Source organism: Toxorhynchites rutilus, chromosome 1, assembly GCF_029784135.1.
Source record: "Toxorhynchites rutilus septentrionalis strain SRP chromosome 1, ASM2978413v1, whole genome shotgun sequence".
NCBI lineage: Eukaryota > Metazoa > Arthropoda > Insecta > Diptera > Culicidae > Toxorhynchites > Toxorhynchites rutilus.
In genome coordinates, this window is record NC_073744.1 from 122800595 (window position 1) to 122934571 (window position 133977).

Below are 133977 nucleotides of genomic sequence, written 5' to 3' on the forward strand. Positions count from 1 at the left end.
GCAGCAAAATGCTGAATTTTCGGTGGCTATGTGAACACCCAAAATTTCCGTATATGGGGCTCAGAAAATCCACACGTGATTGTTGAGAGGCCATTGCATCCGCCAAAAGTCACTGTTTGGTGCGCATTATGGTCTGGTGGAGTCATCGGGCCGTATTTCTTTGAAAATGAGGACGGCGAGACGGTAACTGTGAATGGGGAGCACTATGGCCGCATGTTAACCGATTTTTTTTGCCACAAATTGAAGATATGGATACGGATGACATGTGGTTCCGGCAGGACGGCGCCACGTGCCACACAACACGACCGAACATGGCCATATTGCGAACGAAATTTGAGTGACGCATAATTTCGCGTTTTGGTGATGCCAATTGGCCGTCCAGATCACGCGATTTTAACCCGCTAGACTTTTTTTTGTGGGGTTATGCGAAAGACCGTATCTATGCCAACTCTCCGCAAACTCTTGAACATTTGAAAGACAACATTCGTGAAGTTATGACCGAGATACCGCACCATATGTGCCGAAAAGTCATCGAAAATTACCTGTTCCGGATCAAGGTGTACGAGGAAGCCCTAGGTGGACATTTGAATGATGTTGTATTTCACACATAATGGCATAAACCAAACTTTAATTTGAAATAAAAATTTCATAGAAATGCGAATTCTAAGTGTGTTTTATTTCGATTTACTTTCGGAATTTAAAGTTGGAAAACCCTGTACAATTATAACTGAGTGGATTTCCAAGCGGGCGCCAGCTTATACACAGATTAGTGTGATTTCAATGTGCGAAGGAATAGCTGATGAATGCTTTCAAGGAACGCCCGTTCACTTGCGAAGAAATAGGTTTAGGATTGAAACAACAAGTCTATTTTAATAATCACTTAACATTAATCAACCAGCGTATATTGGGTGCTGCAAGAAAATTTAGGAAGGACCACAATTATTAATGCTTTGTCTGGTTCGCGCATGGATCAGTGTTCATACGGAAAGATGAAAATTCGAAAATAATTAGAGTGAACGATTTAGCGATCTACCTACAGCCTGAGATATATATTTATATTTTTTTTTTCATTATAATATCTGAAAGTGAAAACTTAATAAATGAGTTGAAAGCAGATGATTGTCTAAATATATTACACCTAAACACGAGAAGTTGTAGATATAAGATGAAAGAATTAAGTCAATTGATAAATGTTCTTCAGAAACCTGTTCATGTTGTTGTTTTCTCGGAAAATTGCCTATATGAGAACGAAGTTTGCAATATGAATGGCTATGATGCTTTTCATTGTTCTAGAAATGATCGTGGTGGCGGCGTGTCTATATTTGTATTATCTGATTTCAGAAGTCCATACATTTCTTCTCAGCTTTTAAATGCAACTAATCATAAAAATAAATTATTTAAAAAATACAGGAATGCTCCAGAAGGGTCAGTAATCAGAAATAATGCATTTAGAGAGTACACAATGGAAAGAAACATACTAAGTAATCAGATAAAGTTTGCAAAGCAAAAATATTACTCTGATAAAATCAATGGAAACCAATCGAATTACAAAAAAACGTGGAATGTGTTGAGGGAAATAATTTTCCGGAAACCACCAAGCTCAAATAAAAATTTGAGAATATCCATAAACGAAAATGAACAAATGTTATGCAAATGATAAAGATGTGGCCAACTGTCTGAATAATTTTTTTGTAAATATAGGTGTAGCAAATCCTTCTAATCATTCTTTGGAAGATAACTATGAGAGATACGAGGGTCACTATTTATATTTCGGGAATTGGCAACACTGATGTCATGTGAGTCCATCTGACGGTTCCATCGTAAAGTTTGACATTTTTGACGATATACGTACTCAGAACATTTTGTCATACGGACGCTATTTGTTTATTTTATATTTAGTTGAAAGTTTGGTCTCGGCAAAAAAATGGAACTGAATCGTGAACATTTTCGTGCGATGATTTTTTACGACTTTCGACGTGGATTATCACAACAAGAGTGCGTCAATCAACCTAATTTGACCTTTTTTTTTTTTTTTGAGTGGTTTTTTGACATCAAAAACCACTGTGTATCGCTGGTATAGTGAATTCAATCGTGGTCGTAGTTCGCTGTCCGACGAGTTTCGTGAAGGTCGTCCAAAATCGACTGTAGTGCCAGAAAACATCGATGCTGTGCACGAAATGATTAAGCAAGATCGTCATGTAACCTATTGTGAGATTGAGGCATCCCTAAGCATTAGTTCCACCAGCATATATGCGATTTTAAATGAACACTTAGTTGTGCGAAAATTATGTTCACGTTGGATCCCACATAATTTGACAATCGCTCAAAAAAAAGGCTCGTGTCGATTGGAATAAATGCTTTGAAAATTGGTTTAAGCGCATCGAAGTGTATCGATCATCGTGGCGAGTACTTTGAAAAACAATAAAAATATATTCGCAGCTTAACTATTTGTTTTTGTTCCTATTCCCGAAATATAAATAGTGACCCTCGTATATGTCTCGTTATACAAGACAACATTTTTCATTTTCACCAATATATGTTAGAACGGTAAAAACTATACTTAACACTTTAAACTTGTCTGCTGCTTTGGGAATCGATAAAATATCTGTAAGATTCCTAAAGAAATATGAGGATGTTATTGCCCTGAAATTTTCAGAATTGATTAACCATATTATTGAAACGTCCATCTTTGATGACTGCTTGAAAATTGCGAAAATTGTACCTCTATTCAAATCTGGAGACAAATTGTACTATAGACCTATTTCTATATTTCCAGCCATCTCAAAAATTCCAGAAAAAATACTCAATCAGCAATTAAAAACGTACATGATGTAACCCCCCCGACTATTAATGGAAGAGAGCTCTTAAGGTCGAGCAGCGTTTCGCCTCATACCCTGTTGGGACCGAAAGGACACTTACTAAGTAGGAACACACAATAATACAACAGGTGTCCACTAATCGTCAACAACACACGTTCTTCTCAACTCGAATCTCACTAACTTAGACTCAAAGGCTTCTAAGCTAATTCATCTGACCACTATCTGCGAGCGAGGTCTGGTGGTTCCGTTCGAAACCGAATAACGAGTACTTAAAAAAAACAGAGAAAAACAATCAAGGGCTGTTTGTTGTGGTAGATAAGTTCGAAAACGAAAGTGATATTTAATAACGGAATTTATTTTAGGGATTTTGTTTGTGGGTGGATGTGAGGGTGATTTAATTGGTGACTACACACGGTACTTGCAATTTTTGTGGGTTGCCTCCGTTCTCCTTCTCGGCTAGATATACCAGCTGCAGTTTTGGATTTAGTCACTGGTGTCTTGATTGACCAGTAATCCGGTAGATTGTCCCTCGTCAGGGCCTCTTCCTGTGCGACCTTGTATAACGTCCCAGTGCGGGCCTGTAGAGAGAAGCCAATACAAAAAAGCCCGTTGGCCGGACCTGACCAACAAAACGCATTAGTACATTTGTGTGATGTCACCAGTTTTTATTTTAATGATCCATTGAAATAGTTTCTATTTAATCAATTATCTTTTTTTAATGTGTTAGATTTATAAGTGTGTTCGTTGTTCCTTGATATTATCTCACTGATTTTAGTGTGACTATAGTTTAAGGTAAGATTATTGTTTCGTTTTGTTATATTGACCATTTTTATTATACTGACCATAATTTTATGACGATTTAATTTTAAACCACAAACACATATATAAGTTAACGACGAAACTGCAAACCCAACTTGGAAACAAACGCCAACCGCCCCAAGCGTGTATCTCGCTTCATCAGCAGCATCAAACCTCCCACGAATAAACATCCCGTCAGCAACACGGCCAGCCAGCCAGCCAGCCGTTCAACTATCAACGAATAACGCACAATCAGATATTCCGTCAACAAGGTGTCATATTCCGCCAGCTACCCAACTATCGATGGAATGCGCAGCGGGACCTTTGTATGCTTAGTTTAGTAAACAGGATTAGGGAAGTTATAGAAAGGCTTCAACAACTTGAATAAAGAGGATTATAGTAGTAACCGTCGAGGAACGTAGTCGAGTAGTGTTTTTTTAGAAATCCCAAAAGGCCATCGAAGGTCTTGATTGGCGCAGTCGTGCGGATTAATCTCGTGTCTTCGAATCGCAATCGAGCGCTCGCGAGTGAATATCGTGGACTTGAATTCGTTACCGAGAAAAATCCGCGAACCGAAAGATAACTTTTGTGAACCACGAAGTGAAGTGTATTTCCAAAACGGACATTGAAACAGTAATATAAGTGTACTGGAGCTCTTGGATCCGAGCGAACATCGGAAATCAGGTAAGCTTTTCCTATTTTTCTATAAAACTAACACAAAATCAACTGTGAAAATATTAAAAATAAAAAATTAATGAAAAAAGTGATTAAGCGTTGTTAACAAGTGTCAAAATATATATTCAAATTATACAAAGCGAGGAAAAAAAATTATTGATTGTGTTCTAGTGCTAAGGAAAAATTAAAAATAATTAAAATGAGCCATCTTCACCAACAAGTTGCCGATTTGCAACAAGAGTTGGCAAATCGAGATGAATTAATTCATCAATTAAGAGTTGAAGCGCAAGGCGCTGCCGAAGCTCTGCGTTAACAACAACAAGCAGAACAAGCTGAACAAGCAGCGCAAGCCGCGAACGAAGCCGCCGCCGCCCAGGCAGCAGAAGCAAACAATGTAATTAGAGGACAACAAATTGAAAGTGTCCTCAAATCCCTACAAACACCGCAAATTCTCCGCAAAATTGACGGCAATCCCGTAAAACTCCACTCCTTCATACGATCAATCGAAAATCTCATCCCAATAATTGATTCTGTGCGAGGAACAAATATGCACACTATTTGGACCCAAGTCATTAGATCAAAAATTGTCGGTGATGCCGATAACGTTTTAGAACTGTACGGCACAAATTTAGAATGGAGAGAAATTAAATCGAATTTAATTACTCATTACAGCGACCGAAGAGATGAAATTTCTCTTACTAGAGATCTCTTTGGAATCAGTCAAATTGGATGAGTTGAGGATTTTTATGGGAAAATATCTCACATTGCATCATTGTTAGTAAATTTGCTGAATATAAACGAACTGAACGTGCAAGTGAAAACTGCCAAAAATTTATTTTACCAACAAATGGGTTTGAAAGTCTTTTTGTCAGGCTTGAAAGATCCATTAGGTCCAATTATACGTGCGCAAGCTCCCCGAAATATGAAAGAAGCTTTACGGCTATGTTTAGAAGAAAATAATTATCATTTTGGGAAATATACTCCTAAACCTTAACCTCCACCAATTCCCTCGAAACCTAATTCACAATATCCACCAAACCATAATGCAAAATCTTTCCCTTCATATCCAATCCAATACAGAAAACCGTTCCCACAATTTCCCCCGAGACAAAACCATAATCCCTTCCAACAATACACACCGCGACCACAGCAGCAAAATTTCCAATACAAACCCAATCCATTTAACATTCAAAAACCCCAGAACACACTTCAATTTCCCCAAAATCAATTTGTAAACAAAAATGCATTTGCTCCAAGACATATACCACAACCAAGGCCAATACCTATGGAAGTTGATCCATCGATAAGATCGCGGCGAGTAAATTATATAAACAGGCCGAATTACCAAATTCCAGAAGAAAACGCTGAAAATAAAAATTATCCACTCGAGTTCAATGATCATGAATATGATCAGCAGCAATATTATTACGAACATACAGAAGAAGAAAATATGCCAGGGTCACAACAAAATCAAACTGATGATACTGCAGAAATGACGAACGAGCCGATAGCTGAACAACAAGACGATAATGAAACTGATGATTTGAATTTTCAGACGGTCGAATATTCACGGCCACCAACATAAATAATTTCATCCCATATATCGTACTTGAAACAACAAAAGGTCCCCTACGGTTCCTTATCGATACGGGAGCCAATAAAAATTACATCGATCCCAAGTACGTTAATATTGACAAATGCAAAATCACAGCACCAATGCGCATCCGAAATGTAAGCGGTACGCACAAAATAAATCGATATGCCAAACTTAATCCTTTCCCACAAATTAAGGGAATAGAAAAACAAACATTTTTCGTATTTCGGTTCCATTCATTTTTCGATGGACTAATTGGATATGAAACCTTGAAAAATGTAAAAGCAAATATTCTGACCGAAACTAACGAACTACAATTTCCCGATGGAAAAATTAAAATGTTTCGAAAATATCCAGATATCAAGAAGGTCCATCTAAATTCAAATGAAACTAAAATAATTAATCTCACAATAGATACCGAAAACGGAGACTTTTTTCTCGAAAGTGATTATTTCATTCAACCACAAGCAGTAATTCATTCCGGATTATACAGTATATCAGACAAAAACGCTCGTGTTGTGATTACAAATTATTCAAACGAGCCATGCTCGATTAATCTAGACAAAACATTTTGAAGACGAGAATCTTACTTTTACTAGTGCCATAAAGCACGAAATAAAAACAAAGAATGATTTGCCTATACATTCTAAATCATACCGTTACCCATTTTGTCATAGGGAAGAGGTACAGCGACAGATTTGCAAAATGCTTGAGCAGGGCATCATCCAACATTCCAGTAGTCCGTGGACGTCACCTGTGTGGATAGTCCCGAAAAAAATGGATGCTTCCGGACACAAAAAGTGGCGCCTAGTAATAGATTACAGAAAATTGAATGAAAAAACGGTTGATGACCGTTATCCGATACCCAATATCACAGATGTTCTCGACAAGTTGGGACGTTGTATGTATTTCTCAACTTTAGATCTTGCTTCCGGCTTTCATCAAGTCGAAGTAGAGAAAAAGGATATTCCTAAAACTGCATTTAGTGTCGAAAACGGGCACTATGAGTTTTTGAGAATGCCGTTCGGGTTGAAAAATGCACCTTCCACGTTCCAGCGCGTAATGGACAACGTGCTAAGGGAACATATTGGTGTCATCTGCCTCGTATACATGGATGACATCATCGTTCTTTCAACTAGCCTCACAGAGCATCTTGACAATTTGGCGAAAATATTTGCAACTCTTCAGAGACATAATTTGAAAATACAATTGGACAAGAGTGAGTTCCTTCATAAGGAAGTTGCTTTCTTGTGCCATATTGTAACGTCCGATGGAGTTAAACCAAATCCGGATAAAATTGATATCATTCGGAAATGGCCTATCCCAAAAAATGAAAAGGAACTTCGAGGTTTCCTAGGTATACTAGGTTACTACAGAAAATTTATTCGAGATTTCGCTAAAATAGCAAAACCCCTCACAAATGCTTTAAGAAAAGGAGAATCGATTACACACTCAAAAGAATTTGTTACTACTTTTGAGAAATGTAAAACAATTCTCTCTGGAAGTGATATTTTACAATATCCTGATTTTTCAAAACCATTCATATTGACAACAGACGCTTCTAATTTCGCCATTGGAGCCGTTTTATCGCAAGGTCCTATTGGAAACGATAAACCAGTAGCCTATGCTTCCAGAACATTGAATAAGTCTGAAGAAAAGTACTCCACAATTGAAAAGGAGCTTCTAGCAGTGGTATGGGCGTGTAAATATTTCCGGCCATATCTTTATGGACGCAAATTCATTTTGTACACCGATCATAAACCCCTTACTTATGGTTTGAATTTAAAGGACACCAACAACAGATTAGTTCATTGGCGTCTCTCTTTAAGTGAATTTGATTACGAAATTAAGTATCGACCAGGAAAACAGAACACTGTTGCTGACAGTCTTTCTCGAATACGAAACGAATTGAATGTAAATGAAAATGATTCCTCTGATGACATAAGCATGCACTCAGCTGATACGGACGACTCTGAATTTATCAAATGTACAGAACTCCACTGAACACATTTAGTAACCAGATTGTTCTCAAAATTGGTCCAGATGAACCTGACAAATATGAACAAATTTTTCCAAAAGAATTCCGAAGAACAATAACTAAGGTTGGTTTTGAAGTCCCAAAACTAATTAGGATATTCAAAGATTACATGGATCTAAGGCGCGTTAATTGCATACTTTGTCCAGAAAATTTGATAAACAGTATACAGATAGTATATAAAAATTATTTCAGCAGATGCAAATCATTCAAAATAGTTATTACCCAAAAATTTTTAATCGATTTAAAAACGCCGGAAGAACTAAATCTAGTGATTGAACAAACACACGAATCAGCTCACAGAGGTGTTTGGGAAAATAAAACACAAATTTCGAACCGTTATTTCTTTCCAAAACTGAAATTCAAAATTCAACAATTCATTAAAGTTTGTGAAGTATGCAATGTCAATAAATATGATAGACATCCATATAAAATTCATCTTTGTTCTACACCACAAACTAAAAAACCCTTTGAAATAGTGCATATTGACATTTTTTTGAGTCAACCCTTTATATTCTTATCAGCAATTGACAAATTTTCCAGGTTTGGAACATTGATTCCTATAAAATCAAGAACAATTACAGATATAAGGAAAGCCTTGCTCAAATTATTCTCCACATATGGTACACCTGGACTGATAGTAAGTGATAACGAACCGGCTTTACGTTCCGCAGAAATTAGAGGATTAGCTAGTAATTTGAATGTCCAGATGCATTTCGTGCCCGCGAATCATAGTGAAAGCAACGGACTGGTCGAAAGGTTTCACTCAACCATAGCTGAAATCTTTCGATGCATCAAACCTCAATACACAAATCTAAACAATAAAGAAATTTTCCTAATAGCTTGTACTCTTTACAACAATACAATACATTCAGCTACAAGATTGAAACCTAGAGAAATATTTTACGGTTTGAAAGATGGACACGAACGGCCTCTCGACATTGATTTAATGCTAGAACAAAAGAACAAATTCTATGATGAGGTTATTTTGGCGAATGAAAGAACGCAAAATAAAAATCTAACCTACCATAATAAAGGTAAAGAAATACAACCTCCCATAGAAGAAAATAAAACAGTTTATAAACTGATTCAAGGAATTAAAGAAAAAACTAAAGAAAAATATCACCTGACCAAAGCTATTGAGGACAAAGGAAGAGTAATTCTCGATAGGTCTGGACGGGAAATTCATAAAGAGAATATTAAAAGAATATGAACTAATATCTTTTTCTATTTCCAGGATGGACGTTTCATTAATCATTATCCTACTGTTCCTTCCCTTTTCCCACAATAAATTTATCCAATTACATGATATCACAAATAATCCTGGAGCGCTAACTTTAAGCGCGGGAGAGGGCAGAATTCAAGAAGGATACAATAGACTACTTCACACAGTAGATTTGCAAGAATTAGGAGTCACAATTGAAATACTGGAAAATTTAATACTGAAGGTTAATAGTTCAACAGGTGATTTTTGTAGGCTTATTTATATCAAGTTTAAGGAAATTAATAATACATACAAAGCCCTTCTTCCAAACATTCAAAGAAACAAAAGATCAATCGAAACATTAGGCAGTGTTTTAAAATTTGTTACGGGCAATTTAGACGCTGAAGATTTACGACACATTAATTCAAACATAGATGCTATTAAAAGATCTGAAAACAAACTAATGGAACAAAATAATAAACAGATTGTAATGAACCAAGAATTCAAAAATCGTATACAAACATTGACAAATGTAATAAAACAGCATGAAAATGTCATATTAAAATTGAATACACAAAAAGGATATGTAATTACAGAAAACACTAAAATTTCCATACTTTTCCAGTTAGACATGGTGTTACAAACACTAAGAACAATAGAAAATACGATAGCACTTGCCAAATTAAATATTGTAACCAGACAGTTATTAACAATCAATGAACTTAAAATTGTAGCCGAACAATTAAAACAAGCAAATGTAAAATTAGACAGTTTAGAAGATGCATACAACTACCTCTCGATAACTGTGCTTTACCATGGACGCCATCTCATCATTAGCATCGACATCCCAAGGGTATCACCCATAATTTACGAAAGAATGATTATCGAAGAACTCCCAATCTTAAATAAAACCGTCAATATTGATCACCAAACAGTTCTAGTGCATTCCAACGAAACAATGGCAGTCTTAGCAGAGTTTGAACAAATAGCCAAAATCCATATTTATAAACGAAACCAATTGTTGAATATTACCAACGACTTGTGTGTTGCACCTTTAGTTCGAGGACGAAGTGGGAAATGCCCCTTCAAAGAAACACCACCCACAACAGAATATAAACTTCTGACTTATGGAACATTAGTAGTCAAAGCTACGCTAGAAAACATTGTGATGAGCAGTACTTGTGGTATAAACCGAAAAGAACTCAAAGGCAACTACCTTATCATATTTCAAAATTGCTCTGTAATTATTCAGGACAGGCTATTCGAAAGTCTAGAATTGCACTTCAACCACCCGATTATTTCACCTCTCGAAATAAAGCAAATAGAAGAAACCTCATTAGAAAAATACTACAACACTTCATACTTACATGAAATGCACATTGAAAACAGAAAGCATTTGGATTCGCTGAAAATACACAATTTTTCATCGATTGGAGCAATGTTTGCCTTAACCATGATAATCATCCTTGTTACAATCTACAGAAGACGCAACGCGATAGCAACATTTTTTATAAGACGCACGGGACGTGGATGGAGTAGTTAACGACGAAACTGCAAACCCAACTTGGAAACAAACGCCAACCGCCCCAAGCGTGTATCTCGCTTCATCAGCAGCATCAAACCTCCCACGAATAAACATCCCGTCAGCAACGCGGCCAGCCAGCCAGCCAGCCGTTCAACTATCAACGAATAACGCACAATCAGATATTCCGTCAACAAGGTGTCATATTCCGCCAGCTACCCAACTATCGATGGAATGCGCAGCGGGACCGTTGTATGCTTAGTTTAGTAAACAGGATTAGGGAAGTTATAAAAAGGCTTCGACAACTTGAATAAAGAGGATTATAGTAGTAACCGTCGAGGAACGTAGTCGAGTAGTGTTTTTTTAAAAATCCCAAAAGGCCCAAAAATTGATATTTTAAAACTAATTATATTTTTTTAAACCTAAAAAAACACTTGATTGTGAATTTGAACATGCAACAATTATCTATACAAATTTACATTCACGACGCGCACTTCTATTCTCGAGGACAGTCGACGACAGAAAGAACGAGCACAGTTTAAGCCGAGAACAAATAAAATGTCGAGAGACCGGACACATAATTGTCCTATCAAGTTGTAAGTTGTGAGAGCTGACCAACTCTTGGACACACACCTACAACGTTCACACCACTTCTTCCATGTCCTACGGTCCCCTCTCCATCGTATGCTTATCATATGTCAAGTGACAGATGCAAAGCAGACAATGGAGATTTTGGCGCATCGATTTGTGGCGAAGCTGCAAATGTATTAAGTGACCGAAGGTTACAATGATTCAAAACACATTAATAAACGACAAACAATTCGGTTTTATGCCAAAACGCAGTACTGAATCAGCATCTTTGGAGCTCATAAATTATGTAATTAGAGGTATAGATGAAGGTGATTATGTAGCTTGTATTTTAATTAATCTATCGAAGGCTTTCGACTGTATTTCACATGAAATTCTTCAGCATAAACTGAGTTTCTATGGCTTATCTGTCTCTGCAATCGATCTAATAAAATCATATCTAACAAATCGACAACAATTTTGCAGTATAGGCGATACTCTAAGTAATTCAGCTGTTATACGCGCTGGTATTCATCAAAGATTCATATTTGGACCTCTTTTATTTAAAATTTTTCTGAATAACATTTTTAGCTTACAATTAGAAGGCGAACTTCAATGCTACGCAGACGATGCCGTATGGAAATATAGGGCAAAAAGCTTCACTACTCTTCTAAATATGATGCGAAATGACTTAAATATTATTCCAAAATGGGTTGCTGCAATGTTCAATGTTGTTGGAATGTTTATAATTCATTCATAGTTCCACGTCTAAACTATATGAATTGTATATGGGGATCAGCAGGATCAACTGCTGTAAATGAACTAAGTGTTCTGCAAAACAAAACTATTAAGAAACTTCCAATGTTGACGCCAACAATAAACTTATATTCTGAAAATTTGCTTTCATTAAATAAGCTACATAAATATAATGTTCTTTTGTTAATTTTTAAAATAAAGAATAAATAAATTAAATGCAATATTCCACTCGTACAGGCACATACTATTCATTCTTTTAATACTAGGAATAGGGAGAATTTTGTAGTAGAAAGAGCCCGAACTGAACTCGCAACTAGAAATGTATTTTTTACAGGAATTATAAAACTTAATGCATTACCTCCTGAATTGAAACAAGAAACAAACATTGTAAGATTTAAGAAGAATTTGCGTAGGTTAGTTTATGGTGAACATTCATGAACATCGAATTAGCTTTAAGATAATGATTGTATAGTTAAGTTAGTAGTAAGGTGCTTGCTCGCCAGAAGAATTCACCAGCTGATTGGCTGGCTACAGTTTTTTATAAACTTTACAGCCAAAATTGTAAATAAAGAAAAAAAAATAGCCTTTTTTCAAAGCAATTTTTAAGCCATTGAAACAAGTTTTTGGATCAATTATTAATAAGCATATAACGCGTAGACATTTTATCTTTCGAATAGAAATGAAAGACGTAATCCTACGTTAAAACATACTTATGTTAATGTTAAGTAATTCAGGATAATCTTCTTGGATGGCAACAACGTTCCAGTGGAATTTTTACCTTCTCAACATAGCATTACTTGCGTCTTTTTTTAGTAGTACTTGGTTGAGTTTTCTATGCCGAATAACACGCCTTGAATGTACTCTGGATTGGCAAGCTCTAGAATACGCGTGACCACAGTGCAAGACGGAAAAAATTTCTTTGACGAAAAATCCCCCAGCCAGAACGGGAATCGAACCCGAACCCCCGGCATGATAATGTGGGACGCTCACCACTCGGCCACGGGAGCACTAATTCAGGATTATATATGATGATGGTCCCACCTCATTCCCCTACAAAGGTTTGAGCGGAACGGGTTATCTAATTGATAATAATTATATTACGGTATTTACATTATTCATCAACAAACCAGTAAGCAAATTAAATTGAAATGAAAACGGACTGGTTATTTCGCAGACATAGATTACTAATCGAAAGAACAATATAAGCCATTATCTGATCGTATTTATTCCATGGCATGTAGAGAGAATTTCCAACCCGGGAAGACCCTAGACCGATCGGGAATTGAACCCAATACCTATGTCAGTATTAGCCAAGAATTTACAAGGGCATTCCCGCTTTATCTGATACCCGGCCACGATGCTATCGTTTCCGAGTTCAAGCAGCTGAGCAAACCCAAGCTTAATTCTAGCCGATACTTCAGGCCCATTACTTATCCCAAGGCATGTCAAGAAAGTTTCCAACCCGAAATAATCCTTGACCGATCAGGAATTGAACCCAATACCTATGTCAGTATTAGCCTTGAATTTACAAAGGAATTCCCGCTTCAACGGATACCCGACAACGGTCTGTTAACCGTTTTCGAGACCAGACAGCTGAGCAAACCTAAGCCTAATTCCAGCCGATACTTCAGGTCCTACATCCAACCTGGAGTATAAACATATCAACCTGAAATCTGCAATGAGATCCACCATAACACAGAAAAATCTCGTTATAATTATCTGTTGAAAAGATAAATTTACGAGTATTCCGGTTGAGCTATCCCTAGCTTCATTCCGTTTTCCACATTGAACTCCTTGGAATACTTTTATTTTATTCGCGAAAAACTACTTTTGCTTATGCTCGATCTCAAGTCTTTCGATGTGTGCCAACGCGCGCGGGCTCAAACTATTGCAGACTTCACAATTATTTTTTAAATTTAATTGAAGAATTGAATTGAAATAAAAACGAAACCAATCAATACCATCATCATCATAGTCTTAAGATAAAATGAGTAAAAATAAAAAAAAGTACACACTCACACACAAAAGACAATACATTATTTATTATATGAAATTATGATGATGGTCCCCTTACAAAAGTTTGAGCTGAACGAGCTCTTGTTGATAATGATATTTATATTGAAATTTACTGTACTATACAACTAACCAGTTAGCATATCATAAAAAAAAAACACGGACTGGTTATAACACAGACATAAATTCCTAATCGAAAGAACTACTCGACGCATTTATTCCATGGCATGTCGAGAGAATTCCCAACACGGGAAGACCCTAGACCGATCGGGAATTGAACCCGATACCTATTACAATATTAGCCAAGAATTTACAAGGGAATTCCCGCTTTTTCAGATCCCCGGCCACGATGCTATCGTTTCCGAGTTCAAACAGCTGAGCAAACCCAAGCCTAATTCTAGCCGATACTACAGGCCCATTACTTCTCCCAAGGCATGTCAAGAAAGTTTCCAACCCGAAAAAATCCTTGACCGATCAGGAATTGAACCCAATACCTATGTCAGTATTAGCCTTGAATTTACAAAAGAATTCCCGTCTGGAATTCAATCTGGAGTATAAACGTATTAACCTGAATCTGCAATGAGATCTGCCACAACACAGAAAAATCTCGTTATAACTATCTGTTGAAAAGATGAAATTACGAGTATTCCTGTTGAGCTATCCCTAGCTTCACTCCGGTTTCCACATTGAATCCCTTGGAACGCTTTTATTTGATTCGAGAGAAATTTGATTATGTTCAGTCTTATGCTCCTCTATGTGTGTGAACGCGCGCTGACTCAAACTATTGTTTAAAGTTAAATTTGTATGTTCGACTGTAGAGAAAAAAAAGTACGACTAAAGTTCCCCAAACGAATAACATACCATCATCATCATAGTCATAAGATAAGAAACACAAATATCCGTTATAACTTCGTCATCTTACATGCTAACATTGATTAACATTGATCCTATACTGGGTTAAAAATCCAAATCATACTTCAAAAACTCTTTACAGATACTACGGAACATTCGAAGACTTGTTGCTGTCTTTGCTTCATTTGGTAATGTATTGTAAAGCCAATATCCTTTGTAAAAAAGTGAATTTTGGGTACAGGACATTCGCTTGTCTTGTGTTATATCGGTGAATATCTCTCCCATACGTTATGGTGTTTTGTAGATAGTTCGGTGTCATACCGTTAGTCATCTTATATATGAACGTAAGCGTGCAGTACTTAATACGCTGACTCAATGACATCCATTGCAGGCATTCGAGCATAAATCTTCGTGGAGTTAGTCGATCACATCTCAATATCAGACGCATCGCCTTGTTTTGCACAATTTGCATTCTTTGCATTTGCCTCTTATTTGCAAGAAATAGCACAAATGCACAATAATCAAAATGTGGAGCAATAAGTGATTTATAGATCGTGATTTTACTTTCAAAGGTCAAGAATCTATCAATTCTACAAAGCACTCCATATTTATTAATTATATTATTAAAGTCATAAACAGTGTTCTGGGATCGATACCAGAAGCCATACCAGAAAAATTGCATTGAGACCATTTCGAATTCTGTATGAATCTTTTCACTGTTGTTCAAGCATTTTTAAACACTTTCGATGCTTTGTACAAAGAAAATCCGTCCTTGCGTTGCCGTCCGTCCGGCCTGCGTTGCTCTCTCAAGCTCCTTCTTCTTTCAACGTTGTCTGTCCATCCTTTTTTTGCAATATCGCGGCATTTGGAACTATTAGACCAAAGAAAAGTCTCGAACCTGTATGACCAATTCAACCCACAGAAATGTGTCCGTATTACCCCACACAGCATGCACAAACTTAAATGCAATTTATTTCTTTTATTGTTAACAAACATACAATTTCGTTGTATCAAATGGTTCTTCTTCTACAGGCAAACAGTACTTTACTGCACAATAAAAAAGTGAAAAAAAATAAAAAATTCGGATTTTCGAAATACGACCGAATGCCTAAAAGTCAATTTTTGACGAAAAAAAATTCGAGATAACAATAAATCTCGACGTTTCATGCTATTTTAAGACATTTGGCATAAAAACACATTATTGGAACACATTGTTTCTCATCATAAATCTAACTTGAATTTTTCAGCAAATTCCATTATTTTCCAATTTTTTTCATGACAAATATCAATCAAGCATTCATCCTACATACTTTTCTAAAGGCCAGGAGCGGCGTTAGAAACTCAGCGGAACACGAGAAGGCTGAATAGTACGTACCGGTTCATGGCGATGCGAGTCGCGAGTGCGTACAGAACCATATCAACAGAAGCGGTCTGCGTCATAGCCAGGTTGGTCCCTATCAACATCATCTTGGCGGAAGACAGCGAGTGCTATACGAGGAGGGGAACCAGAGGAATCCGGAAGCTAATGAGGGCAGAGTCGATGGCTAGGTGGCAGCAAGAGTGGAGTGCGGCTCAAAACGGCAGATGGACGCACAGGCTCATACCGACACTAATGGGCTGGGTAAACAGGAAACATGGAGAGGTGAATTTTCACCTAACACAGTTTTTGTCTGGGCATGGCTGCTTCAGGCAGTATCTGCACCGGTTTGGACATGCAAGATCGCCTCTTTGTCCGGAGTGTGGAGATGTGGAGGAAACACCGGAACACGTTGTATTTGTATGTCCAAGATTCACCACAAGGCGCGAGGGACTGCCTACCCTTCATACTGGGAACATCGTAGAGGAAATGTGTCGTGACGAGGGCACCTGGAACGCAGTGAACAGTGCGATCGTCCACATCATGTCCGAGCTACAGCGGAAGTGGAGGACCGACCAGCGTGCGGATAAAGCCTGACTATAAAAGATGAACCACAGCGAGATCTGAAGCACCGGAGTACCCCACGAGAGCGGCCGTGACGGAGTGCGCGTTATGTTGGAGGGCGCTTCCTAATCGGTTCACGTCTCGACAGGTGAGAAAACCCGCGAGGGTGGCTGTGACGGGTTGCACGTCAAGTTGGAGGGCAATTCCTAATCGGTACACGCCTCGACGGGTAAGCGCAAGCTGGCGAGAAGGATTGACAAATTGCTGGCAATGCCTCATGGCGGATTGGAAAGAAGAATACTGCAAGGACTTCGACGAAGCGAGCGCCTAGGAAGGCGTCACCAAATCGGTGTGTACCTCACGAGAGTTGCTGTGACGGAGTGCGCGTTATGTTGGAGGGCACTACCTAATCGGCGCTCCGTTGGGAAGCGAAATCCTGCGAGGGTGGCTGTGACGGGGCGCGCGTAAAGTTGGAGGGCGCTTCCTAATCGGTGCACGTCTCGACAGGTAAACGGATACTGTCGCGAAGAACAGAAAAATGCCTACCTGACAACGCCTTATCGTGGCCTGGATGAAGGAACACTGCGAACATTTCGAAGGAGCCAGCATCATGGAGGAAGCCATCGACAAACTGGTGTATACCCCACGAGAGTAGCTGTGACGGAGTGCGCGTCATGTTGGAGGGCACTACCTAATCGGCGCTCCGTTGGGAAGAGAAATCCTGCGAGGGTGACTGTGACGGGGCGCGCGTTAAGTCGGAGGGCGCTTCCTAAAGGGTGTGTCACATCAAATTGCATCACGGAAAAAACGCTGTAGAAATTTAATTTTTAGGAATTATATCTTCAGCTTTCGCTTATAATCAGATAAGAGTGTATAGATCACGTTGGCCATGCTTCACTGTCAATTTTTCGTAAATTTGGAAAAATGTCGTCGAACGAAAAAGAGCGTCGTGAATTAATCCTGTGCACTCATTTCGAGAATCTGGAGTTGTCACATCGGGACATCGGTAAGATGCTGGGAATTGTCCAATGCACGGTCAGCAGAGTACTAAAACGATACTTCGAGAACCTAACCATCGACCGGAAGGTGAAGAACGGCAAAAATGGATGCTCCGTCAGTGAAAAAGATCACAAGCGCGTAGTTAAGCAGTTTAGACGTGATCCGAGAAGTTCGGTCCGGGATGTCGCCAATAAGCTGAATTTGTCAAGTTCATTCGTCCAGCGGACCAAGCAGTGGGAGGGCCTGCGTACATACAAGGTTCAGAAGGCTCCTAACCGCGACGAAAGGCAAAACATGGTGGGGAAGACGCGAGCCCGGAAGCTGTACACCGAAATGCTGACGAAGCCGCATTGCCTGGTAATGGACGACGAAACCTACGTCAAAGCGGACTTTCGTCAGCTGCCGGGCCTGTTGTTCTTCTCCGCAGAGGACAAATTCAGCGTTCCGGAGGAGATTCGCAAGCAGAAACTGTCCAAGTTTGCCAAAAAGTACATGGTGTGGCAAGCGATCTGCTCTTGCGGAAAGCGGAGCGCCCCCTTCGTGATGACCGGCACGGTAAACGGGCAGGTTTACCTTAAGGAGTGCCTACAGAAGCGCTTACTACCACTATTGAAGCAGCACGAGGGCCCGACCATCTTCCGGCCGGATCTCGCTTCGTGCCACTATTCAAAGGACGTGTTGGAGTGGTACGAAGCCAACGGGGTCACCTTCGTGCCAAAGGAAATGAACCCGCCCAACGCGCCGGAGCTTCGCCCAATAGAGAAATATTGGGCGATTATGAAGCAGGCCCTCCGGAAGAACCCAAAAGTTGTCAAATTGGAGGCGGACTTCAAGAGAAAATGGATTTCTGTTCAAAAAAAACTACAACCTGACGTTGTACAGAACCTTATGGACGGGGTAAAGAGGAAGGTGCGAGCATACGAGCTTGGGTTCGAAGTATGAATAAAAAGAAAATGCCAAAAGTTGTTAAATAGTTTTTATTTTACTGTCTAAAATTTTCAAAAGGATCGGTCTACTGGGCGAATTTCTACAGCGTTTTTTCCGTGATGCAATTTGATGTGACACACCCTTTAATCGGTGCACGTCTCGACGGGTAAATGGATGCCTGCAAAATGGTCATAAGCGCAGTGGAGAGCAACGAATGGTGAATTAGAATTCAGAGAAAAAGGGAAGGATCTACGCTAGTTTGCGTTGAAAACTCGTGAAGTGCATGAGCACAGCCGCCCCCTGAAGTAGTCGCCTAAATGTGGTCCCGGGGGGAATGAGGCTACGAGTAGAGGGCTTGGTTTTTGTGGGTGCGATCCCCACTCGACGTCTGGGTTATCCCTTCCCAGATAAGGCTGGAAGAGCGTTCCTCACCTCTATAAAAAAAAGGCCACAAGCTGCCATCCATCTTATTCTAAACCTAGTAGCATGGATGATGGTTCTTGGTTTACTACCCTAATTTCACATTTTATCAAACCTACTGCAATTACTACAACTACTACTATTTCTACTACGAGCTACATCTAACTATTACACAAGTGTCACAGAATAGAGCGAGACAGATGGAAGTCGAAACATGAACTACAACGATTAAACACACGACACATAATTGTTACAGGTACGTTATAACCGTAATTGGTTCGTGCAGGTGGTATGTGTAAAAAGTTGTGTGAGCGTAATACACGATGATGAATATTTAAATTAATCAACCGAAGGAGTTCAGGGCAGTCTATATTTGAAGAAATAAGGTCGACAGTAAATAATGTTACTCTTCTTGAAGCTAATAATTGTAAATCAATTAGCCGGCAACGATCTTCCTAGGACCTTCAATGGGTCATTCCACGGTCATTCCAGAACCTAGGAAGATTCAATGGGTCATTCCACGGCAATTTTCGAAGGGCAAAACGTACGAATTTCCGTTGAATCGACTCAATTCGCTGAATACTATTATTGTAGTACGGAGACCATACTATACAGACATATTCGAGGATCGAACGAATCAATGCGCAATACAGAGCCTTCATTCATTGAGAATTTATTCAGATGCAACTTCAAACAAATGATTACCAAGCCAATGGTAGTCCTATCTCAACCTTAAGGTTGTACCACAGATATAAGTCACTCAGTGGTGTCGACGGGGGGTTCGGGGGGTGCGAACCGCCCCCGGGTACATGATTTGGGGGGTGCAGAAACACCCCTACATTAACAAATAGGTCATCATTCGACATATATACATTATACAGTAAACATTCACTAACTGGACGAAAAGGGAAGACCACTTATCGACATTCGCGTTTTAACTGGTCCAGCATGTTAAACGTTAAACAAAATCGAGGGGAACTTCAATGAATTGTTTGATTCGCGTTGTTCATGTAATTGGATAAACAAAAGGATTCCAATGGAAGTTTCGCATTGAGTGCGACAACAGGTATGAAATATAATTTGAGAAAGTTATTTTTCTGTAGTTTAATCAATGTTTTTGTCATGCGAAAATAATGTCAATTTTCATAACATTTCAAATTACATTCGAATGCCCCTCACAGCAAATCTTCCATTTGAATATGGCGTCGATTGTTTACGAAATTCTGCTTTTTAACTGGTCCAAGGACCAGTTAACGTTCGCCCAGTTAAACAGCCGACCAGTTAGCGAATGATTACTGTATACAGATAGCGAAGATGGAGGGGGTGCAACCAGACACTTCCACACCGGGTGCGAAAGCTCCACTCAACGTCACCGGACCTATCTCTAATGTTCATTCTTTATGTTGGCAATGTCGTCAGTAGTCTTAATGTTGAAGCGCGATTTGTCATTTAGTTTCTTTACAGCATCATTGAGAACAAGTTAGCTTGTATTTTGCTCGGCGATGTTTTATATGATATTGTCCATTCGGAATTCCTTCGGGAGGGCCAAAGAGTCAATGAAGATTATTTTCTTGGCGTTATGAGGCGTTTGAAAGAGAAAATTCGTCGCAAACGGTCAGATTTGAGGAAGAATAACACGTGGTATTTGCACCACGATAATGCACTAGCTCATCGATCGATCATTATAAACGAATATTCCGACCTAAAATAACACGGATGTGATTGATCAAGCATCGTACTCTCCAAATATGGCCCCGTGTGACTTTTTTCTATTTCCTAAATAGAAGTCCTGAAGACATAACAACAAATTCTCTGCTGGAACTGAAGGTAATTCTTGAATACAACTATAAAATGTGTTCCGATAACTGGATTGTTCGTTGGAAAAAGTTGACTGCTTCAAAAGTGGCCTATTTTGAAGACGATAATATAAATTTAGATGATAAATAAAGCATTTTCCTTGAAGACACAAATTCCTGGTATATATTTGACAGAATGTATGGCAATTGCTATATTTTGATGTTAATCGAATAATGGCATTCTATGGAACATCATTCAATTGGAATATTATCGATCAATTATTTCGGATGGGATCTACTAACTAGCACACTTTACAAAACACTCTTGAAAATATATATTTCTCTTTCTTGATTTTGATTGTTCAATAAAATTAGATCCATTTTGTTTTGAGCATTGCCGTTCAACCAGTAATTTCGTTTCTTCAATTATAACGTATTCTATTATTATTCCTCTCGAACCAATATGAAAGTGATGCCGAAAAAATATGATTCATTTTGTTACACTGCTCAAAAAATAGAACGCCGAGATCGTTCGATTTTCTCCAGCTTCTTCCGGAGAACCTGTAGACACGAACCGAGCAGAAAAAACAATCGATAAAGTGTTCCCATCGAATTATATTTCTCATCACATATACCTGATTGTCAAGGTCGATTTGCCGTTGTTTCTTCTTCCGGTTCAAGGCGGCACTCGTGATACGTGAGTTGTTTGGTACGGGCTGCAAATAACATTTAAATATAATGATTAGGACATGGACATACTCATGAAAATGATTTTGTTTCTTCATCAGAAATGGCCCCACGATTAGTCGATAATCGAATAAACGAAAAAAGTAGCCATCTATACATGTATTTGCAAAGCCGATTTCCCCCAGGCACCTTGGTTTTGAAGTCTGGGTTAGGGAACACATTGAGAATAAAAGTCCCGCTACTTTCATGTATTTGCAATGCATATTTCCCCGAGGCTGCTTGGTTTTGATGCCTGTGTTGGGGAAATCGTAAATCGGGCCAATCAAAAAGAGGCAGTTAGGGCGTTTAGATAACGCCTAACATTTTACAGATATTCAATTGTTTATCTAATGAAAATTAACATTTTATTAATTATGATAGATGCGTAGAAATATTCCCTATCAATTAATGCTTTCCGATCCAGTAAGAAATGTTCGAGTTATAAGCATTCGCAATCTTTCATTTTTTCCTGCGTGTTCTGTGTTTAGATTTTCATTTTACACCCCATATATTCCGGTTAGACGTAGTCCCACGTCAAAAACACGTTTGTTGTATGGTTTAAAATATTTCATTCGAATGAATGATCATTTGAACAACATTTCCCCGCCCTTCAGACAATTTAAGAATGTTTCGCAAAAAATGTGTCTTTTAGATCGATTTCCATACATTTTTGTGCGAAATTTGCACACATTGAAGTGCTGCGCAGTGTATGCATGTCCAATCGATTAAAACAAATGGCCATCGGAATGAGCCAAACTTAATGAATAGGTTGCATGCGATAGTTGATCCCAATTGAGTAGCTGTTTCCCTGGTCGTTTTCTCTCGGTGTGGCGGGGCATTGTCATCAAGAGAAATTACCTTTCCTTTTCTGATATTCCGGACATTTATCAACGACAATTGAGGGGCTCGCGGCAAAATGAAGTTAGCTGCATTTTTCAGAATTTCGAGTAAATCGCAAAAAAACACCGCACCGTTTGCACCGCAACGTTGAAGAAGGCAACTGCAAAGTACCTCGTAGCTCCGCTAGGAGTGCTCCTAACAGATTTTCCTCTACGCCATTCGATCCGGGCCGTTTTTTGATGCAGTACTACGACTTTCATTAAGGGTGCCAAATCAGAAAACAGGTCACGTTTTTATGAAATAAAGTTAACGTTAATCACTATTTTCGACGTAAACGAATTCTGGCGATTCACATACCAAACGAATCGGAGATTCCCTAAGATTTGTTTGATATGATATACATTACAATCCCATAGTTCGTATATGGTTTATATTGATGAAAATTGGAAGCATTCCCATTTCCTCATACATCTGCTCTGTTCATTTGTGTGCTTTCCCGAACAGAGCTGTCAATAAGGAGCAACTTATCGACGAGCAACGAAGGGGAAATCGTAAGATGTAAAGTCTCAGTGAACAAAGGAAAAGAAGAAGAACGAAGGCCTAGAATATAAACAGTGGATCTTGCTGAGGTAAACTTCATTCACAACTTAAAGATGCAGAACCCTAGGTTGATCACTTGAAATGTAGTATGATATTATAATGTAAACCAAATTAAGAAATAAAAAGAATTTAAGTGAAAAAAGGGTAAACTTTATTCTTCGTGAAGACACCGACTGGACAGCACCGTGGCTGAGCGAGCTGGACGGCGAGGGATCGAATGATTTTCTCAAGGCGATGGGGGTGGAGGAGCAATATGAGGAAAGAGTAGAATTTTCCAAGGGCCTTTTTAAAAGCTAGAGACGAATGAACTGAAGAAGTTTAAAGTCTCTTTATTTCAACGAGGAAAGGAAGGAAAGGCAAACTTTCTGTATCGTTCTAGATACGAAACAATGAACATCGCTTGTTCTTCCTTGTTTTGCGTCATCACATCGTTTCGGATTGAGCTGTGGACGCGACCAAATTACTCACTGGCTGATGTCTCTGGCATCGCAATATTTGCATCAAACTGAGGCCATTACATTAATGTTTTGAGCTCCACAATTGTGTGGGGAATCATCAAGCTAGGCTTTCGTCAGCTCATCAAGAAAATAAATGTTCTGGAATTTTGTTAGTGGTTTGGTTTCGCTTGACGGTAGGAAAACTCTCTCCACAAATGATGACAGCTAAGCTAATCTTGACTGGCAATATTAACAGAAAGAGCTTCTGTTGAGAAGAGCGCAAAACAGAGATAAGTGTGTGTATATTTAGTTGCTTCAAGCCAACGATGCTTCATAACCCGTACGTAGAAATAGTGCATCTTCACTAAGCTGAAATCCCATTTGTAATATATGTAAATATAAACAAGGAGAGGAAATAGCGGGAGGGAATTTTTTACGCTAGGGTATTAGTAATGAATCTCTGCTGAGGCAAATATTCAGCCTTTTTCCAAGCAGTTAACATTATTTGTTTCCTGTCATCATAAAGGCTTCGTTGGTGCCTTTGACATTGCATCAATGCATTGAACTGACACTATGGTGAAGCAGATATTAAGGTTGTGCACCAAAAAATTATTTGGGAAATACCAAGTTATTCAATAAGTTATAATAAGTTATTAGTTTATTTGGGTTCGCGTTCAGATAGAGTTTATTTCGCTTGTTTAGTCACCAAGAAAGTAGATGTCATTCTTGAATGTTGTATGTGATTTGGTTTCGCTTGCCAATAGCAAAACTTTCTCCACTAAGGATGACAGCTGCGCTTATCTCGAGCATGTATTACTCTGCGAGCACAAGAATGAATCATCAAACAATTATCGTCAAATGATTCTACAATGAAAAAAAACCTTTCAGGGCAACCAAACTGGTAGATTGGCTATTTCTAAATTTTCGTAGCATTATAAAATAATATCCGCAGTTATAAACAAGCGACTTGAATTAAACTACAGCGTAGTTCTACGTCAACAATGCGGTCGTGTCTTGAACACAACCTGCTATATTTCTTTACTTACGTAGCTGTAAATACCCGCAAAATTTTAAAAAATGCAGCTGACTCCATTTTGCCGCGATCCCCTCAATTGTAAACTTTTGCAGTGATTTGGCTGTGACGTTACAACTAGAGATGTGCCATCCGCTCATGAGTTGTTCATTCGAATCGCTTCATCATAGTGAGCGGTTTCGAATCGGCTCGCAATCAAAAAACGCAGCTCATCAGCTCATTACGGAGCTGGAGCTGATGAGCTGTTGAGCTGTTGAGCTGATGAGCTGATGAGCTGTTGAGCTGTTGAGCTGATGAGCTGCTGAGCTGCTGAGCTGTTGAGCTGAAGAGCTGTTGAGCTGTTGAGCTGTTGAGCTGTTGAGCTGTTGAGCTGCTGAGCTGTTGAGCTGTTGAGCTGCATAGCTGTGGAGCGCAAAAGCTGCAGAGAGTGAATTGCGAGACGCGAAAGGATTTTTCGTCTCCCGCGCTTCATGGCATGACGTCAGTTTGTTTTCGTGTATCCCTCTTCGTACTTTAGACTTAGCAGAGATGCCAGATAGGAAAAAAGGTTTTTGTTTTGAAGATATTCAATCGTTCGTTACTTCATTAAATTTTTCTTATATGGCCAAACAAAATAATAAACATTATTATATGCTTGTAAATAAATTTGATATATTACATTGTTATTTAAACATTACTGTGGAAACACATACATTTATTTCCGCGTGCTGAATCAAAACAATTCAGAAAACCACCCGGCATAAATGTTGATGATTGATACTGGTCCTTTTGTTACCTTTGTGATCGCGAATAATTATTTCTCGTTGCACCTATTAGTGGATTTATTTTTATATCCTCGGATGCAAAAAAAAAAATCTCGATGGTTTTTTCAAAAAACGTTTTCTCGTCCAATATTCCTGGAGGCATTTTATTTGGCTACTGCTGGTTTTTCTGTTGTTTAGGTTTAGCATATCCTAAGCATCTTCTATGTTGGATTTCAGCATTCAGTATTTGTTGTATATTATTAGAATTCATATCAGTTCTAGTTTTTGTACAATTACAAATTAAATTCGTTTATTTTTTGCTTTCCGTCTATTAAGAAAATGCACACTATGCAATATCCCATGGTGATTACGTTTCATATGCAATTGTGTGGACAACTGCAAAATTCAACTGAGCTGAAGAGCTGTTCCAAATGAACAGCTCACTTGTATGAGCTGAACGGCTCTGAGCCGCTCACCATGATGAGCTGATTTGCCCATCTCAAGTTGCAACGCACATTATCCCGATTGTGTCACTTTCACCCGAAACACGTTTACCCGAAGAACATTTACCCCAATATAACAAATACCCGAATGTAACAAATACCCGAATGCAACATATACCCGAATGTACATTTACCCGAATGCGATTGATACCCGAATAGACATTTATCCGAATGCAACATTTATCTGAATGTAACAAATACCCGAATGAAATGTTTAACCGAATGAAGAAGGTAAAATTTCGACAAATCAGATTATGAGTTTGGTCTAATCCCTTGTTACGAAGTTAGGAATTAAAATGAGAAATTATAATGAGGAAATCCGAAAAATATGTTGAAGATTTCGCTGTGTCATTTTCAGAAATTAGTGTAGGCACAATTGACATGCCGTCTTCTTTCCTTCCCCTATTTCTCTTCAAGGCCAAGAGATCATTCAGAAATGAGCATGGGTTCTGGAATACTCCGAAAATTAAGCAGGTAACTTTAAATGAAAATTCGAAAAGAATAGTGTGGAAAAAAAAGTACTTACGTGGCCGCCGACCCGCTGTCGGAAGCGGCGGCTTCTCGCAAGCAAACCTGTGTTCCACCGATTGCCCGGTTTCTTTGAAACATAGGAGACGATCCTTTAGTCAGGTCCGACCGAGCGATAGCGAGCGTCGGTTGGCATACGTTTACCTGGGGCATTACGTTTGCTCAGTTAATTATGCATGTCATGTATTTTGATCTCAGATCAAATTTAATTGCAAAAAAAAATATGTAATTCATAATCAAAATTGTACTTCAGTGCCATAATACGCATATAGCAAAATTGTCAGCTTTTTTTTGACTAAACGGACTGCGTCATCCATATGAATGGATAAACTTATAATACGTTATGAAACCGTATTCTTACACTTTTCATTATTTTGAAAAGAAGTTTATTCAATGCCACTATTTCTCAAATTGTAGTACCCACGCAAGATACTTTTTGAATAGAAATGAAAGTACGAGACAAATATGAGCTTCATATAACACTGATCAGTAATAAATATACAAATACCTAATAATAATAATCGAATAATACGCAAATATTCGAATATACCCTTCCTTCGGGTAAGTGTCGCATTCGGGTCATGTTACATTCGGGTAATTGTTGCATTCGGGTAAATGTCGCATTCGGGTAAGTGTCAGTTCGGGTAGATGTTACATTCGGGTAACTGTCGCATTCGGATATTTGTTACTTTCGGGTGAGTGGAATTCGGGCGAATGTCTTTCGGGTAGCTGTCTTTCGGGTGAGTGGGTTTCGGGTAAACGTGACACAATCCATTATCCTTTCTGTGTGAGTCATTTTGTGTGCGACACAAAAAAATGTAACACACTTGCAGTAAATATCAAACCCGTTTTGGATTGTCACCATTAACGATTTAATAACTGTTGACGCATCGCTATTGATAGCATTTGAACAAACCGGAAATGAGCAAAAATAATGGTTTTGTTATTACCTTCACTTTCCCATTATTCATTGAACAAAAATCACTTCGATGACGATTTCAAACGAGAGTTCTCATGGCTGTAAGAAGAAAAATAATGAATAAAACTCACCGTTTTAATTACCGGTGCGCTGCTTTTTGGCATCGTTTTCAATGTCGGCTTGCTGGTCATAATTTTCTGCAGCAGGAGCTGATTATGCCTCTCAATCTCTCGCACTCGTTGTCGCGAAAAGGACAGATTCTGGGCGCTTTTACATTTTTCCTGAACCACTCTTCTCGCCACCGGTAACGAAATATCGCTCAAGCTATCCTTCATAATATCCATATGGAACAGATGGCCACTTTCGTCAAAATCTTCCGGCTCGGAGCTCATTAGGTCAACTTGGAACGCTCCGTAGTGACGTTTTTCGCGGGACACAGAAGACGCATCCGACCGGCAGCTTAACGCATCCTCATCTCGATCGGATGGTTTTTCCGAAAGAAACGAACTGTAATCCGTTTTATCCCAGTTGCTGCTGCTGCTGCTATTCGCCGATTCACAGGAGCTGGACTCCGGAAGCAATGAATTGGTGACCGAAGTGCTTTTCTCGAGCTGCTTCTCGCTCGAATTCATTCCCTGACCTGTGTGCTATTGAGCACTTGATTATGACTTTCGATACAAATGATAACCGTGACCTACCATGAAGCCCAGTGAATGCAAACAAAGCCAAGATTGAAAATTGTCGATGGAGCCAACTTTTCACTCTTGGAGGTTTTTTTTCAAGTGAAGAAGTTATGGGAAAAATTTGGGAAATAAGCACCGGTTACTGTGTCTTTGTCACTCCGATCGTTCGTTGTGGCCAAACATATTCACCATGGATACATATGGCATGTATAAACAGAGAAAGGGGAAAATGGTTGACGTGCATGCGCTACATATGCATTACCTGGGTCGGTTGCTATTGGCGCCAAATTGGAACACGTTGAGAATGAAAATGTGTTATTCTTGTATAGATAAGACATCTATTTCGCCGGACTGACTCAACTAAAAGCAATAAGCAATGTTTTTCTAATTACGATAATCTTAATAATCCTCGTAAATTAAAGAAAATGATGAGCAGACGAATGTAATCGGCTCACATTATATCGCGATAAGTTGAATAGTGTAGGCGTGATATAATTTACACCAAGTGCTGTGATCGTTCAAATCCATCGAAGGTCGACAATCAGTCACTTGCAGTCGAAAGTAATTGTTCCTGTGAGAAGGACCAGTTTTCTCGAGTGTTTCAAGCTCCAGATTGAACTCACTTTTGGCTGACCTACCCCAATTCAGCTCTGTACGATAATCGTTATCGTTACAGCTTAACATACACAATGTAATCGATGATCAGCTCGTTCATAACAGTGGGGATCCATATCTACACACGTACACGCGATTGTGTAGCTGGACCGACCGGGTCTTTGTGTGCCAAACAAGTATAGCCCCTAGTTGTACCCAAAACGCAATCCTTTGCATCAGTCTGTTTCGAACTTGAGCCACGCATGTTTCAGCTCCTTCGCTTCTAGCAACGAGCACAGGGTCCATTTGGGGTGTTATACTCGTTGCTGGTCGGACTTTCAACTTAGTGTTCAGTGATCGGTTGTGGTTTTCAGTTGTTGTGCTCCCCTCTCTCAGTGACTCGCAGTGTTTGTTAAATGAACAACATTGGATGACTCTTAACCAAGCGTAACAAGTCGGCTTGACATCGTCCATAGGTAATGCTGATTTTGTGCAACAACCCAATTTAGGACGATACTCGCGTGAAGCCCCACGGCAAGTGCATACCTGAGTGACTGACATAAGGTCGCAGCAAACGAAAACACCATTTGCAGTCGTTAAACCAGTTGGTAGCAATTTGTCGTTTGCGTAATTGAGCGTTAACAAGTGCAGTTGTCGTCAATAACGAAGATACACGGATAAGGAAGAATCGGAAGATTATGTTAAGCTGATTGGTTTCGATAAAAACTCTACGAAATAGTGTAAACGATCAAATGTGAAATGTGAAAAAAATATTTACTTATGCTATGTTTCACCTTCAAATTACCTTCTAAATGCGCAAATATTTAGCTAGTGAATTCTATGATTTGTTATGCATCAAGTATTGAAAATTGCAATTGAAATTTGTTATACTTACACAGTATGTGATGCTCCGTACACAATCAGTGGCTCGATGGTATGGTATGAAGTTACGGACATGGACGGTGTTTTGAAAAAAAAAATATTTTTTTAAAATAATGTTTCGTAAATGGCTTAGATAACTAACATCTATTGACCATATTTCAATTCCAGCCGATGGCGTAATGATTTTTGAGACGATAAATTCCGAATTTCGCTCACTTCCGAGAGGAAATGTTGTGAGCTATGTGTTCTGTGTGACTTGGCTCAGGCGTTGGGTAGTCCGATCAAGTATGTTCGTCGTGAAGTCGCCTTCTTGGTAAATAATTGTTCCTGAATACGACGGAAATGAATCGACATTAAATAACAAGGATAAAATACATCGTGGTTAAATTGTGGTTGACGTTGTACGCATCACTTCTGTTATTTATGTCTGTTTTCAGTGTTTCGCGATTCTTCTAATCCAGCGATACTCAACATACGTCCCCCAGGCTCTTCCAGGGGGTTCGAGGTTGCGTTACTTTATGTGTATTAGAGATAGGAAATTGCGTTACGTGGGGGGGGGAAGCGGTCCAAAATCTGGATTTTTAGCGTTACGTAATTTGTGCACGACGCCTAACCCGTAAATAATGTAAATTAACGTAAATTGTAAGAACACACATTTTCACATCGTGTTCCCGTGGCCGAATATGTGTCAGCGACGTACAATATTAAATATCGATCGCTCGAAATGCAAATGCAGCATTCGTTCTACGGACAATGCGGATAGAGAAAATATTGCAATCCAAGCTCCGCCATATTTGATTCATTGAGCATAAATAAGCCATTCGCGATTTCAAATTACAGTATTCACAATTCTTTAGTCAACTAGCTTATATCTAGCATCTAGCAATTAACTAATGAATTTCAAAGGTTCTTTAACATAATCATCATCATTCAAGTCGTCTCGCTCCAGCTAGCAATTTTTTTTCTCTCAATTCTAAAGAAAAATGAAGTATAGATATCGCACATTATGATGCAATTTTGGAGGCACCGTGTTGATTTGCATGCCGTCTGGTGAAGAGTGCCTCTGTATTTTTGCATCACTTCACATTTGAATCTATTCTTGGGTGTAAGTTTAAAATTCCTAAAACGAGAGCGAAACGATAACAAATATATAATCGGCTGGAGCCGCACTGTATGTAGTACGAGAAAAATGTCGCGATGCATGCTGAGTGCGATTCGTGTATTGTTTTCGCGTATCACGAATGGACTATTTTCAGCGCAACCATCGATCCTTTTGAGGGCCACTAAAACTTCCGACTAAGAAGATTTTAGAAATGTCGATGCATTCTAAAAATCTATTTCATATTAATTTTTGTCTGAAGGAAGCTTCTGTGAATTCATAAGTTTGTTTGGATTTGTTGATTCAGTGATGTTGTTTTGAATTATAAAGGCTTTAAGCTTTCTTAGTTCATTTACCTCTAGCCTCTGAAAAGACCAATTTAAAAAATTAGACTTTACAACTCGTCCTAGATAAATACCATTTGGAAAGCCATTGTCGTCCGATCGCTAACTGGATGACTGATCAAAGCTTTAGCTCGAACAGTATTTCGGCCTTTCGAGTGCACCCGGAATTCATCACATTCTCCTACAGTTTGTTCAGGTCCCTCTCGCATCTTTTTAAATGAGTCAGCATTGACACTTTTATAGCTTCCTCTCTTTCTTTCTTTTTTCTTTCTTCTCTCTTTAGTCCTTATTTTTTCTCTTTTTCTTCTTAGGAATTTCTGCTGCTATAACCTGACGTTTCCACTCGGTTGAGTATTGCGATCACAGCAGCTTCTTACTAAGCGTTGACTCGACCGCGTTTTTGTTGGATTCCTTTCCGAGCCGCTATCTTCTCTCGTTGTACATAGTCGCTTTTCGTGATTCTATGGTTATCTTTGACAGCAGTGAGGCCACGCATTCATTATTGCAACCCCTTGATAAAACAATGTTTGTAATTTAAGGAGGGTCAGCTAGATCCCTTTAGCCGCTACGCCAAATGGAAGTTTCGCTTCATCAATGTGGAATTCCAAAACCCTCCGGCCTTTGGAAAATCGAATTTTGCTGCAATGCCAATGAGTTTATTATGATATTTAAGGGGCTCAAAATGAAAGGGATGTAAGCAGTGTTGCCGCATTCGAATCTGTGCCAGAGGGGTAAAAAAATTTTCTCATCTGTACTTTTTTTCCACAAATCTGTACCATCGAAAATATTCGTTGTAGAGAAAAAAATAATTTATTAGCATTAAAAAAAACTCATTTATTTACTACAAATACTACATTTACATTTGCAAGCCATTCGTGTGTTTGATGATGCTTATACATAATTTATTTGAATCTAGATTGCATACTACCTTTTTTTTTAATTTTCGAGCTGCCACCACGATGTTTGACCAAATCCTTTGAGCTCAAAATAGTGTTCATCGTATCGTTGCTGAGCCGATTTGAATTCAAAGCTTATTTTTGTTCTCATTCTGTTAAAAAAAACCGCTCGACAGTTGCCGAGGAGTGAGACAAAGTGAGAACGTTACAAACAAGGCATCGAAGCGCCGAAAAGGTGAGTGAACTGTCAATTCTTTTCAGGCATCCAATTTTTGTCCACCAACCCTGCACATGCTGGTTTCCTGAAATTGTGATTTCCTTACATAGAAATGATATCTTTAGGCTACAGATCAAAACATACTTCACACCTTCCGACGCGAGTCCTTTCAGACGATCCTTGTAAGGAATTCCGTCCTTATGAAACTGATCAATCATTTCATTGTTAATGCTTTCATGATCAGCAGCACCCAGCAATGCTGCGGCGTAAAAGTCTTCATGTACCTCAATGTTGCTTTGTTCAAATGTAAGAAATTTCACAAATGGAAGAAATCTATACCAATCTGTAATCTGTATCGTACAGAATCTATACCAAAACTAACGAAACAATCTGTACCATTCCAGATAAATCTGTACGTGTGGCAACATTGGATGTAAGCGACATCATCGATTTCTCTACATCGACTCTCTCTTTTGCTCATAACTTAGTTGCAAACATATACCCAACTGTATTTGACAATGTGGAAGATAGGTCAGAACCTCATCTATCGGATTCTATAGCAAACTCAATTGGAACGTTTTCGAAATTGAGTTATTAACTGAAGAAAAAGTTAATGAAGAGAAATCGATCAAGTCACTTACACCCCTTCCCTTCTGAGATCGTACGACTTTAATTGATGTGAAATAATGTCAAAGTAATGCTGATATGGAAGCCGCTAACGATTGTTCATAGACGACTACTTCGTTGGCTCCACATACATGGTGTTGTAATTATGAAGTAGCAGCGCATACTCTATTTTTGTATTGATGTAATCTTGCACTATGTTTACACAATCCATTGACAGATCTATTTGATTATTTTCATTCAACGTCCGTTGCTTATCATCGATGAAAGAGCTCCACTCCACTTTCTACACGGAGTTCATTTTTACACTTCACGATAGGTGGAAACAGGAATAGGTGCAAAAAAATTATAGGAGGTTGTGTCCAAGATACGACCGCATTTTTGACGTAGAACTACTCTGTTATTTTACATAAGTCACATGTTTATAACTTCGGATACTATTTTATAATGCTGTGAAATTTTAGAAATAATTGTTTGGTAGAATGTCATGTCATCATGCTACATGTTATTTAATATCGCCTCAGCCCCTTTAGGGATCGTTCATACATTGGTGGCTTGAAGCTACTAAGACTATAAACGCTTCTCATCATTTTGCATTATCATAAAAAAAACGCTTCTGTTAATATAACTAGTCTCGAAAAATGTTACATTACTTCCTCATGCTCAAGATAAGCGCAGCTGTCGTCCTTAGTAAATAAAGCTTTGCTACGAAACCAAATCACATACAAAATTGCAGAACGAAATTTACTGTCTTGGTGACTAAATGAACGAAATAAATAGCATGATCATGAACGTCATCTCACGGTGAAAACCAAATAATTTGTATGCAAGGTTATATTCACTTCATCTCGTTTTCACCGAGAAGTGACGCTCGTGATCAGGCCCAAACTCTTTCTGTTAATCTCAACAACCTTGAAAAGAGTAGCATTGCTTCATTATGATCAAGATTAGCGCAAATGCAATCCTAGTCGGAGGTAGTTTTGCGACTGGCACGCGAACCCAAAAAAACTTTAACATTCCAGTACGACATTCAAGATGTTTGGTATTCCCCAAAAATTTTTTCGTGACATTTTTCGTGACACGGAAGCATATACAAATGGGGTTTCAGCGTAGCGAAGATGCACACAGGTATCCATATATCGATGGCTTGAAGCAACTAAATATACCCACACTTATCTCCGTGATGCGCTCTTCTCAACAGAAGCCTTTCCTGTTTATATTGTCTGTCTAGATTAGCTTAGCTCTCATTCTTGGTGGAGAGAGTTTGCGAAACCAAAATTCCAGAACATTTATGTTCTTGATGCAATGATTGCCGGAGACATCAGCGAGTTAGTAATATGGTCGCACAGCTCAATCCGAAATGAAGACATGTGATGACGCACAAGCGATGTTCATTGCCTTGAATACAGAACGCGACTGAAAGCTTGCCTCAGCGAGATCCACTGTTTATACTCTAGGCAAGTATTTCCCTTCATTCTTTTTCTTCTTTTCATTTGTTCACGGGAACTTCAAATCTTATGATTTCCCCTTCGTTGCTCGGCAATAAGTTGCCCGTTATTGCCAGCTCTGTTCGGGAAAGCACACAAATGGACTGAACAAATGTATGGGGAAATTGAAATGCTTATAGTTTTCATGAATTTTAACCATTTACACACCAGGGGATCGTAATGTATAGCATATCAAACAAATCTTAGGGAATTTTCGATTCGTTTGGTATGTAAATCGCCAAAATCCGTTCGTGGCAAAAATAGTTATTCACGTTAACTTTCTTTCATAAAAACGTGACCTGGTTTCTGCTTTGACACCCTTAATGAAAGACGTAGTTCTAGGTCAAAAATAAAGTGAGATGTAAGCGTAGTGGCAACGTAAGTGTAAGCGGATACGGAAATAAGGCCCATTGTGTGCCTACAGTTCGATGAATATCCCAGAATATGACAAAAACATTCAAAGCGCTTGTTTTTATTGAGAAAGGCGTTAAAACTAACGCTCCATATTATGAAACGAATGTTTCGCAAAGTGTTTAGACAATGATTAGAGATAGATCGTTCGGGCTGGTTTCTGCTTTAAGTTGGGCTCCGTTAACACGAACAACAATCTTCATGTTGAGGTCTAACCAAGCCCGATGTGAATCGGTTATCCATTTAGTTGTCCGTATGATGTTACCACATTTTCTCGTAGCTCATCGCTACTTGCAGTTTCGCCAGATCGAACAACAGCATTGGAGCATTTCGATTTATTAGAATGTTATTCCGGCAACAAATCATATTTACCAAATCCACAACCACACCAAAAGCTCGTTACTCTACGGGGTTTACGCCATCATCATCGTATAGCTGAAATTGAGCCATGATTAGGCTTTGTATAGTTTACGTTTTTTCATCGAATTGGAGGACAAAACTGGATGAAAAAAGTTCCGTCATTTCATACTTATCGGTTGATTCGCCAGCTTATGCGTGTCGTTTCAACACTTCCGGTTTTTCCAAACGCATAACATGTTCAGTTTTGACCATCTGTCTAATCATTGAATGTTTCGGTGAAGAACCAATAAGTTTTTTGAGTGATCAATCCAATTCTTAAACTGGTGATTTTAACCAGATGTGTTTATAAATAGGAAGCGCGTAAAATAGACAATAGTCACATTCGAATCCAATCAGATGTCATATAATTATTGTATATTTTTCCACCAGAAAAACCGCAAAAGTGAGTGAGAAAACCGATTGAACAGTGAGAACTACAAAATTATACACGCAGCTGGATAATCTCGATCGACAATAACGACAGCAGCCAACCATGGGTAACGCTTGCTCGGATAAATCCATGATCCATTCTCCTGTGCCTGGGTGAGTTCGATCTAATACTACCTATTAAGTCATTTAATAAAGTTCATTTATTCGCCATTCCACCAGTTTATACAAACAACAACTTCACGGAACGATAAAAAATAATAGTGATCAGTACACGCATAAGGAGAGCCATCAATTAACTTCAACAAAATCAAGCTAATATCCGTGCCATAATTTTCTCGTTCCTCCGCCTCGTCTTGGTGTGATCCATAAATAATCGCTTAATAACATTATTCAAGGCCAGGTTTGCACTTGCCGCGGCGAGTTGTCTAGCGTGGAGTGAAGTTCAAGATCTAGCGAGCATACAGTGACAGCTAGATATTGTCAACGGCAGAATTTTTCAAACCAGTTTGTTATCTTCGGGGACCGTTTCATCAGAGCGATACCGATACGATAGGTACCGTAATCCGTTGGATTATTCCGATGCTGGCAGCAAATTTTTTGGCCTAGTCGCGAATGAAGACAGATCGATGCTTACGAATATAATTCACAATTTTCTGATCCAAGCTGGGGTCACTAGAACCGGGTTTACGTCCACTTCTTGGCAGATCCTCCAGAGAACACTCAATGCCAAACTTCTCAATTGTAAGTTTCACACTCCTCGGGCAATTTTTGGTAATTTTCGCAATTTGATTACATGGTCTCGGTGCATCAAGTTTGCAAAAAAATAACTACCAATTCGTTTCATGGTATCAGGGAAACAACTTTGCAAATGTAAAGAAATGATATGCTGCCATGTTTTGACGTAGGACTACGTCTAACCTTTCAATATAGGGGCCCATTTCAATATTTCGGTGTGAAAAAGTGTTCAGTTTTTGAACGCTAATACCTCCTCAATTAATTAATGGATTTTGGTTCCAAATACACACATTGATAGGAAATATCCTCAGCAATTGTTTATATGCTACACATTACGGGTTTTCAGCTCATATACAGTTCAAATTGATGAAAAATTGGAAGAAAGAATTCCCTACTTTCCCATACTTTTTGTCTGCGCTCCCGCAGCAAACAGCTATTCGTTACAAACAACCACGGGTACGGGCGAACCGTATGGACAAAGCGAAGGAGGGAGACAAAAAAGAGATTATAAATAAATATAGGCGGTCACTACAACGTTGAATATATGGCTATATAAAGTGAGCGATGGTGGGGCTTGGCCACATTCTATCATCGGACGCCAAGCAGGAAAGACGCTATCTTGATATTAATTTTCAGCATAAGAGATTGCTGCATTTGCCGGGGATGTATGCGGTGCGATACCGCAAGAGTGAGATACAGGAGTTTCAATGGGATGTGGAGCAGGAGAGCAATCGAAGTGTGTTAAAAGCAGTGGAAGCGTCGCGCCGGGTGAATGAGTGGCTAATCGCGCTCGATTTGATAGAATGCTGGAGTTTCTAAACGGTTTCATTTAGCTGTGACATATTTGTATGTTTGCATGTAAAATGTTTGTCTATGGCGTTAATTGAAATTTGACCGGTCAACGTTGATCTGAAATTTGGAACACATCTTTATCTCTGCAGTCATTATAAAACTGCATATTTCATGATATTGAAAATCCAAAATGGCGCCGCTACAATATGGCGGATTATATATTTTTTCAAAGCCCCATCAATATGGGTATCAAATGGAATGGATTGACTAGTAGATCACAGTCATTTATGAAAAATGCAAATCCAAAATGGCCGCCACCACAAAATGGCGGATTACATATTTTATATGGGTATCAAATGAAGAACTTGACTAGTAGAACACAGTTATTCATGAGGAGTGCAAAGCCCAATTATATCACGATACCAGACGGTAAATTCCTATTACGATATGCTTGCTATCAAGTATGTGTTTGTTGCCGGCTGAACAATAACCCCTGTAACATTTGCACGACAACTTTTGATTTTTTCGTATTTGAATCTAAACGCTTGAGTGTTTGCTGAGTGCTGAGGTTTTATTTTATCCTTTGATTTTTTTTCTGTAATTTTGTACATGAAAAGTTGATCATTCTGGGATCGGTGGTCCATGTTATTCGAATAATGGACACCCCTTGGTGTAGTCCTACGTCTCTCCGGTTATGTCCCCGACATTACCCTCCCGTCTTTTTGACAAGTGAACGAAACATGCTGTGAATACAAGTCCAGAAAATAAGCACCCATTTGTGATTAATAAGATTTAAGATGTTTAATATTAGTTTTCGAATCACTCGTTATGTACTAGTATTCATTACTTTTGTCTTCACTACAAGAACTTTTGTAATTTTCTTTTGCATGCGCGATACTTCAATCATTTGTACTGTTTGGATTATGTTGAAGTTGGCAACATATGAATTTGAAGCAACGCTTTTGATTTGAATGATCAAGATCATGGAAAACCTCCATAAAATTTTCATGATGCACAATTGGAAGCACCTGAAACTATCACTGGTGTTTGGATAAAGCTCCGAAGGAAAAACGACCGAAATGGGAGAATAGACACGACAAGATAATTTCACAACATGACAGCGTTTACATGTTCATAGCTCTGTCAAAAATTATCTAAAAAGAGTGAACTGGGAAGCACTGCTTCACTCGCCATATTTTCCAGGGTATTGTGTGAAAGATCTGCCAAGGAGGTGCCATCCTATGAAGCGTACTTTGAAACAGAAAATACAGAAAAGCTATCATCCTTGGCAGAAAATATACTTTTTATTTTGTTAAAGCGCCAAATTCACAAATGAAAGCACTTGTTTTAAGAGAGTTAAAATGTTTGCATATATGGAACAGACTTCTCATTCTCTCAGACTGAATGTCAGCTTGGAATTATACTTAAAAGTAGAAGGATTTGAGCCCAGAGGCACTGACGGAAACTTGACGTAGAACTCTGAGGACAATTGCTTTTGAATTGAGTTTTTCTAACTGTTCCGTAATATTAACTCATTAAAACTCCAAATGGTGGCCCTAGAAAAATTATTTGTTATATGAACTGAACTGAACTGGAGGTTCCTTCAAACATCATGGTTAACAATAGTTCAATCAGAAAAAAATCCCGCAAACGACATTTTTCAATTTTCACAAATAATCCGGTAATGGCTATCACGATAACACGTCCACGCAATAGGCCAAACAATGGATTGAAAGCAACGAAAAAATATTTTTTCTGATTTTCTTTCCCACTAAAATATTATTTGTCTACACAATTTTTAAATAGAATCAGCTTCCTCCCGATTTTTTTTCTGATAAACAGAATGTATATAAATATTAGGTCGGGGAAAAATAAATCCATTATTTTTGCGTGGAATTCATAACTTTATTTGATATAGTTCGGATTGTCGTATGTGGGTCAAATATACACCGTTTTGTTGTGAAACTTGTTGGCATTCTAAAGCTTGGTTCATAATGTCTTCCTCATAGAAGTGTTGGTTCTTATTGGTGAAAAACTCTAGTAATCGATTTTTACAACCTTCTGTTCATCCCAATTTCTTATCACTCAGGAAGCTTTTCAATACAATAAAAATGTGGTAATTGTTTGGTGCCAGAACCGAACTAAATGGTGTATGTAAAGCCTGTCCACGATAAATTTCAGACACCAAGATGATGCCAGTAAAACTAAATTCACGTAATACAACAAAACCGATTGTTTATTTCAGTAAAATACTTATATCTACTTATTAATACTTATATCTAAAACAAGGGAAGCTTACTTCGATGTTAATTACGTTGTCTGTAAAATTCACGAACTTTCTTGGGAACATCTGCCATTAGGTTCCGTACACTATCCTCAGATATGCTGGCGGCGGCGCTTTTCCATCTCCTCTTGAAATCATTAATGCCATGCGCTTTCTTCTTAGTTTCGAATAGTTTTCGCTTAATCAGAGCCCAGTACTTTTCCACTGGGCGAAGTTCTGGTCAGTTCGGTGGATTTGCTGTTTTTGGTACATATTTGACCTCATGTGCATTTTACCATTCCAGGAATTATAACTTGGTAAACGATGAAATTAACGGAAAGTCCTTTCTAGGGTATATGCTCGAATGTCTAAACTTCAAGACAATGAAGGAAAAAAATCGTGTTTTTTTTCAAATTTCTATACTACAACACATACTTCCTTAAATGGAGAGTGACGGTTTAGTTCCCATGAAGAGTCGCTCTCAATTTCCGACAACGCTCCAACCATGTCAGGAGGAGTTCAGGTTTTGTAGGGGAAGCAACACAAAAAAGCCGTATTCAAGGATTTGTAAACCACTTTTCGAACTTATGAGAACAACATGCTGATAATTTTGCTTGTTGCAGAAATGAGCATTGATCGTTTTGATTGAGAATTACAAGAGTGATCAAAATCGCCAAACAAGTAGCCGTAATTCAAGCAAGATACATGTTAGCAGTATTTGACAGCGAATTGAAAACGCCGATTCCCAAATTTGCAATTTTTCACCACGAAGTTTCGGAAAGCGAGTAGGGTAAATGATCTTGGTTTGTCCAGTCGAAAATATGATCATGGTTTGCCCACTTTTTTGAATGCTCTAATTCAGCGCTCCTGTGTCAAATAAGGCCTTCGAATGTTTCGAAACATATAAATGAAATTGCCTTTTACATGATTTATAGTAGTTTGATAGTATATTTTTACGAAATCACATGTTTTAAAGGATTATAAAATACACCTTCTATTTGTGTCAATGCGCCTCTCATTCGAGCTAACTTTTAATCGATCACCAGATGATTATTTGGCACGTATTCAGACCTTTTCTGGATTACAACACTTATAAATATTGTAAACTACATGCTTGCTCACCATTTGTATCGGATTTACATAGCTAAACCATTAAATTAACGCATTTTGATGAACTCAATTCTGATCATGAGTTGTCCAATTCAATAATGTTGTTTTGTCCACATGATTTCCATGGCAACCGCTTGGCGTGCTGCAGTTTGTTTATGTTTGTTTATGGTGTGCTTCGCGCTTAGCAGAAGTATGGTTTTTCTGTGTTGATTGTGTTGAGGTGAACACTTCTAAAATGCCCAAGAAAAGGCAATATTCTGAAGAAAGCCTAAATTATGAATGAATCAATATGATGACAGTAAACTCAAGCAATGATAAATTGTGAATTCTAATGTTTTCATTCAAAAATGAAGATTTCTAAAACCGGACAAACCATGATCATTTTTTTGGGCAAACCATGATCAGAAGTGGTCAAACCATGATCATAATTCTTCTTTAAGGAAAATCGTTAAAAAACACAAAAATTTGAATAATTTCAACACCTTATGGTAGTGTTAGCAACTAGAGACTTGGGGCTTTTCAACAAACCCAAACTCGTATCGATTATGTGTGATTTTCATGAAGAAAAATCGATTTGCATTTACTAGTTGCGTAAAAACACCCCAAATTGGACAAACCAAGATCATTTACTCTAGTAACTAGAGATTTCAATATTCCGTGGACTTTTAAAGGCCGCTGGAATTAAACTAGACAATGCCAATCGAACTAGACGATGCCAATACATTGGAATTGATACAGTTCATCATGAAATGGAAGTGGTGTGTGGTTAGCGTAACAGCCTCACAATCCGATCGGCCTGGGTTCAATCCCAGCTGGTGTCGTTGGGATTTTCTGAGGTGAAAAATCTCTGGTTACGTCTTCCTTCGGAAGGGAAGTAAAAGAAGTTGGCCCGGCTCATGAGTTGTTGAGTCTGATAGGTAGGAACAGGTGGAGTCGCCTCCCTGATGTCGGTGATTGGCACTAAAGTGGCGGAAATAGGCCGACGAAAAATAAGCGAAGATAAAAAAAAATCATGAAATGGAACTTCTAAGAAACGCTTCCAAATCTTACACTGAGTTTGAACCTGTTACTAACGATTTGCATTTTATGGCATCTAGTGGAAGAGGCTTATCAAAGATGAAATTGATTAAAAATTATTTGCGGTCAACGATGGGACTGGCATGCTTAAATGGATTGGCTGTGTTGTCAATCGAAAGTGAATTGACTAACTCTGTTGACTTTGACGTTATGTTCAGACAATTTTCTGCTGTTAAGTCGAGACGTGTGATGATTTAACAATTTGTTATTCATTTTTTTCTGTTCAGTTTTTCAGCGCCCTGTTTTTTCTAAAGTTGCAAGTGTTCATTAACATTTCATTTCAAACTTACAAATAATTAAATTTTGTTATCAAAATCAATGCTCTGTTAAAAATGCTTCAGCGATTAATTACATTTTTAGTTGAATGGATACGTTGATAAACAAAATTGTCGCATTTGGTCACATGAGCAGACAAAAAATAAAACGAGAGCGGCCAATGCATCCCGAAAAATGTATTGTTTGGTGCGGTTTGTGGTCCAGAGGAATCATTGGCCCGTACTCCTTTCAAGATGAAGATGGGAACAATGTTGCTGACAATGGTGATCGCTATCGTGTGGTGATTTTCAATTTCTGTTAATTAAAAGCCAAACGCTTAAAAAATCACCCGTTTTATTAATTATAATAAACCTCTAATTTAGGTTTCCTGGATCAGTAAATAAATGTATAATTAACCTCTATAATTAACCTCTAATATAGGTTTCCTGGATCAGTATATTTGATTTTTCATTAGAGAATGAAAACAAAGGCTTGATAACAAGATTTAATTGGAGGGGTGTCACCCGGTGTCACGCTACGCCACTGCGTGTCGCATCACAAGTCTGTCCAGTTAGCTAGATGTCGAGCTAGAGGTAACTTACTGTAGTTGCCATAATAAAAGTTTTTCAAGTTCCCCAGTCGGTAGTTCTAGTGGTTAATCGTTAGAGTATTTTTGCGTAAATACTAAAAATAAAAAGACGGGTGGGTAATGTCGGGGACATAACCGGAGTGACGTAGGACTATACAAAGGGGACCGCTTTTGCTAAATATATATATTTTAAATATATTGTTTCATTTTCTTCTCCTACGTGAATACCTACCTATCTATCTGAAAAATGGATTAGTATACTGTTTACTCTTTATGAACATGTTGGAGGTTAAAAGAACCTTTGGTGTTGTGTTTTTGCGTTTATTTTACAAACTTGATTCTTGATTTTTTTCAGGAGGGCTTTGTACTTATTAAATGTTTAACGCCGGGAATCTTTCGGCGTATGCACAAATCGTACAATCAAAATGATGGCTGTGATAGGGAATGCATAGGTGGTCATCAGCTCATTCACTATCATATGTTTCACTATTGAGCACATTACCGTACCTTAAACTGTGGTTTCGGAGACGAATGAATTGTAAGATTTGTAGTCTCCGCAAACAAAGTAAATAAAAATGAAAAAGAACTGACGTTTTGGAGACGAACTCTACGATTTGTCGAGAAATAGACGAGCTATGAGCGTTCTGAAAAACCAACAGTTAATACAGGGACGAATGACCTTCGGATTAAAGTCCTTTGAAATAAGAACAGAGCAGCAGGAAATACATAACTCATCATGTTGCTCCTTAGTTATTTTTCTCTACAATGCAGATGTAACGTCAGTCAATTTTCAACATCAGTTATCAACCAAAGAAAACAGTTCTTGCTACCGAGAAAATTCCTTAATGCCATCCTGCATACAATGTGTTGTAATTTGAAGCCACTTTTAATTCGGAAACCATGCATGGGTTTGTGAAAACTGAATGATCAATTTAAAAGACTCCAACCACCAATAAGTTCAAGAACAAGCATAAACAAAATATATCAGTTTATATTATATGTCATATTATGTCACTTTAGAATGCATTGGAATTGTGAAAAACTTTTAATAACTCTTCTTTGAATGGTTTAATGGCCCTGAAAAGCGCCGTGTTTTACGGTGGCTGGTTTTGCCACCAAAGCAGTTTGTATAAACAAACTTTTTCCTTCTTCTACCTGCTGCCGTTTTGCGATTGCGTTTGCCACTCTAACTCGATCACTTCGGCGGCCGAAACTATACAACGCCGACTAGGTGGACTGGTACACTGGTACTAACGCGCTCGGTCTAGCTGCCCTTGCGGAGCAATTGGCGAATACACCTACGGGGAATTGCAGACTAACACGGTTCGAGCGGGATTTTGCCTTTCCCTTCACTTTTCCTCCTTTGTCATGTCCAGACATGGCTGCTTGTGTTGGTTTGTTGATGTGATGTGATGCGAAACGATGTGGTGTACGGTTTGGATGAGAATGATCGTTACGGTGGTGGTGGTGGTTTTGTATTATAGAAACTTTATACTTTTCAGTTCATTCGTCTCTAGCCTTGAGAAAAGCCCTTGAAACTCTACTCTAACTTCTGCATTACACCTCCACCCTCATTGCCTTGAGAAAGGCACTCGATCCCTCGCCGTCCAGCTCGTCCAGCAACGATGTATCCAGTCGGTGTCCACACAAAGAATGATGAGAATGATCGTTACGGCAGCGGAGCGGGGATTTTTAAGCTGACTGGCTGGCTCGAGAATTACGCATGTGTGAGACTGCGACCAATGTTTCGTTCATTTTTTTTCTTTTTCCTTTCCAATCGTGCTTCATTGTATTTTGCTGCTGCTCTGGTTGCCCGTTTTGGTCGGTACGATTTGAGGAGCACAAAATGGACCAATCAAAAATGGGCACATAGTGCATTTGGACAATGCTTGATATTTCACAATTATTCAATTATTTATCTCAAGAAAAATGAAATGTTATTCGTTATCATAGATGCGTAGATATATTTTCTATCAATTGATGCAAAAACCTTTGCGATATATTGAGAAATGCTCGAGTTATAAGCGTTCCAAATCTTGCATTTTTTCCTACTTGTACAGTGTCTAGATTTCCATTTCACCCCCTATATCTTCCGGTTAGACGTAGTCCTACGTCAAAATTAAAATAATATTCAGTACTGAAAAAATAATGACTGATCTTCGAAGCAATTGATCTTATTCATGATTTGTCATTCCACAAAATCGCGATCTCCCTGTAACTTGTCGATCATCGAATCACGTGTCGCATGACACATAATCCCGCGTGACTTCTAAGCGAACGTTAATCAAAATAGAAGCAGTAAAACATAACGCCGCCACGCTAAAAGCAATCACTAAAGGCTCAGTGGGAACTGGCTCGGGATTGGTGTTGCGATCAAAGGTTTGTGGTCTTAATTTTCCTTGAAAAGGTACACTAGCATGATATATTGTTAAACGGAATGCTTTAGAATTGCACAAAAAATCGATTGTACGCCTTTCAAAAAGATATGTGCAACGTGGTATATGATTAAACGTTTCCAAACCAGTTGTCGACAGGATGCCGGAAGGCACGTTATTCAGCTTCAATGTCAAACTCATTGAGAAGCTATCCTGCGATCGGACTAAATTATTTTTCTTTTGAGGTAACACGGACGTTACGGGTTCATTGTTATCCTTTATTGCAAGGACACGTGATTATATTAAAGCGCAAGAAAAAACTACATTGTCTACAACGAATGACTTTTAACATGAACTGGAAGCCATATTACGTCTAAGTCAAGAAGTCACAACAGTAATTTACGTGGGAATTGAGGGGCGCATGGAGAACACGAGCTATATTGATAATGATCAGCGTGATGATAAGTATTATTCAAGGTTATCTCATGTACAAAACGCATCAGAAGTTACCTATGACGTAGAGATAACTTTTTTCGCTAGGTCAATTCTTGCCTCTTTCATTATGGCTAAAGCACCATAAATACAATACGGTAGCGCGACTTATGAGAAAGGCCTTTCAGCCATCTTCGATTTTGTATGTAAACAATCAGCAATATTTTGCAATATCTTTTATGGTTAAAGTTAGGTTTGTAATATACTCTATCTTATTTTATGTTTCAGATCAAGAGAATAAATCGACTCTCGGTGTCGGTTGGTGATGGAAATATTTTTCCCGCGTTTTGCAGTTAGAGATGTCGGTTATTCGTTCGATTGATTCAAATAATCGAATATCTGCAATTTGATTCTAGTAATTTTGTATCGAATAATGAAAAATCAAAATATGAATACATCGATAAATTATCAAAGTAATCGCGATAAATGAAAAAGAAAACCATTTCTTCAAAAAATACAGTGCAAAATGTGTTTAACCCTCCTGTACTCGCGTGCAAAATCACAACACATATACTTGCGCACGGTGTCACAGACCGAAAGTTGAACTTCTCTGTAATATTGCTATTGTGTATTTGTTTTGCTTTATTGGTATGTATTTGAAGAAGAGGGTATAATTGAATGAAAAATGTCCAGGACAAATGTTTTCTTCATCATCATTCAGTTTTGATAGTCATCTAATTCAGCCTCTTCAAAACATAGTAATTTTTGATACTCCAACACTAATAACGAAATTCGACTTTTTTCCTGTTATTAATTGAAAGTAAGCAACTGAATATAATTCATAAAAGTATAAAGAGCTATGAAATAACATAAAACATATTTATCGATTTAGATTTCATTAGTAAAAGAATCAGAACATACCATAACTGTATGCTCGAGACAAACATATTTTTTACATTTCGTACAGTTGTAGCATGTTTTTGGGTCTTTTTTGAAGAGAATGATGTATAAAGACCTTCTAGATGGTTACCAGATTATAAGGATTCTGGAATTTCAAGTTTTCCTATATCTAATATTCTTTGTTTCTGTGTTCTTGGTTAACAAAAACTGAATGCCTGTTTTTTGATGGGGCGTAAAAAGATGATATTAAAGGATTTCTAGGAACTTCCTGCGACTTGTATTATCGTCGATATTGTTCAGCTCATATATTATAGAAAAAAACCCAAAGCTGTAACTGTAAAAATAACTATAATCCACCGATTAATTTATTGTTTACAGTTTACAATTCTTCCGCACGTGCAATTATTTCGCAAGTGTGGATATGTGTGACCATTATATTTAGTGAACAACTATACGAATGTCAAACATTTGTACTTTACTTTTGCACGTATGAATCTAACGACGAATAATATATGAATCCGTTCAATCCGGTGACAAAAAGGACTAAAATCAAATAAGAATAGTCCGAAAATGATATTATGCATTATTTTTAATAAATATTCCACGCCACTGACATTAATTTATACATTCCATTGAACAATATTCTAAAATAGGAAAAAAAAAGTGACTTGTCCAAAAAAGTTACTCCTATACTCGCATGATATACGTCTCCTTCGTACCACCTTATACGATACGCTAAACGATGACGAACAACGAATGACGAAGCTAGAGAGAATCGCAATGTCGTAGTGTTGATGTTTTCTGAGAAATGAACGAATTATTGATTTCTTGGTCTCTCAGACCTATGCGCGAGTATAGGAGTGTTAACCGTTATGGTGTTTCGTCGAAATTCATCGGATATGCTAAACTATTTACGGTTGAACATAAAAATGATTCCCTGGTGGTGGAGGAGTCTGGGGAGAAGAATTCAGAGTCTGCAGGAGTAAAATGCGGACTTGAAGAAGGTGGTCTCAGCTTCTTCTTCTTCTTCAATGGCACTAACGTTCCTAGAGGAACTTCGCCGTCTCAACGTAGTATTACTTGCGTCATTTTTATTAGTACTTAGTTGAGATTTCTATGCCAAATAACACGCCTTGAATGCATTCTGAGTGGCAAGCTCTAGAATACGCGTGATCACAGTGCATGTCGGAGGAAATTTCTTTGACGAAAAATTCCCCTAACCAGAACGGGAATCGAACCCGAACACCCGGCATGTTAGTTATGACGCTAACCACTCGGCCACGGGAGCACAGGTGGTCTCAGCTCCCGTTCTAAAATAGTAGTATTCAAATTCAGAGTGCCAAGGAAAATATACCATACTAGTGGTCAATGATTCTATAAATGTACCTCTTTTGAACTAGTAGCTATAGGACCAAGTAGAAATATTCAAAAAAATCAGCTACTTCAACAACATTCGAAGAACAGGTAATTTTGAACAGAAAAAAATTTATGTTGGTACAATAAAAATATTGTGCATCATTTTAATTTTTCAATCGTCCTCAAAAAATCATAAAATGGTTAATTTATCAATATACTGAAATTCCATTTCATTCTGCACCATGTTTATCAAAAAATTATATTTAATGTAAATTTTAAAATTATGCCATCATATGTTTTATCATGAATGTCTGTTCTTTTTGATTACAAGAAATGAATATTCGCTCGATTAATCGAATACTGAAAGATAATTATTCGAATGAATCGAATATTTAAAAATGACCCCACGATTAATCGACAATCGAATAAACGAAAAATTTAGACATCTCTATTCGCAGTCAAATCCCTTTCCACAGTCCTCTGTATGTTTATACAGTTTCCCCTCGCGCACTTATTGACGACACGGACACACCTTTATTCCATACATCTTGGTTTGTTGTATTCCATAAAAACATAGTTCATTAGACCATGTTCTCACTGCAGCGGGGCGTCAACGTGGCGTGAGCGGGGCGTGTTCACTTATCACCATAATATTTTAATTCACTCACATTGCACCGTGCCAGCGGCGTGTCTTCGGCGTGTTCTATGCAAATTTTCAATGTGTGTTTTCGAATGAAAGAATGAAAATTGGTTTATTTTTCAATATTCCAACATCGTTGGACGTATCCGGCTAAAAACCCGGATGATGAAAAACGTAAAAATAAAAAAAAGTATGTCACTACTATAAACAAACATATGCTAGAGAGAAGCGGAGAAGTACAAATATCGCCCGCTGCAGTGAGAACAAGGCCTTAACCCTCCTGTACTCGCGTGCAAAATCATAACACGTATACTCGCGCACGGTGTCATAGACCGAAAATTGAACTTCTCTGTAATGTTGTCATTGTGTATTTTTCAGGCTTTATTGGCATTTATTTGAAGAAGAGGGTGAATGATTGAATGAAAAAACTCCAAAAAATATGTTTTCTTCGTCTTTATTATGTTTGAATAATCATCTTATTCAGCCTCATCAAAACAGAGTAAATTTTGTTACTCCAATACAAATAACGAAATTCGAAGTTTTCACTGTTATTAATTAAAAGTATGCAGCTGAATATAATTCATGGAAGTATAAAGAGCCAAAATTAACATAAAAACGTATTGATCGATTGTGGAGTAACAATCGGAACATAGCAAAACTGCATGCTCGAAGCAAACATATTTTTTACATTTCATGCAGTTGTTGCGTATTTTTTGGGTTTCTTTTATCAAAGAGAAGAATGTATAACATATTCTAGGTGATTACCAGATGATAAAGATTCTGGAATATAAAGTTTGCATATTTTTAATATTATTTGTCTCTGAATTCTTGGTAAACTAATAATTAATGCCCTTTTTTTTAGATGGGGCATTAAAAGATTATATAGAAGGTTTTCTAGGAACTTCCTTTTCTTTGTCTTGTTTTCTTGTAGATATTGTCTATTATAAAAAACAGAAAGTGGGTTATATCTATGGTATAACCGCAATGGTGACGTAGGACTATCGTTGATTCAGTGATCCTTTGTTTGAAGTTGAATCTGAATCCATTCTGAATGAATTAATAAATGAATATTTGGGGGAGTTCGAAAATGAGAGCGTTACGTTGGAGGTACAATGTTTTATGCATCCAATATTGGATATGAAAATATCCTACTGATGGGGAAGAATAATCTTCAGAAGCTTTCCTGCTAATTGCACTTGATTGAAAAATCACAGAACCAAATGTATTTGGTCGCAGTGTTATATGGTTAGAAAACATTTAAATAAACTCTTTCACATGAATGTAATTTTAAATTCCCAGAGGAACTGGCATATCATTTTCCGGATCTTTCTCGATGCTGAATGGCATACAAACGGAAAGAATTCTGTGCGTGTATGTGTGTGTGTGTAGCGGCTGCTTCGAGATCTTCCCGGGGAACCGTTTGTGGCATCACTCTCCTCCTGATGGATTCATGTCTGGCGTAAGGTGCACAAACAGGCTCTTGGTGACGCCGCTCATCAGCGCTTTCATGATAAACGAAGAGCTTCACCGAAACAGCGACAACATGCTCCAATCGCTGTTCAATTAGAACTGAGTGGATTTCCGAGCGGCGCTCGCTTATATACCGATTGGTGATTTCAATAGCCTGTTTTGAAATCAATTTTAAGACTATTGAAACAAGTTTTTGGATAAAAAAGTAACAAGTATAGAACGCGTAGACATTTTATCTTTCGAATGAAGTGTTTATCATACCATTTCGTTCAGTTGTTTAGGAGCTATTAACGCTCAAAATCTCGGTCTCCGGCGTAACGCTTTCGTTTTCGAAACTTTGATTTTACACCCCGGTATAGAAATGAAAGACGTAGTCCTACGTCAAAATATCCCCAATACTGTAACTGTTAAAAATTACCATGAGCCACCGATTAGTTTATAGTTTACTGTTTACAATTCTAAACTATTCTTTCACAAGTGTATATATGAATGACCATTATATTTACCGAATAACTATACGAAAGTCAAATATTCATATTTTGCTTTTGAACGTATGAATCTAACGACGAAAACTTAATATATGGATCCGTTCAATCCAGTTACAAAAGGGACTGAAATTAAATAAGAATAGTCCGGTAATGATCTTATGCATTATATGCAATAAATATTCCACGCCATTAACAGTAATTTATACATTTCATTCAACAATATTCTAGAATATGAAAAAAGGCACTTGCCCAAAAAAGTTACTCCTATACTCGCGTCGGTGTGTCAGACCAAAAGTGTTAAAAAAGTGGCACACGTCCCCTTTGTACCAACACATTCGATACGCTAAACGATGACGAACGACGAAGCTAGAGAGAATCGCAAAGTCGTAGTGTTGATATTTTCTGAGAAATGAACGAATTATTAATTTCTCGGTCTGACAGACCAACGCGCGAGTATAGGAGTGTTAAAAATTGATTATTCGAATAAATGGAGTAACACCAATAAGTTTCTTACAATATCATAACATTATGCAACCAATTAGACCCATCATGCAACTAATATGATCAAATCAAAGGGTAGCGTAGGCTGCATAGAAAGGGCTCAAACGGACAAATTTCTTTTATTCTTTTCGCAATATGATTATGGTGAATTCAGTCGTGCTGTCAACTTCCTTTAGTTCTTTCCGCAATCTGAGTTTGAAGTAATTCCTATGATTATGATTTTCTATGCGAACTACAAAATGATGACGATATGCCAGGGCATTGGTCAGAACCCATTTTTTTTTTTTGACCTAAATAATTAATGTGCATTCTGTCCCAATTATTGTTTTCACAAATTTTGGCAACATTTTTGTAATATATGACAAGTTGGTCCCTTTTTTAGGCGTGGTGATAAAGTTCAATGATTCGTTCTGGGAGTAGAGAGTAAACATACTGAACATTGACTAACCGCAAAATCTTACGAAGCAACAGGCAGATGCTTCAGTTCTTCTCCATTGGTCGGTTTTTCTTCCTGGTCGTCATAGTCGTCCTGCCAGATCAACAATTCAGTGTATAGTGAAAAAATTGAATCCACAGGCGCAGTACAAAATGTTCCCGTGCCAGTGAGACAATTGAGGAAGACCCAAATCAGTCTCTCACACGTCGTTCTCAAGCGTTGGGCATCTCTGTGACGTCGTTCTGGCAAATTTTGCGAAAAGATCTTGGCCTACAACCTTACAAGATCAAATTGACGCAAGAACTGAAGCCGCTTGACCACCAGAAGCGTCGTATGTTCGTGAATTGGGCTGAGCAACAAGTTGAAAATGATCCAGATTTTCATAGAAAAGTCATCTTCTGCGATGAGGCTCGTATCTGACTGAATGACTTCGTCAATAAGCAAAATATGCGTTATTGGTCAGGCAGCAATCCACACGTACTCCATGAGTCGCCATTGCATCCCGAAAAAAATACGGTTTGGTGCGGTTTATGGTCCGGTAGCGTCATTGGGCCGTACTTCTTCCGTGATGATCAAGACCGGCACGTTACTGTGGAATGGAAATCGCTACCGCTCAATGATAATCGAATATTTTTAACCCGAATTGGATGATATGGACTTGAACAATATGTGGTTTCAACAGGACGGCGCCACAAGCCACACAACGAATTCAACAATTATTGAAAACCAAGTTTAGTGAGCGTGTTATCTCACGAAATGGCCCAGTCAGTTGGCCGCCTCGGTCGTGCGATTTGACGACGTTAGCCAACAAGCTAACAAGCCAACAAGCCAGCGACGATTGATGAACTTCGTACAAATATCGAACGAGAAATTGCAGCAGTATCGACCGATTCCTGCTTGAAACCCGTTAAAAGTTGGGTTTAGCGTCTGGATTGCTGCAAGAGTGCCCGTGGTGGCCATGCAAAAGAAGTCGAGTTCCATACATAATGGCATCAAATGTACTTTCGCATGAATCAAGAATTTCATTGATATCCAAAACCGTTTTTGTTTTATTGAAAAAAAAACTTTTGTAGCGCTCTTATTGGAAAACACTTTACATCATATTACATGCCTTATCCAAGATGTCTAGCAACTAGTGGCTTGGGCCATTTCATCTCACCGGTGAATTTTGTACAGTTTTCTCCTATCAACAACCATCGATCCTTTTCAAAACCACCAGTCAAAAGACTCGAATTATTCTTATCCTTATTCCTCTCTGCAGCGGCGTAGTGTGCGGGTGACAAACCCGGCATTTGCCGGGGACGCTGACCCTTTGGGGCACCGAAATCCAACAATTTTCAAAAGCAATTTTTTCCCCGAATTATATTTCATCTTTCAATTGAGTAAAAAGACATTCATCATGAGTAGTTGCTTCTTTCCGTACATGAAACCAATAAACTCTCATTGATTTTCCAAAAATTAAAACACCCAACATCATATTACACCAATACCCTTTTGATTTTTTTTTCGCTACGCATGCCTGGGCGCCCCTCTGTACTATGCGATGTTTTACAGTACAGAGTGGAGGCGATTTGACGTAGTGGTATCATCCATACCTCTCACGCTAAAGATCACGAGCTCAATTCTCACTCCCGACATTCTTGGAAGTAAAAGTGACGAACCAGCCAAAATGTGTTAAAAGTCACTATTATAGAGAGAAAAAAAAATGTTTTACAGTTATTTAAGCAATAACACGTTCGTTGCCCGTCACCTAGATATGGGTGACACTTTCCTTGTTCAAATCGAATAGGATTTTTAAAAGAAATTTGATAGAGTAAGCACCTAAGTGTAATTATAGTGATACTATCATCCGCAAAAATTGAACCATAACACTTTTTCAGAGTCATTCTAACACGAACTTCTACGTCAGTGGATCACATTGATGTTCACGGAAAGAACATCCTGTGTCTACTTGTGTTCTGTGTGATGAATGCTCTAGTATCACAATCACTGGGTTGCGGTCTGATGCATCCAGTCGGTGTGAACGATGCGCTTGTTCAGTATTGCACGATCATGCATCATGGTCGTTCCATTCCAGACTATTAGTTGTATGTCATGTAATTATTACATAAAACAGTGTCTGCCTCCGATGCTCATTCAACCGAACCCTGAACGATCAATCGTGATCCACCTGAGTATCATCTTGTGTGTGTATGTGCAGAAAGTGAGACATCTTCATGTGAGAATCTCTTTTAGTTTATAATTTTGAACACCTTTGCAAATGAGGTTACTCTTAATCCAATTCAACGACCTACATAACGTCATGATTCTGATTCGCTTATCAATCAGCTGTTGCGCATAGATCTAATAAATCCAGGCGCAGACCATGAACAGCTTTAGTATCGCATGAGAAGCGAATCGGCCAAGATCATTATTCTTGCCAATTTTCAAATTTACGTTGATCGTATTAGAAGTTAAACTTTGTTGTTATTTATTTAAATAAACAATTAAACCATTAATATCCAGCAATGGCCTCGAAGGTGTACAACTACTTCAGCAGCAACAATTTCCTCGCGTAAGTGATAAAAAAGGTATATTTAAAAATGATCAACCTTCAAAAAAATGTTGTTTTCGAAGACAACCGAACAAATTACCGCGAAGAAACGCAAGGAAATCAAAATAATTCGCTGACTAACCGATTCTTGCACAATTGTTACGAAATTGAGTGTGTGCGGAAAAAGTGCGAAAATGAACCCTGGAGATGAAGGAAACGAAATTCACGGTTGGGTGAACGCTTTTTTCGCAGCTGGCGCGTCGTCAATGACGGGCGCAATTCGTTACGTTTGTCTATTTCGGCATCGACCGACTGATTGATGATGAGCCAACAACAACAGTTCATAAGTTTAAATTCGAACCAATTTCAAAAAGTGCTGTGGTAAAATAAGTGGGCTACCAAAAGTGAAAAGAAATGTGTGTTGATTCCTTTAAACGTCGAAATTGAATTTAAATTACCAACAGGTAATCTGCCGTATAGCGCGTTAAATTTGTGTTTCGGCTGAACAACGTCACTTTCGTCGTGGGCTTAATCTCTGCCTTCAGAATGTCTGCGCCGGGTTCAAACATTCAAAATTCTCACACGACACACATCCTAGCTGCATGACGATTCACGCTAATGTAGATATCTGTTTGAGTGGGAAGTAACAGATGAAGCAAACATATGATTATCTGAATTTACGAACACAGCCAAATACAACTGTGTATCGTTTGGGGTGGCGTGATATGATTCAAATCATATGGCCCGAAAGACGCCATATGACATGCTCCAGGGTTTGGGAAAGTATTGTAATCGTGTTCAAGACATATGAACTGACTAAAATTACGATTATGGCGGAAAAAATTGTTATTTTCAGTTGATTTTATTATTGTTTTAAATGCATATTGAATCGGTGAATCACGATTTCACATTTACTACTTGCAATAAGTTTTATTGGGTTTAATCGTGCGGTCATGAGGAGAGCGAATTTCATTTGAGGCCTTGGCTGAGGTATACTGTGAGATACTTGGATATAAAGGGATTTGCCTCTGATTCGACATCTAGCTAATTGAATAGACCTGTAATGCAACACGTATAATTGAACATTTTCGTCTCTAATTGGACATTTTTTTAAACACGCTTTGTGCAAGTTTTTACAACACGATAAATTCGTAGAATTGTTTTCAACCTAGATTACATATTTTTCACACTTTTCTGATAGTCATTTTTTATATTTTCAATTATTTCCTGTTTTTCACATTGTGTTTTGTTTGTTGACAGGTCAAAATCGCCTCTAATGCGACATTGAGTGGTGCCTCGGTACGTCCAATTAGAGGCTTAGAAATAGAATCACTATAAATAAAAATGAATCGCCAAATGTGATACTAAAACTCGAGAAAGGATCGTCCGTATTGAGCTGCCTTTTTTTTGAGTTTGTCTCTGCCCGTAAATCGATGTTGTGGCGAGAAGAATTGGAAAAATTTATGGTAAAATGGGAAAATTCGGGAAATTTCTATTCCAATATGTTGTGCAGTGACATCGTGAAGGCGTTGTTAGTCTAATTGAAATTAGTGTTGATGAAGCGCAATTCGTTACGTTATTGGTCTGTATAAATTGGTTGGTGTAAAAATGTTAATAGAATCTGAGAATTCAAGTGATGAAAGAATCTTTAACAAAAATTGTGTCTGGTAATAATTTACGTGATAATAATAACATTAGGCTATCCAGAACAACACCGAGATTCGTGACGCTGTCACTGCATTGGCGCAACTAACCGTTAATCTTAATAAAAATAATTGGCTGTTTTACGGGTATATCTGAGATTTCAGAATGCTGATTGCCATGTAGATAACGCTGCACCATTCCGCAAATGAATCAATCAAATTTTGAAGTTGCAAACAGTACGTAGCGGTCTCGATTGGCAGATAAATGTTTACATTGTCAGCGTAGCAAAATTTTGATCTATAAAACAATAGCGGGAATAGCAAAGGTCCAAGTATGTTACCTTGTTGTACTTCGGAACTATTAAACGGAGGAATCACCTCGATTGCTTACAAACGAAACACAAATTAGATACTCCTAATTTATTGAGTTTGGCAAGCAAGATTCCATGATCCATTATATGGCGCATTATTCTGTTCCATAACACGCAAGCATAGAGATGTGAATTCCAATAAATTTGTTGAAAGTGTTCAGTCAGGGAAAAAACAGGAAGTGGGTTATATCTGTGGTATAACCGCAAGGTTGACGTGGGGTTAACGTTGATTTAGTGATCATTTGTTTGAAGGTGAATCTGAATCCATTCTGTATGAATGAATAAATGAATATTTGGGGGACTTTGAAAACGAGAGCGTTGCGTTGGAGGCATAAGGTTTTATGCATCCAATATTGGATACGAAAATATTCTACTGATGGGGAAGAATAATCTTCAGAAACTTTCTTGTTAATTGCACTTGATTGAAAAATCACAAAACGAAATGCATTTGATCGCAGTATTATATGAATAGAAAACATTAAAATAAACTCTTTCGTTTGAATGTGATTTTCAATTCCAAGGGGAACTGGCAGATTATTTTTCAGCAACGAGTACATCTTCCCGGATTTTCTGTATGCTCGATAACCACCAAACGAAAAGAGTTGCGCGCGTTTATGTGTGTATATGTGGCGACTGCTCCGATGTCTAAATCGGAACTAATTTTCGATGCTGGTACTCTCTTGGTTGCCTTCATCTCCTCCTGATGGATCGGCTCTTCTGCGCTCCCTCGCAGTTCGAACAACACTGAACACTGTTTCACCACCAAAATATCGCTTAAGTATGCATTTTCTCCGTGATTGAATTGAGAGAAGGTGTGGTTTACTATGGCAATTTGGAAGGCAAACTAGAGGAGAATGAATATGATTTTCGCGATGCGAAACATTTTCCGTTTTTAAATTTTATGCATCCAATATTGGATACGAGAATATTCTACTGATGGGGAAGAATCTTCAGAAGTTTTCCTGCTAATTGCACTTGATTGAAAAATCACAAAACCAAATGTATTTGGTCGCGTTATTATATGAACAGAAAACATTTAAATAAACTCTTTCGCTTGAATTCCAAGGGGAACTGGCAGATTATTTTGCAGCAACGAGGACATCTTTCTGGATTCTTGTCGATGCTTGATAACCACCAAACGAAAAGAATTGCGTGCGTGTATGTGTGTGTGGCGGCTGCTCCGATGCCTCCAGCGGAACCAACGTTCGATGCTTTACTTTCTTAAGTGCGATTCACATACAACATCCACGTCACGTTCACGTTTCGTCACGTTACGTTACGTCAGTTATTCTACCATGCAATTATATATATCCGAAATTTTACTGTGAAGACCCCGAGTATTTTGATGCTATAAAATCATAGACTCAGGAGCAGGAACACTCGGCTGAGGCAAACGTGCAGAGAAGCTCCGAATGATGAGCTATAGCTGAAAAAAAGATACATAATTATCTTTTTTGCAAATTCAGGGCTGGATTGGAGGACCGGTGGCCCTCAGAGTCCACCGATGGATGATCATTCATGTTTGAGCAGGCTGACGAGATGATAGAGTGGTCGTTGATAGGTCGATTCGTGGAACCCTCAGTGGTTGTGTGGTTAGCCTAACAGCCTCACAATCCGATCGGTCTGAGTTGAATCCCAGCTGGCGTCGTTGGGTTTTTCTGAGGCGAAAAATCTCTGGTTACGTCGTTCTTAAAAGAAGTTGGTTCGGTTCATGTGTTGTTGGTAGGAACAGGTGGAGTTGCCTCCATGATGTCGGTGATTGGCACTAAAGTGGCGGAAATTGATCGACAAAAAATAAGCGAAGATAAAAAAGACGGGTGGGTAATGTCGGGGACATAACCGGAGTGACGTAGGACCATACAAAGGGGACAGCTTTTGCTAAATATATATTTTAAATATATTGTTTTATTTTCTTCTCCTACGTGAATACCTACTTATCTACCTGAAAAATGGATTAGTTTACTGTTTACTCTTTATGAACATGTTGGGGGTTCAGAAAAGAACCTTTGGTGTTGTGTTTTTGCGTTTTTTTTTACAAACTTCTTTTGGCGTATGCACATATCGTACAATCAAAATGATGGCTGTGATAGGGAATGCATAGGTGGTCATCAGCTCATTCACTATCATATATTTCTCTATTGAGCACATTACCGTACCTTAAACTGTGGTTTCGGAGACGAATGAATTGTAAGATTTGTAGTCTCCGCAAACAAAGTAAATAAAAATGAAAAAGAACTGAGGTTTTGGAGACGAACTCTACCATCTGTCGAGAAATAAACGAGCTATAAGCGTTCTGAAAAACCAACAGTAAATACAGGGACGGATGACCTTCGGATTAAAGTCCTTTAAAATAAGAACAGAGCAGCAGGAACTACATAGCTCATCATGTTGCTCCTTAGTTATTTTTCTATACAATGCAGATGTAACGTCAGTCAATTTTCAACATCAGTTATCATCCAAAGAAAGCAGTTCATGCTACCGAGAAAATTCGTTAATGCCATCCTGCATACAATGTATTGTAATTTGAAGCCACTTTTAATTCGGAAACCATGTATGGGTTTGTGAAAACTGAATGATCAATTTAAAAGACCCCAACCATCAATAAGTTCAAAAACACGCATAAACAAAATAATTCAGTTCATATTATATGTCATATTATGTCACTTTAGAATGCATTGGTATTGTAAATAACTTTTAATAACTCTTCTTTGAATGGTTTAATGGTCCTGAAAAGCGCCGTGTTTTACGGAGGCTAGTTTTGAAAGAGAATGATATATTTTTCAGCGGATCTACGCGTTTTGTACTTTAGCGGTACACGCTCACAGGATAGAGACAAATCGGCAGACTCAGCCAAAGGGGCGAGTCCAACGAGACGAACGAATGAGTGTTAAAAGGCAGCGATGGCAAAAAAATACATTCATAGAGGCGAATGAACTGAAAAGTTTATTCCTTTTTTGGAAGGTTTAATGGCCCTGAAAAGCGCCATGTTTTATGGAATGGTTCCAATTTAGAAAACTTAGTACTCGTGGTTTTGAAAAAAACCATTTCGAACGCCCTCGATGCCGCCTTGTTCTAGATTTGCCACCAAAGCAGTTTGTATAAAGAACAAACTTTTTTCTTCTGCTACCTGCTGCCGTTTTGCGATTGCGTTTGCCACTCGCCACTCGCTGCAATTGCCTGTTGTTGTCTTGATGTCCACCGAACCGAATGTGTTCTGTTCTGAATGCGAGTTTTCTTATCGTCGCGAGCAGCTTTGCCAGCCAACTCGATCACTTCGGCGGTCGGAACTATATAACGGCGGCTAGGTGGACTGGTACTAACGCGCTCGGCCTAGCTACCCTTGTGGAGCAATTGGTGAATACACCTACGGGGAAATGCAAACCAGCACGGTTCGAGCGGGATTTTGCCTTTCTCTTCACTTTTCCTCCTTTGTCATGTCCAGACATGGCTGCTTGTGTTGGTTTGTTGATGTGATGTGATGCGAAACGATGTGGTGTACGGTTTCGATGAGAATGATCGTTACGGCAGCGGAGCGGGGATTTTTAAGCTGACTGGCTGGCTCGAGAATTATGCATGTGTAAGACTGCGACCAATGTTTCGTTCATTTTTTTTCTTTTTCCTTTCCAATCGTGCTTCATTGTATTTTGCTGCTGCTCTGGTTGCCCGTTTTGGCCGGTACGATTTGAGGAGCACAAAATGGACCAATCAAAAATGGGCACATAGTGCATTTGGACAATGCTTGATATTTCACAATTATTCAATTATTTATCTCAAGAAAAATGAAATGTTATTCGTTATGATAGATGCGTAGATATATTTCCTATCAATTGATGCAAAAACCTTTGCGATCTATTGAGAAATGCTCGAGTTATAAGCGTTCCAAATCTTGCATTTTTTCCTACTTGTTCAGTGCCTAGATTTTCATTTCACCCCCTATATCTTCCGGTTAGACGTAGTCCTACGTCAAAAAATCGGCTGAATACCATGCAGACATGTCTCCACAAGAGTAGCAACTTCTGCTTCGGAAACGGGACCATAAGTGAGAAGTATAACCAGAATGTTTCGACTGGTTCAGGTGCAGTTGCAACAGCGACGGAGTCATTGAAATGCCATTCGCTTCGAATCAAATGTTCAAATGTATTCATATCAAAAAATCAATTTTGGGCAGGGCGCAGTTCACTGGGTCAGATAGTTGAGTGATAAAATAAAGATGTCATTGCCATTCGATTCGAATCATACTTTGTTTTCTGTAATGGCTGATTCGAGCTGAATACAACTCAAGTTCATAGAATGAACTCTAGTATACCTTTTCCTTAGGAATTGCATGATTTCTTATCCTATTGCTTCGATAGAACCCGGAAATAAATTTTCCATTTCTTCTCAGTTCCTTATTATCTAACTATTCTTTTTGCCTGTTTGCGAGTAGATATTCGTAACGTGTACCCAACCTTGTTTACCTGGTAGGATGCCACGGAGCAAACCGACCATAAAACACGTCTCACGATGTCTACGAATCAACCTCTACCTTCTAGATAAACGATGTGGGTTATATCTGTGATTTAACCGCAATGTGGAAGTAGGACTAACGTTGGCTTAGCAAACAAGAAGTAATAAGCATATAACTCTTAGACATTTCAACTTTCGAATGAAGTGATTATCACGTCACGCTCTCGTTTTCGAAACATACACAAACATACACCCCCGGTACAGAAATGAAAGACGTAGTCCAACGTCAAAATGTTGCAGCGATCTCCTGTATTTTGGGACTGTGCTCCGTTTCGAGAGTTACAAAAAGGGTTATTCAAAAATCTAGACTTGCAAGATTTTGTTGATGTAGATGTATTTGAATGATTTGTGAAGCTTTAAGTTTTTATGATGTATAAACTCTAATCTCAGACACGGTATCCATATAAAGCGATACGAATTAACCATCTTACAGAAGGGTTACCTGTACCATAATACCAATACATTTTCTTGCAATGAATGCGCATGCGTCCAAAAACATATGATTTGTGTTCCAGTGTGGTGGTCGAATGCTGGAGACCGACTTCATTCGAAGATACGCATTAGTATCTCGGAGCTGTTATCAACAACACAATTTCCATAACTGTCCCATCAACCTGGACCAGCAGTAGTATTTCACTGTGTTAATTAACGGAGCATTGATGATTCCGCCGTGATTTACAACGAACACTTCTTGAAAATACTGAAACACATTACACATTACACAATGCTATCAAAATCTATTAAACTTACGCGCATATCCATCTGTTTGCAATCTTACAGTGGTAGATACCAGCCTGACAGTGCCAACGGGAAAACACACACCACGGCGGGCCGCGTGACCAACGGCACGAGCGGCGGCTTCGCTACAAACGGCGCTCATAACGCAGGGGCAACAGCAGTCGGTAGTGAACTGTCAAACGGCGAGCAAGTCTACCTGAGTGGAGGATCGATATACAAGAGAACTATCATCATGGGTGAAGCAAGTCGTGACCGTCTCGGCCAGTGGCCAGCAGAATCGGATGGTGAAGTTGCCGGTGGAATGCCAGGATTTTCACGGCTACGCAATGGACGCTTCAATAAGGTGAGTGACGACACAAGTGATTCTTTCAGGGGGGAGGATTCGACAAATCTGTTGAAAGATTCGAAGGTTTAGATAGTGTCAGCCAGGTCAACTCAGAATGGGGTGGGGATTCAGCAGGAAAAAAACACCCCAAGAGCTTCTAATGCAAAAGTGTTAAGTCATCCCTGAGCTTGACGTACATTGGAGTGTCTTTTGTGGTCCAATCGTTAGTAACGTTCGATTGCCAGACGGATAATTATGGAAAAATATGTACGAAAATGCAGAATCAGAATTGGTCAACCACTACTTCCGGTACAAATTGAGAAAAAAGATATTTAAAAATTAACTCTCGTTACAACGAAATGACATGGTGCCTTGGAAAGCTATGCAATTACCACATCGCGTTTTAATTGTTAGGTTTCGAAATTTTCCTTTCGTTTTGTGTTCCGTTTCGTCATATTCATGGTAGAAGTTTGGAAATGCAAGAAATAGGTTTTTATTTTACTTTTATTTTGCGTTCATGCGCAGAGTGTGCTTCGTGCCTCTCGCATACCGCTCTTTCTCTCGGAAGCTTTCCGAAGTTGGCGGTTGTTTTGAAATCATCGTCATTGATTGCAATGGTGTACGCTAATGATGGGTGAATTTGGATCAAATGATGATAAACCACTGAATGAAATCGTAAAATGTTACCGTAATAGGAACAGCGAATGACACCGAAATATATAATAATCGTAATGTTAGTAGGCAACAGAACCAGAAATAGAAGATTATTTCTTTGTGTTTTGCTACTCATCAAGATTTGTCAACATTTATATGTGACCGAGCGATATCGTTCATCAAGTGATAGTGTGTTGCAACTTGTGTTTCTGTTGTATGCACTGAGCAATACAGTTTACAGCAAGCTAATGATTCACACACTCTACATTCATCGTATCGATAACTCAAACTAGACACAAACAAAACTGAACAACGAGCCGGTAAATGATTACCTGCTTTTATTACTCAGCACAATCTTATCATTATGAAATCTGATGGCAATAGTATTGATTGTATTGTTACAAATTTACATGCTTTATCTGTCATCCGTGACTGTCTGACTTTGATTAGTTTGAAATAACCGAAGAAGTTATCAGAAGAACTTCTGCTGTCTATCGTTTATCTCCCATAATAATGCTATTTGAAATTGCCATCCAAATATTTGAATTGTTTTTATTTGTTGAGAAAATATGTTTCTTCACCCTTCCACCTACAGCATCGATCTCTCTCGTGGGTGCACTTGCGTATCATATAGCGCTAAGACACTCAGCAGAGTAGTGAAATTACTCAAGGTGTAACCTATGAAGCGTTTGTATCTGGTCCGCTTTTTTGATAGTTAACCCTTTTACGGGTAGTGGCAACTATATTGCCACCAACCATTTTATTTTTTCTCTTTAACAATCAATCAATTATCACTTCTAGCCTTATGTGGTAATAAGTTCTAATATCTACCGACATGCCTGATTTTTTTGAGCGCGAAAAAAATTCGAAAGTTATCCATTATGGAGCAATTTTCTTGTTAACACTTTAAGGACCGGGAAAAAATATGTAAGACATACGCCTGGGACCGCACGTTTGGCTTGTGTGAAGTTGCTTGCTTTGCTTGCATGTTTTTAAGAGGCTTTAAACTTTGCAGCTCATTCGTCTCTATGTGTGAAGTTTGCGGATGAAAGTTTTTGTTGCGTGCAAGTTTCTGTTCAACGTCTTGCTGGATTTAATGAATAATGATTTATTTCAGTTGAAATAAATTGAACCTTCAAAACTTGCTCATTAGATAGAGAATTGAATCATTCATCTTTCCACATAATTCATTTTTTTCTTGATCGTGACAGAGAAAAGTTATAGACTGAAACGTGAAACGTGGGTCAATAAAGGAAAATATACAGAATTTTGAGAATCAAAAAAAGTTGTTCGAATAGAGTTATTTCACCTATTTCACCTAGAATATTTCACCTATCTTCCAGCCACAATTTGATTAATCGAGAAGGGTCTGAGAAAAGCTAGAGACCAAGTTGTAAGGGTGGGAGTCAACCGCGAGTAATGGGTTTTCTACCATACTAACCATAGAATTAGGAAATTGTTTATATATAGATATAAAAATATAGTTAAAAAATCGGCTCCTTGGTGACACCGTTCATCCGCGCTTTCATGATAAATAAAGAGCTTCACCGCAACAGCGACAACATGCTCCAATCGCTGTTCAATTAGAACTGAGTGGATTTCCGAGCGCCGCTCGCTTATATACCGATTGGTGATTTCAATAGCCTGTTTTGAAAGCAATTTTAAGACTATTGAAACAAGTTTTTGGATCAAAATGTAACAAGTATATAACGCGTAGACATTTTATCTTTCGAATAAAGTGTTTATCATACCATTTCGTTCAGTTGTTTAGGAGCTATTAACGCTCAAAATCTCGGTCTCCGGCGTAACGCTTTCGTTTTCGAAACTTTGATTTTACACCCCGGTATAGAAATGAAAGACGTAGTCCTACGTCAAAAAATCTTGAAACATTGAATTTTTTTTTAGTATTTAGAGATTCAGTAATACTATAATTCGTATTTAAATGTGTGGGTCAATAAAGGAAAATATACAGAATTTTGAGAATCAAAAAACAGGAAGTGGGTTATATCTATGGTATAACCGCAAGGGTGACGTAGGACTATCGTTGATATAGAGATCATTTGTTTGAAGTTGCATCTGTATTCATTCTGAATGAATGAATATTTGGGGGACTTCGAAAACGAGAGCGTTACGTTGGAGGCTCAAGGTTTTATGCATCCAATATTGGATACGGAAATATCCTACTGATGGGGAATAATAATCTTCAGAAGCTATCCTGTTAATTGCGATTGATTGAAAAATCACAAAACCAAATGTATTTGGTCACAGTGTTACATGGATAGAAAACATTAAAATAAACTCTTTCACATGAATGTATTTTTAAATTCCCAGAGGAACTGGCAGATTATTTTCAGTAACGATTGGATATTTCCACATTTTCCTCGATACTCGATAAGCCCACCAGTGGTTTATGCTAACTCGATAACCATCTGTTAATAGCACTTGATTGAAACATATTTGGTCACAGTGTTACATGGATAGAAAACATTCAAATAAACTCTTTCACATGAATGTATTTTGAAATTCCCAGAGGAACTGGCAGATAATTTTCCGGATCTTTCTCGATGCTGAATGGCATCCAAACGGAAAGAATTCCGCGCGTGTATGTGTGTGTGTAGCGGCTGCTTCGAGATCTTCCTGGGGAATCGTTTGTGTTTGTGGCCTAAGGTGCACAAACAGGCTCTGAGTGGATTTCCGAGCGGCGCTCGCTTATATACCGATTGGTGATTTCAATAGCCTGTTTTGAAAGCAATTTTAAGACTATTGAAACAAGTTTTTGGATCAGAAAGTAACAAGTATAGAACGCGTAGACATTTTATCTTTCGAATGAACTGTTTATCATACCATTTCGTTCAGTTGTTTAGGAGCTATTAACGCTCAAAATCTCGGTCTCCGGCGTAACGCTTTCGTTTTCGAAACTTCGATTTTACACCCCGGTATAGAAATGAAAGACGTAGTCCTACGTCAAAAAAGTTGTTCGAATAGAGTTATTTCACCTATTTCACCTAGAATATTTCACCTAGAATATTTCACCTATCTTCCAGCCACAATTTGATTAATCGAGAAGGGTCTGAGAAAAGCTAGAGACCAAGTTGTAAGGGTGGGAGTCAACCGCGAGTAATGGGTTTTCTACCATACTAACCATAGAACTAGAAAATTGTTTATATATAGATATAAAAATATAGTTAAAAAATCGGCTCCTTAAAACTTAGGTAACCGAAAACACATTCTCGAGATATTACTCATTCGATAAAGAATATTTTTATTTATCTTTAGCCAAATTTTCATTGGTCCGAAAAGGGTATGAGAAAAGTTATTGGCGTTCACGAGTTGTACGGGTTAAAGGGTCTGGCTGGGTAAGGAAGTAAAAATTTCTATTGTATAGAAATTTTGACTATTTTTCGAATGCCCATCCATAGGATCTATGGTGAAAAACGTACCTTTCAATTTTAAGCACGCCATTCTCAATAACTTTGAAATAAAAAATTGAAATAAATACTGAAAGTGCATCTTACTATGATATATCGAGAAATATAATCAAAAAATAAATTCCTAAAAAATTGTACTAAAAAACAGGAAGTGGGTTATATCTATGGTATAACCGCAAGGGTGACGTAGGACTATCGTTGATTTAGAGATCATTTGTATGAAGTTGAATCTGAATTCATTCTGAATGAATGAATATTTGGAGAACTTCGAAAACGAGAGCGTTACGTTGGAGGCACAAGGTTTTATGCATCCAATATTGGATACGGAAATATCCTACTGATGGGGAAGAATAATCTTCAGAAGCTATCCTGTTGATTGCGATTGATTGAAAAATCACAAAACCTAATGTATTTGGTCACAGTGTTACATGGATAGAAAACGTTAAAATAAACTCTTTCATATGAATGTAATTTTAAATTCCCAGAGGAACTGGCAGATTATTTTCAGTAACGATTAGTTATTTCCACATTTTCCTCGATACTGGAAGCCCACCAGTGGTTAATACCAATTCGATAACTACCTGTTAATAGCACTTGATTGAAACATATTTGGTCACAGTGTTACATGGATAGAAAACATTCAATTAAACTCTTTCACATGAATATATTTTGAAAATTCCCAAAGGAACTGGCAGATTATTTTCAGTAACGATTAGATATTTCCACATTTTCCTCGATACTGGAAGCCCACCAGTGGTTAATGCCAATTCGATAACCACCTATTAATAGCACTTGATTGAAATATATTTGGTCACAGTGTTACATGGATAGAAAACATTCAATTAAACTCTTTCATATGAATATAGTTTGAAAATTCCCAGAGGAACTGGCAGATTATTTTCAGTAACGATTAGATATTTCCACATTTTCCTCGATACTGGAAGCCCACTAGTGGTTAATGCCAACTCGATAACCACCTGTTAATAGCCGCGCGTGTATGTGTGTGTAGCGATGTCTTCCCAGGGAACCGTTTGTGGCATCACTCTCCTCCTGATAGATTCCCTTCTGGCCTAGGGTGCACAAACAGGCTCTTGGTGACACCGTTCATCCGCGCTTTCATGATAAATAAAGAGCTTCACCGCAACAGCGACAACATGCTCCAATCGCTGTTCAATTAGAACTGAGTGGATTTCCGAGCGCCGCTCGCTTATATACCGATTGGTGATTTCAATAGCCTGTTTTGAAAGCAATTTTAAGACTATTGAAACAAGTTTTTGGATCAAAATGTAACAAGTATATAACGCGTAGACATTTTATCTTTCGAATGAAGTGTTTATCATACCATTTCGTTCAGTTGTTTAGGAGCTATTAACGCTCAAAATCTCGGTCTCCGGCGTAACGCTTTCGTTTTCGAAACTTTGATTTTACACCCCGGTATAGAAATGAAAGACGTAGTCCTACGTAAAAAAATCTTGAAACATTGAATTTTTTTTTAGTATTTAGAGATTCAGTAATACTATAATTCGTATTTAAATGTGTTCCTATGCCTTTTATAGATATGTGTGATTTTTTTCAGATAATAATAAGATAATTCTCCTATATGGTTCACGAGCTATTTTCCCCATTCTCAATAGGCTTGGAAATGAAAAGTTGAGAAAATTCTAAAAGTAGATCTGTGAGTAGGCTGAACGTACCCCTCGTTAAATGAATAGCTCAGTTGAGAAGTTGGCATCACTTTACGAAATGAGCTATTATGAATACTGGCAACACATCATCGTGATTGTCAGAAACACCGTTGAATCGTCCTCTTTCTTTCAGCGACGAACCTTGAGGTAAGACGTCATCACGGAGCTCCGATCTACAAAGTGATTCCCATCCCTAGTACAGGCCCCACAACATCTACTATGGTGTACCGCGACAAATTATAACAAAATTCTATCCCCTGCGTCAAAAAATCCTGGGTGTATAGAATTTATTAGAGTTTTCAAAACTGTTTTTCGATGATTGTTTACTGAACTATTTATTATCAAATAAGAATTCGAAATTTTTCGTTCATACAATGATATCTCAGTACTCAGTACAACAACGTTATAGAAATCAAATGAAAGATAGTTGATAACGTTAATTGGATTTGCTATCTTTGAAAAAAAACAGAAAGAAATCGATTTCTCATTTCTTCCCGATATTTTATCCACTACATCTATATACATCGAAATACAAATTTCTCTGTAAAATATTCCGTGTAAATCCATGTAAATTATGCTTTGAAGAGATTTATATCCCATTTTCATGCGTTTCACGATTTTAAAGCATTTCAAAAATCGCCTAAAAACTTCGACTTCGCACTCTGTTCCTTCATTTTTTTTTCGAGTGTGAAAAAGTTCTATTTCCATTTTCGATAAATTTATTAATTTCCCTCCTACAACTTGTATACATTTTGGCCCATACCTTTTCTCAGACTCTTTTCCGGCCAACGTAAATTTGGCTGAAGATGGATAAAAGTATTCTATTATGGATGGATGGTCCTTTCAAATTACTTTTTTCAATTTTCTTTAAATTAATTTAATTCCCCCATACAAGTTGTATAGGTTTTGGGCTATAACTTTTGTTAGACCCTTTTCCGACCAATGGAAATTTTGCTAAAGATAGATAAAAATATTCTATATCGAATAAGGACTATCTCGAGAATGTGTTTTGGGTCCTTTCAAATAACTTTTTTCAATTATCTTCAACATAATTAATTTCTTCCATACAACTTGGCTTATAACTTTTCTCATACCCTTTTACGATTAATAAAATTGTGGCTGGAAGATAGGTAAAATAACTTCGATAACTCTATTCGAACAACTTTTTTTGATTTCCAAAATTCTGTAAATTTTCTCATGCTCACGTTTCAGTCTATAACTTTTCTCTGTCACAATCAAGAAAAAAGTGAATTATGTGGAAAGATGAATGATTCAATTTTCTATCTAATGAGCATGATTTTGAAGGTTGTTACCCGAAAAACAATCAATTTGTTTCAATTGAAATAATTCATCATTCATTAAATCCAGCAAGACGTTGAACAGAAGCCTGTACGCAACAGAAACTTTTATCCTCTAATTTCACACATGTTCGTAAAGAAGGAATGCGAAAACGAGAAATCTCGTGAGCGGTCCGCAAAGTGTTAACAACTCCCAATTGTTGAACATGTTTGGGCAACATTATCTATAGCTGGCGAAGTACACATATGCAAATAAAAAGTCGTATAAATTATTTTTTCAGACGGCAAATCGAATTGCAGAATAACAAAAACCGGAAGAAAAATTGCATATCTATGGCGACTTCAATCAAAACAGAGTAGACTTCATTCCCGATAACGATAATGAATGCATTCTACTTCCAGTCGTCGGAGAAAATGAAACCCTCCATTGCATATTTGCACGAAATTGCACATCTCGGCCCTAATCAAATAAATGACGTAAAAAAATCCCAAAATTATTATTTAGACCTATTATATACTAACATGTCTTTTGTGTGAAGGAGTCCATGACTCCCCTTTGGAAAAATGGAAAACTTCACAAACAATTCAATACTCAATCTTTATACACAACATATAATTGCCCATCGACTGGGAGTATGAAGAACTACCGGAATACAACAAGACGTACTTTGAAGCAATCATATGTAGCCTACAAGCCATAGAATGGTAAATACTATTAAACAGCGAGATGTCAATTTATCCGTACATATTCTTAACGAAATTCTGAATAACATATTATCAGAATTTGTGCCGAAGAAATTCAACCAGCAAATATCCTATTTGGTATAACGCTAAAATTATAAATTTAACGAATTGAAGCACACACAAAATAAAAAATAGACAAAATTAATCAAAACTTGCTGGAATATCAGAATATTTCCCATGAACAAAATTTTGCCATTAAAAGTGCACACGAAGAGTATAGTAGAAAGGTCGAAACTGAAGTCAAATCATGTCCGAAGGAATTCTTTAATTGCGTAAAGTCTAAGCTCAAAAGCAATAACTTACCATCGCAGATGCATCTCGAAGGAGATGTGGGGAATTCTTCGAACGAAGTTTGTAATCTCTTTGCAAATTTCTTTTAGGAAGTATATACAAAATTTTCCGAAGAAATCGCGATCTGGGCTACTTCTCTTTTTCACCGAAATATCCAAATGAACTATCTTTCACAACAAGAAATATGCCATACATTCAAGAAATTCGACGGAACGAAAGGACCAGGACCTGATGGAATAGCACCTGTGTTCCTGAAGGACCTGACTGAGGAATCCACCCTTCCCTTACATTACATTTCAATATGTCACTACAAACTGGAATATTCCCACAAAAATGGAAACAATCTCTTTTGGTACCTATCTTTAAATCAGGCGCTTAATCTGACGTACGTAATTATCGTGGAATATCGTGCAACATGGCTTCTTCAAAGGCCGTCAACTGCAACTAATCTGTTGGCATTGTGTGAATATGTAATGTGAAATGTTTGGCACAATTGGCAAAGTCTCGGTAGCAAACACAGCACTAAAGGGTGTTACAATCAAAATTTAGTCGAACGAGAATCCGTGTAAATTGATCATATTCTTTATATCAATTCTTATGTCTATCAGTATAAAAACACTGTACGAGCTATTTATCTCAGTGCAGCGCTCCTAGTGGTCGGATCTGGAATGTTTTGACAGCAGTTTATTTTGAAATCCTCTTCTAGTGCTGGAAGGTTCGTCACGATGCATTTTGTTTCAAAAAAGTTATACTTAATGGAAGCCAGAAAATTAATTTTGGACACCTTCTATGAAAATCCAGGTTGGTCAGGTACAAAAATCGCAAAGTCGTTGAAATTGGTCAAATCGACCGTATGCAGCTCACAAACATTTCCGTGATCGACATAGTATCGATCAGCAGGATCATTGCAAGCGTCGTCGTGGAACCAAGCTTAGAAGCTACCTTCGAAGATGTTGAGAACGATTAGGGCAAACCCAAGGCTGTTGGATTATGATGTCAAGAAATTCAGTGGTAGCCAGGGTACCATCGAAAGGATTTGTCTGCGAGAAGGATTTCGATTTTTCGGGCCAGTAAACAACCAAACAGGACATTGAATATAATCTAGTGACCAAAAGATGTGCCCCAAAGTTATTCAATGAGTACCTTACGAAACACGATAGATGCATCCTCATGGACCACGAAACGTACGTGAAGATGGATTGTGGGCAACTTCCCGGGCGAAAGTTCTATAAAGCCTCACTCACTCACTGTTCATATTAGGTGTTTTATGAAGTCTGGCATGCACCCGTGGCCGAGTGGTTAGCGTCTCACATTATCATGCCGGTTGTTCGGATTCGATTCCCGTTCTGGCCGGGGGATTTTTCGTCAAAGAAATTTCCTTCGACTTGCACTGTGGTCACGCGTATTTTAGAGATTGCCCCTCGGAATACATTCAAGGCGTGTTATTTGGCTTAAGAAATCACAACTAAGTATTAATAAATGACGCTAGTTAATGCATACGTTGAGACGGCAAAAGTTCCATAGGGAACGTTAACGCCATTCTATTATTATGAAGTCTGGCTCAAAATTTATCAATTTCTTCTCATACAACGCCTGCCCTAGAAACTGTTCTGTATCGGGCTTGACATAAGTCTCGTCGTCCATCACGGCTCACCTCGGATTCAGCAGCCACACTCGGTACAGTTCCTGGCGCAGTTTTTGGCCACCGTATTTTGTTTGTCGTTCAGGTTCAGTGACTTCCGGACCTTGTAGGTGTTGAGGCCGGCACGTTTCTTCGCTTTTTGGATAAACCAAATGGAAAAGGTCGCTTTTTCCGCCACATCACGAGTCGGAAGACTCGGCCAACCTTTGAACAGACCAAATACCTTCCTATTCTTTACCAGATCAGCTGTCTTCGAGTTTCTGCCGCTGCCTAACGGGTGCTGGGTTGTCTGGGTTTCCTTGAATGACATAACATCCGGGACCCATCTGAATGATGAACTACCAGGTGTTTCCCGACCCATCTGTGGGACGCAGTCGTATTTTCCACGATTTTTTTGTGGATCTGCTCTTGCAGCGATGTCATTTCGATAACCACTTGTCAAACAAACACACTGACAAATTCTACCAACGTAAACACAAATTTTGCCATACGCTAAAAAGTTACAAACTAATCAATGTGTCTCGCTTTTATTCGAGTACAGTGGGAGGCCTGACGGCAGATAGCCGAAACCTTAGCCATTAGCGAAAAAAATATAGGTATGTTCTTCAGCTCTTTCCTAGCCTTGGCGATCCGTCACGAATCAGGTCACGAATTTATTGGAGTCGATTCTCGGTTTGAGCTTCGTCCAAAAACGTTCTATCGGTCGTTGTTAGGGGATGTTGGGAGGATTGGAGGTCTTCGGTTTATTTTCAGCCAGTCCATCTCCTTTAGTGATCTTTTGACATAATGGACCAACTTTATCTACCCGTTCATCAATGGCATAGAAGGAGAAATAAGCGACTTGGACATTCCCTTCTCGCTGATCGTCAGTCCCAGAAAGACCCTCTTCGGGAACTTGGTGTGGGAGATATATTTGATATTATCGCCTACATGCTTGGTGGAATACGTAAAGTATCCGGTTTCCTACCAGTCGATGCCGTTCAGCCTAAAGCCGGCCTCGTCAAAGATTATGACCACGACGTCGCGTTTTGCTGGAAAGATGTTTTCAGAGGCACCTTCATCCGCTCCTTATAAGTGATGGTTTACTACTCACGACACGGCCTCGACTGACACTTCTGCAGAAAAATGTCTATTTTTGCGAGGTATTTTTCACTGTTTGGTCGATGGCTCCGTACTTCTGGCCCAAGGTGCGGAGCGACAAGGCTAGCTTGCCTTCGGTCTTCTTCAGCGTCTGCAGCGCATTACGGTCTCACAGCACCGGTGGGGCGGCCGGAACCAGCTTTCCGTCCGACACTCTCAATTTTCTCCAGAAGGGAGAGAATGGTTTGAATGCTGGATCGACTATATCCGGCAGACTGAAGTGCCTCACGAGTCCAACTTCCTTCCTCGAGATGAAGCTGGCAGTACGAATGAAGTATCGAGCGTAGTTGCATGACTGTTTTTGCCATGGCTGTTAGATTCATAACCAGGAGGAAAGGTCATAAAAGCAGATGGAAAAGTAACACTGAATTCTACATGGACATTTTGAAGAATCAAGTGCTTCCGTAGATTTGAAAAAACTTCGAAGAACATGACAATACTGTTTTCCAACAAAATGAAGCATCGTGTCATACCTCTAAACGGACCCAAACCTGGCTGAAGGAGAATATGTAATTTTGGCCGAAATATATTTGGCTTCCATTTGGTCCCCTCGACTATTCAACATAGGAGTTTGAAGACATTCATCGGCAAGGCGTGGGCTTCAATGTCAAAAGAATATGTGTGAAATCTCCGTGCGATGGTTTACTTATTCAAATCATCCCACCAAGGTGCAAAGAAAACGTTCATAGTTAACCATTTTGTTTTGGAATAGTATTAAATATCGTGTCGGGGACAAAACGAAACCTATTCAATGAATACCATGAGTGGACAATCGGATGCTAACGTACAACAGAAGCTGAGAGGAATAATCGAAAGTAAAGTGGCGAAGTCGTTGGATAGAAGATTTGTGACAGTCAAAACGGTGAGAGATTTGTAACAGCCAAGCGGTGAAGATTTGTGACAGTCAAACGGTGATTTGTGACAGTCAAACGGTGTAGTATATTTCATCTACAAAGACTTTTATCAATGTTTTTTGTGGTGTACCATAAGCGGAAAAGGAAAATGTAACCCAATAATTTTCATTCCGGTTTCAGGGTGTCGACTACCTTGAAAATCAGGGAATATCAGGGAATTTAAACTATGTCAGGGAATATCAGGGAATTTCGTCACCAATCTGGAAAAAAAACAAAATCCATCAATTAGAATTTTTTGAAACTTTTGATGACACCAAAAGCTGAGAAGGTCTAGTTAGGGCGTGATAAAATGAACTTTATGATGATGTTTGGCTTTGCCCCAAATTCTAAACCTGAGCTCGTTGAAACTCTGTAAGCTATGCTTCGTTGGTTTTGACGAGTCTTTGAACAAGACAACAATAAGGCTGCAGATGAATCTGAATGTCAGCTTTTCAAATGAAGAAGAGATGGAGGTGATAAATCATTCATAACGTCAATGTTCTTGGACGTTCTCAAGCATCAGAGATCAACTTGCAGATTTTAAAGATGGTCTGGAAATTATATATTTGAACAAGCTTCTTCTTGTGACGGTGGATGGTATCAACGTGAATTGGTTAAATTACGCGAGCTGCTACAGGATTTTCAAAATCGAGAAGAAACATGCTTGAATTCGTGTAGCTTCGGATTGCATATTTTACACGGTTCACCAATAGATTCATGGGCTCAAAAAAACTCGTCAAAATTTTACGACGCGAAAATCCTCTAATTTTTTTCTGGGATGCTTAGCACTGGTTTTAAAGCTTATTAAGCATTGATCTTGCCGTCATTGATTCCGATGAAAACAAAAATGGCTGGAAAACGATTCGAGAAACTATTGACTCAGACATATCAGTGGAGCTCCAACAGGCTTAGCACTGATACAACATTGATAGCAACAAAAACAACAATTTTGCTCACTATGATCTGAAAAATTAACGACTGGAGCATTTTTGGAAAGGATAGGTTCAAGGAACTTTTTACCAAAAATGGTCTTCTGACTCGTGTGGAAACCCCAACGTTGAGAGTACTTTTCCAATAATACCGAATCTTTTAGAAAACAATCGTGAGAAAACGGTTGTGCTATGCAACAAGTTTATAATGGTAGGTTTCACTTTGGTATGATAGCATCAATAAAAATGTTGAGCTAGTTAATTCAACTAGTACGAAATTCTCATTCTCTTTATCTAGAAAACAAGGGAAGCTGGATGAAAGAAGCTTTTGCGTTAAATGAGTTAATTAATGAGTAAGTTAACGAAACGCCTATGGGAAGTAGAAGCGAAATCTCTGGAGGTGAAACGAAGAAAACATTGGAAAACGCACAGAAGGGAGCCGAAAGATTACAAGAAAAAGCATTTCGCCAAAATCGTAACAGTTTCGTGAAATTGATCCGAATCAAAATGAAAATGACTCATTCTGTACTAGTGTTTAAGGGTCCTTCAAGATAATTTTGAACTGTATTAGTGGATCCATTTTTTCAATCTTTAACGACACTCCTCAATCGTCGTTTAACTTAATTAAAAATCACAAACAATTCATTTATAGAAAGATCCTCAACGAGATCCTAAATTTCATTATTCAAACTAACTGAATGTTTTAGGAACTACAGCCAGAGTACTAGTAGAGAATTCAATTACTAGTCTACATCTGGAATTCCTCTGAAATATTACTGGAAAATCAGGGAATATCAGGGAATTTTTTTTTCGAGTTTTGAGTCGACACCCTAGGTTTTGACAGCCGACACAATGTTTACCTGAAGTTTCTATGTTTATAATAGCGAATTCCTTTTGACGTAGGACTACGTCTTTCATTTCTATACCGGGGTGTAAAATCAAAGATTCGAAAATGAAAGCGTTACGCCGGAGACCGAGATTTTGACCGTTAATAGCTCTTAAACAACTGAACGAAAAGGTATGATAAACACTTCATTCGGAAGACAAAATGTCTACGCGTCATATACTTGTTACTTTTTTATCCAAAAACTTGTTTCAATAGCCTTAAAATTGCTTTCAAAACAGGCTATTGAAATCACCAATCGGTATATTAGCGAGCGCCGCTCGTAAACCCACTCAGTTATAATTGAACAGCGATTGGAGCATATTGTGGTGAAGCTAACTTCGTTTATCATGAAAGCGCTGATGAACGGTGTCACCAAGAGCCTGTTTGTGAACCTTAGGCCAGAAGGGAATCCATCAGGAGGAGAGTGATGCCACGGTTTCGCTTGAAACATTGGAGCAGCCGCCACCCACACATACACGCGCGGAATCTTGCTTGCTATCATCGTTGCTGAAAAATAATCTACCAGTTCCCCTGGGAATTGAAAAATACATTCACGCGAAAGAGTGTATTTTAATGTTTTCTATCCATACAACACTGCAACCATTTGGTTTTGTGATTTTTCAATCAATCGCAATTAACAGAAAAGCTTCGGAATATTATTTTCCCCATCAGTAGAAAATTTTCATATCCAATATTGGATGCATAACATGAAAAACGGAAAATGTTTCACATCGCAAAAATCATGTAATTTTCGAGCAATTATTTGCTTCCTACTCATATAATGCTGCGACCAAATACATTTCGTTTTGGATTTTTCAATCAAGTGCGATCAACGTAAGACCACGTCTTTCGGCAATTTATTAGAGGTGCTATGAATCTTGAGGAATTCCCGCTCTACGCGCACTGGCAAACGATGTTTACTCAACAATTTCTCAAACGAGAAATGGGTGTTGTGAGCAAAGATTAGCGAACGCAAAAACGACAAACGTCATCATGTCATGTCATGTCATGTACTTTATATTCTTCACTATCAAATCCATATCCATGGCACCTCTCGGTATCGAATTATCATCGACACCACGATTTTCGCTAAATACTCCTTTCAGTTCGGCCTGCAAAAAACTTTTCTGAACTCTAATCCATCAAATTTGGAGCCCTGAAAAGGGCCGTTGATTATATGCTAAGCTAATATAGCACGTTCTCCTTGGATTCGACGGGCCAGCTGAATGCCCTTTGGCATGATGTGATGCGTTTTGCGTGGATAGTACACAAATTGGTATCTTCACATAGGCCTCCTGCAGCGTCATAACCGCGGAACTTTGGAAGCGCAAGTCGGTTTTGAAGTTGCTGCAAAGGTAGCTTGCGGATCAGCAATTCGGTCGACTTCTGATAGTGACGAATTTCACGCAAAGTTCCCGGTAGATAGCGATGTGGCTTCTTCACACTTCCTGCAGCTGGTGCGCTTATCCGAGCTGCTTTCGTGGTGCCTTACCACCGAAAGACTAACGAGCTGTCTGGTTGGTCCCAAACAAACGAGTCCTTACGGTGCGAGAGTAGAGTAAGAAATGAACGAAAGCAAAGGAAGCGTGATATTATAAAAGATAAAAGTATAGAATGTAAACCCCACCCCCTTCATTATATAAGCTTACTGTATACTTACTTCGATGTTATTCGTTTCTCTCTCAGGGTAAGCTACGAATATAATAAGGGTGGGGTTTACACTTTTAGGGTTTATAATATCAAACTTCCTTTGCTTTCGTTAATTTCTTACTCTACTCTCGCACCGTGAGGACTCGTTTGTTTGGGACCAAGCAGACGGCTCGTTAGTCTTTCGATGGTAAGGCACCACGAAAGCAGCTCGGATAAGCGCACCAGCCGCAGGAAGTGTGAAGAAGTCACATCGCTATCGACCGGGAACTGTGCGTGAAATTCATCACTATCAGAAGTCGACCGAATTGTTGATCTGCAAGCTACCTTTGCAGCATTTGGTTCGTGGAATTGCTGAGGACTTCAAAACCGACTTGCGCTTCCAAAGTTACGAGGTTATGACGCTGCAGGAGGCCTATTTGAAGATACCAATTTGTGTACTATCCACGCAAAACGCATCACATCATGCCCAAGGTCATTCAGCTGGCCCGTCTAATCCAAGGAGAGCGTGCTATATTAGCTTAGCATATAATCAACGGTCCTTTTCAGGGCTCCAAATTTGATGGATTAGAGTTCAGAAATGTTTTTTGCAGGCCAAACTGAAAGGAGTATTTTCATTTGGATGCCATTCAGCATCGAGAAAATTCCGGAAAGATCTAATCGTTGCTTAAAAATGACCTGCTAGTTCCCTCGGAATTGAAAAATACATTCATTCGAAAGAGTTTATTTTAATGTTTTCTATCCATGTAACACTGCGATCAAATATTTTTCAATCAAGTGCTATTAACAGGTGGTTATCGAGTTAGTATTAACCACTGGTTGGCTTCGAGTATCAAGGAAAATCTGGAAAACTCTAATCGTTGCTGAAAAATAATCTGCCAGTTCCTCTGGGAATTGAAAAAACATTCATGCGAAAGAGTTTATTTTAATGTTTTCTAACCATATAACACAGCGACCAAATACATTTGATTTTGTAATTTTTCAATCAAGTGTAATAAGCAGGAAAGCTTCTGAACATTATTCTTCCCCATCAGTAGGATATTTTCGAATCCAATATTGTATGCGCGCGCAACGGAAAATGTTTCACATTGCGTAAATTATATAATTTTCTATCGATTATTGCTCAGTCGCCATAAGTTTCAAACTCAGAGAGTTCATTCCCGTCTAGTTTGCCTTCCAAATTGCCATCGTAAACCACACCTTCTTTCGATTCAGTCACGAACAAAAAGCATACTTAAGCGATATTCTGGTGGTGAAACGCATTCATTTTTCGTGAGGACATCGACAAGACAACATCATTACTGAACGAGCTGAACGGCGAGCGATCGAGGGATTCATTACCTGGCCTGACCTGACCTGAAGCGCAATCAGTTTGTTTTAACTGTGAGGGAGCACAGAAAAGTCGATCGAACAGAAGGAGAAGAGAAGGTGACCAAGAGAGTGTCAGTATCCAAAAACGGTTCCCCGGGAAGACATCGAAGCAGCCGTCACACACACAAACACGCGCGGAATTCTTTTCGTTTGGATGCCATTCAGCATCGAGAAAATTCCGGAAGGATCTAATCGTTGCTGAAAATTAATCTGCCAGTTCCCCTTGGAATTGAAAATTATATTCAAGCGAAAGAGTTTATTTTAATGTTTTCTATCCATATAACACTGCGACCACATACATTTGGTTTTGTGATTTGTCAATCAAGTGCAGTTAGCAGGAAAGCTTCTGAAGATTATTCTTCAGAACAAGGTTTTTTGTATCCAATATTGGATGTATAAAACCTTGTGCCTCCAATGTAACGCTCTCGTTTTCGAAGTCCTCCAAATATTCATTTATTCATTCATTCAGAATGGTTTTAGATTCAACTTCAAACAAATGATTTCTAAATCAACGATAGTCCTACGTCACCCTTGCGGTTATAGCATAGATATAACCCATTTCCTGTTTTTAGTTCAATTCCAACCTAGTTTCGCAATAGTTCCAACCCGAAAACTGATGGGTTCGCACTGAGATGTTTCATGGATTCGCACTCGGGTTCACCAATACAAGTGTACTAGACTGTCAAGTTGCGAGTGTTGTTTTGGAAAATCTGTAAATAAGAACTATGCAAATGCAAACTTGCAGCAATAATTATCGTATTATTGGAATCGGAATCCAATTCGGATTCTAATTTTGAAGAGTATATTCGCGTTTATGACAATAAGCTTCGTGTGCTTTCATTGGGTGGCGGAAATGACTATGGATTTTCTGGTGGAGTAATCATGCTTTGAAGATGAAAATTTACTTTTACGTATCAATTATGTATTCTATGTAATCAAATAACACGTTTTTCTCAAAAATTGCAAAAAAGAAACTAAATGAAAACTGTCTGATAATAACTTTATATTATACTGTTCTCGTGGAAATAACAAGAAAAGCATTGACAAATATTTAAGTATGTGTCAGGACTACATGTGTTAAGTAATCAAATAACATGAAGTAGAAGCTTTTATTCAAATTTTAACAAATTCAAACTGCGTTCGGCCCTGCTAATCTGATAGAGAGTAAAGCCAGCGCTACACGATGCTACGAACACCCTCGAATGCTGGACGCATCGTGTAGTCGACTGACGAGCTACGAACCTCCAATGTCGAGTGTCGAATATTCGCGTTGGAAGGTGATCCGTTCGTTGTGGATTATCTTCCAACGCGAGTGGCACGAGTCAAAGGATTTGTGTCATTCGTTGATTCGACACTCGATGACATTCGATACACCGCTACACGATTCGTCCGAATCTATCTTTGACAGATTGGTTTGTTTACAAGTTTTAGATGTGAGAACTATGAAATTGATTCATAAAATTCAAAATATTCGGCAAAATATTGCAGTTTAATAATGTTTATTTCAAGCATTTTTAATTTACAGCCCAATATCAGTACAATTGCTACGGCAGCCATATCAATACTCGCTTCGTCATCAAGTTTCCTAACGTTTTTGATGGTAAATAAAAACAATAAACATTCGATCCAAATACTCGCCGATTGTTTGGACCGATTACATTGAATTGAACATTCACTTCAACGTGTAGCAGCACATTCGTCACAACATTTTTCGATTCATCGAGTCAAATTTTTGAGTCCAACATTTGAGTAAAACGTTGGACGAATCGTGTAGCGCCCGCATAACTTCCCTCCCAAGCACGAATGGCGCCACCAGACGTCAACACTGTACGTTAGCCATCGCGAATATAAACAACTCAGACTATATAACGCACACCAACAAATAGCCTCATTGTTGAACCCATTGTTTTTTTTGAAAACAAGTCAGGTTGGAACTGACCCAGGTCCAAAAACGAATTCGCTATAAGAAAAAGATTCATGTACACGGATTTTAACCAATCCAATCAACCAATTTAACCAATCAACACTCCGCAACTTCATGCAATCCAAAATTGATGGGATAACCTAAAAGAATATCCATGCCGACAATTTTGTTGTCAAAACACGGATGAATTAATAAAAATCAAACAACCATATTTTCGAGACATTGCTAAAGAAAATACATACTTTAAAATCAATAACACTTTGAATCAGTCACTCTGTAGGAAAAGATCTATCTCCATACTACGTTAGGCGATTTCCAAGTATATCCTCTGACGCAGATGGAAAATATTCCAGTTTTAAAAAATCTAAAAAACAGGAAGTGGGTTATATCTATGGTATAACCGCAAGGGTGACGTAGGACTATCGTTGATTTGTATGAAGTTGAATCTGAATTCATTCTGAATGAATGAATATTTGGAGAACTTCAAAAACGAGAGCGTTACGTTGGAGGCACAAGGTTTTATGTATCCAATATTGGATACGGAAATATCCTACTGATGGGGAAGAATAATCTTCAGAAGCTATCCTGTTGATTGCGATTGATTGAAAAACCCCAAAACCAAATGTATTTGGTCACAGTGTTACATGGATAGAAAACATTCAATTAAACTCTTTCACATGAATATATTTTGAAAATTCCCAAAGGAACTGGCAGATTATTTTCAGTAACGATTAGTTATTTCCACATTTTCCTCGATACTGGAAGCCCACCAGTGGTTAATACCAACTCGATAACCACCTGTTAATAGCACTTGATTGAAACATATTTGGTCACAGTGTTACATGGATAGAAAACATTCAATTAAACTCTTTCACATGAATATATTTTGAAAATTCCCAAAGGAACTGGCAGATTATTTTCCAGCAATGATTAGATCTTTCCGGAACTTTCTCGATGCTGAATGGCATCCTAACGGAAAGAGTTCTGCGCGTGTATGTGTCGATCCTTCGTATGTATGTGTTAAATATATTTCAGTATTTATTCGTTTTACATTTTCAGTATGGTATAACATTCAAGTGATTTAGCTTCCCTTAAAAACTATTTCATCTTTGTTCTAAATCTTTTATAATATTATTATAATTAACGTATATTAGCCTTTTCGGCATATTCAATCAGACAAAACAATGTTTCAGTTATTATCATTTTTTTTTTTTTTTAAATAAATCCTTAATACTAACCCTAATCCTAAACCTAATCCTAAATTGTAGCCTTATTTTAAACAAAAAGAGTATTCAGGAGCTCATGTTCAGAGTTCTGGCACTTTTGGCGAAAATCTGCCAACATTTTATTGAATTTTACATCCAGCTTATCAAATTCCGACAATCTATGCACTTCAGTCGTACGTGTGTACCATGGTAAATTGAGAATCATTTTCAGTGCTTTATTTTGGACTACCTGCAACTTATTTTTGTGAGATTTAGCACAGTTCTCCCAAACAGGAGCTGCATAACTCAAGACAGGATAGATGATACATTTGTAAACAGCCAATTTGTTTTTTCGGCATAACCTTGAATTGCGATTGATTAGTGGATACAACTTTTTTATCAGTAATGAGCATTTCGTTCTGATTTTTTCTACATGTGATCTGAATAGCAGCTTTTTGTCTAATGTCATACCTAAATACGTGACCTCATTGGACCATTGCACTCTATTATTGTTCATTGTCACTGAGCAATTTGGAGTCGGTTCTAGACGCTTTGAGTTTTTGTATGGAAAAATTATTGTTTGAGTTTTTGCACCGTTTACTTTTATTTTCCAGGTTTCAAGCCAAGTGGTGAAAGTGGTTAAGTAAGACTGTAATTTAGAAGTAACTTGTCTGGTATTTCTTCCTTTCACTAGGATAGCCGAGTAATCAGCATAAAATGCCAGACTGGCATCCTCAGGAAGTTCTGGAATATCTGAAGTATATATATTATATAATACCGGACCCAGCAGGCTACCCTGGGGGACTCCAGCATAAATTTCAAAATAATCGGAACAGACTTCACTAAGGAAAACCTTGAACGACCGGCTCGAGAGATATGATTGAAGAATTTTTACTAAATAGATTGGGAAATTATTACGATAGAGCTTATGTATGAGCCCTGCATGCCATACGTTATCAAACGCTTTCTCAATATCGAGTAACGCCATGGCGGTAGATTTAGCAAAATGATTGATTTTTGTGCCTCTGAATACGTTTGGATATAATTTTGTTGAATTTGTTTACTAAATATTTAATCCGGGGATCACGAGATCTTTGGAACTGCCTCCTAATTACGTTTCTTTGATTTATAATACGCTTTGTAGTATCATCAAGAGTTAAAAATCTACTTACAACAGGAATTTTCTTAATGCAAGCCTCCTCTGCTAAGCTGATGGCCCTTTGGAATTCCATCAGGGAGTGATTGATGTCTTCGGTTGTAACAAGGTTGGTATCAACGTTCAATTGCTGGTCCAAAATGCGTTGAAATCTTACCCAGTCGACGTGATGAAAGTCCTTTCGCACTCTACGATGGTTGTTCCACACGATATGTCCAGCTTCAACCACTACCGGATAGTGATCCGACCGTAGATCGTTGATGGTATGCGGATGAGAAAAATTGTTTCCAAGATTTGACAAAAAGATGTCCAATGTTGATGGGTTGCCCTTTGAAGATAGGAACGTGGGATCATCTGGAGCATAGACAGAGTAGTACCCCGCCTGGGTGTCGTCCGCGAGCAGACAACCGTTGTTGTTACGTCGTATATTATTCCATACTTCATGTTTCGCGTTAAGGTCACCGGCCAATATGAATTTACCGTTGATTCTGGTCAGTTTGCTGAGATCATGCTTGAAGTGTCGGGATAGACCGTTCCTCTCCGTACATTGCTTCGGACAGTATGCTGCCAATATTTTTATTGATCCTAGATCAGACGTGATTTCTATACCTACAGCTTCGATGACGGTTGTATTGAAACTGGGAAGGGTTCTAAAATCAATGCCTCGCCGAATGGCGATAGCAACGCCTCCACCTCTGCGACTTGATGTTCGGTCTAATCGGATTATTATATGATCAGAAAGATTAAAATTTGTGCTAGGATTGAGATGTGTCTCTGTTAAAGCAGCCACATCAATGTTGTTCGTTTGAAGAAATTCAATTAGCTCCTCACGTTTACCCGCCACCGAGCAGGCGTTCCACAGTAAAATTTTGATAGGTTTAACAGCCATATTTGATGATAAAATGACCCAGGATGCGGATCTGATCTTTCCGATGTTGATATTTCTGTAGTTCGGTGATCATCTCGTTGAAAATTTCCAGCAGTTTTTCCATGTCGTACTTATCTGGCCTCAGTTCTTCAGAGATATTGTCTTCTTCTTGTACTTGTTCCGGTCTGACGGTACGTGGATGAGTATTTCTGATTCTCGGATCAACCCAGTTAGATCCGACTGGCGGAACGACGGTTGAGTGGGAGGTATTAGCCGAAAGAGCGGGATAATTTTGTATATTTACAGCCGGCGGAGGCGGTATCTTGTCCTTCTTCTTCCCACGTTGGTTAGATATTGATGCTTTTTTACGAATCTCCCTGTACTCCACGCGCTTGGGACAGGTACGGTCATTACCTCGATGTTTGCCCCTACAGTTGGCACACTTAAGCTCGAATTCACCTTTCAGTAAGCAGTTCACGGTAAGGTGTCCTTGGGCACAATTAGCACAACGTGGTTTGCAGTTGCAGTTTCTGGTCCCATGTCCGAAATCTAGACATCGTTGACATTGAGTATCGTTCTTCGAGCCACGGTACGGCTCCCAGTGACAGCGAACCTTACCAATGGTGCGGATAGCTTGCAAAGCACCTACAGTAACGGTTCCCTTCCGAAAGTGCACTAGATAAAATCGGTCATGATATTCTCGCGTTCCCTCATCCTTGCGTCTCATGGCATACACAGCCAGGGGCTGCAGCTTGTATTGATTTATGAGCTCAGCTTCGATGTTTTTAATGTCCATATTCGGGAGCCCCTTTATCACCGTCTTAAATGGTTTTTCGTTCGAGAAATCGTGAGAATAATACTGTGCCTGTTGTCCTTGAAGATAAACGATAACGGCGTCATAATCTTTTCTGCTGGCAGCAGCCACTTTAGTGCCGATACGGCACAATTTGTATTCAACAGATACTTTTTCGGCATCGAGCTCCTTCATCAGTTTGTCCAGAGGAAAATTTTTCACCATGATTGGAGGAGGTTTTTGATTGGAAGAGGGTGTAGTTGAGACTGGAACATTCTTCTTATTCGACGGCAGCGTACCTGCAGATTGAACGCGAGCAGCTGGGACATTGGTTTCACTGATGGTGCACATGCTCTCTGATTCATACGATGAGCGATCACTCCTGGAGCGAACGCTGTTATTTCGTATTTTTCTCTTACGGTTATCTTCCCCGTCGGGCGATTCACTATCAGACGACTGTTTTTCAGCGTCATATTTCTTCTTCTTATTCTTCTGCCGGTTGCGATGTTTTCCTTTACCCATCTTGCACGATAGGCGACAGCGGATAACTAATAGTCAACGGGTGTGATGTCACTTTTTCGGTTTAAACGTGTTACGACAAGATTCAAACTTCCCAAACACTCGAGAGAGTGGAAAAATACTGATCTGCTCAGCTCCACAGTCAAGCAGCGAATGATCGAATGTGTCTCACCACCAGAATATCGCTTAAGTATGCTTTTTGTGTGTGATTGAATCGAGAGAAGGTGTGGTTTACGATGGCAATTTGGAAGGCAAACTAGAGGGGAATGAACTCTCTGAGCTCGGAACTTTCGGCGACTGAGCAATAATCGATTGCGGGCGCATACAATATTGGATACGGAAATATCCTACTGATGGGGAAGAATAATCTTCTGAAGCTATCCTGTTAATTGCGATTGATTGAAAAACCACAAAACCAAATGTATTTGGTCACAGTGTTACATGGATAGAAAACATTCAATTAAACTCTTTCACATGAATATATTTTGAAAATTCCCAGAGGAACTGGCAGATTATTTTCAGTAACGATTAGTTATTTCCACATTTTCCTCGATACTGGAAACCCACCAGTGGTTAATACCAACTCGATAACCACCTGTTAATAGCACTTTTTTTTTTTTTTTTTTTTTTTTTTTCCAAAATATATATTTTTATTAAGGCTCATATGGCGTCAACCTGACGGGGCCGGGAGTTCAATATTTCGACAATGTTTGCCTTATAACTATGTTAGTAATATGTAACCGATTACTCGCGGTTGGCTCGAGGTTAGTATTACAAGTGTTTTCGTAATTGTGATGTTGCTGTCTTCAATGATCTGTACCTGTGCCCGACACGGGATACTTCCTATTGGGATGCAGCTGACCATTAATCAGCAACGCCCCCCTAGTCTGTACCCCATATCTAGCGTGGTGCGTCTTCTCGAGGAATCCAGGATAGAATGGTCACTAGCCGGCGCAATCATCAGCTCGTGTAGAGTTGTCATGGCGGTACAACTTTTGGCTTTTGTTGAATCATCAGTGGACTGCACAACCTTTGGCCCGTGTATCTGTAAAGAGTGTGTGTATGTATTGCCGCGACTAAGTAAAAGTTTATAGATCGGATAGGAGGGATATGAAACAGGGACACAACGAAGGAAACATCATTAAACGTTGACATCGGCGTTTCTGAGGAACAGGTATAGATGAAGCAGAAGATCAGGATCACGGCTACCTAAGATATCCCGGACGGGGATATCCGATTGTCTGCCTTTTGCTCTCAGTGCTCTAGAGAGCTGAGAGCGAGCAGCATGGAACCGGATACACGACCAGACAATATGCTCGATGTCGTGGTAGCCATCGCCACAATCACAAAGATTGTTTGCTGCGAGCCCAATTCGATAGAGATGCGCGTTTAGGTTGTAGTGATTGGACATAAGCCGAGATATCACGCGAATGAAATCACGACCGACATTCAATCCCTTAAACCAAGCTTTCGTCGAAACCTTAGGGATAATCGTGTGTAACCAACGACCGAACTCATCTTCACTCCACATGCGCTGCCAACTAACGAGTGTGTCCTGACGAGGAATGTGAAAAAATTCGTTATAAGTAATTTGCCTTTCAAAAAGTGTGCCTTCTGAAGCACCCACCTTAGCTAGCGAGTCCGCTTTCTCATTCCCCGGAATCGAGCAATGAGAGGGAACCCATGCTAAGGTAATCTTGAATAATTTTTCGACCAAAACACTCAATAGATGTCTTATTCTTGTTAGGAAATAAGATGAGCGTTTATCAACTTTCATTGAGCGGATTGCCTCTATTGAGCTGAGACTGTCTGAAAAAATAAAATAGTGGTCGATGGGCAATGTTTCAATGATCCCTAATGCGTAATATATCGCACCCAGTTCAGCGACATACACGGAACAAGGATCTTTGAGTTTGAAAGAGGCACTGGAATTTTCATTGAAGATGCCGAAGCCAGTGGACCCGTTTATGCATGAACCGTCAGTAAAGAACATTTTATCAGATCTAACTTTCCCATATTCTGCCGAAAATATCTCCGGAATGTAATCGGAGCGTAGATGATCTGGGATTCCATGGATCTTTTGTCGCATGTCGCATGTCGCATTTTGTCGCATGTCGCAATAGCACTTGATTGAAACATATTTGGTCACAATGTTACATGGATAGAAAACATTCAATTAAACTCTTTCACCTGAATACATTTTGAAAATTCCCAAAGGAACTGGCAGATTATTTTCCAGCAATGATTAGATCTTTCCGGAACTTTCTCGATGCTGAATGGTATCCTAACGGAAAGAGTTCTGCGCGTGTATGTGTCGATCCTTCGCCGTCCACCTCCTCCAGCACGTTAGGCAACGATGTTGTCTTGTCGATGTCCTCACGAAAAATGAATGTGTCTCACCACCAGAATATCGCTTAAGTATGCTTTTTGTGTGTGATTGAATCGAGAGAAGGTGTGGTTTACGATGGCAATTTGGAAGGCAAACTAGAGGGGAATGAACTCTCTGAGCTCGGAACTTTCGGCGACTGAGCAATAATCGATTGCGGGCGCATACAATATTGGATACGGAAATATCCTACTGATGGGGAAGAATAATCTTCTGAAGCTATCCTGTTAATTGCGATTGATTGAAAAACCACAAAACCAAATGTATTTGGTCACAGTGTTACATGGATAGAAAACATTCAATTAAACTCTTTCACATGAATATATTTTGAAAATTCCCAGAGGAACTGGCAGATTATTTTCAGTAACGATTAGTTATTTCCACATTTTCCTCGATACTGGAAACCCACCAGTGGTTAATACCAACTCGATAACCACCTGTTAATAGCACTTGATTGAAACATATTTGGTCACAATGTTACATGGATAGAAAACATTCAATTAAACTCTTTCACATGAATACATTTTGAAAATTCCCAAAGGAACTGGCAGATTATTTTCCAGCAATGATTAGATCTTTCCGGAACTTTCTCGATGCTGAATGGCATCCTAACGGAAAGAGTTCTGCGCGTGTATGTGTCGATCCTTCGCCGTCCACCTCCTCCAGCACGTTAGGCAACGATGTTGTCTTGTCGATGTCCTCACGAAAAATAAATGTGTCTCACCACCAGAATATCGCTTAAGTATGCTTTTTGTGTGTGATTGAATCGAGAGAAGGTGTGGTTTACAATGGCAATTTGGAAGGCAAACTAGAGGGGAATGAACTCTCTGAGCTCGGAACTTTCGGCGACTGAGCAATAATCGATTGCGGGCGCATACAATATTGGATACGGAAATATCCTACTGATGGGGAAGAATAATCTTCTGAAGCTATCCTGTTAATTGCGATTGATTGAAAAACCACAAAACCAAATGTATTTGGTCACAGTGTTACATGGATAGAAAACATTCAATTAAACTCTTTCACATGAATATATTTTGAAAATTCCCAAAGGAACTGGCAGATTATTTTCAGTAACGATTAGATATTTCCACATTTTCCTCGATACTGGAAGCCCACCAGTGGTTAATGCCAACTCGATAACCACCTGTTAATAGCACTTGATTGAAACATATTTGGTCACAGTGTTACATGGATAGAAAACATTCAATTAAACTCTTTCTCATGAATATATTTTGAAAATTCCCAGAGGAACTGGCAGATTATTTTCAGTAACGATTAGTTATTTCCACATTTTCCTCGATACTGGAAGCCCACCAGTGGTTAATGCCAACTCGATAACCACCTGTTAATAGCACTTGATTGAAACATATTTGGTCACAGTGTTACATGGATAGAAAACATTCAATTAAACTCTTTCACATGAATATATTTTGAAAATTCCCAGAGGAACTGGCAGATTATTTTCAGTAACGATTAGTTATTTCCACATTTTCCTCGATACTGGAAGCCCACCAGTGGTTAATGCCAACTCGATAACCACCTGTTAATAGCACTTGATTGAAACATATTTGGTCACAGTGTTACATGGATAGAAAACATTCAATTAAACTCTTTCACATGAATATATTTTGAAAATTCCCAGAGGAACTGGCAGATTATTTTCAGTAACGATTAGATATTTCCACATTTTCCTCGATACTGGAAGCCCACCAGTGGTTAATTCCAACTCGATAACCACCTGTTAATAGCCGCGCGTGTATGTGTGTGTAGCGATGTCTTCCCAGGGAACCGTTTGTGGCATCACTCTCCTCCTGATAGATTCCCTTCTGGCCTAGGGTGCACAAACAGGCTCTTGGTGACACCGTTCATCCGCGCTTTCATGATAAATAAAGAGGTTCACCGCAACAGCAACAACATGCTCCAATCGCTGTTCAATTAGAACTGAGTGGATTTCCGAGCGCCGCTCGCTTATATACCGATTGGTGATTTCAATAGCCTGTTTTGAAAGCAATTTTAAGACTATTGAAACAAGTTTTTGGATAAAAAAGTAACAAGTATATAACGCGTAGACATTTTATCTTTCGAATGAAGTGTTTATCATACCATTTCATTCAGTTGTTTAGGAGCCATTAACGCTCAAAATCTCGGTCTCCGGCGTAACGCTTTCGTTTTCGAAACTTTGATTTTACACCCCGGTATAGAAATGAAAGACGTAGTCCTACGTCAAAATCCCACTTGATTCAACCGTCTGCGAACAGCTATACGTATACGTCAGGGAAACTCCGCTCCATTCAACCCCCATCTGACCTTGGGACTTGAAAAACGCACACGTACTGGTGACCGCTATCGTTTTATAGCACTTTGGTAGCGGATCGTGACCCTCTAGCGCGGCATGATCGAAAGTTTGAGAGATAGATTGGTGGCAATAAAACGGGAGCCAAAGAGAAAAATAACCACAAATAAACCGCGCTCTCGGCAAACGGCATTTTGTTACGAATGCTTCAAAACACAATCCAACAAATGAGTAGGAGGAGCAAGCGCGAAAATATTTCGAACTCCCCATTCTCGTTTGACTCTTGCTTAAGCGATCTTGACATGGTGAGCATGGTATTCAGGAGTTGGTTTGCGTTAATAACAAATAATAATAGTGCAACAGGTGATATTACACCATATTACATTAGGTTTCATGAGTCTCTTTCGTATTAAATAAACGGTAGGCGGTCGTACCAATTCCGCTTCAAGCACTAATCAATAATGATTCGACATTGCGTCAACTTCTATTCACCTTTAGCATCCACTTCCAACCGGATATGGGATGGTATGAATGTACCTCGTTTATGTCTACATACGAACGGACGAACGAACACGTCGGACAAGATTGCGATCAGTTAACATTTGAGTTGCGGATTAAGCCTGAGTCAGTTGAATTTCCGAAGGCTAAAAACTACCTCATTTGATTAAATTGAAATAGGGCTTCAAACAATTCTTCTGTTTTCAAACTGACGTTGGTCTACAATGTGCATAAATTGCGATTTGCTTTTTCGTCACTTCAAACACGAATAAATTCAAAGAACGACAATTGTGTTCTGTACTGCGTTGAAAACGGAAGACTGTAGCAAACTAAAACACCAATGTAATTAGGGTCGTGACAGGAAATTGCGTGCGTAACATATATTGCTACTGAAATGTGAGAACAGTATGACAAATTAACACACGCTTAACTTACGATTTGAACTCGTTACGACCCTGAGTGAACCAAGCTGTCTGACACTCTTCGTTTGCCACAATTTACGAATCATTGGTTATGCCCTCCTGTGAGGATGCAATTTCAGCGCGGGAGAAAGACATATGTGACTCTTAGCGTTAAAAACAATCCAATTTATGGAACCAGCTTGTGATCAAAGTCACCTTGTTCGACATTGGCAATGGACACACTCAACAGACCCGCTTGATCGGGGTGTGTTGTTTCCTCCATCTCGGATTCACGCAGTCTCCACAGACACTCATTATTATGCCTAACTTCGTGTTTCATTTTGATCGACCGCCGGGGCTTGCCTCCCCTTGCAACTGTGTTCTTTATATTTAGAAAGGATACACAAAGTTGAACGCTGAACCGCATGTGTAATACACATGCACACAAAATCACAATTTCTTCAATAACATACCGTAAGTGTGGCTACTGATATGAATTAAATTGATGATTGCTCATGTCTGTGCCCCCTCAGACAGTTGATCTGATTATACGTTTGTCGTACGGAACACCGAAGCAGCATTTATGTGTTTATTCGATTCTGTGACCGCAAAACTTAGTGCAACTGCAACTGTCAGCGACAGATACACCCCTAATCATGTGCAATAAAATTAAAAATCAATTAATTAAAATTCGAAGCTCCTCCATGTTACACTTGTATGGTGAACACACCTCAATTACACGTAATCGAATGACTTACTCTGCTGGATTGTGGCATCTTGCTTCCATCTAGTGAGTTTAACATTACAGCTTTATTCGATAAATACAGAGTGACATAGTTTACCTTAGGCTATCTGATGTGCGAAGTAAGTCATTAAATACCTGTTCGTTATTATATCTTTATTACCGGTTAGTAAACTAACGTACGTACTTGAAATTAGTTGACAGCATTTCCGTTTCGTTCAGTAATGTTCTATGATATAGTGTGGCCCGTAGTAACGTGCTTTAAAGAACAAAAACCAAATTATAATTTTATTTGGGAGTTCCTTGATCTAATTCTAACTTGCCTACCAAGCAGGAGGATCAACATACACAGCACTTCACGTCTTTCGACGCTAGAGAAATTTCGTTTACTTAATAACCTTTTCTTATATATTAAGAACATTTGATAATGCATCCCACAACTATATAAGAAAAGCTATAAAAAATACCTCCACATGCAAAACTGTGAAATTCAAAACTTTATTTTATGTGCTGCGGATTGTCCGATTTGGGTCAAATACCTGCTATTCCTATTACAGTACCGCCACCATTAGCAGTATTCACAATTTCAGCGAGCTGGCTCCAATTTTCGCCTTCACAAAAGAAAAAGTGTAGAATGTTTTCTCTTTATTGACTTCCATTATCAACACTCCTTTACTCACAGCTAAATTGAATAAACAAAAAAGAATAGTATGATCGCGATGATTGTATTACGCGAGATATTCATCACTAAAGCCAACTACCGAGAAAATAATAGATTACTTTTTCCCCAACCTTATATATTCACTAACTTCATTTGCAAGAGAAATCGGAAGTCATGAACGAATTAGCAGATGGAAAAGACTGTAAAAGCTTTTAAGAGAGAGTCCCCCGTAAACGCAGCTGTGTTAAATCCCAACATTTCAAGAACAACACTCATAAGGAGCGGGAAAAGATTACAATTGAAAAGAAAACGGAGAAACTGATCAAGTGAAAAAATAATGAACTTCTGGCTCTGAAAATGGGAAATTGAGATCAGTATTTTTCAAAATTTATGAGATTTGAAAAGTACGGCTGGTCCTGTTATAGTGATCAAACCTGTTAAGTATTCGAAAAGTAATGATATGATACAAGAAAAAAATTAAAAGAGTAACTGAATCCTAGAATCCATGGAATTATTAATTTTAGAAATGGGAAAAACGGCTCGATTATAGTTGAGTGTGCGGCAGGGGATAACATTGAAAGTGTTGAATAACGTTGAAAGTAATCTGGGAGTTGTTCCCAAACCGGCGAAACAAAAATTTAAAATATTGGGAATGAGTGATCGATATCCTCAGATATTTTTTTGACCTTTTATGCAATTCAACAGTGTTTGGATTTCGATCAATATCGAATGATACACAATGTGTCATGCAAATAACCTCTCACGAACATATAACCAAATATGAGTAGTGCACCCTCGGCCGGGTGGTTAGCGTCTCACATTATCATGCCGGGTGTTCGGGTTCGATTCCTATTCTCGCCGGGGGATTTTTTCGTCAAAGAATTTTCTTCAACTTGCACTGTGGTCACGCGTATTCTAGAGCTTGCCCCTCGGAATACATTCAAGGCGTATTATTTGACTTAAGAAATCTCGAAAAAATTAGAAATTTAATAAATGACGTTAGTTAATGCATACGTTGAGACGGCAAAAGTTCCACAAGGAACAGAACCAAATTTGGCATGTGGAGGTTTTAGGAGACAAGAAATGTTTCTTAGGTGGTTTGACACTCCTCTCCCTCTCTACAGGAGGGAGGGGGGCTGGATAACTCGAGAACTAATCAAGCAAATGGGAACAAACTTGGCATATAGAGGTTTTAGGGATCGAAGGGGATCGGTGGTTCGACGCTCCTCCCCGCTCTCTAAGGGGAGGCAGCCATACAAATGAAACAAAAATTTCTGCATAACTCGAGAATTAATCAAGCAAACGGAACCAAATTTGGCATGTGGAGGTTTTAGGGGGCACAAAACGTTTCTATGCTGGCTCGACACACCTACCCCCTCTCTAAGGGGGCATGGGGGCTGCCACACAAATGAAACACAAACTTATGCATAACTCGAGAACTAATCAAGCAAAAAGAGCCCAATTTGAAATGTGAGGGTTTTTGGGTACGAGAAATGTTTCTATGATGGTATGACACCCCTCCCTCCTCTAGAAAGGAGAGGGGGTCCAATGAAAATAATGCACATATTTCATTTATTGCACCCTAAAACCTCCACATGTCAACTTTGGTTTCGTTTGCCGAGTAATGCAAAAATTTGTGGTAGCCCCCCTTTAGAGAGGGGGAGGAGTGTGTAACTACTATAGAAACATTTATTGCCCCTTAAAACCTCCACATGCCATATCTGGTTTCGTTTGTTTGATTATTTCCCGAGTAATGCAGAAATTTGTGTTTCATTTGTATGACAGACCACCTAGGACTTGATCCGGAACAGGTATTTTTGGATGACTTTTCGGCACATATGGGGCGGTATCTCGGTCATAACTTCCCGAATGTTGTCTTTCAAATGTTCAAAAGTTTGCAAAGAGTTGACATAGACACGGTCTTTCGCATAACCCCACAAAAAAAGTCTAGCGGGTTCAAATCGCATGATCTGGACGGCCAAGGCCAATTGGCATCACCAAAACTCGAAATTATGCGTCCCTCAAATTTCGTTCGCAATATGGCCATGTTCGGTCGTGTTGTGTGGCACGTGGCGCCGTCCTGCCGGAACCACATGTCATCCGTATCCATATCTTCAATTTGTGGCAAAAAAATCGGTTAACATGCGGCCATAGCGCTCACCATTCACAGTTACCGTCTCGCCGTCCTCATTTTCAAAGAAATACGACCCGATGACTCCACCAGACCATAATGCGCACCAAACAGTGACTTTTGGCGGATGCAATGGCCTCTCAACAATCACGTGTGGATTTTCTGAGCCCCATATACGGAAATTTTGGGTGTTCACATAGCCACCGAGCTCGAAATGTGCCTCATCGCTGAAGAAAATTTGATGCGAAAATTCAGCATTTTGCTGCTGTTGTTCGTTCACCCAATCGACGTATGCCCGACGCATTCCATGGTCACCATGCTCTAATTTTTGTAACAGTTGGACTTTATATGGATGTAGGTGCAAGTCCAAATGCAAAATTCGCCACAATGATGTGTTTGACAAGCCCAATTGCTGACCACGCCGTGGAATCGAATCATTCGGGTCATCCTCCACACTGGCAGCAACAGCAGCAATATTTTCGGCCGAACGCACATTACGATGATGCACAGGTTTCACAATATCCGCTACGGATCCAGTTTGTTCGAATTTACGCACTACATTAGCGATTGTGTTCTCTGTAGGCCGTCCATGACGATCAAAATCCGTCCGCAATGCTCGAAAAACATTTGCCGGTTTTTCATCATTTTTATAGTATAATTTAACAAAATTAACACGTTGTGCGATGCTAAAACGATCCATATTGTAAACTGGCAGACATTCAACTAACGATATGACGCTTTGGTTGACAGCTATGGCAAACGGTTGTCAGCGCAGGGCTGTATACTTTCGGAAGCCCTAAATGGAAAACCCTGTATATATATATATATATATATATATATATATATATATACATATATATATATATATATATATATATATATATATATATATATATATATATATATATATATATATATATATATATATATATATATATATATATATATATATATATATATATATATATATATATATATATATATATATATATATATATATTGACAAGTGTTGGTAGTCCATTCGATATTTGCGCTAACGAAATTGTTATTTGCAGGTGGATGAAGAAACTTGCACGAGAATTGTGTCTGAAAATAAACTGATATTATAATGTCGAGTTTAGGTAGAAGTACTTTAATAATTTTATAGGGTAGAATAGAATAGAATATCAGCTAGTCTAATAAATTTCTACTAAGAAAAAAGACGGGTGGGTAATGTCGGGGACATAACCGGAGTGACGTAGGACTATACAAAGGGGACAGCTTTTGTTAAATATATATTTTAAATATATTGTTTTATTTTCTTCTCCTACGTGAATACCTACCTATCTACCTGAAAAATGGATTAGTTTACTGTTTACTCTTTATGAATATGTTGGTGGTTCTGAAAAGAACCTTTGGTGTTGTGTTTTTGTTATCACTCGATATTCCCATCTTGTTCGGTTAAACCTTTCTGTTTAGCTATTGCGTTTGCCACTCGCCACAGCTTTCACAGTTGGAAAATTTCTTCCCATCCAGCTTGTGACATGTTGTTCAGTAAATTACATTTAATGCGACGTGCCGGAGAAACACTTTGCCACTCACTGAAACTAAGCTGCTCTGTTCTTGATGCGGGTTTTCTGATTGTCGTGAGCAGCTTTGCAAGCCAACTCGAGCACTCCGACGGCTGAAACTCTATAATCGCTGTTAGGTATACTGGTGCTCCGGCACCAATCCGTTCGGCCTATCTACCCTTGCTGAGCAATTGGCGGATACACCTACGGGGAACGGCACACCTGCACGGTTCGAGTGGGACTTTGCCTTTCCCTTAACTTGTCCTCCTTTGTTACGTCCACGATGCCGATGCCGTACAACCACACGGGTTTACGGTTTGAAAGAAAATAAGATATTTTTTTAGGGTCCGCGTGTTTTATACTCTAGCGGTACACACTCACAGGATAGAGACAAATCGGCAGACTCAGCCAGAGGGGCGAGTCCAACGAGACGAACGAATGAGCGTTAAAAGGCAGCGATGGCAAAAAAATACATTCATTACGATTTGTTCGCTCGTTGCATTCACATGCAGGCTAAAAAGGGTCCTTTTCAGGATCACAAAATTATCTTCAATCTAAAGAGTTTATTGTTTTGTTATCACTCGATATCCCCATCTTGTTCGGCTAAACCTTCCTGTTTAGCGATTTGTTGCCACTCGCCACAGCTTTCACAGTTGGAAAATTTCTTCCCATCCAGCTTTGTGACATGTTGTACAGTAAATTACATTCAATGCGACGTGCCGAAGCGCCACTCAGTGTCGCATTGGAGGCGATTTTAACCTATAATTGAACATTTGCGATGACAGTGGTACAGTGTCGACTTTCAATGTGGGGTCATAATTTGGATCTCTATGTTTACAAAAATGTCCAATTAAATAAGTCGCATTACATGTCCGTCCAATTATCTAAATGTCGAACTAATTGTAAATTACTGTACTTTCAATCTGGAAACAATTTAAGAATTGGTGAAAATTGTATAATCAGGAAAGTCCCCAACTATCAATAAGCTCAGAACAACTGCCAAATTCACATACTCATCAGATCCTGGCAAACAAATTATGAAAAAATCAATTTGTGTTTTATTATTATTTTGGATAATGTTTTAGAAAGCATTGAACTGTATTTCCTAAACTCTTTTTTGGAAGGTTTAATGGCCCTGAAAAGCGCCTTGTTTTATGGAATGGTTCCAATTTAGAAAACTTAGTACTAGTGGTTTTGAAAAAAACCATTTCGAACGCCCTCGATGCCGCCTTGTTCTGGATTTGCCACCAAAGCAGTTTGTATAAAGAACAAACTTTTTTCTTCTGCTACCTGATGCCGTTTTGCGATTGCGTTTGCCACTCGCCACTCGCTGCAACTGCCTGTTGTCTTGATGTCCACCGAACCGAATGTGTTCTGTTCCGAATGCGGGTTTTCTTATCGTCGCGAGCAGCTTTGCCAGCCAACTCGATCACTTCGGCGGCCGACACTATATAACGCCGGCTTGGTGGACTGGGGCACTGGTACTGGTACGCGCTCGGCCTAGCTACCCTTGCGGGGAACTCCAGATCAACACGGTTCGAGCGGGATTTTGCCTTTCCCTTCACTTTTCCTCCTTTACCATGTCCAGACATGGCTGCTTGGGTTGGTTTGTTGATGTGTTGTGATGCGAACCGATGTGGTGTACGGTTTGAATGAGAATGATCGTTACGGCAGCGGAGCGGGGATTTTTAAGCTGACTGGCTGGCTCGAGAATTACGCATGTGTGAGACTGCGACCAATGTTTCGTTCATTTTTTTCTTTTTCCTTTCCAATCGTGCTTCATTCTATTTCGCTGCTGCTCTGGTTGGTTTGGTCGGTACGATTTGAGGAGCACATAATGGACCAATCAAAAATGGGCACATAGTGCATTTTGACAATGCATGATATTTCACAATTATTCAATTATTTATCTCAAGAAAAATTAAATGTTATTCGTTATGATAGATGCGTGGATATATTTCCTATCAATTGATGCAAAAACCTTTGCGATCTATTGAGAAATGCTCGAGTTATAAGCGTTCCAAATCTTGCATTTTTTCCTACTTGTTCAGTGCCTAGATTTCCATTTCACCCCCTATATCTTCCGGTTAGACGTAGTCCTACGTCAATATATCGTTATATTATTCTGCTAAAAGCAAATACACAACAATTTCCTCATTTGAATCAGCATTGTCAACAGCCGCCGGTTCATTAAAAAGTAACATTCACGTTGACCTTGGTCACGACTACTACGCTGCATTTCATTTTCTATTAATGCGGTCGTCGTCAGGCTTCGAATTACATCACTTATTTTTGCGCTTTATGTTTCTTCTATTTCGCAGGGTCTCGCTTTCACGATCGAAGAGCGTCAAGCATTAGGCATTCATGGCCTGCTGCCTGCCGTCGTACGATCCGAGGAAGAACAGGTCAAACATTGTTTGATTCTGTTGGAACGTTTGGCCAATGATCTGGATAAGTACATTTATCTGATTGGGTTACTGGACCGCAATGAAAGGCTGTTCTACAAAGTTCTGTCCTCGGACATTGAAAACATGATGCCGCTGGTTTACACCCCTACCGTTGGGTTGGCTTGCCAGAAATATAGCATGATCTATCAACAGCCCAAAGGAATGTACATCACGATCAACGACAAGGGCCATGTGTATGACGTACTGAAGAATTGGCCCGAGACGGACATAAGAGCCATTTGTGTCACCGACGGAGAGCGTGTTTTGGGTTTGGGTGACCTCGGTGCCAACGGTATGGGAATTCCTGTCGGCAAGCTTGCCCTTTACACAGCGCTGGCGGGAATAAAACCTCACCAGTGTCTGCCGGTCACGCTGGACGTGGGAACCAACACGCAGACTATCCTAGATGACCCGCTTTACGTAGGTCTGCGCCACAAACGCGTCACCGGCGAAGCTTACGATGAATTTATCGACGAGTTTATGCAAGCTGCCGTGAGGCGTTTTGGTCGCAACTGTTTGATTCAGTTTGAAGATTTTGGCAATTCCAATGCATTCCGTTTCCTGGACAAATACCGCGACAATTATTGCACATTCAATGATGATATTCAGGGAACAGCCTCGGTGGCCGTTGCAGGCCTATTGTCCTCGCTGCGGGTAACTAAAACCAAACTCAGCGAGAATAAGGTGCTGTTCCAGGGTGCTGGAGAAGCTGCGCTTGGCATTGCAGAACTGTGTGTGATGGCACTCCGCAATGAGGGACTGAGCGAACAAGAGGCGCGCCAGAGAATTTGGCTTGTTGACAGTAAAGGTATTTATAACAAGTATTTCATGTAATTAGTACAACTAACAATCAATCTTTCTGTGTTCCCATCCAGGATTGATTGTCAAGGATCGTCCGAAGGGCGGCATTTCTGGCCACAAGCATCGTTTCGCTCACGAACACGCTCCGGTTGACACCCTGGCGGAAGCTGTCAAGGAACTCAAACCGACGGTGCTCATCGGAGCGGCGGCCATCGCTGGTGCCTTCACGCCGGAAATTTTACGCACGATGGGAGAGATCAACGATCGGCCAATAATTTTCGCTCTGTCCAACCCAACGAGCAAAGCGGAATGCACTGCCGAACAGGCATACGAAAACACCGATGGTCGGTGTGTGTTCGCTTCCGGTTCGCCATTTGCACCGGTCACTTACAAGGGCAAGACATACCACCCTGGACAGGGTAACAACTCTTACATCTTCCCAGGTGTTGCTCTCGGGGTGATCTGTGCCGGTGCAGCCACAATTCCGGAGGACATGTTCCTCATTTCGGCGCAACGTTTGTCGGATATCGTGACCGAAGAGGATCTCGAGAGTGGTAACCTCTATCCCCCCTTGGAATCGATCCAGGATTGTTCGATCAAGATTGCTGTCCGCGTAATGGAATACGCGTATGAGAATGGAATCGCCTGCACCAAACCGGAGCCGAGCGATAAAGAAGCCTTCATCCGATCGCAGATGTATGACGTGAGCTATAAGCCGGCTCTGCCAGCTGTTTACGCATGGCCCAAGCTGTAAATGGGAAAAATTTCCCATCAACTGTAAATTTTGTTTGTATATTTTTTTCGTATATACAAGGTGAAAACATTTTCAAACGGGTCGAATGCGTAAACTGTTCGGATTATTTTAGAGCAATGAGGCAACAAGAATCATTCAAGGTATATTTTTTTCACTTTCTGTTAAACTGTATAGGTTTATTCAGGCGCAAATATTCTTTGTTTACCGCTGATAATAACATTCTTGTATTGTTCATTGTTTGTTTGCGTCGTCGAATCAATGTACTTGTCTATCTATCACTTCTCATCGTAGAAATTTTGCATCATTCATTCGAAATGTAACATGTAATTTATTGAAACCAATGTCTTATAAGCTATTGTTGATAAATAAAACGGTAAGATGTACGATCAATCACGGGCTGATATATGTATGTAAAAAACTACAAAAATATGTGTAAGGCAAGTGGCTGTCAAGTTGGTAACTCATTGTGTTTTGTCTAGGGAAAGAAAGTCCTTCTACCGAATTGTGGAATTTGTTGGGATACTTGTTTCTTCAAGGAAATAGAGACGAATGAACTCTCAGAGTTTAAAGTCTCTCTAATTCATTACCGATTACCGATTCAAGGAAATGAGAGTTGTTAATAACCGAAAGAGGACTTTTCCTTCTTATGAGAATTCAGGGAACCTGGGGGTAATACGGACAGTGGGGGTAATATGAACAGGTGGTTAATTTGTATAGTTACATTTTGAATTTCAAATTTCTGTTAATGAGAACCCGTTCTACATCTTATTCTATAATGTTTGAACCACTATGGGTTGCCGTCTAGGCACACCCTATTAATTTACCAGAGAGAGAATCACTCTATGTCGAGAAACGAAGAGAAGGAGAGAGAACGACAATAGTCAGTTTTTTACCACACGCGGTGTCGTGTGGTAAATGATGCTCAATTAATTTGGCAAAGGTCGTAAAGGATGAAACCAAATTTTATCGCATCGTAGCGAAAGTGGACCAATCAGTAATAGAGGTGTGCAATCCAGCTCATCATGATGAACAGCTCAGATCAGCTCAGCTCATCTAGAAGAGCTGTTCTTTATGAATAGCTCTTCAGCTCAGTTGTCAGTGTCGACATCTGGTGGCGACTTTCAATTTGGGTCCCAAACTCGATAGTGTAATCTTTATCAGATTAGAAGACGAAGCCAGTTTAAAATGTTAAAATTTAAATGAATTTTTGTCTATACATTTCCGATATTTTTACTGAGACTTTTCATTATAATATAAAATTGTCTTCAAGAAGAATTTTTTGAGATTTTTTCACCGCCTACAAACAAAGTGTTTTAGACTAATTTAATACACAGATTTTAATTTTCATTCATAATTTTAATTTTAAAAACGTGTTCATTCTGCCTGAAAGACAATTATTATTTTTGGCGCCCCCTAAAACAAAGCCCAATTCCGTCAACCCGAATATAACAGTTGAAAAGACAAGGAACAAATGAAACTGAACTGATGTCATAGCACGGAGAGCGAGAGACGGTCAGTTCATTTGAATCTTACAGCTCACACACTCTCTTCAATTCTACAGCTCTTTTCTCTCCTTCATCATCATCAAAGTGAGCTGAAGAGCTGTTTGATTTTTTTTTGCGAGCTGTTCCGCGTCAACTCACTTCAAAGAGTCGATTCTTCGGAACAGCTCATGAGCGGATGGCACATCTCTAATCAGTAATATGTCACATTGCGAATTTAGTGTCGAACCCCCCTCCACAAGAAAAATATAAAGCGATAAAAGAGAGGTTAATTTCACGTTTTGCCTTGTCATCAGAGGCTCGTTTGGAGCGGCTGCTTAGTGCGTCTAACCTTGGAGATATACGACCGACACATTTGCTAGCTAAAATGAGGAACTGGCAGCTGGTCTGAACGTTAGTGAAAATTTACTCAAGATGTTGTTTCGATGGAACTTTACCCAAGCTAGCAGAAATGACCGATAAAATGGCAGGATCACCTCAAGTCGCGGGAATAACGACGGTTCCATCTTCAAGCGAAACTTAAAATCAAATTGTATCTTTACAAGAGCAGCTGGAGGTTCTCAGTGCGGAGATTCGTCATCTCGAGTTCAATCCCTCACCTTACCGCAATCGTTCTTCGTCCCGAACAAGACCAAACAATGATTTTTTCTGGTATCATCAAAAATATGGACGGCAAGCACAGCACTGCAAGCCACCTTGCCAATATAAAAAACAAAAAAAACTAGCTCTCTGCTCGCACGAATCGGCCGAAGTGGGCGTAGCATTTACGAGCCGGCGCCTCCTGTTATCAGACAGAACGAGTAATTACCGATTCCTCATTGACACGGGTTCCGACGTTTCGTTTTAATTCCAGCAACGAGAAAAGAAAAATTATCGACAACTAAAACATTATTTACTCTACACGCAGCAAACGGTACGGGCATCAAAACGTACACGACGAAAATTGTATCAACAGACCTCGGATAATGACGGAAATTTACTTGGAATTTTCGGAGCAGATTTTTTGGCGCATTTCGGGCTTCTGGTCGATTTAACAAACAAAGTTCTAATTGATTCGAAAACAATGATGCAATCTTCTGGCAACGTGATGACTACCCGAATCCACAGCATAACTAGCATTAATTTAAATCACCCGTTCCATCAGCTTCTACCTGAGTATCGTCAAGTTACACTTCCGGGAAGTCTGCGTATTGAGGTTCAGCATGACGTCACGCATCATATTCTTACCAAAGGTCCACCAAAAGCAAGCAAAGTGAGGTGAAGGCACCCAGACAAATTAAATGCCGCAACAGAGGAATTTGCCTTAATGAATAAACTGGGTATTTGCCGCCCATCATGCAGCAGATGGACTAGTCCTCCACACTGCGTTCCAAAAACGAATGGTCAATGGAGATTCGTCGGCGACTATCGGCAGCTAAATCAAGTAACGATTCCGGACCGTTATCCAGTGCCTCATGTTCACGATCTACTTAACTCTCTACAAGGTAAGAATATTTTCACAACGCTTGACTTGGAAAGAGCGTATCATCAGAAACCAGTTGAAGAAGCAGACATTCCAAAACCAGCCGTAATTAACCATCCGGCTTGTTCGAACTTACACGAATGCAGTTTGGTTTGTGCAACGCGAGCCAAACCATTCAACGTTTCATGCACACAGTTTTTGGAGATCTCGATTTTGTAATTGTATTCATCGATGATTGATATTTTTTTTGGCAGACTTATCTCACTTCTTAACTAGGCGAACCTAGCCAGAATTTTCACCTGCCCCCGGGCTTCTGAATGCCAAAGGGGGACTAGGCTCTGCGGAATGCACGTATCTGCATGCTCGTGCTGTTTCAGTCCTGACCGAGAAATTGTCGGACAATCGCGCAGGTGCTAAGGATGACCGACTTTTGGATGCCGGCCAATTCCTTCTCCATATTCAACACCTTTAGCGCTTCCAGAAGTGTCTTCGGGACCATTCCAGTTCCAGAGAGAACGACTGGAACAATTCTTGGGACCTCCCTTAGCCCCCACAGTTCCTTGAGCTCCACGGTCAATGGTCGGTACTTGCAGATTTTGCGACCGTGGGTCTCCTCCAGATTCTGGTTCAGTGGAATAGCGACATCGATGATGGTGACTTTGCGGTCGCTCTTGTCGTAAACTATTATATCTGGGCGGTTGTGGTGGATCGAGAGGTCGGTCAGAACAGTGCGATCCCAGTACAGCTTGAAACGGTCATTTTCCAGGACAGCTGCAGGCAGGTACCGGTAGTTTGGTACGTTGTCTTCCAGTAGAGCACATTGGAGCGCCAGTTGTCGATGAACAATACGGGCCACGTTGTTGTGGCGCTCGGTGTAGGCTGCGTTGGCCAAAACGGGACAGCCTTCCATAATGTGCTCTATGTTTTCACGTGGTTGATGGCACATCCGGCAAATGTCATCAACGTCTTGATGCCAGACGTACCGCCTGCAGTTTCTCGTCGGCATTATCCTGTCCTGGATGGCTATCATGTCGGCTTCTACTACTGAAGAGAGTTCACCACGCGTTAGCCACAGATTAGATGCGGCCTTGTCGACGTGTGGCCGGTCCAGTTGATGGGGGTGGGCACCATGCACTGCCTTCTGCTTCCAAGCTGCAATCTTCTCCTCCACTGTCTACAGATTACAGTTGAGTTGGTACTTTTATTTTTTTGTTTTTTTGTTTGGTTTGGTTTTGGTTTTTTTTTGTAGTTGTTTTTTTCTTTTTTTTTATCTGTATTATAGTGACTTTCAACTCATTTGGCTGGTTCGTCACTTTTTACCTCCATTTTTGGAAGAATGTCGGGAGTGAGAATTGAACTCGTGACCTTCAGCGTGAGAGGCATGGATGTTACCACTACGCCAGATCGCCTCCCATCGATGATATCTGCATTGCGTCAACTTCACATGAAGAACACATGGAACATGTACATGTTGTTTTTAAACGGCTGAAAGAAAATCAGAAAATCAGTGTAGATAAAAGCAAATTCGCACAGCAACAAGTTGAATTTTTATGATATTTAGTAGATCAAGAAGGGATTAAACCATTACCATCCCGTGTGCAAACTGTCATTCACTATCTACGTCCGATAACTGTGAAGGAGCTTCGAAGATTCCTAGCATTGATTAACGTTTACAAAAGATTCATCCCTAACGCTGTCGATGTTCAACTTGAACTTCATAAATTGATTCCAGACAATAGAAAGAACGACACACGGAAAATCCAATGGGACAGCGAATCTAAAATATCATTCAAATGTTGCAAAAATTCTTTAGCTAACGCAGCCTCGTCAAAACCACTTGCTTTGTTGATAGATTCTTCCAGTACCGCAGCAGGAGCGGTGCTTCAACAGCTTTCCGGTGCGTTATGGCAGCCGCTTGGCTTCCATTCTGAGAAATTTGGAGACTCGCAGAAAAAATAATCAACATTCGGGCGTGAATTGACGGCTATGAAAATGGCTGTCAAATATTTTCGGCACTTCCTAGAAGGCCGCAATTTCATAATATTCACTGATCATAAGCCACTTACAAACGCATTGACTAGTAATTCAACCAGCAGGTTCGGATACACGTCACATCAATACTGTTGCTGATACTCTGTCCAGAGTCGAGGCTGTGTCTGCAATTGATTACATGTCATTGCAAACGATCAAAAAATAGATATAGAGCTAAAAAGGCTTATGTCGTCTCCGTCGTTGAAATTTGAACAAATACGTATTCCGAATTCGTCTCAGCCAATCTACTGTGATGTTTCAATAAAAAATCGAATCGTCCTTTCGTTCCAGCGAAGCATCGCGCTACCGTGCTGCAACAACTACACGGTTTGGCGCACACTGGTTCACGGGCTACTAGAAAACTCATTTCCGAGAGGTTTATATGGCCTGCATCGAATAGCGATATCAATCGTTTTGTTCGAGAATGCATAAGCATAAGAATGTTCCAAAGTGAATCGACACACTGAGCAATTGCATTGTCTAAACTGCGTCCTCCTAAAACTACTCATCATGCCAAGCAATCCGTGTTTGTGCACAGTAAATTGAACACATGCTCTCATGTCTTTTTACGCGTCGATGCTGTCAAGCGATCGCTACAACAGCCTTACGAAGGATCATAAGAAATCGTGAGACGAAGCGGAAAATATTTCGATATCATCATAGCTGGAAGAGAGCAAAGAATATCTATAGACCGTCTCAAACCAGCATTTGGATGCGACGACAATATCAGAAATCACCCAACTGAAGATAGCCAAACGTTAATTACACAATCCGGTCATCGGGTCCGATTCTTAGTGTAACTGGAGGGGGCCTTATGGGTTGCCGTCTAGGCACACCCTATTAATTTACCAGAGAGAGAATCACTCTATGTCGAGAAACGAAGAGAACGAGAGAGAACGACAATAGTCAGGTTTTTACCACGCGCAGTGTCGTTAACAACGAAATATATTTTCACCGAATAAAGTTAGTTTTATTGTTAGTCTAACCGTGACTTTTCATTTCCCTCTGAATTCGTCCGCCACACCACTCTAAAGCGGCCCTTACACGATCAGTAGCATTGACTTTATCAGTAAAGGCAATACTAACAAGACACACTCCGTTCGGCATCATAATTATTCTTCAACCCTACACGATAATTTTTATTGCTCTGAGGAATGCAGCTACTCTAGCCTTCATAGTCGTAAGAGAAATATACACATTTTCGAAATGAAAACTATCAATGAAAATCAATTTTATTGTATCAAATAAACATCCACATAAATAATTTGAAAGGTTTTCTGCAAACAATGAAAAAATCTAGAACGAAAGTTGTTCCTCATAATGGTTTCTAATTATAATTTCAACAATTTGATCTGTTAATTTAATGTCTTCCAGTGATGGATGAAGAAGATTCAAAACAATATTTTATGAGCATTCGAAAACTATTTTGAAATTATTTTCATTGATCTATTCACAATTTAAAACTGTATTTTTCAATAGTAATCTCAATAGCTTATGCTTGATCCATTACCATTTAATACCTTCGTAGGTGTCGACACCGTATCTTACGCGTATGCTTCACTCACTCATTTGGGCAATAGATGTCGACACTGCACCGTCGCCATCGCGAATTAACATTTTAAGCTTCGTGCTCCATTGTTGTGAAGCGAAAATGATAATGGGTTTTCAGGTAGAAGAAACAAACTTCTAAAATCAAAAAGTATAAATGAAAATCTTTTTTTTTTCACATCAAATATGTTGCTCTATGTAATAGATCAACAGGTTTTCTGTAAATGGTGAAAAAATCTTGGGGTAATTCGAACCCCCCCCTTCTTGAAAAGAAGGCATCAAATTAGATTTTTTATAATGTCATGCCCTTTTATTGCTGAAATGCATGTACCTGACGTAAAAATTTAGTGAAATTATAAAATCGTATAAAATCGTCTGTCTGTTCATCTGTCTGATTCTTATGGACTCGGAAACTACTGAACCGATCAATCTATATATATAAAAATGGATTTCTGTCTGTCTGATTCTTATGGACTCGGAAACTACTGAGCCGATCAACATGAAATTTAGTATGTAGGGGTTTTTGGGGCCGGGGAAGAGCAGAACTCCAGGAAGGAATTTAACCATTTAGGGCTGTCTTTATTCCATCATATTTTCTGTATGAAACATTTATTCCATGTAACGGAGAAATTTGCAAGTGATTGACAAATCTTGAACGAGAAATGTGTCTCAAAATAATCTGATATACAGGGTTTTCCATTTCAGACTTCCGAAAGTATACAGCCCTGCGCTGACAACCGTTTGACATAGCTGTCAACCAAAGCGTTATATCGTTAGTTGAATGTCTGCCATTTTACAATACGGATCGTTTTAGCATCGCACTTAACACGTTGTGTCAAATATTCTACAAAAATGATGAAAAACCGGCAAATGTTTTTCGAGCATTACGGACGGATTTTGGTCGTCATGGACGGCCTACAGAGCACACAATCGCTAATGTAGTGCGTAAATTCGAACAAACTGGATCCGTAGCGGATATTGTGAAACCTGTGCATCAACGTAATGTGCGTTCGGCCGAAAATATTGCTGCTGTTGCTGCCAGTGTGGAGGATGACCCGAAGGTTTCGATTCCACGGCGTGCTCAGCAGTTGGGCTTGTCAAACACATCATTGTGGCGAATTTTGCATTTGGACTTGCACCTACATCCATATAAAGTCCAACTGGTACAAAAATTAGAGCGTGGTGACCATGGAATGCGTCGGGCATACGTCGATTGGGTGAACGAACAACAACAGCAAAATACTGAATTTTCGCATCAAATTTTCTTCAACGATGAGGCACATTTCGAGCTCGGTGGCTATGTGAACACTCAAAATTTCCGTATATGGGGCTCAAAAAATCCACACGTGATTGTTGAGAGGCCATTGCATCCGCAAAAAGTCACTGTTTGATGCGCATTATGGTCTGGTGGAGTCATCGGGCCGTATTTCTTTGAAAATGAGGACGGCGAGACGGTAACTGTGAATGGTGAGCGCTATGGCCGCATGTTAACCGATTTTTTTTGCTACAAATTGAAGATATGGATACGGATGACATGTGGTTTCAGCAGGACGGCGCCACGTGCCACACAACACGACCGAACATGGCCATATTGCGAACGAAATTTGAGGGACGCATAATTTCGCGTTTTGGTGATGCCAATTGGCCGTCCAGATCATGCGATTTGAACCCGCTAGACTTTTTTTTGTTGGGGTATGCGAAAGATCGTGTCTATGCCAACTCTCCGCAAACTCTTGAACATTTGAAAGACAACATTCGTGAAGTTATGACCGAGATACCGCCCCATATGTGCCGAAAAGTCATCTAAAATTACCGGATCAAGGTGTGCGAGGAAGCCCTAGGTGGACATTTGAATGATGTTGTATTCAATTCATTCAACTATACAATAAATTGGAAGATAGACTCGAGCAAGCGGTTCAAAACTGTGATGGCAATGAGCTTCCTACACATTTGGCACATAATGGCATAAACCAAACTTTAATTTGAAATAAAAGTTTCATCGAAATTCGAATTTTAAGTGTTTTATTTCAATTTACTTTCGGAATTTAAAGTTGGAAAACCCTGTATTATAATGATGAGTTTTGTTAGAAATACTAGGAATTTTATAGTAAAAGTTAAATTCAACGGGGTCGATTAGAAGATCAATCAATGAACAGTTCTGCGATTGGACCCATGAACTTGCTCAAAGTATGAAAACGTGGATGTTTGAAGGCATTGATAACAAAACACAAATTTTAGGCGGGACGAAGTTTGTCGGGTCAGCTAGTAGGAAATATAGAAAAACTGATAGGTGACAGTCACTTCTCCGATTTTTGTCAGCCTGAAATGCCATAATGGGAGCGCGTTCAATACCATGATAACTTTTATTTGTAACAGCATAAATCGTACCAACGTTCTTTTCAAGAATGATAATAGTTGTTTTTTTTCTGTTTTCGGTTCCAACACCGTAAAGAAACGTTAGAAAACGTCGAAACATCTCAGGTCAAAACCAAAGATCGTTATGATGTGTGATAAGGAGATTTGATGGTTAATCAAACGCATACTCATAAACTCGAATTGATCAACTTATGAATTTAAAAAAATGTACCCCTCGAAAAGATTCGTGTATGTCAGCTTGTTAGAGCCAATCTATTCGTCAAACTGTGATATGTAAGAGGAATGTAAAGATTTCATATTTTCGATGCTAGTGTCATATTGTATTTCATTTTTATTATAAATTGATTACTAATCAGGTAACGCAATTAGTATTTTTACATATCGCTATAATCAGACGGACAAAGGGAACATGCTTCCCAAGGGTCTTAAGATGAGAAGCATGGGAAAATCTCGCAGGGAGATTTTCACATGATAATCACGCAGAAGTCCAATTCCTTTAGCCATCATTTAACTTTCAACAATTAACCATTGATATTGAGGAAAAAAATAACAAAACTCACCTCATCAGACAGCACATCTACTCGAGCACGTCTTCATTAACTACACATTCCATTGGTTTCAAGCCGAAAATGTTCATTTGCTTTTTTGCGGCTAGGAAACCTCTCACTTCATCATACCTTTGAACACTTTTCTGCAACTTCCGCAGGTTCCGATCCGGGTCATCGTCATTCTCCGATTCGCTCCCATATGAACACCATTTCCCACATTCATCCTGCTCCTTATCATCCCACTCAATTCCCTTATCCATCAAAGCTCGCTTCTCTCTTGCCTTAAATTCTACCCCGATTGGTTCGATACGTTCCCGGAGTTGCTTGAGAACTGGCTTGAAGTGTCTCTTCACGATTTTTGAGTTGATATTATCTATATCATCGATGGATCCTACCGATCTTCTTCTGGATTCCTCATCTGAGTGTTGTTCGGTTCCATCCACAGCAAAGAATTCATCTCTAATCGTTGGTACATCCTGCTCCGAATAGCAACGCACCTCTGCAGCAGTCTGGTCAGCCTGTGTCGAGTCGGCATTATGTACAAACTGTGGATTAATTATCGCACTCCCCGTTGGATCCTCATTCAAGATTCTTTTCAATGATATCAGCAGTCGTTGGCATTCCTCTTCCGACGCTGTTAATCCGCCAGCAATGCATTCCAAGGGCTCCTCAAATGACTTCAAATGTGTAGGAAGCTCATTGCCATCACAGTTTTGAACCGCTTGCTCGAGTCTATCTTCCAATTTATTGTATTGTTGAACGATGCTCAATAGCTTGACCGATAAAGTAATAGAAAGTGTTCGCAAATTGGAAATTTCAGGTGGAAGAGTTTTAGGTGTAACGCGTACAGCTTTATTCTGATTAGAAAATGCGATTCTATTAAGGAACGACATACATTTATGCCTCTGTTGGTCAATTTCGTTACTAAGTTCAAGCAATCTATCAGGTAACACCTGATGACCACACGCAACAGAAAGAGCAAATCTGGTTAGGTATTGAGACTGCATGTAAGCGAAAATATTGTAAAATTCCTAAAAAAAATTATATAAATAAAAACAGGAAGCCATCACTTTACAATTTAGCACTAACCTTTATCGCCTTAGGACCAATTGCCTTCGCAACCATCTCCTCGGACAGCAGCTCACAATCCTCGAGAGCTTCCATGGGTAAGTACAATGCATTCAAATTTTCGCTGAGAGGAAACTCGTTCTCCAACATGCGTACCGATGTATGAATCTTCTTGATGGTTTCAACACAACATCGAATACAATTCCCAACCACATCTTCTGCGTCACCTTTTTGCATCGATCGAACGTGAAGGCTCTCATTAACTAACAAAAGATTCTTCTTAACCACTACTTCAAACTGCTCGAGTGATTTGATGAGATGTTGTAAAGATTTCTCCTTGCGCTTAAGATGAATACGGTTGACTAGCTTGAAACCGCAGACTGTTCCACCAATTAAACCAATTCCAGTGCAAGTAGCATATGCCCACCGCGGGACACTACGTATCGGAGACAGTATGATGGCAGCCGAGATACAACTTGCCAACATCAACGTTCGTCCGGTACATTGTGAACTTTCATCCCTACTGCCAAGGCTTTGAAGACAATCCTCAAGAATTTCAACGTGATCAACTAGTAAACGCTTCGAGTTCAGACAGTGAAGAAGAATATCTAATTTGAAAGTCTGAAAATATGTTCATTAATTGTACGTAACATAAGTATCTCGACATTATTAGACGTACCTCTTGATCAGAAACTTTTGCGAAAAATGGGAACTTCATTTGGAGATAATCCACTAGAATTACAAATAGATTGCTAAATAGTATTTTTCAATAATACTTCATATACAAAAACAAAACCGGCACTCAAAATCAGCTGTTTGTATTTTAGAGTGACCAGCTGACAGAAAATGTTAATATCAAATGCTTTCCCGAGTAAAAACTTAAGGCCCATTTATACGTTGCTAGTAGCTGACTTGACAATGAGCAGCTACTGACCCGGTGGACTCGCTTGACAATTGGTTGACTCGCCTTGTCCGTTCACACAGTGTGAGCTGCTGGCGAGAAACTAGATACTACGGCACGGGTTTACCAGGGATGCCAGGCGACTTTTCAAATGTCCATCAAATAGTCAGAAACAGCAATCAGGTCCGAATTTGTCAAATGATTGGTCCAAAATCGACTTCTTTATTGGCAGTTTTCATCTTAGGTTTTCAGTTGAATGTATCATCACACAATTTTATAGCAAAACAAACGCTGATCGTGTTTAAAAATACATACTTTGTGCTGAATTTCTTTGAACTGAAGGTACTATCCGAAAAAGCAGAAAGAGAAAAGGATTCGGGCCAGGAATTAGATGCAAAGAAAAGGAGCAACAAATACAATATTGAAGGAACTCTACGATGAGGATCCCCGAGATTACAGAGCAGTGTTGATAATAACACCTGAACAAGTGAAAAAACTGTTGGATTTAATTGCTCCACGAATACAACGCCAAGATACAGTCATGAGGGATGCTGTACCTGCAAGAGTTAAATTAGAAATGACATTGATGTGCCTTTGTTTTGGAATATCGTTGGGATTGTTGTCGATATTTTTTAGAATTTCGAAAACATCCATAGCTCAGATAATTCCGAAAGGATGTGATGTTATAAATGGTAGTCTAAAAGATTTTTTTTTTTAATTTTATTTATTTTGTGAAATGAAAATGATAGTCGATTTGCAGGTGCAATAAATACGCTTCAAAAATTTTAATAATGAATGAAAATGTACTTTTTTAAATCGAATATGTATTCTGTTTCTTAGAACAATACTTTTTTTTGTAAGTTGTGATCTGATAATGATTCTATATTAGAGATTCTCAAGAAAACTATCTCAAAAAGAAAGCGTGCCCCGCCAGCGTGCAAAACGAAATAACAATTATTTCGTTTAGAAACTATGAGGGTTTTATTTGTTTTTCCAATAATTTTCAAGTCTATAAATATCTTCACATATTTTCAAATATCTTAAAAATAGAGACATTTCATTACATTTGGCATCACTGATTCGAACGCTAAATTCTGTTTTTGACGTTGTGAAGCATGCAAGTGCGAGTAAATTCAAAAAACTTTGAAGTAGCTCGCACGCCGGATCACACATGACAATAACTGGCATGATGTGTTCACACGGTGTGAGTAGCTGCACTGCAGTAACTGACTAGACCGACTCGTATGCTTACTCGCACCGTCTGAACCCGGCTTTAAGGCCCATTTATACGTTGCTAGTAGCTGACTTCACAATGAGCAGCTACTGACCCGGTGAACTCGCTTGACAAATGGTTGACTCGCCTTGTCCGTTCACACAATGTGAGCTGCTGGCAAGAAACTAGATACTATGACACAGGTTTACCAGAGATGCCAGGCGATTCTTCAAATGTCCATCAAATAGTCAGAAACAGCAAACAGATCCGAATTTGTCAGATGATTGATGCGAAATCGACTTCTTTATTCGCAGTTTTCGTCTTAGGTTTTCAGTTGAATTTATCATTACACAATTTTATCGCGAAACACACGCTGGCCGTGTTTAAAAATACTTTGTGCTGATTTTTTTTTAACTGAAGGTACTATCCGGAAAAAGACGAAAGAAAAAAGGATTCGGGCCAGGAATTGGATGCAAAGAAAAGAAGCAACAAATACAATATTGAAGTAACTCTACGATGATGATCCCCGAGAGTACAGAGCCGTGTTGAGAATAACACCGGAAAAAGTGAAAAAACTGTTGGATTTAATTGCTCCACAAATACAACGCAATATACACTCATGAGGAATGCTATACCTACATGAGTGAAACTAGAAATGGTGTGCCTTTCTTCTGGAATATCGTTCAGATTATTGTCGATATTTTTTTTAGAATCACGAAAACATCCATAGCTAAAATAGTTCCGAAAGTATGTGGTGCTACAAATGGCAGTCTAAAAGATTTTTCAAAATTTGATTTATTTCGCCTTGACAACAGCTTCGTGTACCAATTTGTGAAATGAAAATGATAGTAAATTTGCAGGAGGAATAAATACGCCTCAAAAACTAAAATCGAATATGTAAAAAAAATCGAATATGTATTCTGTTTCTTAGAACAATACTTTTTTTGCAAGTTGTGAGTGAATTTTGAATGAAAATTGTGCCCGATAATGATTTTATATTTAGAATCCCAAGAAAACTATCTCAAAAAGAAAACGTGTCCCACCAGCGCGCAAAACAAAATAAAATGAGTAAAAAAACTTTTTAAGTTAAACGGTTTATTTGTGATTAAACATAATAATGTACTAAAAGCTAGAAAATAATTAGGCAAGTAGCAGTTAGAAGTTATCACACCTCTCCTTCATTAGTTTAGGGCATTGATAAGACTAAAATAAAATCGTGGGACATATGATGAAGTCACTAATTGTGGATAATGGAAATCCAACGTGCCCCACGATTTCATTTTAGTCTTATCAATGCCCTAGACTAATGAAGGAGAGGTGTGATAACTTCTAACTGCTACTTTCCTAATTATTTTCTAGCTTTTAGTACATTATTATGTTTAATCACGAATAAACAGTTCAACTTAAAAAGTTTTTTTACTCATTTTATTTTCTAGTTTTTAGTACATTATCTGTTTCATTAGAATATTTCTCTACAATAAAGCCATTGTACTGTATTCTATCAGTCAAAAAATTTCATTTGATACCGATATTGAGTGGATTGCAGAAAATACATAGTGTGTTCTCCAAGTCAAGTTCGTTGGTTTGATACACATATCTCAATCAACCTCTTGTTTTGAGATGATATGGAATCAGCTATTTTGTAGCCAAATTGGATTTTTCAAGATAAGCAGTTTTAAAATGACAGCAGAGAAAAAGGTATTTTAGAAATTCGGTCAGTTTCTATTGGTCAAATTTCTATTAATGTGGGACAATCCTACAGACATACGAACAGTTCAAGCTAAATAAAACCGTTTAATAAAGTAATTTGCTATTTTGTGATTACGGCCATCTTGGATTTTAATTTTTCATGATCTACTGTGAACTACTATTCAAGCCCTTTCATTTGAGAGCCATATTAATGGTGTTTTGACATAATATGTAGTCCGCCATTTGGTAGAATTTTGATGGATTTGCATTTTTCATAAATAACCGTGTTCTACTACTTCATTTGATACCCATAATAATAGGGTTTTTAGAAAATATGTAGTCCGCCATTTTGTAGTGGCAGCCATCTTGGATTTACATTTATCATAAATAACTGTATTCTGCTAGTCAGTCCCTTCCATTTGATACCCATATTAATGAAGTTATGAGGAAATATGTAGTCCGCCATTTTGTAGTGGCAGCCATCTTGGATTTGCATTTTTCTTAAATAACCGTATTCTGCTAGTCAAGCCCTTTCATTTGATACCCATATTGATGGGGTTTTGGAAAACCCACATTGATGAGGTTTTGAAGAAGAAAGGGATCCGCCATTTTGTAGCAGCCGCCATCTTGGATTTTCAAGATCATGAAATACGCAGTTTTGTAATGACTACAGATGTGTGTTTAATGTGAGTATTGGTTGATCTTCCTGTCTAACAACCATTTGGAGATATGCTTGTGCTAAATCCAGTTTAGAAAATTTCTCGCCACCGGCCATGTTGGCGAATAATTCATCTATGGTCGGTAAAGGATGTTCGTCCACTAACAGATTCTTGTTAACGGTCAGCTTGAAATCCCCACACAGACGCACCTTGTTGGCGGACTTCATCACAGGCACTATCGGAGTCGCCCATTCACTGTGGTTAACTTTCAACAAGATCCCCTTTTCCACCATCCGATTGATTTCGTTTTCCACAACATCTTGAATAGAAAAAGGTATTGAACGAGATTTCAAAAATACAGGTTTGCTATTCGGTTTCAGGGTTAGCGAAGCTTGAACTTTGGTGATCTCTCCAATAGAATCATCGAAAACTGAAGGGAACTCTTCGAGTACATTTCTCACCGTTCCGGATAACGGTGTACGCAGCGTTATTTTGTTGACACTAGAAAGATAGTTTTTCATGACATCGTTCCAATTGAACTGCAACGCACGCATCCACTCCCGCCCCAGCAACGGTTGCCTTTTCGAATCGACCACGAACAATCGCAAGACTTGTATTTTCCCGTTACACGCCACATCTACATCAATGGTACCGAAAACCTTTATTTTACTTCCGCAGTAACTACGCAATTCAACTTTTGTCTCATTAAGCGTAATGTCGTTAAACCATTTTACTCTGTCAGCAAGCCCAATCAAGGAAACTGGTGAACCACTGTCTACCTCAAATTTTATCAATACGTCGTTCACTTTAAGTTTCAAAAATATTTTCGAAAGAGGTTCTGCTCTAGAATCATCAAGTTTACCAACATCAACTACACATATTTCATCAATCTCTTCTTCTGAGTCTGACTCATTACCCTCCTCAACCAAATTTGTCTTATATTTGTATTGCTTACTCGAATTAATATTGTTTTTAATGTTGTGGCCCGGAAAGCTGAGACACACCCTTTGCAAATGACCGATTTTCTTACAGTGATTACAAACTGAGTTCTTATGTGAACATGCATTAGCCAGATGCGCTTCACTACCACACCTGTAACACTTAGGGTTAGTAGTATTAGTTACTTTAAAAAAAATACAAAAAAAATAAAAGAAAATACACAGTGTGTTCTCCAAGTCAAGTTCGTTGGTTTGATACACATATCTCAATCAACCTCTTGTTTTGAGATGATATGGAATCAGCTATTTTGTAGCCAAATTGGATTTTTCAAGATAAGCAGTTTTAAAATGACAGCAGAGAAAAAGGTATTTTAGAAATTCGGTCAGTTTCTATTGGTCAAATTTCTATTAATGTGGGACAATCCTACAGACATACGAACAGCTCAAGCTAAATAAAACCGTTTAATAAAGTAATTTGCTATTTTGTGATTACGGCCATCTTGGATTTTAATTTTTCATGATCTACTGTGAACTACTATTCAAGCCCTTTCATTTGAGAGCCATATTAATGGTGTTTTGACATAATATGTAGTCCGCCATTTGGTAGAATTTAGATGGATTTGCATTTCTCATAAATAACCGTGTTCTACTACTTCATTTGATACCCATAATAATAGGGTTTTTAGAAAATATGTAGTCCGCCATTTTGTAGTGGCAGCCATCTTGGATTTACATTTATCATAAATAACTTTATTCTGCTAGTCAGTCCCTTCCATTTGATACCCATATTAATGAAGTTATGAGGAAATATGTAGTCCGCCATTTTGTAGTGGCAGCCATCTTGGATTTGCATTTTTCTTAAATAACCGTATTCTGCTAGTCAAGCCCTTTCATTTGATACCCATATTGATGGGGTTTTGGAAAACCCACATTGATGAGGTTTTGAAGAAGAAAGGAGTCCGCCATTTTGTAGCAGCCGCCATCTTGGATTTTCAAGATCATGAAATACGCAGTTTTGTAATGACTACAGAGATAAAGGTGTGTTCCAAATTTCTGATCAATCGGTCAACAGGAAGGGGGTCAAATTTCTATTAATGTGGGTCAGCGCTACAGACAAACATGTCACAAACATACAAACAGATTACTGGGCAAGCTAAATAAAACCGTTTAATAACAACGATTCCGCTTAGAAACTATGAGGGTTTTATTTGTTTTACAATAATTTTCAAGTCTATAAATATCTTCGCTTATTTTCAAATATCTTAAAAATGTCTCTATGTAAAGAAAATGTAAAGATTTGGCATCTCTGATTCGAGCGCTAAATTCTGTTTTTGACGTTTTGAGGGATGCGAGTGTGAGTAAATTCAAAAAACTTTGAAGTAGCTCGCACGCCGGATCACACATGACACTAACTGGCATGATGTGTTCACACGGTGTGAGTAGCTGTACTGCAGTAACTGACTAGATCGACTCGTATGCTTACTCGCACCGTCTGAACCCGGCTTTAGAGATGGGCAAACCGTTCATGAACTGTTCAAAAGAACTAGTTCACCAAAAAGAGTGAACGAACGGTCGTTCTTTTTTTACTGGTTCACATGAACTGCTTACCCAGTTCAGAACGAACTGTGTACGAAGACCACTGGCTGAACTGTGTATACAGTTCAGTTCAGAACGAACTGTACGGTGAACGATGAACTGTGTATGCAGTTCAGAACGAACTGTTTACGATGACCGCTGGCGGAACTGTGTATATAGTTCAGAACGAACTGACCGCTGGCTGAACTGTGCGTACCTAGGTAGCGCGGACTGAATCAAAACGGCTGTCAAAAAAGATCCAATTGAAATATCAAAAGAGATTCAACGATCAGAAGTGTTATTTTTGTTATAATAATCAACACTATAAAAAGGGTTATCAAGGGCAACAACAATTAAAATTATAAAATGAAAGAACTACATTTTTCCGTCAATTGTTTAATTGACCATTGCATCTCTGAAAGAGCATCTCAGCCTTTCACTGAGCAACGCATTTTTAATGTCCCCTTTCTTTGACATAACGTTTTTCCGAACGAAATAAAAACAAAAGAAGTCAGAGTTGTTACAACCACTGGGCACTAACGACGGTCGGCTTACCGATGTGATGCGAGGAACCTTGCGCCGAAATGTCAACTGATTCAATGACTGACAGATGCGGACAGAGAGAGAGAGGAATTGTTATATTAAAAAGTGACATGCAAAATAAGAAACGTGCTTACTAAATCTAAAGTTATCTTTCCTAAAATTATATGCGATATCTTCTTAAAACTAGCTTACAATAACCTTATCCTATTGATTATATTTAAACCTACTGCTGAACATTGAAATTGCTATACAACTAGCATAAACTGAATTATGTAAGTAAAACCTAAAATCAACCATTCTTCACTTCACTAATTATCTGAATTAGTCAGCACATTCATTATCGCGGTCGCAGGATTTGACCATTGTTCGGTGCACTTGATGGGCTGAAACTAATTTTGTAAGTCTTGAAATATGATGCTGTTTGTTCATTTCAAATAAAAATATTATTTACAGTTTGAGCTGATTAAACCAAAACGAGCTGCTACAAAATTTAGTTGTTCTACTGTATATCCGAACAAATCTCAAAAAAATTATAACGAGATGACTGGAGAATGCAAGAAGTGCCACGGTCCGGACAATGACCAAATGGTAGCCTGTGATGAGTGTTCCAGTTGGTACCATTTCGCGTGTGTGGGTGAGTCCCCAGGGGTAGCGAAACGCCCATTCTGCTGCTCCGAATGCACGGAAGCTAGAAAGAAGAAAAACAAAAAGACAAGCAAAGTTGATTCAGCGAAGCTGTTGGAACCCAGAGATAAAAAAGCGGTATCATTAACTGGAGCTTCATCGAGCAAAAGCGTCACATCTAAAATACATGCTAGTGAGACTTGTCAAAAGAAAACGGCTAAACAGTCAAAACCCTTGGAGGAAAGTGATGCAAAATCCGTCGTAACCCATTCCAGTCGTACATCGCGATCACGATTGGAACTGGAATTTAATCGTATGGCGGAAGAGTTAGTTTTGCGAGAAAAGCAGCTACAGGATGAGAAAGCGATTAAGGATAAAAAGTTGGAAATCGATCGTTTCTTCCTTCAAAAGAAGTTGGCACAAGAAAAGGAGCTGAGAGAGAAGGAACTCGCTCAGGAGAAAGAACTACTTGAGCAGCAATTGAAGGACCATATCGAATTTCGAGACCGTCAACGCCTGCTGCGTGAAAGGTTTCAGAAAGAAAAATATGAAATTTTATCAGCCAATTTGGACGAGGAAGGGGCGGTTGGAGGCGATATTGGAGATACTCTACCGGGCGAAGATGAGGAACAAGATAATGAGCATAAGGTTCAAGACTGGTTAAATAAAGAAGGAAACCAGAAAATTCATAAGCGACATCCAAAGGTTCCTGAAGTGCCTTCCGTTGTTACGTCAAACCGAACCAAAGAATCATCCAAGATTTCGTGCAAAAGACGGGATGATTCAAGCAGTGACTCGTTGGAAGCAAGCAACTCGGAGGGAGAACAATTCGATCGTGAGTCTGACCACAGTAAAATCCCTGGCAGACATTATGGACCAACTAAGGCACAACGAGCAGCCCGCCAAATTCTTTCAAAAAGGCTTCCCATATTCACCGGAAAATTAGAGGAGTGGCCGCTGTTTTACAGCAGTTTTGTCAATTCTACAGAAGCGTGTGGATTTTCACACATTGAGAATTTAGTACGCTTGCAGGAATGCCTGAAAGGGCCCGCACTTGAGGCTGTTCGTAGTAGGCTGCTGCTACCACAGGCCGTACCTCGAGTTATTGAGACGCTCCGCATGCTATATGGACGTCCTGAGCAATTGATCCATACGCTCCTGAACAAGGTACGGAAAACAGATTCGCCGAGAGCGGATCGTTTGGAAACGTTTATTCCGTTCGGAATCGCAGTACAAGAACTTTGCGATTATTTGGAGGCTGCACGGTTCCATGATCACCTCGTTAACCCTCTGCTCATCCAAGAGCTGGTGGACAAACTCCCAGCACCCACTAAGCGAGAGTGGGTGCAGTTCAAACGTTTTGAAAAGCCTGTCACACTGCGCACATTTGCTCAGTTTACATCAAAATTAGTCGCCGAAGCTAGTGAAGTCACACTCGTAATGGATACAAAAACAAAATCCGCCAAGGGGAGAGGAAATGAAAAAGGATTTGTAAGCACGCATTCAGGTGAGCAAAGCGTGCCTTCTGTTAAACGTAGTAGCCAATGCCGAATATGTCAGAAGGGTGACCACCGGGTGCGAAATTGTGAAGATTACCGTCGTCTAAATCTAGCAGAACGTGTGAGGATCATGAATCAACAGAAGCTTTGTGAACGATGCTTAAACGAACATGAGGGTTGGTGCAGATTTAAAATTACTTGTAACGTCGGCGAATGTCGGCAGCACCACCATCCTCTGGTTCATCGAGAACGATCGTCTGGTTCATCGAATCACCATCCTGCTTTGGCACCGACTAATGGAATCAACTGTGCACATGTCAACACTTCAGTATCAATCATCTTCAGAATCGTTCCAGTTACATTATTCAATGGAACGAGGTCTTTGAACACGCTTGCATATTTGGACGAAGGATCATCACTTACTCTTATTGAGCAAAGCCTCATTCGTGATTTGAGAGCCAGTGGAATATCGCAACCTTTGAAACTTCGTTGGACCGGGAATATTGTTCGTCAAGAGCCCAACTCAGAATGTGTATCTTTGGAGATTAGTGGGTTGGACAAAGGTCAACGGTTTGACTTAAAGGAGGCGCATACCGTGGAGAGATTATGCCTACCCAAACAAAAAATCAACCTCCGTGAGATTATACGCCAACATCATCATTTGAACGGTGTGGATACAGCCGACCTAACTGGAGCTCAACCCAAACTCCTAATTGGACTAGATAATGCCTACCTACTAGCACCTTTGGAGTCCCGTGTAGGAAATCCAGATGAACCGATTGGCGTTAGATCGCATCTGGGATGGTCGGTCTATGGACCTAGGCAAACCACGACGTCAGATGCATATATCGGACATCATGATGAATGTTCCAATGAGGACCTGCATAAGCTGATGCGCAAATATTTCATGATCGAAGAACAGGAGGGAACAGTTCATCAACTTCCTGAATCTGATGTAGACCGCCGAGCTAGAGAAATCATGCAGAAGACGACTATTAAACTGGACGGTTTCTACGAAACGGGCCTAGTTTGGAGGTTGGACGATTTTTCATTCCCAGATAGTCTCCCGATGGCATTACAGCGACTTCGAAGCTTGGAACGCCGTCTGAATAAAAATCCGACATTAGACCAACGAGTTCGACAGCAGATCCAAGAATACCAGGACAAAAAATACATTCACAAGGTGACCGCCGAGGAATTAGCTAACGCGAATCCAGCTCGAGTGTGGTATTTACCCATCAATGTCGTTTTGAATCCCAAAAAACCGGATAAAGTACGATTGGTTTGGGACGCAGCTGCACAAGTGCAAGGAGTGTCTTTAAATTCCATGTTACTTGCTGGCCCTGATTTGTTGGTTCCACTGCCTGCAGTTCTTCAACCATTCAGGGAGCGAGAAGTCGGTTTCGGAGGTGATCTGAAAGAGATGTTTCACCGGTACAAAATTCGTGATGCCGACAAGCAAGCTCAGCGCTTCGTGTTCCGCACCAACCGCGAAGGACAACCGGAGATCTTCATCATGGATGTTGGAACGTTTGGCGCTTCTTGCTCCCCAGCATCGGCTCAATACATCAAGAACCACAACGCCTCCCAATACGCGGAACATTTTCCAGAGGCATCTCGTGCTATCATTCGTCAGCATTATGTTGATGATTACCTCGACAGTGCTGACACCGTCGAGGAGGCTGTGGAGCGCGCTAGACAGGTCCGATTTATTCATTCGCAAGCGGGGTTTATTGTCCATAAGTGGATTTCGAATTCACAAGTATTTCTCGAAGAAATTGGAGAACGTGAGTCGGTCGACAAGGTATCTCTCCATCTAGACGAAGAAGCTGTGGAACGTGTTCTAGGGCTTATCTGGTGGCCCAAGGAAGATGTCTTCATGTTCTCAACCGCTGTACGAGAAAATCTATCCCCGTATCTACTTGCTTCGGATAGACCAACGAAGAGAATAGCGCTCAGTTGCATTATGAGCCTTTTCGACCCTTTGGGCTTGCTAGCACCCTTCACCCTACATGGAAAAATATTATTACAGGATCTGTGGAGGAGCGGCTGCGGATGGGACCAGCATATTAATGACGATTGCTTCGAAAAATGGACGTGGTGGAGAAAGTCACTCTCAGGAGTTGAGAAGCTGAAGATACCTCGATGCTATTTAAAAGGAGCTCCACCGTCAGCTTACGATACCGTACAACTTCACGTTTTCTGTGACGCCAGCTCACAAGCATATGGTTGCGCTGCATACTTCCGTTTAGAAACACGTTTTGGGATCGTTTGCAGTTTGGTGATGGCTAAAACCAAAGTAGCTCCCCTGAAGCAACTTTCAATTCCTCGAATGGAGCTTCAGGCAGCTGTTCTTGGGGCTCGATTGTCGAATACGGTTGTTGCAAACCATAAAATAAAAATCTCGAAACGCATACTCTGGTCGGATTCTAAAACTGTGCTATCCTGGATTCAGTCCGATCAAAGGAGATATAAACCTTTCGTCGGATTCAGGATTGGAGAAATTCTGCAAGAAACATCCGTTGACGAATGGCGGTACATACGAACAAAGATGAACATTGCAGATATAATTACCAAAAAACGGAAAGAAAGTACTTTAACCTCAGACGGAGCGTGGTTTCGTGGACCGAAAATATTGTACTCACCAGAAGCAAACTGGACAACAATAAACGAATTATCACCAGATACACCAGAGGAGCTACGCGCATGTCATCTGTTCCACGGAGCAGAACTGAGTTTGGGATCAATTATCGATGTCACTCGTATATCTCGGTGGAACGTACTGCTTAGAACAGTAGCATGCGTCCTTCGATTCATCTCCAACTGCAGATTGAAACAGCTGGGGAAACCGCTTGAAGCTGTACCAACCACTGAAAATGTCAGTAAATTTATACGACGAACTGAAAGTTCTATCATCATGCCCCTGAAGCAGGAAGAATATGAGGTTGCCGAAAATATCCTGTGGAAATTAGCCCAACGCGATGTATTTGGAGACGAAATCACAACGCTGCTTCGGAATCAACAGTCACCAAAAGAGGACTGGATGACGATTGAGAAGAAGAGTACCTTATTTAAACTTGGTCCCTTCTTAGACGAACATCAGGTTCTACGAGTGGATGGACGCTTAAGTGAGGCTGAACATATTCCGTACGATACACGATTTCCAATAATTCTGCCCAAAGACCACCCAGTGACCAATCGCTTATTGGAACATTATCACCAACTTTTTGGTCACGCTTATAAGGATACAGTTGTCGCCGAGATACGTCGACGATTCTACATTCCCAAAATACGAACGTGCGTTGCGAAGATCATTGGGAGTTGCCAATCGTGTAAAGTAAGGAAGACTAAACCGCAAACACCTAGGATGGCACCACTCCCTGTTGAGAGAATAACACCATTCGTACGACCCTTCAGCTATGTAGGGATTGATTATTTTGGCCCTATTGAGGTGGTGGTTGGTAGGCATCTGGAAAAAAGGTGGATAGTCCTCTTCACATGTTTTTCAGTACGCGCAGTTCATTTAGAAGTGGCATACAAGCTAGATACTGCATCGTGCATAATGGCTATTCGACGATTTGTGCTACGGCGAGGACCTCCAATCACCATCTTTTCAGATAACGGGTCTAACCTCAAGGCGGCCAACAAGGAGCTCCAAGAGCAGATAAAACGAATAGATTTGGCCTCCGCGAACGTGTTCACCAACGCTCGTACAAGTTGGAGATTCTCGCCACCCTCTGCGCCTAACATGGGGGGCGTTTGGGAGCGCATGGTGCGCTCCGTTAAGCAGGTGATGTCGGAACTGAACGTCGGAAGAAGGATGAACGATGAGATTTTGTTGACAGTGATTGCTGAGGCAGAGGAAATAGTCAACTCGAGACCTCTAGTGTATACGTCTCAGGACTCGGAGTCTGCAGAAACACTTACACCCAACAGTTACCTCAGAGGAATTACGTCGTGCTTACAAAATCCTGCCATCCCTCCAACGGACCAAGCGGAAGCTCTTCGGAACTCGTACAAGCGCTCGCAGTTCATTGCTGATGGACTCTGGGAAAGATGGATCAAGGAATATTTGCCTACTCTGAACTATCGCAGTAAGTGGTTAGAAGAGCATAAACCCTTAGAACCAGGGGATCTCGTATTCATCGTTGACGATCATGGAAGGAATGGATGGATACGCGGTAAAATTGAAACAGTCATCATCGGTAAAGACAAACGGATCAGGCAGGCTATGGTACGTACAGCACAAGGTCTATATCGTCGTCCAGTGAACAAGCTGGCAGTGATTGAGGTGGCATCTTCTTGTAAATCTGTTCCTGAAGCTAATTCCGGACAAGGTTTACGGGCCGGGGAACTGTTACAACCACTGGGCACTAACGACGGTCGGCTTACCGATGTGATGCGAGGAACCTTGCGCCGAAATGTCAACTGATTCAATGACTGACAGATGCGGACAGAGAGAGAGAGGAATTGTTATATTAAAAAGTGACATGCAAAATAAGAAACGTGCTTACTAAATCTAAAGTTATCTTTCCTAAAATTATATGCGATATCTTCTTAAAACTAGCTTACAATAACCTTATCCTATTGATTATATTTAAACCTACTGCTGAACATTGAAATTGCTATACAACTAGCATAAACTGAATTATGTAAGTAAAACCTAAAATCAACCATTCTTCACTTCACTAATTATCTGAATTAGTCAGCACATTCATTATCGCGGTCGCAGGATTTGACCATTGTTCGGTGCACTTGATGGGCTGAAACTAATTTTGTAAGTCTTGAAATATGATGCTGTTTGTTCATTTCAAATAAAAATATTATTTACAGTTTGAGCTGATTAAACCAAAACGAGCTGCTACAAAATTTAGTTGTTCTACTGTATATCCGAACAAGAGTCACGTAGATGTTTACTCCTGCGATTTGAAGATATTCGATAAAAAGTGGAACGAAGAGATGCCAGATGATTTTAAAAAAAAGTCTGTAAAAACATGTGAATGTCTGTTAAAAATGTGGAAAAGTCTGTAAAAGTGTGCAGATCTATAGAAATGTCTTTTAACGTTAATTTTCACATATTCATTAATACTTTGTACATCGCGATGCACGTAAGATTGTATTTTGTATATATACAGCCATTCCATGCCAAACCGATGTAGTGGCTCTCAGATTTTCGTCTAAAGTGGTAATTTTGTTTTTTATCGCAAAACATTAGACCCGTATTTTTTTATTTTTTCAGTAGGGTGCCCATTTCCATTTTAGGGTGGTCCGAAAAATCATTTTTTTCCACTTTTTCCCAAAAATCACAAATCAAAATCATAACTTTTGAATTACTGAACCGATTTAGATAATCGACATATGAAATTGAAACTAGTGACCTAGCCTTTTATTAAAAAAAAATTTAACTTGCGAAAAAAATAATTATATTTTAGTAATTATTGATTGTAGTCGTTTTTTATTTTTTTATGACTTTGGACTAGAGGGCGCTATATTTTTCAATATTCTTGAAAGCTGGGATTTTTTACATAACATATCTCGATATCAGAGATGCTATTTTTTCGTCTTTAGATATGATTTGAAAAATCATTTTCTTAGCTGTAACAGAGCCGAATTTTAATCGTGTACATGTCACATGGTTATCATATCTATAATTAGCACATTACACAGTTGCCATTCGCCAGTATTCCTTCTATACCATTACATATGGTACATTCACACAGTAGCCATTTAGGCGTAAGAGTATTCTTTCTGTTCTTCCATTATCCAGTTGGACCACCGGACAGCGGAGACAGTTGATTGATCATTGTTGAGTTATTTATAGAACAGCAGCCCGATGTGTCTTGCAGAGCAGAGCAGTTGTATGGATGAATCGATCTTATTTCGACCGTGGATCGATCTCCATCGCTGATGATTGTTGCGTGGACGTAGCTATTCTGTAACAACACAAAGATGGTCAATGAGGGCCCTGAGTTTTGAACTCACGATCGATCGCTTACTAAGCGAACGTGCAACCAATGTGGCTACGGAGACCCCTTCCCAGCAAACGTTGTTCTGTCATAAAAAATATTTCTAGTGAATATGTTAATTGTAAAATAAAAAATAACTTATGGGTTGTAAGTGTGTTTAAATGTTTCAACGATCTACACATACATACGCGTTGTTAATTTTTATAAAAAACAGTATTTCTTCGTTGATATGTTGGACATCCTCCAAGGCTTGCGGTCTTGTCGTTGGTGAAATTTATAAGAGAATGCAGTGTATATTTTTCATCCGCCATGAAAGGCTATACAAGCTTTTGATCAGCACACGGCCGTGAACCATGTTTTTTTTTCTCTATTAGAGTGACTTTCAACACATTTTGGCTGGTTCGTCACTTTTACTTCCATTTTTGGAAGAATGTCGGAAGTGAGAATTGAACTAGTGATCTCTGCGTGAGAGGTATGGATGTTACCACTACGCCAGATCGCCTCCAACTGTGAACCATGTCTGTGGTAACAATATCGAACAGTAACCCATATTTCGTCATAAGCAGACTCGATAGCAAATGTAAGTTGTTGAAAATAGAATAAAAATTGTTATTCGATGTTGTTTAAATACTTAGAAGACATAGTCCTGACTCTAACTTAACTATTTTTCTATAAATCTCCTTGAATTTCAGCAAAACAATGTTATACATAACAGAAAATAATTATTAGAGACAATTTTCGTTCAAGATTTTTCCCGACCTACAGAGGAAGCAATTTTTCATTAATTGTGAATAATCGTATCCTCTCTTCCGTCTGCAATGATGACAGGGCAAAAGTATTTATGTGTATGAGTTCCAAACTTCATACACACCAGATGAATCAACCAGAAAGTCTGCCGGGCCGCAGGTTGAGTATCGCTGGTCTAACGTCATGTGTATTGATATAAACTAAATATAATTACATTTCTGTATTTAGTTGAAATGTAAATACATAGTAGTTATAAGATAGGTTTAAGAATTGAGTGTGATGAGTGTGAGTGAGAGTGTGAGTGTGAACATTGTCAACATATCCTTATATCCAATCCTATTCCTGATAAAAATATGTCACCCTTCCAAACTCGAGTCTACCGCGAGTAAACAGTTTTCTACCTTATTAACAATAGAATTAAGGAAAATTGTTCATAGATATATAGATATAGTTAATATGTTTAGTTAAGAATCCAGCTCCTTTAAACTTATGTAACTGAGCCTATAAAAATAAACGAATTAATAAAAAATAAAAAAAAACTTTTCTGTATTAAAACTATGGAAAAATGTCATATGGTGAGTCAAATGTCTTTGATGTGATGAATAGAGCCTCTTATTTTTCAGAAAACTGTGGAATATTGTTATATCCAAAAAGTCTACAACAAAAATGAAAAGTGTTTTACAGATATGTCTGTAAATTTACAAACATATTTGTAAATCTGGCATCTCTGGTGGTCTGAGAATTTATTGCAAGAAATCGCTTGAAAGCATGCATGAATTTGCTTGAAAATGAAGTGAATTGAGTCCGATCACCATACACAGTTCAGAACGAACTGTGTATGGTGATCGGTGTATAAAAGGAAGGCGTTCGAACGAGTCATAGACGAATGCTGCTGCAAGGTAAATAGTCCTCAAATTTACGAATAGAAACAAAATAAAACGCAATATTTCAGGATACGATGGTTCTTAAATTGGATTGATGGATTATTTATCAAATAAAGTTTTAATTTCATATTTTTAAGTTGAGGGTAAATATATCAGTGAGACATGCAAATCTACCTCACAAAAATAGTACAGTTGAAAGCGAAGCGATTCTAACAATATTTTTCAACAGTAAATAAAAATTTGTGTCGCTGATATGAAATGTTTTTATATTATATCATATTGTGCTCGATAATTTCGAGAAAGTCTTTCGCGTTTTGGTACAGTTTTGCTATAGCAGTTATTGCAAAACTTTGCAGAACATTGAAGCGCAACGCTAGTTTGTGCTGAAAATAATGAATCACGGCTCAAACTAAATCAAAATATCAAAATCATAGTTTGATTTTCTATTCTGCTCAGATATTTTTAACAAAATTCGGACATATAATTATTGCTAACAAACAGCATTTTATGCATGAAAAGAACAGTCCTACATAACAGGGGTTATTAGTTCGACTTAATGTTTCGCTATTGAAGTCCTTCGGATTGTGTTATACATATTGAATTGAAGCGATCTCTCATATACCGATAAACTGAAGGGTATCCCAGACAGTCTTCATCACTATCCGAGAACCGAGAATTCTATGCTCATTTTTGAAGCAGGTTTTACAGATTCTAGGCTGTCGCTAAGAATCTATAGATTCTGCCAATGCCTAAAACAGTTCTCAATATTTGTATCTAGTGTAAAATTTTTCAGCCTTATGAACTAGTTTCCCGACTACTTTTTCTTGAAATGTGGTGAGCTACCGTTTGGATAGTGTTTGGAAATATTATCCGTATGAAAATTAAGTTTTTAATCTGATAGAGTTGGAATTTGGAACTCATAACATACATAAGTGGATAGCATCAAGCTACAAGGCTTATACATATAACATAACATTTAATTACACTTTATGGCAATGCCCTGAAGCCTTCCATAGAATGAAAATCTCGAAACCTACAATCTAAAAAAAAAACAATATTTTAAAAAAACAACACTTGTTTCTCAGCTATTATAATTCCATCGTCATTGGTTGTAATCCGATTCAAATGCTTCGTAGCCCATCACTTTAGTCTGCCATCGATCAGGTACTGATTTAGTCCTAGTTGCTTAATCGCAATTCTAGCCCGATTTATGGTTTTGTTTACCGCCGTCGAAGCACTGGTTAACTTATGTTGTACTTCCGAAAGGTATCCGGACACAACAATGGCTCCTGTTCCCTAAGCTACATCGACTTCAGTGTGCTCCTCCTTGCACGGAAGTGTCCATAGCGTCCGCGGTTTATCCATTCATTTGTTATTATCCCTCATCATCTCAGACACCTCAGACAAATCATCAGATATTTCTGATAATTCGCGACTGATCGAATTCCAGACCTGAAAACAATTGGTGTCTATGTAGAATTTTGGTACGAATCGTTTACCGAAATACATACCTTCGATCATGTCAATTTTGAAACGATTTGCCCCACCGTATAGCATCCAGCAACATTCAATCAGTAGACAAACGACAAATAATTTTAAACACTCAAAACATACCAGAAATTATGACCACTCTCTATTTTGAAAAGATAAACAAACGATTAGCATCAAACTGAAGGGCCTATGCAGAATTTTTTTATTATCTGAAATGTTTATTATTCAAAATGTCTGTACTGGAGAGGTTTTAGTAATGTAATCTAGCATTATATGATGTCAAAGTTTTAGCCTATTTTCTGTATTATTAGGCTCAGCTAAAAACATTTCTAAATAATCAAAATCAAGGAATTTATAATTTGCTTTTTCGATATTGTTGTGAATTACTACTTCATACATTGGCCCTTTTGAAAGAGGTGCCTGATTTGACGTTTTAATAATGAAGCCGTTTTCAGTTGTCATTCATCTGTTCGTCACCATCAAATGAACTCGTCTCATCACAGTCGGTCGACCCTCAGAATAGCGCGTCAGTTCTCATATGACACCGACACGATGAATCTCACCTATCCCGATGCGACTGTCGGAATAGTCCCCAACATCCCACACTTTTTATACATGCTTTGGCATGTCCTTCTAATGTACGAAAGTGGTCACTGAACGGTTCATTAAAGTGAACCGTTTTGCCCATCTCTAGTAAAAACAATCAACTGTGAAAATTGAGCACTCTTCAGGTATGATACACCTAGAAAATGGCATACTAAAAGAAGCTGCCAAATCTTTGGTAATGCAAACAATAGTAGAATGTAGGGGGCCTGGGGGTCACCCTAAGGAACATGCCCATTTGCCGTGTCCACATATCAATAAAACTCCCATTCTTCGAAGAATATAAGCATAAGGTGACAAGGTATATAAGCTTTTGAAAACAGAATATTGTCAGTAGTAATCCTCCACTGACCACTTTGCCCAACAAACAACGAAATGCGAAATAGGCGAAATAATCGCTGAAATTGAACAAAATATCTGTTCAACTCTCCTAGAATATGTGTCGTCCAAATTTTTGATTTTTCGAAAATATTAGATCAAATAAACAAAATTTCACTAGAAATTTCTTAAATTCGAAACGCACAAAACTACAGCCGAATGTGTACCGAGAGAGCGATTTTTGTTTTTATTATATTTTGACATGCGACAGCTCCACCGAAGTACAGGGTGACTCAAAAATCATTAAATCCTTCAAACATAAGATGACCATCAATACGGTGTCAATAGTCAAAGTTATACTGCCAAACGAGCAGGTGACCACTTTACCCCCACTACTCCTACATATTTTCTGCAAATATTACCAACCGTACAGTGATCCAAACTCGTAATCGTACGCCACCATGCAGATTCTATTCAAAGTCGAAAAGGAGCTTTCGGAACATCCTATTTAGAAGAAGTCATTGTGTCGTATGAAAGTTGAAAGGTTTGCTGTCTGTTTTCAGCATAATAGTTTTTATTTCTCTAAGGATGGCGAATGTATAAAAATTGAACCAAACTCATATTCGTACGGTGATTGAAATTCCACAGTGTTTGCCGAATGATCCATTCCTGAAAAAATCGCTTTCGTTCGTTCAAATATGATCATACAGAAATCATTTCCCCCAGCGGCATCCTTTTGTTTTTACGTGCTACAAATCACGACACAAAATAGAACGAGACGACTCTGCATCGGTTCGTACTTCATGATACACCGACACGCAAGCAAAACCATCATATATGCTTTCGGTGCAGGAAGTTTATTTTCTTCTTTACCTCTAACATATGCATATCGACCTCTCCATGCATCATGAAACAGCAGGGTCGTACGGACTGCGCAAAGCGATAATAATCACAATTGCTGACAAAAGTCAAAGTTCCATGAAGTTGCTCTAGAATCCAAACATAGTAGACATTAGAATACTATTTCTGTAATCAAAGAAAAAATTAAACATTTCAGTTCGTGATATGTTCTGTTTTTGTTTTCATAATGCGAAAAATATGATTTGGAAATCTATAATTAGCTTCTGTATATCCTCTTTCAACGTTATTCGTTGACACATTCAATTTTGTACCATTTGAGTAACTGACTGGTATGCCTGGTATGTGAACTTCCTATCCTCCTGGCTACTAACACAACCAAAACCCGTGAATCTTCCCACCTTCTATTCTTCATCTCGCCTTCATGCTATGCGATGGTTTACAGTTATTGCTTAACACTTTCGTCGCCCAGAGCGATTCGGTCGAGTTTCCTGTGTTGTTGCCATTTTAGATTTGCATATTTCATAAATAACTGTGTTCTACTAGTCAAGCCCTTTCAATTGATACCCATATTGATGGGGTTTTGATAAAATATGTAGTCTGCTATTTTGTAGCGGCCGCCATCTTGGAAGATCATGGAATACGCAGTTTTATAACGACAGCAGAGATAAAGGCGTGTTCCAAATTTCAGATCAATCGGTCAAAAGAAAGGGGATTAAATTTCTATAGATATGGGACAACCCTACAGATAAACATACAAACATACTTACAATAGGACATGATAAATGAAACCGTTTAAAAGTATAGTATAAAAACTATTTTTTTTATGCTTTTGAATATTCTACATATACCATATTTGCATTAAAATGCCTATTCTATCAAATTCCTTTTAAAAATCCTATTCAAATTCAACGAGAAAAGTGTCACCCACGTCTGGTTGACGGGGCCTCTCAGGAAATACACCCGTCACCCAGATCTGGGATCTTCCGTACTGTTTTCATATACCGCTTCCCTAACCAACTTAGTGACGAAACGGCCTCACTTTAGGACATACTTTTGGCGCCTTGGTTTTAATTATCTTATGACCAATTCTTCTTTCAGTAGTAAAACCGTCATCGTTCAATGGCCTTTTCAACTAGATTGTTTCTTTTAGCACACGAAAATTTCCAGTACATTGGGTCTGGTCACAAAGTTATCCAGAGATAATGTTTTGGCTTGCTATTCTACGCGAGATCTGCTTCCCGTAAAGGGTGAAACGATCAAAATATGGTCAACTTGAATTTAACGTATTCCTTTTGAGTGTGAATTTAAAAAATCCTGAGCACCACTCATTCTGTACATTCTTGCGTGTAGAATAATTCCTCTATTTTGATTTTAAGATTTGCTCTTTAGTTCTCCAATAGCGTCCAAGCAAAAGGAGCAACGCTTTGTAATTGAGGTTTCTCCCAAGCAGCTTCCGTGACAAAAGTTTGGGAAGGGTACATCTCCATCTACAGTGGAACCCCAATTAGCAGCGAGCGGATGATCTAGGGTGCGGATTTTTCGCGACAGTGAGTTCCATAGTGATACCATTGTATTCTGAAAACAATCGTCTGATGAGGAACGCGGCAGAAGTGTTGGAATATATTTTCTCTATTTGGGAAAGCAAAATTATTGTAATTCCTTTTTAGTGACCAAATGTTTTTCAGTATGTTTTTCAAATTTTTATCTGGAAGCTTTTGAGGATGGCGTGAAATAAACGAAAAAGTACGTTTTTCACTATAGACCCTATGTTAAACCACATAGGGGTTCAAATAAACCGCCAAAATTTCTTATTTAATATCCTATACAATATTTGCCATACAGCAGGTGATTTGGTTTGGGTGCACTTTTTACTTCCTTACCCGGCCAGGTCCTCTGGATAAATTCAAAGAATTACAACAACAATTGGATTCTCGAATACACTTCACGGTGGAAACGAAAGGAACGGCACGCCATTGAACTACGTTTTACGAGTTAGTGGAGTGTCGAAGATAATGATGAGTTTTCAGGCAGAATGAGCACTTTTCAAATAAAAAATCATTAATGAAAATTATCTTCTTCGTATCAAACTGGTATTCAATGTGAGTGGAAAACTTTGTTTTCTTCATGTGGTATAATAATCCCATACAAAAATTTAATCTGAAGATAATTTGATATTATAATGATAAATTTAGTGGGAAACTAATCTCGCATCCAGATGTCGACACCGTTCCGTTGTCATCGCGAATGCGTTTCATACCGTTTCCACCGTGAAGTGTATTCGTAGTGTATTCGAGAATCAGGCCCGACATCTATTTTCGACACTTCACTAACTCGTAAAACGTAGTTCAATGGCGTGCCGTTTATTTCGTTTCCACCGTGAAGTGTATTCGAGAATCAGGCCCTTTGTGTTCCTGAAATTCGATCGAATCAAATCCAATCAAGTTGTGCGAATGGGACCACATTACCATGCAATTTGACATTGACTGCATCGAACTTCTTGTTCGGTTTGTGTGAAACGAAAATCGTATCGGATTTAGGTAGGATAAAAGTCGTTTTGAAATAAATATTATGAATGGAAACTAACTTTTTCGTATCAAAAATGTGTTCTATGTAATAGACTAACACGTTTTCTGCAAGCGGTGAAAAAATCTTGAGTTACAATTGTATCTGGTATTGATTCTATATTACTGATAAAATTTCAGCAGAAATCAAGTCAAAAACAAAAGGTGAGGAAAATCATGGGAAATACTCGGTTATGCATTAACTTCAATGGCCAAACCAATTAAATGTGGCAAGAAGATAATGCTGTGCGTATGTCTGGATCAGCTCGGATGATTTATGAGCTATCCCAGCCTAACGAACTCACCACTTAAGGACCTTATCAACAATTGATACATCAATTGAGCCGAGAACAAACACTATCAATAATTAGAACCTTGGAAAATAGGATGAGTGAATGTAGTAGGTAACGTAGATATTACCCGGCTCTCTGACAGCATTACCGCCGTGTAAAACACAAATTTTTCTTCATTTTCAAAAATCGTTAGTTACTTATCATAGCACGGCTACGTAAATCTCGAAACAAAATCTGGCGTTTTTTCCTAAACTTTAAAACTAGTTTTCTGTTCGAAAAAAAAATACTTCACGCTGAACAACAAATAATTCTGGACTTCTTTTTCCCCATTAATAATATAAATTCAATAAAAAAGACCTGATCCACTTATTTTTCGAAAGCACCTGTATTTTAATCGATACCAATCTACTGATGAGTAAGTCAGAACTCTCTTGCTACTGGAGAAACTATAGAAACAACACAATACTGATCATCGTTCAATATTGCATCTCGAATTCAGTGCTCATCTTTCAATACCATGTTTGATTTTGCAACTCTGAATCAGTTTTTCAAGTGAGCATAAAATACTCCATATAAACCTAACGTAATTATTACAGCGTGCGCGTGCGTGCGTGATTATTTGCTAGAAGCCGGAATTCGCACTCAACACCCGACTCAACAATATTCAGCGATTTAGTATTGATTGAATATTTGCACCCGTAGGAAGAAAATGCTAAGCTAAGCTGCTTGAAATGTTTATACTATTACCAGTACTCTTTACACTGTCAAGGGCGTTGCTCGAAAACAACGAAGATGGAATTGATTACAGAGATGAACGGAGTGTTCATCCGGATTGCCACAAGAACGTTACTGAATGCAAGCTGGAGGTTATTGTGAATTTTGAACAAGCTGGAGCTGAGTACGCAATTCAATTTGACTGTTCGAAGGATCCAGTCATCGATCATCCCTCAATGAATGTGTTTAAAAATGTGCAAAGTTACAAATTGCTTGGTGGTGAAGTAACATGTAATGAGTTTGGACTTAGATATTTGAATTTCCCAATAAACGTCGAGCAACTGGAACTTGAGGATTTCTGCTTGGAAGATGTCAAACCTAATGTATTTGCCGATTTTTCAAACCTTAAGAAGCTTACGCTGAAAGACAGCATTATTTATAAAACATCTAGTTTGTATTTTGAAGGATTGGACCGTCTAAATCAATTGGCCATTATAAATATGAGTTTTCCTCGAACGAACACTGTTGGTTCAAATCATCCATTTGATTCGAATACGGAGTTCGATGTGACGAAAATGTTCGAACTGGAGAATATCACAGTAGTGGATACGATAATCACAAGTTTAACCTCGATAGTAGACACTTTTCCGCAGAGATTACAGTTCATTCATATGGATAATGTAAGCAGTCAGAAACCCGTTCAAATCAGACTAGATGGTAAGATGAAGAGTCCTTTCATTACTAGCTTAGTTTTAAGGAAATCGAAGATCGTAGAATTTGAGTTGTGCGATTATGCCTTACTTTGCTATCTAGATTTATCGAACAATGAATTAAC

General features: G+C 39.0%; 6 protein-coding genes and 1 long non-coding RNA gene across 10 annotated transcripts in view; 3 read left to right on the forward strand and 4 right to left on the reverse strand.

The window, feature by feature from the left end:
* Nucleotides 1-21207: 21207 nt before the first annotated feature.
* Nucleotides 21208-28304, reverse strand: LOC129762513 (protein hemingway). Of its 2 annotated transcripts, none has more exons than XM_055760823.1 (4): nucleotides 27926-28304; nucleotides 27359-27867; nucleotides 21534-21614; nucleotides 21208-21459 (listed from the first exon to the last, which is right to left on the reverse strand). In XM_055760823.1, the coding sequence occupies exons 2-4, from the start codon at nucleotides 27857-27859 to the stop codon at nucleotides 21406-21408; spliced, it is 636 nt and encodes a 211-aa protein (XP_055616798.1). In that variant the 5' UTR covers nucleotides 27860-27867; nucleotides 27926-28304; the 3' UTR covers nucleotides 21208-21405. The 2 variants fall into 2 exon arrangements, with proteins under 2 accessions (XP_055616798.1, XP_055616797.1); XM_055760822.1 differs by having other exon boundaries at nucleotides 27359-27874; nucleotides 27926-28302.
* Nucleotides 28305-28787: 483 nt separating this feature from the next.
* Nucleotides 28788-98988, forward strand: LOC129762509 (NADP-dependent malic enzyme). Of its 3 annotated transcripts, XM_055760814.1 has the most exons (5): nucleotides 28788-28980; nucleotides 35254-35406; nucleotides 60506-60806; nucleotides 96848-97781; nucleotides 97849-98988. In XM_055760814.1, exons 2-5 carry the CDS (start codon nucleotides 35357-35359, stop codon nucleotides 98526-98528), a joined length of 1965 nt encoding a protein of 654 aa, XP_055616789.1. In that variant the 5' UTR covers nucleotides 28788-28980; nucleotides 35254-35356; the 3' UTR covers nucleotides 98529-98988. The 3 variants fall into 3 exon arrangements, with proteins under 3 accessions (XP_055616789.1, XP_055616790.1, XP_055616791.1); XM_055760815.1 differs by lacking the exons at nucleotides 28788-28980; nucleotides 35254-35406 and adding an exon at nucleotides 53037-53226; XM_055760816.1 differs by lacking the exons at nucleotides 28788-28980; nucleotides 35254-35406 and adding an exon at nucleotides 53105-53242.
* On the reverse strand, nucleotides 98269-109882 carry LOC129762510 (uncharacterized). Its single transcript, XM_055760817.1, has 4 exons — nucleotides 109743-109882; nucleotides 109085-109684; nucleotides 108008-109026; nucleotides 98269-102977 (listed from the first exon to the last, which is right to left on the reverse strand). Exons 1-3 carry the CDS (start codon nucleotides 109779-109781, stop codon nucleotides 108025-108027), a joined length of 1641 nt encoding a protein of 546 aa, XP_055616792.1. The 5' UTR covers nucleotides 109782-109882; the 3' UTR covers nucleotides 98269-102977; nucleotides 108008-108024.
* A 3651-nt stretch (nucleotides 109883-113533) lies between these two features.
* Nucleotides 113534-114079, reverse strand: LOC129761398 (uncharacterized protein K02A2.6-like). The gene has a single exon (XM_055759119.1). The coding sequence runs from the start codon at nucleotides 114077-114079 to the stop codon at nucleotides 113534-113536; it is 546 nt and encodes a 181-aa protein (XP_055615094.1).
* Nucleotides 114080-116584: 2505 nt separating this feature from the next.
* On the forward strand, nucleotides 116585-123136 carry LOC129761399 (uncharacterized). The gene is made up of 2 exons (XM_055759120.1): nucleotides 116585-116853; nucleotides 116907-123136. Exon 2 carries the CDS (start codon nucleotides 117122-117124, stop codon nucleotides 123134-123136), a length of 6015 nt encoding a protein of 2004 aa, XP_055615095.1. The 5' UTR covers nucleotides 116585-116853; nucleotides 116907-117121.
* Nucleotides 123137-126857: 3721 nt separating this feature from the next.
* The window catches only part of LOC129761927 (uncharacterized), a 7356-nt gene continuing 236 nt past the window's right edge, over nucleotides 126858-133977 (reverse strand). The window contains exons 2-3 of the long non-coding RNA XR_008740506.1: nucleotides 127813-127934; nucleotides 126858-127753 (exon numbers count right to left, since the gene is read on the reverse strand). This is a non-coding gene — a long non-coding RNA (uncharacterized LOC129761927). The remainder of the gene's footprint in view (nucleotides 127754-127812; nucleotides 127935-133977) is intronic.
* LOC129761926 (toll-like receptor 7) overlaps nucleotides 132945-133977 on the forward strand; it is a 1892-nt gene continuing 859 nt past the window's right edge. The window contains exons 1-2 of the mRNA XM_055759780.1: nucleotides 132945-132980; nucleotides 133055-133977. The exon at nucleotides 133055-133977 is cut by the window's right edge and continues 859 nt beyond it. Coding sequence (XP_055615755.1) covers nucleotides 133160-133977 — 818 coding nt within the window. The 5' untranslated portion in view covers nucleotides 132945-132980; nucleotides 133055-133159. The remainder of the gene's footprint in view (nucleotides 132981-133054) is intronic.

Coding starts and splice junctions, on each gene's coding strand:
- LOC129762513 (XM_055760822.1), bottom strand. Junction 21,615..27,358: donor GCGCACCGGTAATTAAAACG/GTGAGTTTTATT, acceptor TGTTATTTGCAG/CCCGTACCAAACAACTCACG. Junction 21,460..21,533: donor AAATCGACCTTGACAATCAG/GTATATGTGATG, acceptor TCGTGTCTACAG/GTTCTCCGGAAGAAGCTGGA.
- LOC129762509 (XM_055760814.1), top strand. CDS start 35,357: ATGGGTAACGCTTGCTCGGATAAATCCATGATCCATTCTCCTGTGCCT. Junction 35,407..60,505: donor ATCCATTCTCCTGTGCCTGG/GTGAGTTCGATC, acceptor GCAATCTTACAG/TGGTAGATACCAGCCTGACA. Junction 97,782..97,848: donor TTGGCTTGTTGACAGTAAAG/GTATTTATAACA, acceptor GTTCCCATCCAG/GATTGATTGTCAAGGATCGT.
- LOC129762510 (XM_055760817.1), bottom strand. CDS start 109,781: ATGAAGTTCCCATTTTTCGCAAAAGTTTCTGATCAAGAG. Junction 109,685..109,742: donor CAAAAGTTTCTGATCAAGAG/GTACGTCTAATA, acceptor ACATATTTTCAG/ACTTTCAAATTAGATATTCT. Junction 109,027..109,084: donor TTGGTCCTAAGGCGATAAAG/GTTAGTGCTAAA, acceptor AATTTTTTTTAG/GAATTTTACAATATTTTCGC.
- LOC129761398 (XM_055759119.1), bottom strand. CDS start 114,079: ATGCGTGCGTTGCAGTTCAATTGGAACGATGTCATGAAAAACTATCTT.
- LOC129761399 (XM_055759120.1), top strand. CDS start 117,122: ATGACTGGAGAATGCAAGAAGTGCCACGGTCCGGACAATGACCAAATG.